Source organism: Oryza glaberrima, chromosome 12, assembly GCF_000147395.1.
Source record: "Oryza glaberrima chromosome 12, OglaRS2, whole genome shotgun sequence".
In the NCBI taxonomy this organism is placed as follows: domain Eukaryota; kingdom Viridiplantae; phylum Streptophyta; class Magnoliopsida; order Poales; family Poaceae; genus Oryza; species Oryza glaberrima.
Window position 1 is genome coordinate 20,779,575 of NC_068337.1, and position 109,168 is coordinate 20,888,742.

A 109,168-nucleotide genomic window follows, 5' to 3' on the forward strand; every position below is an offset into this window, starting at 1 on the left:
GTGGCAGGAGGAGGGTGCCAACCATGCTGGCGCCGCCCCAGGAAGGAGGGCGCCAGCATGGCTGGCGCCGCCGCCTCCATTCCTGTTTCTCTGTATGGAGTTGCAATGGTGTCATTTTTATTTTATTTTTTCGGATGTTTTTTCATACTCAGGATCACGATACAACCAACCACAAAAAAATTTTAAACTCGAACTACCACTTAGCTAAGTCTGAAAATATCTAGCATACCACTTAGTCTACTTTGCACCTTCACTAAAATTAGACCATAACTCCTTTAGTAAAACCCTTTGATCAGCATGTTAAACATAATGCACTCTACCACTATATGAAATTACTTAATCTAATTCAAAATATAACCACATGAAATGACATATATATAAGTTAAATAGTGCATAGAGATGCAATTTTTTAATTTTATTTCATTTTTTGATATTTTTTTCACACTAAGGAGAACATAGGAACCAACCGTATAAAAAATAAACTCAAACGGACAAAATATGTGACATGTAGAATTTTCCAAAACTCTACCGAAACGGACAAAATATGTCATCTATTAAAATAGGCATAACTTTCTCATACGGACTCGGAATCAGGCAAATAATATATGCACGGACATCTACAGAAAATGTTACATCCGATTCTCCCCGCTATGCCGGGTTCGGCGATATTAAAACCTCCAAATTCCGCTTGCAAGATTGTGTTTTCGAGGAGAGAAGTTTTTCGGTGGAGCTTTGGAAAATTCCACATGCCACATATTTCGTCCGTTTGAGTTTATTTTTTACATGGTTGGTTCCTGTGAGTTCCTAAGTGTGAAAAAAATATAAAAAAAATAAAATAAAAATAAAAAAGTTGCACATCTCTCTCCTCTGCACTAGTTCGGAGAGAGAGGAGAGGAGAGGAAAAATTTTACATGTCACATATTACGTCCATTTGAGTTCAATTTTTCTATGGTTGGTTCTTGTGTGTCCCTAAGCGTGAAAAAATATCAAACAAATAAAACAAAAATAAAAAATTTCGGGGGGGGGGGGGGCGCCAGCCACTCTGGCGCACTCCCCCTAGCCACCTCAGCATCGCCCCGCCACGTCGGCAGGGGGACGGCGCCAAAGAGGCTGGCGCCGTCCTGTTGAAAGACGGCGCCAGCCACTCTGGCGCCCCAAAAAGGACCATTTTGGGATAAGTTTTTTTAGGGTCTATTTACGAAATAAGTTTTTCAAAAGGACCAAAATGTGAAAAATCCAGTGTTGATTGTCCCCTCTCCTCCTAGGGGTCTTGTATTTATACCTATAGGTGTTCCCTTGTCCAAGTAAAACTAGGGAAACCAATATGGATACAATCCGAGTAGTCCTTGTCGTTTCCATGTAGAACTCTGGTTGTCTTTCCTTATCCGGAACTTCTCCTATATCCGAAGGTTGTTTCCGTATAAGACATGGTATGTGGTGGGTCCTGACGAGATTTAGACAACTACTATTAGGTACGTGGTATCCATAACCTTGACATATTCATAGCTAATTTGTTAATAAGATAAATAGTGAAACTTCATGTCCATCGTCTATTAATCAAAGGTAATTTTATACTTATATTCTTTTTCTTCCTAGAAATTTATTAATTCTAAAGTTAAGGCTATGTGAAAAGAAAAACTAAATTAATTATAAAATTAACTTCTAAAACGAAAGCATAAGTGGTGTGGTGATGGAGTCGTGGGTGTATGACTCCATCCACTATGTGCTCATGAATATTGCGCATATGTATGTGGACTTTTAACATGATTTTATAAAATTGGAGATGCGTTGGTTTTCTTCTCTTTTCTACGTGTTTTAGTTAGGAGGCGCACTCGCGCGTGTATGTGTTGTTGTGTGTAGTGGTGCATGCTCATCTGCGTCTACGTGTAATAAAAAAATAACTTCTAAAATCTTTTTCTTTTCTTGGATTTAACTTCTAAAATTTAAAATTGGTCGTGGTTCAAACAAACTGGCACTTAGCCACTCGAGTAGGTTGGACGAGAAAAGGTTAAAGAAAAAAGAGCGAGATTAAACGTATGAAAGAGCGAGAAAAGTCTGTGTCCGTGGGTATTTCATCTCACATTCTCACCCACTTTCTAAGTTTCTATCTTCACGCTATCAAAAAAAAAAAGTTTCTATCTTCACTGTTCACTCTTACGGTGAAATCCATGAATGTTGGAAGTCTAGTGCAGTGGTGAATACCTTTGTGGAATTTTGGACAATGGAACGTTCACCAAGACATTAGTTTTTTTTATTATTAATTACTTGTATAAACTTATAAAAAATACAACAAAGTTAAAATATTTTGAGACCTTTTCTTTGGACAAATCTAGCCCTGCTATTTTCAAGAGTTCAATAAAAGTATTTAAAATAAAGAGATTTTGATGATTAAAGTTTTTAACATGTGTATTTCATGCAACACAAAATACCATCCCTCATTTCTCCTCACGGCTGACAGATTCCAAGCATTTTTTAGCCTTGAAATGGTCACACACTGAAGACACCGAGCCGGTTAGTATGAAGTGGGTCCACTCCTATGTTCTTATGCTCATATCAGGTTTCACAAATGTTTGATTAACCAGCTGATCCATAAGCTCCATGTTGGCAGTATTTCAGTTGGTTAAAAGAACAAAAGCCCATTTTACTCCTCCAAACTAATTCAATGATCTAAACCTCCTAAAGTATTATTTAGCTCATTTTACCTCCAAACTATTAAAAATGATTCACTTTACTTCTTAATAATATTTCTCTTGATTTAATCTCCATACAAGTTTTATTTTAAGCTAAAATTTGTTAGAGCATACTAGACGGCACCAGTACCAAAGTTTAAACAATATTCAGTTTTTTTCAGGGCCGTTTGCTTGAACTTTAAAAATCTTGATGTTTAAACCGGTGTTAAGTAATTCCAACCTACATAAACAGTGAAATTTCTTTAAAATATGTTAGGATGTACCACTCCGTCCAAAAAAAAATCAATTACTAGCTATGAACCTTTACACATGTAGGAATTGGTTTTTTTGGGACGGAGCAGTAAGTTGTAACACATCTAGCATCCTACCAAATTTGCAGTGCAAGATATGACTTAAATGCAGAGAAATAAAGAGAGAAATGTGTTTATCAGGGGAGGAAAGTAAATTATTTTTAATAATCCGGGATGTAAAATTAGAAAAAAAAATTGAAGTAAAGTGGACTTTTTCCGTTGCATATCAGTGTGTACTGTGTGTGTGTGTGTGAGAGAGAGAGAGAGAGAGAGAGAATGCTATTGATTTTGTTATTGCAACTGATTGTTATGGTGCTCTACATCAGCTACAAGCCTACAACAAACAACTAAGCCCATGGTAGATGAACTGTACAGCATGTGAGGTGAAAAAAAAGGGTGTACAAGTTGAATTCTACGCATGGCTTGGGCTAATAGTAACAAATGACTGTATCCTAAGTGTATATTGTATTGAATCAAAATGTCACAGCATCTTCAGGGCATTGCAGAGCCCTCTTCTGACGCCAAGCACACGCAGCATGTGATGTAACTTTCCCAGCTACTTTAGAACATGCCTTGTTCATTATCTGCAAGATGAGATAGTGGTGTTTTCTGTAAGTTTCACTTCTATGTAACAGAAGCTCTATCCAACAATTGAACTATTGAAGTGCCATCTTAGATGATTGTCATATGGTACATTTCTTTGTGCAATGAGCGAATGGCGATGTAACGTTTGATATTTGTAATTTCAATATTCAAGATCATATGGTAAATTGGGAAAAAGAAGTGGCACAAAGTTCTTGCTACGTCCAGTATGGAAGTCAAATACTCTGAACTCTAGTATGTTTCTTAACAAGGTGATGGCATGAATGGTGTTTTTTTTTTTACTTACATTGGTTCAACTTGGAAATGGGGATCAAACATGAACAGTTCCCTCTGCTCATCTGTAGGATTTCCCAACCACTGGCAGAACATCCATGCCGCACCAGCAACCGATGACACGGATAGGATTGCCAAGAAACCGAAATGAGAAACGTCGTTTGCGATGATGGCCATACCAAGCATGACTAGTTCTGCAAGGCTTGATATTGAGACCTCCATTCCACCAATAAGATTTGCTTTTGATGCAGGAACACCTGTTTGGAGAATCTGTGTACCCACAACATCATATGACATGTGCCCCAACCGAGATAATGCCTGCAAAAACAACACGGAACATGCACATGGATTAGTACTCTAGTTTTGTTAAAAGTATCGAATTGGAACAAGTTTCAGGGATTTCGTCCTCACGATAGCAGCCAGGAAGATAAGTAGAGGTGTCCTCTGTGAAATAGAACCAGTCCAATACACTACGAGAGCGACCGACAAGAGTGAAGCTTGAACTATTAATCCAGCTGCTCCTGCCTGGTATAACATAAGACAGTTGTGTCAAATTATAAATTTGTAACATAATATAAACAAACGAAAATAAGTAAGAATAACTCCAACCTTTAGAATTCCAACTCTTTCCACCAAGCTTGAGGAGATGAATGTCGCAACAAGGCCCATGATAGAACACAATCCACTAAAAGCACCAACAATCGACGGACTAATACCTATAAATTATCAAAACAATTATGCTGTTAAGAGACTTTTCCAGAGTTGCAAATTTGAGCAGGAGTAGTGAAACCTACCACGATGCATCAATAGCGCAGTCATTATAGCACCAGGAGCAAGTGCTACATTGAAATTTAGAAACACGGTAGCTACACTTGCAGGTAGAACTGTTTGCTGCTTATACTCATTCCAGCCATTTCTGATAGCACTCAAGCCATTTTGAACTGAAGGTTAAAGAAAGTATTAGACTCTACAGAAGTGAAATGAAATAAGAAACTCAATCATCCAAGCTCCTCACCAATCTTACGAACATCCAATAGATTGGCACAGATAGATTCATCACTCGGGGTTCTAGAGGAATCAAGAGCATGGCAGGAGAATCTGTTAATCAGTTGACCCAACACAACCTGAAAGTCCATGTAGAATCTAGTTAGTGTACTGCATCTGGTTGTTCAAGTTTTAACTTAATTAGGAAGTACTACTAAGGAACATGAAATATACCAGGACAGGGAAACTGCATATCATTAGACCACAAGCAATCTTCAAACAGGTTACTGGATGATATTTGGACAGCAGAAGGCCAAAAACTGAAGCACCAACAGTCTGTAACCATACTAAACTGGTTATGCAACTATAACTTGTCAACTCAAAATAAGAGATTCCATAAAGCGGTTACTAAATAAACCATTAAGATAACAAAATCAAGCAAACAGTCTTGTGGCCTGCTCCCATAATTAAAGAATGTGCTCATATGAAGCTTGAAAATGTTAGAAACATCTCACCTCACAAACAAGATCAAGTCGATTAAGCACAGCGTTAGCTTGAGCTAATGCAACTGGCCTGTTAGTTCCTGCTAACTTCATAGAGAAAAAAAAAACAAGGAAGAAAGCTGATCAGACCCAACAAAAGACAGCTAGCTATTCTAAAATCTGAAGTGTCTTTTATGATGTCAAGCCTTCCATTTCAATTTTGTTTCTTAGTTCCATTTCATAATATGGATTTTGTACAATGGGAATACACAATCTATAAAATATATCTGGATAAGTAACCCTACCAACACAACCCAGTCCCGCTCCATAGCAACTCCTAGTGCCAATCCTGCAAGCCTTTCAATAGCTCCAGCTGCCACTAGTGCGATAAACCAAGGTTTGAGAACTACGGCGGACGTAGATGCATGGGTCACATTCTTCATAGCATAGATGACCATTGCAGCTGATATCAACTGAGTGGCTACCTGACAGAACAGGTTGCACACAGAACAGGCATGAATACAGGATTTTTGCAACTCCGATATAATCTAATTTGGCTTTATATCATCCAGAACATAAGGAAAAAAAGGACGAGTACCTGGACAGCATTCAACCCTGTGTACATAGGTATTCGAGGGAAATGATCCATAAGTTTCCCTACTATTGGTGCCCCAATAAAGACTGAAAGCTGGATATCATAAAACAAATTAGATTATTGAAACAAAAAATATTTCTTGAATTTAGTCACTTAGTACTGTGGCGAATACCTTTGTGAAGAAACCGACAATAGCCACAGGCAATAGGCTTGGATGGAGAATTGCCAGTGCAGCAGGCCAAGCAAAATTCCAAAGTTGTTCCACCAAGTTACCAAATAAGTAGCTAGCGTATAGAGCTGCATCAATCATACACGATGTTTAAAGGGTCTTCAAAACTCCATGCTAGATATTATATTATAATAGTAAAAATAAATTACTGGAGGTCAGCTTTGCTGCTTCAGCCAAGAGCTAGGCTTTGAAAATATTAACTAGCTGCCAATTATGAAATATTAAAATAGACTAAACAGTAGATATTATGGTTACACAAATCCATTTCCATCAAAAAAGAACTGTGCAGTGAAGTGAAGGCACTAAATAGTGCAGAAAGGTAATCCAGTGACATGATCCAGAAATTCTCACGCACCATATAATCCAGCAGGGTGGGCAGGGGTGGCCGCTATAGTATGTAGCTCACCCTCAGACAAGACCTACATCACAAACAGACTGTCACAAGAGTACAAATAAAAATGGTATCTGACCAAGAGCATCGGGAAAGAAAAAAGATCATACGGGTAGCTCTTCAAAATCAGTAGAATGGGAAGCACTCTCATGCAGGGGAAAAGGACTAGCATCCGGAACATCTCGTAGGTGTACAACTGGAATGGCGCAGGCTGGCAACAATGGTGGGTGATCATCTAGAGCCTCTTGTTCACTCGTATGACTAACATCAACCTCAACATTTGTGATGTAACACCTTGGGACAAAATTGCTTAACCTGGCAAAATAGTAACCAGTCATTGATATTTTGCCAAATCCTAAAATTAAGAGGCACTCCAAGTAAACATTGTTTTGCGATTTCCACGCTGGTTTAATCATCACAAGACCAGAACAAAAGCAACATACATTGTCACAAGCTCAGTCCACTAACCTAACATACATCAAAATCCAATAAAGGGTTTAATGCTGAACTGATTCACATTCACAATCAACACTTAAAACTAAATCTGTTAAGCAGCATGAGTGACCAATCACAGACATACCAACCACACTTGTTATTAGCTAATTTTACCCTATATCATAAGGTCACCATCACAAAGGTCTGAACAAACCAATGATAAGAAAAAAAAAATCAAAATACCAACACCACTGCACTTCATAGCTCCCAAAGAAGCGCAACCTATCCCAACTCCTATCTCTTCTTCACCACCAACAACAACAACACATGAATCTCAAGAAAGAACTTTCCGAACCACCAATCTTCCCCGGAACAAAAATTCTCAGGCAAAATCCCCACCATATTGCGTGCTGTTGCATAAAACTTAACTGACGCATCCAGGCTACGCTAAGACAGTAGTAACTAGCAAGCAAGCAAGGCAGGCAGGCAGCCACTCACCTGAGCGGCGGGGCGGCGTGGGGAGGAGATGAGCTGGCCGGCGGCCTCAGCCGTAGCCCGGGCACCACGAGGTGACACCGCCTTCCAAGATGACCCTGCGGCGGCGAGGCGAGGAGGGCGGCGGCGGCGGCGGCGGTGACCATCCCCATGCTGCTCCTCTACGGCGGCGGCGCGACTACTCATGCATGCAGCCTCTTCCGGCACCGGGCCGGGCGCCGGCGGCTGTGCGTGGGGTGCCCCAGAAGCTTCCAGAACCTTCTGGAATCCGCAGCCGCAGCTGGGTTTCCCGCCTTATCTTGATGAGGAGGGGAAGCGGGCGGCGAGCGAGTGAGCGAGAGTGGCGTCAAGTTGCCAATTTGGGGGGGGGGGGGGGGGGGGGGGGGGGGGGGGTGGAGTGAGGAAGAGATGGCGAGAGGAAGGAGGAAGGCGATATGAGGGGGCATCGTGGCCGTCCGATCTTTGATCCGACGGTGGAGGATTCTCGGGGTTTTCTGTGATGGGGTTCGAGCGATGCCAAATTGGCAGCCAAGAGGCATTGTTTGTTTCAGAAATGGATATCCGTCGAATTACTTGCGTGTTGAAGAATGTCAAATTTTGAATTGATATTTTCATAGTCAATTGTATGTTCGATAAAACTCTATCCTTTCCTTTTTGGAGTTGGAGCTCAACCGAACAGTTTCAGATTCACCTTATCGAGATGTTTATTACAAACGTCAAATGTATTAAGTTCATCGGTAATGTATGTGTTTTTCTTAATTGATGACGTCATTGATTTTAGAGATATGTTTAATCTTTGTCTTAATAAATAATATTGTGCAAATATAAAAAATATAGGTAATGCTTAGAGTACTTTCTAACGATGAAACAAGTTACGAGAAAATAAACGATAATTATATTTTTTTCTTAATAAGAAGAGTGATAAAACATATGTTCCACAACGTTAAACATGTGAAGTTTAATTTACTACTCCCTCCGTTCTAAAATATAATAAATACTTATATTTTAGGATCGATGGAATATTAATTTTAAATGATTTAACAGGGGATACCAATGTCCCCTTCAACAGCCGATCTTTTCGTGTAAAATGTAAAAAAAGTAGTACATTATCCTTCAGTGGCTACAACTAAAAATATAAATAGCCCTTTTTTCTTTCACAGGGAAAGATGCATGATGGATACGAAAGCTAGTAGATTAGAGGTAGCCGGCATGCATACGTGGCCCAAGCTTCACCAGCGACCCGGATGTCTCCACGTATATGTTCGTGCCACTGCCTGCGATTCTCATTGGTTGCCAAAAAAAAATCTGATTATAAGTTATATTGGTTTATTATCGATCAGAAAATAATGTGTATGTAAAAATTCTATATGTATTCTTAAACGTATTAACAATCAATACTGAAAGAAACTATATTAAAAATATCTTAAAATTAAAATTAAAATTTGCTTTATTTTTGGCTTTTTACAACCGATGGACTTTTTTTTTCTCTTTTCCCTTTTGGTTTTTTTTTGTGAAAGCTATGGATGGATGTGAACAAGAGAAAATCATGTACTCCATTGGTCTTGTACACGTGTGGTCTCTCGCTCGAGTGAAGTGGCTTGGTTACAACAAGGTAGGGATAGTTACTTTCCTCCGTGAGTCTATTACATAGATTTTAGACACATGGATGTAAACCAGTGGAACAAATTATCAGATGTACTATAACAATTGAATTTAGTAGGTCATCAGGGGAGAATATCAAATCAACTATAGCTTTGAACCAATCTGATTTAAGAAATACTCCCTCTGTTTCACAATATAAGTCATTCTAGCATTTCCCATATTCATATTAATATATATGTCTAGATTCATTAACATTAATATGAATATGGGAAATGCTAGAATGACTTATATTGTGAAACGGAGGAAGTATCTTCTAGTGGTTAATTAAGTGAATACAACCGGTTGCTAACGAAGTATAACTCGTTGGTCACCACCTGCATCTTCATATTCATATTCTCATAGCTAAGCCTCATCGGGATCCTCATCACCACAATTATGTATGTTCTTTTCAAACACATCAATAGCCATGCATGAGGATTTTTGTTTGTGCTAGATAATTGTACCGACTCTCTATTAAACATGAAAAATATCAAAACACATAAAGTTCGATGCTGCATAAATATATATGTATATATATATATATATATGTATATATATATATATATATATATATATATATATATATATATATATATACATACACACACACATTGCCACTAATCTATGAAAATAAATAAGACTAGTGCATAAATTAACACTCTATCAAGAACACATGTTCTGTTCCCGTCACAATTCCTGCACCCTTAAGTAACTTGGTCTAAAACATAAAAACGATGCCACTCCTTAATAGAAAACCTATTGATTTTGTTAATAATAATAGTGGTAATAAAGAACCACTCAATCCATCCGGAAGAACAATCACAACATTTAGATTTTATTTGTAAAACATTGCACACTATTAAAATCTCAATAAAACCACACATTATTTTTTATTTATAATAATATATTAGACATCACCATTCCTTCAAAGAAAAAAAAACTCAAGAAAAAAATCCTTTTAAAAAAGTACAGAAAGTGCAGCCACCTGAAGATGACCCGAGTGGCCACAACATTAACACATCTCAGCAACTCAGCAGCCGCATCGCCCATCCAATGGCCACGCGGACCGCCACGTGGCCAACAACCCATCCGACCTGGCCCCATCCTAGGGCCCCACATGTCATACTCCAACCCGTTCCCCCTTCCCCCTTTCTCTCTCTTCCTCATAGTCCCCGAAGCAAACACCCCCACTCACAACCTTACCCACTCACTGCCAGTGGGGCCACACCAAAACCTGGGCCCACATGTCAGTAACTTTGAGTAGAGCGAGTAGGGGTATTAAGTGGAAACATTGGGATTATTTCCTTCTTTCTTCCTTCTCTGCCTTGCTTGCTCGGGCGTCTTATCTCGCGGCGCGTTCTTGGTGGCCATCCAATCCAATCGAATCCGCGCGAAATCCAATCCCTAATCCCGCATCTTATCGTCCCAAATCATCGCCCCGAGGTTGGCCCCGCGATCTTGGGGTGAATTGGTGGCGGTGGTGATGTGGAGGAGTCCGTGATCTTGGTTGGTGGGGTTGGGAATTTGGGAGGTGTTTGATCGGGTTTGGGAGGAGTCCGGCGACGATGGCGACGCCGACGCACTTCACGCCGTCGCAGACGCACGCCGCGGCGTCGCACCACCACCCGTCCGCGGCGGCGGCGGCGAGCGCGGCGTCCGCGCGGCTCCACGCGTCGGCGCAGCCGGCGTCGGCGGCGGCGTCGGCGTCGGCCGCGGCGGCGGCGCTGTGCCCGCCGTTCCCCGCGGCGGGGGCGGCGTGCCCGCCAGCGCAGGGCCCCATCTTCGGCGGGGGGCCCGGGGCGAAGCCGTGGGTGGTGCAGCAGCAGCAGCCACAGCGCGCCGCGGCGGCGGCGCTGGGGCCGGAGTTCAGGCGCGCGCGCTCAACGAGGAACATCTCCAAGCGCAGCCGCGGCGGCGCGTGGGGCGCGCAGGACCGGGGGGGCGGCGCCCGCGGCGGGCCCTTCTCCGCCGCCGCGGGGCGCTGCGTGGAGAAGCTGCTCCGCGTGGCGCCCGACGACCGCCGCGCGCTCGGCGCGGCCCTCGCCTCCTCCCGCGGCGAGCTGGTGGCTCCCGATGACTACTGCCATGTCCTGCGAGAGCTCGGCGACCGGGACAAATCCGCGCTCCGTGCGTTCGAGGTGTTCCACGCCGCGCTGCCGCATGTCGGCAATGGCGCCGTCGACAAAGGCAAGCTCCTGACTGCTTCCATTGGTGCGCTCGGCAAGATGGGGAGACCAGACCTTGCAAGGAGAGCCTTCGATGCTGGCGTTGCTGGGGGTTACGGCAACACGGTGTTTGCACATTCGGCTCTAATTTCAGCGTATGCAAGGAGCGGTCTTGCGAATGAGGCCATGGGGGTGCTCGAGTCGATGAAAGGTGCAGGACTGCGGCCTACCACGGTGTCTTACAATGCGGTGATTGATGCGTGTGGTAAAGGCGGCGTCGACCTTAGGTTCACACTTGGTTATTTCCGGCAGATGCTGAAGGATGGGCTTTGTCCGGACCGGAAGACTTTCAATTCGCTTCTCGCTGCATGTAGCCGCGTGGGGCATTTGGAAGATGCCCGTGCTGTCTTTGATGAAATGATCCATCTTGGCATTGGGCGTGACATATACACGTACAACACGTTTATTGATGCCATTTGCAAGTGTGGAAACATGGAGCTTGCTATGCAGGTTCTGTTGGATATGGAAGCGAAAGGTGTTAAGCCAAATGTTGTTACATACAGTACACTGATTGATGGATATTCCAAGTTAGAGAAGTACGAGGAGGCACTCAAGTTGTGTGAAAAGATGAAGTCTATGAGAATTCAACTGGACCGAGTTTGCTACAACACCTTGCTGGCTATTTATGTGAAGACAGGAAAGTATGCTGAAATTGCTAATGTCTGTGACGAGATGGAAGAGCTGGGGATTGAGAAGGACACTGTCACCTACAACTCTTTGATTAATGGGTATGGAAAGCAGGGACGCTTGGATATCGTTTCTATCCTTGTTCAAGATATGAGGAAACGGGGGGTAGCTCCTAGTGTATTAACTTATTCAACTTTGATAGATATATATTCAAAGGCAGGGATGCATGGAGATGCATTCAATGTCTACTTGGATTTTAAGGAGTCAGGCCTAAAGCCAGATGTTGTTCTATTCAGCTCTTTCATTGATACATTGGCCAAGAACGGCTTGATAGAGTGGGCTTTATCTCTGCTTAATGATATGACGGAGATGGGTATCAAGCCAAATGTGGTTACCTATAATGCAATAATCGATGCATTTGGCAAGTCAAAGGTTATGATGGAGGATGATTCTGAAGTTGGTGACATGGGTATTGTTGGGGTTTATGGTGGCCAAATTGTTAGGGTTGCTAATCCAGTGTCTAGAGGAGGGCGTTCTGCAACTGATGTCCGGATGAGGAGGTCACAGGAACTGTTCTTCATTCTAGAATTGTTTCAGAAGATGGTCCAGCAGGGTGTAAGGCCAAATGTTGTAACTTTTTCTGCAATCTTAAATGCTTGCAGGTACATCTTCGTCTTATTTTGTTAAAGTCTTTAACTCTAATGAGGTTCTGATCCTGTAGGTATTATTTAGTTATTTTGACAGGAAAAGAAAAAAGAGTATAACTCTCCTGGTGTTGTTCTTGTTGAAAGTTCAAAATTTTTTGCTTTATCATGCTTGAAACTAGAATACGTTTCCCTCAACAACTTAATAACTAATTTCAGTATGGAATATTTATTTTTTGTCAATTGTCAAACATTAGTCTTGTTCTATGACTTCTTTTTCTGTCTTAATACTACTAGAAAGGGGGTAGGCTGTATGTGTCTTCATGATCTCACATGCGTTTTATCCCCAAAAAATTGAAAACAGAAAAGACAAGCCTATGTTTATCTAGGAAACTAAGCTGTTATATCTGGTGTTTACATAGTCATATCTGGTGTTAACTGTTTGCTTTGATGTTGTTTTTGCAGTCGCTGTAATAGTTTCGAGGATGCAGCCCTGTTACTGGAACAACTTCGCTTATTTGATAACTTTGTCTATGGTGTTGCTTATGGTCTTCTGGTCGGTTCTCGAGAAGTTTGGTCACAAGCTCAATCGTTATTTAATCAGTTAGGACGCATGGACTCTCCAACATCCTCTGCCTTTTACAATGCTCTTACTGATGTGCTATGGCATTTCGGCCAGGTAGGATTTGCTTCCGAATCTTCTGATCACTAATATTTTGTGATAATCATAATTTCAAGTCATTGGTTTCATTCTAGAAGAATAAATAGTCTCGTGGGAGTGTTTGGTTAATACATTTAGTTTTCAAGTTTTTCTATTATTTTTCATCTCAATTCCTTTTTAAACACTTATTTTTTTCCTTTATTTGAGAAAGAACAATCTCAGTCTTGTCCTTGATTTACTTGTATTTTGGTTTTTTTTGCTAATATTAACTACTCCGTTTCATATTATAAGTCGTTTTGACTTTTTTTCTTAGTCAAACTTTTTAAGTTTAACCAAGTTTATAGAAAAATATAGTAGAATTTCCAACACAAAACAAACATATTATTAAAATATATTCAATGTTAGATTTAGTGAAACCAATTTGATATTTCATATGTTGCTATATTTTTTTATAAACTTGGTCAAACTTAATAAAGTTTGACTAAGAAAAAAGTCTAATGAGTTATAATATGAAATGGAGGGAGTATTTTTATTTGGTGCGAGTGACAACATGAAATTTCCATTGAAATTTGTTTTTGGACAAAAGTTCTGTTGAAATCCTCTGCTGGTTTTTTCTTTTGATAACTTGGTGGGTAGTTATTTGAATTAAACTATCTTATGTAGAGCAGCAAGCATTGCTTGCCATGTGAAACCCCCTTTTAGTTATATCTGCAAGGATTATTCAGGTTGGTAATTATCATGACATATTTGTGTCACTGACCATTTTCAGAGGCGAAAAGCTCAGCAAGTTGTGTTTGAAGGGATAAATCGTCGTGTCTGGGAGAACACATGGGGTGAGTTTTGCTTGGACCTGCACCTTATGTCATGTGGTGCAGCTCAAGCAATGGTCCATGCCTGGCTCCTGAATGTGCGCTCTATCGTCTTTGAAGGAAGAGCTATGCCTGAATTTTTAAGGTGCGTGGTCCTAAAGTTCAAGAACAGATTTTCCTTCCTGTTCTTTGTCACATTGATCACGTGTCTGCAAGATATAGAGTTTCAGGATATAATATTTTTTGGTCTGGTTGTATGTTATTAAGCAGCTGTGTGCCTTTGTGCACTAAATTTAAGTTTCTGTACATCTCTACAGCATTCTTACAGGGTGGGGAAAGCATAGCAGGATTGCTGGTGCAAGCACCCTCCGCCGTGTCATTGAAGCACTGCTCAATTCAATCGGAGCGCCGTTCCAGGTGGAGCGGTTCAACATCGGAAGGTTCGTGTCACCCAGCGCTGTGGTGGCAGCCTGGTTGAGAGAATCGGGCACCGTCAACATCCTTCTCCTCCACGACGAGCGGGTTCAGCAAGCAGCCCCATCCAATCTGGTACCGAGGTTACAAGCCTTGCAGTTGTAGCAAAGCCCCATAGGGCGGGCTCGCCCTTCCTTGTAGTGTTGTATCTGTAATCCTTCCAATTCTTCTTAAGTTCATCTTCTCACTTTCAGAAAGATGTAGTTGTATCATAGGCGCAGCGGTTAGCTTCTCTTCTGCTAAAAAAATCTTACTACTGTCAGCCAGCAATGTTGTAAATTTTGGCAATTCTGCCTTTCAAACTCCTTTTCATCAAGAGGGGAAATTTCAAAGAATACCAGAATCCCTCCAAAGGTATCATCAGCATATCATATCACTTCCAGAGAGTCTGTTCTGTTGCCATTGACAGCAGCAGTGTATGAGATGCAGTTAAGGTCTCCTGTTCTTCTGGTTTGTCTGATGAAAGCTACAGCGGCAATGGAATGGATGCTGCTCTTTCCAAGATGCCAGCTTTGCTCAAGATGCAAAGATATAATCTCTTCCAGGCGATTGGATTGAAGCATATATTCCATGGTAACTAATTGCAGAGAATCCAAACACCAAATAACAATCCAGGTTTTTGACAGGCCATCACATCATTTCACAGCTATTCCTTGCAATCCCCCTTCTCTTTTCCCCCCTTTTAAAAATTTAGGTTTTATACTGATGTTTGGATATAACAATTTTTACTGCAAATTCAGTGGATGCCACAATTATACTGAAAGATGAAGATTTAGTCTGCGTTCTTCCCCCTTCTTTCACAACTTATATCTCTTATTTTTTACACGCACGCTTTTCAAACTACTAAATGGTTTTTTTTTTGAAAAAAACATATTAATTTATTTTTAAGTTTTTTTAGACTAATACTTAATTAATTATGTGTTAATGGTAACACCATTTTTCGAACTCCGAAACTCAGCCTTAATTAACTTGGCAAGATTTGCAACGCGTTATCGGCAGACAAAAGTTCCTGACGCTTTGTCATGTTTTGTCTTGATTATTCACATGGCATTGTGATCATCGGTTGTCCCAAGTCATGATCCAGCTCACAAGAATTATAAAGAAGCACTAGAAGAATTATAAAGAAGTCTTTGGTTTTGCTCGCCGTGATTAGTTCATCTCTCGTCGTTTTCCTTTTATTTTAGACGACTGGACTTCGCGTCTTCTTTTAAAGCTCCATCCACTGTTACTCCCCCACTGTAATGACATACTTCATCCACGAATAATATTTCTATATAATATATATAATTCGTATTGATTTAATAAGATATGTTTACATGTTCACCACAAATAATACTTTTATAATATACAGTATATAATTTGTATGGTCAAGTAATTTGAAACGGAATATTATACGTTTCGAATAAGATCTCTGGTCAATCTTTTAAACAATGACAATTAACAACTTTTAACGTACTATCTTAAACTTATCATATTTTTATAAACTTATTCTAATATATAAAATTGTTATCAAAGTTATGTATAGAAGTCCGTAAAAACGTAAAACGTCATAGTATATCTTTGACTAAAGCGAGTAGTAATTTGTATTTTCTTCATGGTAGGTTATTTTTCAGTGGTTTGTATTTGGTTTGATTCCCGAAGGTAAAACGAATCTCTTGTTGACCTCCTCTGTCTTTTTTTATATCTCCGTATTCCATAATTACATCCACGTACGCATGTTATCCAGTAATTGCCGTCATGGCTAGTCAATTAAACGAGATTTGGTATCGAGGGTCTATTTGAAGAAGTTTCTGGTAACTGCAGTTTCTCATAGAATCTACAGTTGGTAGAAGCTACTTCAAACATTTTAGATTTTCACCTAGATTAAAAGAATTTGTAATTGTAGAATTCATAAAATGAAATAGAAGCCAGAAGCTTCATACTATCACCAGCCGCTTTTTAGAATAAGCTCCCCGAATAGAACCTAAGACTATGATTGTTATATCTCCGAGCGCAAACAAGCAAACGCACTAATGTTAATTAAACATAGACACATGTGTTTTCATCCCGAGATAACAAAAAACTCGCAAAAAAGAAAGATATGCTTTGCTAATGTGAAAAGCTCGATCAAAAGAGTTGGTAGACCTAAAGAGGCCAGCTAATGGAGCGATGCCACAACTGCCACTGCAATTGTTCTTTTTTTTTTTTGGTGTTGGTGAAAAGATAGATTAAAGCAACTTTATGGTGTGAAAACATAAATAGTGGTGGAGTACTTTCATTTTGACCGAATGATAGTGGGATACATGTATTCATGAATTTTGGTCCAATTCAATGTAGGTTGAGAGAGACTTGTATAGTTGTATTCATAAATTTAGGTGCAGTATAATATAGATTGACAGAGACTCTCATATTATTCACACATAAACCCAATCAAAAGTCTGCCTCTCCCACGTACTATCCCCTCACTTTCGTGTAATTGTGCTTTTAGCTAGGCTTAAAAGTTTCGTTAATTTAACTAAGTTGTATCTCGCGAAGGTAATGATCATGAAGTTATAGAGCTGTCGTGTCAGCTAGTCGAGATGCATGGTAACGATAAGTGCAGATCCTCTGCAGTACTGCTGGTGTAGTAGCAGTGGCTGACATGTGTGTCAGGAATCTCCGTTGGGTAACGATGGCATGAGTGTAGTAGAGTTGGCATTAGCACAAGGCAAGTTACCAACCATATTTTCATGGCGCTTTAAATTAAAATTGGAGATGTCTGGTCACGGTTAGGCAATGCCGACAACCTATTGGTATTTTGAGTCTTCTAGTTGATCGGTGTGGCTATATATACATGCTAAGAGTACTTGTTTGGTATAGTTTGGTAGTACGGTCATTATGGGGGTTTATTTTACCATATGTTTGTTAGAAATTTACCTATAAATTAGCAAATATCATGAATTCCAAAGCATTCTCTATATCCCATTTTATCAGCCACTAGTGATAAATTAATGAGGTTAATTATCATATGATTTTGTAGTCAAGATGACTGGTCATTTGATAAGCCATTATCATTCATTTGAGTTAAACCAAAGGAGAAATCAAAGTCATTTATCGTTGGGATAACCTCTTGGCTGATTATTCGGTTGATTATGGTGATAATAGCAGCAATTATCAGTGGATAATGGCTGGCTATGTAAGTAGTAAATCCTACTTGGATATGTATAACTTTCAATTATTTCCGTTACTTCCAGAGAATTTGTTTTGCAATCATTGACTACATGCCCTTTTGTCTCCAGGTAATATCTGGAGTTTTACGCATGGTTTCTCCAACACATTTTGTCAAGTTTAATACTTTATATATACTTTTTATATAACGCCTTTAATTTTCAGTGTGTTTTTTTAAGCATCAGGTTTGGATATTGTTTTTCTTTTTGGAATAAGTTAACTGCAGGATACGTAGGTCCTCTTTAGCATAGCTCCAAATTCAAGATTTTTAGAAGCTGAATATTTCAAGCTCCACAAATCCATGTATTTAGATCCGCAATTACGTCTATAACATTTGGATAAATCATTTTACACATATTTTAAATAAAACTTAAAAATTTAAATCCGTGGATCTAAGACCTAACCCGAGGCTGTGTTCATGGAAAACAGAGTGATCACATGATTAATTAAGCATTAGTCGAGGAGTGAATTAGATACTCCCCCATCCAGAAAAACGAATATATGACTGAATGTGACATATTCGAGTACAATGAATCTGGACAGAGGTATATCCAGATTCGTAATACCAGGATGTGTTACATCTAGTACTAGGCTGGTTTTTTATGGTACGAATGGAGTATCAAAGAAACGAACTCAGCCTGAAAGTTGTGGCAAACATGACCGTGATTCGTCACTAGTAGAAGGGGTTGGCCGCAAAAATTCCATCTTTTTTGAAACGGCGGTTCCTTTCCCTTCACTCTCGTCGTGCTTGCACTTCTCCTGCTCCTAATTAATCAATTAATTAATTAATTAATTAATCAATTAACTCCAGACTAGCCGAATCCTCGTCGTCTTCCTCCTCCTCCGCATCGCATCGCATCGCATCCCACCCCCCACGCGGAGAGAACATCGCCAGCAACGCGCGCTTCTCCCCCTCCCCTTCTCCCCATCCCATCCAATCCATCCATGGCGGAATGCTCCATTGATCACGACCAGTAGCTTCCTACAACCCCAGATCGGGAGGAGGAAGAAGAAGCAAGAAGCAAGAAGAAGGAGACGCCGTCAATGGGGAGCTACGCGTACAAGTACTGCATGTGCTTCACCCGCAAGTTCCGCTCGCCGGCGGCCGACCCGCCGCCGGACGTCCGCGCCGCCTTCCTCGCCGCCGGCGGAGGCGACGGCGGGCTCCGGCGGTTCCTCGCGCAGGCGCAGGGGGAGGCGCCGGCGGAGGTGGACCGCATCCTCGCGCTGCTCAGCGGCGGTGGCGGCGGCGGCGGAGGAGGAGGCATCGCGGCCCGCCTCGTGGGCCCCCGGCCCGGCCCGGCCCCCTCGCTCGACGACTTCTTTGGGTTCCTCTTCAACGCCGATCTCAACCCACCCATCGCCACCCAGGTTCTTATTACTAATTCTTACCAACCACTTTTTACTCATTTTTTTTGTCGAAGAAATTAAATAGCTTTGCTCATTTTTACTTGGAAAAAAGGCTGCCATTTTTCTTTTCACAGTAAGCTCAGAAGTTCAGGAAACCAATTTTTCCTTTTATTTTTTATATGTGCTCTGTTTCATTATGCAAATGAAAGGCCAATTCTATTCGGTTACAAATTTTGGTTGATTTTCAAAACTAAATAACTTTTTACTCGTCTTTTGTCAAAAAAAAAATAACTTTACTCATTTTTACTTGGAAAGGCAGCCGTTTTTCTTTTCACAGTAAGCTCTCAAAGTTCACATTATTATTTTTGTTGGTATAGATATGTACTCTATTTCATTAAGCTTATGAAAGCATGCCAATTCTGTCCGGTTACTAATTTCGGTTGATTTTCATTTCTGTCACACCAGGTTCACCAGGACATGTCGGCGCCGTTTTCGCACTATTACATATACACTGGGCACAACTCCTACTTGACTGGGAACCAGCTGAACAGTGATTCCAGCGACATTCCGATTATCAAAGCATTGCAGAGGGGTGTCAGGGTGATTGAGCTCGATATGTGGCCGAATTCCGCTAAGAACAACATTGACATTCTTCATGGAGGGTGGGGGGTTCTTATTCCTTAACACATAACTTTGTAAATCTTTATGTCTCCTTACCTTGCAAGTTGCCATATGCTTGGAATGGTACCAACCTATCTTAATCCATGATCTTTCTTTAAAGAAATGACCCTCAGAGCTTGACTCTGTTTGTTGAATAGATTTTTGTGAAACTAGTCACTACTCTTCTGAGAGAAGTCAACTATGAGATGGCTTTACTATAGCCAGTAGCACAATAATGAATACATGATAGCTAGTAAGTCAAGCATTATTGTAGTCATTAGGATAAATCTTCCTCAATTAAAGGTCCACTAGAGCTAGATCAAGTTTGGCCAATCATCTGGGAAGCAATTTGATAGCACACAAAAAAATCAGCTTAGTTTGTATGGTAGTATGTGACAACTTGTATACGTTTTCTTTTTAAAACAATTGATAGAATTTACTTAGTTTTGAACATTGCGTCATACATTAATACCTACATATTTCAGGATTTTGAGAAATCAAGAGAAATTTTTTGCAACCCTGTTTCTTAATGTAGAAATTGAATTTCCTTCTAAAAGAAATCAGCAAGAAAAAAAATTCTCCATACATACTAGTGCAGAAAACTTTTGCAAATACTCTATTTTTATCTTAACTTTTTAGTTCAATGCTGGCTGCTCAATTTTATCTTCGTATTTATCAGTTATTCAGTTTGTCACATAAATATTTTTCGAAAAGTTTGTTGAAAATCCCATGTTGCTTGCAACCATGTATTTTATTTTCCAATATATTTCTTGCTGAGTATTGCTCTTCTTGGCATTTGAAGGACATTGACTGCACCTGTACAAATCATCAAATGTTTGAAGTCCATTAAAGAATACGCCTTTTGTGCTTCACCATATCCTCTTGTCATTACTCTTGAGGATCACCTCACACCGGACCTCCAAGCTAAAGTAGCTGAGGTAAAGTTTACCTTTTGAACTCTTCTACTACATTTTTGCTGTTTAAATCCTCAATTCTGACTCCAAATTATTACAGATGCTCGTCAAAACATTTGGAAATCTCCTTTACATTCCTAGTTCAGACCCAATAAATGAGTTTCCTTCTCCAGAATCTCTAATGAAGAAAATAATCATCTCAACTAAACCACCACAAGAATACAAGAAGTTTCTTAAATCTAAGGATAATCAGAACATCAATGGCGGCTTAGCTAATCTGGCAGAGGAAGGAAGCTTGAGAAGAATAGATTCAAATGCTGAAGAATCTGATGGAAAGGTATCCAATATGGCTGTCTTTTGAAGGCATAAAACCATGGTTTTTGAAAGCCAAAAGTCATAAATTAAAAAAGTTTACTGTTGTGAACAGGATGAACTGGATGATCAAGATGAGGACTCCTCTGATGAGGATGATCCCAAATTTCAGCAGGAAACAGCCTGTGAGTATAGGGAACTGATCACCATCCACGCTGGCAAACCAAAAGGCCATTTGAAGGATGCGCTTAAGGTGGATCCTGACAAAGTCAGGCGCCTTTCTTTGAGCGAAACACAGCTAGCTAAAGCAACAGCTTCTCATGGTGCCGATGTTATAAGGTAATTTGCACTTGCTCATATTATTATATTAGAAGCACAGTACCTATGAGCATTAGAAATTTTAGTGTCAAGTATTTTAATAAAATAAATGTTATGGAGTCTACGGACCAAACGAGGTCCATTTGTTTGACTATTATTGTTGTTTTAGTTTTGTTGTCCAGTGTTCTTTCTAAAAGTATCTATGTGTTTACATTTCATGATTGAAGTTGATACACGTACTACTGGGAGTTCATGGTGAACTAATTTCCATTCATATTGCATAAAGTTTATACAGTTCCTTGACCACCAGACAAGTGCTGTTCTGATGCAGTTAAATATAATTCAGGTTCACTCAGAAGAATATACTCAGGGTGTATCCGAAGGGTACAAGGATTAATTCTTCCAACTATGATCCAATGAATGCCTGGACTCATGGTGCTCAGATGGTTGCATTTAACATGCAGGTTGGATGACAATTCTCAACTGCTATTGGGCTTGTTTGATTCTTCTTATACTCTTTTCTCTCTTCTTAATATAGTGATGTGCAGCTCTCCTGCGCATTCAAGAGGGAAAAAAAAGCAATTTTCAACTGCCATGAATCACTATTGTCCTCATAATTTCAAGTTGTTTTTTTTTAGAAAACGCAGGAGAGCTGTGCTTCATTTCATTAAGAAGGAAAACAAACTATCCATAACCAAGGGCTCATGAGCCCTTCACACATCCACAAACATCATCACACAAGGCGACACATGACCAAAAATTTCAACTTGTTTTGAGTGTCTCACATTTGAACTTGGTGTTTCAGTTGTCAGCATAATGCCTTCGAATGTAAATTGATCTGGTAGAGAATAAATCAATCTAGTTGTATAGTTTTCGTACTTCGTTAAAAAAAAGTTATGTTCTTGTAACAGACCTGAATGTAAACTGCATGTAGAATTGTAGCAGCTAGCAATTTGTCGTGAACGCTGTTCTGACTGGCCTTTCATGTTTCAGGGGCATGACAAAGCACTCCGGTTAATGCAAGGATTTTTTAGAGCTAATGGAGGTTGTGGCTATGTCAAAAAGCCTGACTTCTTGCTTAGGACAGGTCCAAATGGTGAAGTATTTGACCCTAACGCAAGTATGCCTGTGAAGAAAACTCTGAAGGTGAAAGTATATATGGGAGATGGATGGCGAATGGATTTCAGTAAAACTCATTTCGACACCTTCTCTCCTCCTGATTTCTATACTAGGGTAAGACAGTGAAATTGTCAAAAACAGTAGAATTTATATACTAGGTTACAAAGTAATGCATGAATGAATAATGTCGATGGTGAATGCATATACATATATATAGGTGGGGATCGCTGGTGTGCGGGCAGATTGTGTGATGAAGAAGACTCGAACAATCGAGGATCAGTGGGTACCGATGTGGGATGAGGAGTTCACATTCCCTCTGACAGTCCCGGAGCTGGCTGTGCTGAGAATCGAGGTTCATGAGTACGACATGTCGGAGAAGCATGACTTTGGGGGGCAGACATGCCTGCCAGTGTCGGAGCTGAAGCAGGGCATCCGCGCTGTGCCTCTCCACGATCGCCGGGGCACCAGGTACAAGTCTGTCAGGCTCCTCATGCGCTTCGACTTCCTCTAGCTAGCTTTCTACCTAGCTAGTGCTGCTGCCAAAACCAGAATACCAGATGATGTATCTTACTAGTTTTCTAGGCTTCTTCAGCTGGTGCATATATGTACTATGGATGTAGATGTACTACTTTTGTAATCACACATGCATCTTGCATGTCTTGATAATGATAATAATGCTAGCATGGTTGGTAGGAATACACATACATTTTGTGCGATTTTGTTGGCTATATCTAGTATTCTAGTCAGTGATATTTATCAAGGGACTGATTTTTCTTATCTAATAATCGTTTTTTTACAATTAGATCAACATCCAACAAATCCTAACTCTACTTTCTTTTGGGATGAAAGAAAGACTATTCTAACTTAAAATTTAAACAAAATATACGTTGGTGTTATACTTACCAATAAAAAAACAAAAAAAATGATCTTGATCAGCATAACAATGCATCTAGGTTAAAGTAGAATTAAAAAACAAAACAATCTAAAAATCGCATTGTATTTACACAAAAATGCACTTATTTTAGATAAAGGAAGCTTTTATTGATTTCAGACGATTACATCAATGTGATAAAAAAAAGTTGCACCTTTTATATTGTGCAAGTTTAGGCTACTGACAAATAAAGAAAAATATTGCTTGCTGCTGTATTACAGTGGGTGCTGTGCGATTTAGTTGAGTGGGATTTTGTGCTCTTTAGTTTAGATGACTTGAGATGAATGAAGTATCCCGATTCGTTATGAGATGGTCAAGGCCGGTCACGGTGTCTGATAACTAAGTGACTTTTCTTTGTTATCATCAGAAAAAAACTGTTTTTGTCAGCAGTCTTATATCTACATGGTTTAGCAAGTAATCAAGTATGGCAACTAATCTTACATGGTATTTATGTGCACTGCCAAGTCATGAATCGAATTATCCATCATGTCATGCAACAACTAATGTTTCACTCCAAAGAAACTGAAACCAAAAAGGAAGTCTGATTTTCAAAGTAGCAACACAACCATCACTCGATTCAGATTCAGACTTCAGGAGACTGCAATGCCTTTTTTCTCTCACATTTCTTCATTTCCCAGGAAAAAAAATCCCTTCCATTTATTTATTTATTATCGTTGCCTTTTCTCATCTATTTTGGTCACTTGTTATTTGTTCTTTTTTCCTTTTGTAACTGCGACCCATGAACAAGCTTTGGTTCTGGGAAATGCAAACTTTTATACCATATTCACAAAACAACCCCTCCAGTTCTGTTGTTATCCCTGCACCAATGTCTGCTAAACCATCAGCACTTCAGATGCCTTCACCCTCAGTGGGATCTTTCACTCAGGTAATCTGTTACGCTCTTCCATAGGAGTACATATTTATTGTTGTTGTCTCTTGTTCTCTCTCTGGTATGAAAGTATGGTGATATTTTTACAGCTACTTTGAGTTCAAGGTATCGATATATTTCTGTTCCATGTTAAGTTCGTACTTGCATCTAACAAAGCTTGTAAGTTAATTACCTGAAAATGATTAGAACAACAGTGTAGTGGTGACTGATTCATGTGTAATTGCATGTGGAGAATGATTGATGTGAAAATTGTTCAAAACAAGGATGACCATCGTACAAAATGTATGTCTGAGTTGGTACAAGATTTTATTTCTCATTCTTGGAGAAATTTGGCTTTCAGCACCTCATTTGTTTGACTAATTGTTTTAGGGAAAAGCTCCCGTATCACATGGTGGTGGTGCTCAAATCAATCCCGAGAGGTGATTTAGTGGAATATTTCTTCTGTGAAACCTCCCAGGTACAAGTAGCCCGTGGATACAAAAAGCATACTCCACCCAACAAAGCAGCTGCCAATGAATTTCTCTGCTGATTCCAATCTTCCTTTGCAGCCTGTCACTAGGGAGAGCAGTCTCAGCATTCTGGCCTATTCATTTCCTGGTTTTGAGGATGTTAATGTTTGTTATCTGAAGCAACCTTGTCAGAAAATATTATACCATATTCAGCAAAATTTGGGAATAGAAACAATCAAGAAATGCCAGATGTTAATGTTTTCTTCGCTGGAAATGCAGCTACTACACAGCAGTTAGAGTTCTAAAGATTATCATGATGCCAGAAATGGTATGCCCCACGAGTGCCTTGATGCGCTGTGCGTAGGACGGGGCACTATCGAAGGCATTGAACCTATTGAGGGCACCCATTATCTTAAAGCTATTTTTGTTCCTCAAGCATTGGGCCTGCTGAGGATTCATGCTCTTTGAAATCCATTTACTCCCCAGCCAAACCTACCATAGGGAGTACATTGGCATCTTATTGCATTTCTTCTCCAGGGTTCACCTCAAATGATGACCTCAATTGTCAAAGCTAGTATGACAATGAAGCAGCAGTTGACCTGGAAAGTTCTCTTTTTGGAGACACATCTGTTACATTTTCTCCATTTTAAGGCAACAATTGCACTCCATCCTGATATTTTGCAAGATCCCCGTCCCTGCTATCAGCAGAATTTATTAGTGGAAATCCAGTGATACAGTGTGGTAGTTTGAGTGTCAGAATAGCTTATAGGGAGTTAGACTAAAACGATTCTTTGTGTACTGAAGTTGAGCGTACCGCATGAGAAGGACCAAATACTGCTAGTGATATGGAGCTCGTCACAGATGATGTGTTGACTGCAAAAGAAGCACCGTTGTCACATTTTGGGTTTGAGTTTGACCATGATTACAGGAGTGCAGAATGTTCACCTAGATCAAGAGGAACAATCTGCCGATTTAATTGAAAAAATAGATACAGTTTATTGCAAAACAGAATCACATCGTTCTTTGACTGAGGAAAGGCGACCTGTTTTATCAGAAGAACAAAATACTGTAGACAGAATTGATTTTGGCACTAACAAATTGTCTTCTCCGCATCGAATATTTGAATATACAAAGTTATTAATCATCTTGTATTACATATTGCATGGGTAGTATGTATTCTTATCTTTTTGCAGAAGGAATAAGTCAGTGAGTAAAATAGGGACTGATACCGTGAGCAAAGATCATCCAAAGAACTTGGTACCATTTACAGAAGAATGTCTTGCTGTCATGGAAGCTTTTGGAGAAGTCAGTTTACTTGACATCATAGACTTTTAAAGCTGCTTTTGGAGAGGTTCTTACTTACATTAGTAGGCAGTGGAGTCTTACATAACTGCTTGTTTTTCTTTCATTTGTACAGATCCAGTCCAGTGTTCTGTTAGAGAGGGCAAGTTCAATTTTACACCGAAATCGGGACTCAGATAGGCCAACCTGAAGTTTTAAGTTCTCTGCACAACTTCCATTGAATCTTTTGAAATCAGGTTTGAGTTTACATATGTTTGCATGTAACCTGAAACTGAACTGAGTTTACATATGTTTAGACAGGAAATAGTCTTGGAACAGAAGACTGGCACTGTGCAAAAATTCTCCTAGTGATGATATAAAGCTGCCTCACAACCCAGTCCGTGGTCACCTGCAAAAGCTCAAGAGCACTCCAAAAGAATCCGAACAAGTGATACTGATACCCCCTGACAGCAGTTGTTTGCCTTGGCCTTTTCTTGAGGTTAGAGAGCTGAACACCAAGCCTCAACTTTTTCTTTTTAAGATATGATGATCAAACCTTTCTCTACCACTAATTAATTCAACTTTTGTCCCATGTAATTGCCTTGTACATAATCAGCAGGCACTGTGCTTAACTGCATATCACTGTTCCTGAGAGTCTGATCTGTTGCCATTGACAGCAGCAGTCTATGATGAAGATGCAGTTAAGGCCTTTGTGTTGTGTGTGTTCTCCCTTTTGGTTTGTTTGATGAAAGCTACACTGCCAATGGAATGGATCCACACACCTCCAGCTCCAGCCACCACCATTAGCTTTCTTTGGCTCGTGATGACATGGCTTTGCTGCTGCTTTCCAAGATGCCAGCTTTCTCTTCAAGATGCAAAGGAAAAGATCATATCTTTCTTCCATCCATGAACAGCCTGTGGCTGTATTAGCCTTTTTTCTTGTGTGTGGCAGCAGCTCAAGTGGTTGCTGTGATGGCTGGAGAAAAGGAGTGGTGAAGAACAGTGCAATGTGTTCTCTTCTGGATTCAGATTTGCAGGCTGTGGCCAATGTTTCATGGTCCATTTTGCTCATAATTAGTGCTGGGGATTGGGATACTCCCTCAGCCGAGACTCTTCTATGATTCTTGATGTTTTAGACAACAACACAGTCTCTAAAATATATCTTTGACTATGATTTTCTATTATAATATATAAAAAAATTAAGTTTATTGGAGTATTTTTCAAGAATAGTGTTTACATCGTGTTTTAACGCCTTCAAACTAAATATTTTAAATTAATAGCTCAAAATTTTAATTGTTTGACCTCAACCTTGTTCAAAACATTAAAAATTATAGAACTGGAAAGAGTATTTTTTGCATGAGACTTGTCAACCAAGCAAATTGGTCAAAAACTCCAAATTGTAACTGAAAAATTAGTTATGCAATGATCGAAGTGACATCTTGCACGAGGGGTGGTCAAAAGAGGGAAATAATCAATGGCCTAGAATCTAGTTTAGTCATTAGGTTGAGTGAGTGTGACAATCCTGCCAGAAAATAATGACTTTTACTTATTTCTAAGGTTTACGGCTCCTTGGATGCAGTAATTTTGTAGTATTAATTAAGGGAATTAGTTCAAATTGGAATGAGTTCAGTTTCCTCAAAATTCGGCTAATATATCATGTGTTAAGGAGGGCTAGGTTTATTGTCTATTTTCAGCATTGGTTTTTATCCTATAGTTTTTGGGATGGTTTGTTTGGATTTTTTTACCTAGGAGAATTAATCAGCTGACAGCCTGATTAATTAATTGAATTGATAATTGTCATAGTCAGCTAGATTTGCACTTTAAGTACATGAGTTTTGTTATAAAAAGCTATACATGCAAGCAAGGTATAGGATTGCTTCATAAGGATGCAAAGTCAATGGCTGCTTGTTATCCAGCGAGAGAAGGGCAATATAGAGAAACCAGACCATGAGACTTGACAGCTGAAAAAAATTACTCCAACAAACTGACTTAAGTAATTAAGTATACTATTTTAAACTTGAAAAATAAATTTGTTTGATTTTTTAAGAAACTTATTTATATGAGTTTTTTTATAAAATATACCGTTTAAATGATGAAGTTGCTCAATCAAGTTGCTGAATCAAACTCGACCTAAATTTAGGACTGTTCTTATTGCTTTTAAGCACATGAAAAATGGTAACCCAAGAAGTATATACTAGAATAATCAAGACAAACAAATGCATGAAATTCAACGGTCAGTCAGCATGAATGGATTTTTTTCTACACAAAAAAATAGAGTTTAGCTTAAAAAAATCAAACACGCTGTAGAGAACACTTCAAAGAAAAAGTAAGACCCCGTTCTGATATGAGGGCAGCTAACTTTTCCTTCACCGTAAACGATGGGCCATTTTGGTTTGAAGTCAAAATATGTCCTACCAAATTGTTTGGCATTGAGAATAATATTTTGATAGTGTTTGGTTTGCTACCAATAACACACAAAAAATTACCAAAATTTTGGCACTACCAAAACTTGCCTAGGTTTTGGTAATACCAATATTTTGGCATGGTACCAAACCAAACACACCTGATATGTTTTTCTTGAAAACTTTCTATAATAAAGTTTATTAAATAAATAAATAAATTATTTTTTATAATTTATAATAGTTAATACTCGATTAGTGAAACTATAATTATCTGCATCGTCTTGTGTGTCACTGACAAGCTAAGTTAGCTCTAAAACTTAACACATCATCTGTAACCAAGGCTACCTAAACAATAGAGTTTCATATAAATATATACCACTACACCATTAATATTTGATTCATCTTTCATATACATATAATATCTTGAAACTTGTAATATAGCTTGCTATGAATCGCTTCTCTTCTCTTCTCTTCCCAATGCAGCTTGCTACAGACTGCTTCTCTTCTCTTCCCTACCTTCTTTCCTTCGCATGTATTTATAGTTAGCTTACATCTGCTATTTTACTTGCATTAAGCCTATCCTCACCCTAAAGTGAAGTGAGCAAGTTTAATAGTATAATCAACTGTTAGCTCTACAAAATAACACATCTATGGCTAATTTAATAGTTTCATATAAATATATATTACATCATTAATATTTGGCCCACCTCTCGTACATACATCATCTCTCATACACACATTATGCTGCAGCTGGCAACAGATATATATCATGCTTTTCTTCTCTCCTTTTTCTTCACATGTGCTTATAGCTAGCTTACAACCATCTATTTTACATGCTCTAAGTGCCCATGTTTCAAGCTAGAGGGATCATTTTGTTAGAAAAAAAAGTCAATATTTAATATATTATTTTTAGCAGAAAAACATGTGCACACACCGTATGTAGGTACATACATCCTGCGTTTTCTAACCCTCAAGAGAAAAATTGATTCCATGCTCAGATTCATAGCTGCTTTTTTTCCCCAAAGGAGGGCGTATCCGCTTGTGCAGGTAGCTACAGTCTTTTGTCCCTTAAAAGAGGTTGAGTAATACATAGAGTACTTATCTCCACCTTTCTTATTCCTTTTTCTTTTAATTTCTGAGAACACCCTTCTTTTTTGTTGCCAATATATCTTGCAGCTTTTTTTAATAAGAGTGTAATAAATTAAAAACCAAGCTCTACGATACTATATCTTGGATATATTTGGTGTTGATATTGCTAGACCACAGAGGCAGGAAAAAAAAAAGTAAGAGCCTCGTCAGCTACCTATATTCCCTAATAAGCCAAACTAATTTATTGGGAAATAAAAATTAATTCATAGGTAAAAGTTTTATATATTTGTTAGTGGCTTAAAAGTCAAGGCTAAACAAAATTAAGTTGAAAATATCTTAAAATAAACTTTAAAATTAAGTTTAAAAATTTAAATTTTAACTTTTGTTTTAACTTATTAGACCAATCGATGGGGCTATAAGAACATAACAAGAGAAGGAAAAAGAAAATGAACTGCATTGTGGTCGGCAAACCTGTGGTCCCAGGAGAGGTTAAAAGTGCTAATCAAAAGCCATCCACAAAGGTTACCCTAAAAAACATCAACCAAGCAAAATTAATCACAACAAGAAAAGATACACACACACATAAAAGAAAAGGCAACATCACAGCTCTGAACACCAAACAAGCAGTGACAGGACAAACCCCAACCCAAAGCCAAAATTGTGGCAACACCAGGTAAGCAAAGCAGGTAGTAGTAGTAGTAGGATTAAGGTTGTCATTAGCAGAGTAAGCTAACCAATTTCCTCCCTTTCTTTTTTTTTTCTCTTAGAGATGACGACACAGGTTGGCATTGGCAGCAAGGTAGATGGATAGGGACAGAGACAGGCCCTGTGTGGATCATCACAACAAAAAGAGAAAGGCTGCGTTTAGTTCCACAACAAAATTGAAAATTTGAATAAATTAGAACGATGTGATAGAATAGATAAAAGTTTGTGTGTAGGAAAGTTTGATGTGATGGAAAAATTAAAAGTTTGAAGAAAAAAAGTTAGAATCTAAACAGGACCGAAGACAGTGAACAAACAAATTTAATTAAAATAACAGCACAAAATAAACAAACAAAGTAAATAAATTCAGATCCAAAAATTGGGAGACAATAGCAGAGCCCCCTTTTATTTTATTTTATTTTTTATTGCTAAGCTCACCAATCACAAGAGGAGTAGAAGAGAGAAGCCTCAAGAACAACTCACCAAGTCATCTCATTTCCCCATGCCTCATTATTAATTCCTCTCTCTCTCTCTCTGTCTCCTATCCCTGTATACTATTTTATTCTCCATTGTGTTTTTTTTCTCTTTCTTTTTCTTTTTATTTTCACAAGCAAAATTCTTCTCTTTTGGGTGTTTGTGAGAGAGAGAGAGAGATTCCATTTCCACAATTCCACCCAACTTTGATGTACTTGTAGCAGTAGCAGCAGTAGAAGAAGCCAAGAACTGCTTGTGGAGAGCAAAAAGATCGATTTATTGCTGTTTTTTGGCTCGAGAAATCACTGGATATTGCAACTGGGGATCTCAGGAGGAGGAGGAGGAGGAGGATTCGGTCGAGTTCTTGAGCTCGAATCTGCCTCGGAAACCGCGCGAAGGAGCAGCGGCCCTTTGGAGCTCCGAGAGGTCGCGGCCGCGTGGTGGTGGTGATGCCGCGCCGAGCTCGATTTGGTTGAGATTTTGGGCGCCGATTTCGTGGCCGTGGCGGCGTCGTCGTCGGCGTCGGAGATGGAGGCGAGCGGCGAGGAGCTCCTGAAGAAGATCCGGGAGCTGGAGGTGGGGCAAGCGCAGCTCAAGCAGGAGATGTCCAAGCTCGGCGGCGCCGCCGCCGCCGCGGAGCGGAGGCGGTCGCAGTCGGTCTCGCCGCGGCGCGGCGCGGCGCCGCCGCCGCCGCACCCGCCGCCGCTGCCGGCGAGGCGGCTCTCCGGGGGGTTCGAGGGCGGGGCGCGCGCCTGGGCGCGCGGCTCCGCGTCGTTCCCGCACTCGTCGCCGCTGCAGCGCGAGGGCCGCGCCGCCGCGGCCGCGGGCGGCGGGTTGACGGAGAAGCAGTACACCAGGGTGTTGCAGTCGCTGGGGCAGTCCGTACACATTCTTGACCTCGAAGGGAAGATCATATACTGGTGAGATTTTCTTCTTCTTGTTCTTTTTTTTTCATAGCATATGCTAAATGTTTGAGGAAATGCCGTGTTTGATGATGTAGGATGATCTAGTGTTGTCGTGTGCTTTAGATGAAGTGACCCGTATATCGGAATGTATCAGCTTGAGATTTAGGCTATTTTATCTCTTTCCAACTTTGAAACAGTACTAACCCCTAGAAGAGACTCTTGATGCATTTTGGTTGTGGTCTCATTTTCACCATGGATGGATTTAACAAGTTTGAGCAGCAGTACACGCACGTACTTGAAGTAACGAAACCTTACGCGTGTAAGGCTATAGGTTTTTTTTGACTGTTGAATCAAATAAATTTTGTAGTGGATGTCTAGATTTTAGTTGCTTTTAGTAATGAGTTTTTGCATTCTTTGAAAGGGAACTTTTGCCAGATTGAAGAAGACATTAACTTTGGTAGTACATAGCAAAGCGATAAGGCATGTCGTAAGTTAGTGGATCAAGATCAGTAGTCAAGATTTGAGCTTAACTTGGTAAGCTAACACTGCTTATTATGTAGATGTAATTGATATAATATTGTCTGACGCATATTGCTTGTGGATAGAACCATTTAGGAGTACATTAGAAAAGAAACATAGTTCGATAAGCACATACCTGCTCCTCAACTTTGCGATATAGCATAAGCTTTGGTATTTTCTTGCAGTCTGCAATTGTGCACAGATCTTCTCTTCTCCTTCCTCATTAAACCTTGCATTTACTATGACGCAGGAATCGATCTGCAGAGAAACTGTATGGTTATCCAGCATCAGAAGCACTTGGTGAGGATGGCCTCATGCTGCTGATTGATTCCTGTGATATCAATGTGGTAAATGACATCTTCCGACGCATATCTCTGGGTGAGAGTTGGACCGGAAAGTTTCCAGTTAAGAACAGAGCTGGAGATAGATTTTCAGCTGTTGCCACCAACACTCCTTTTTATGATGAGGATGGCAGTTTGGTGGGCATTGTTTGCGTTTCAAGTGATTTGCGCACAATAGAGGAGATAATCAGTGGCCCTTCAATCTGTGCAAGGCCCCATCCAGAATCTTCTAGGACCTACTGTGAAGCTAGTTGCAGCAACAGCAATCGCAAAGCCAGTTTGTTGAGCAGAAGCCCATTTGACTCTCAGCAACCTTTGCAGTCTACTATAGCCTCCAAGATAACAAATTTGGTGAGTTCTTATTTCTAGCAAACAGCAGATATAAATACGAACTGCAATAAAATATTGTCTATGTTTATTTGTTCCTAGCATATTCCTTTTTGATTTTTAGAATAACAACACAGGCTACGAAGGTCACAAATAAAGTTCGTTCTAGAGTCAGGGCAGATGAAAATGGCATTGAGCGGGAAGGTGGTAGCGGTGAGAGTCATTGTTCTGATCGTGATGCCAAGGAGGAGCCAACGTCTAGTGGAACAACTACGCCAAGAGGGGACGCACCACGCGGAGCCTTTGCTACAGAAGAGAGTTCCCCTGGGAAAACTGCCAAAATGAACAGTGATGAATCAGAAGGAAAAGTAGGGTTCCACAGGATCTTGAGTTCAAAGGCAGAGGCACTGCTGAACAAGAAAGGGATATCATGGCCTTGGAAGGGGCGGGATAACGATGGACCTGATGTGAAGAACCAAGCGACCTGGCCGTGGTTGCATGGGGAGCAAGATGGCAGCCAGAATCATCAGAAAATTTCTGATTCTGCCATAACTCAAGATGGTCAAGGTGCTGAATATAACCAACCTAACAAAAATGAGGCATCAGGTTCCTGGTCCTCTTTCAACAATAACAGCACAAGCAGTGCAAGCAGCACGGGTAGTACTAATAGTAGTGCTCTTTACAAAGTAGATCATGAAGCAGATTGTTTGGATTATGAAATCCTGTGGGAAGACCTTGTCATTGGAGAACAAATTGGTCAAGGTAGTCCATTCTCCTTTTTTGAATGCTTCCTTAAAACCTTTGTGCATACAAGTATTGTATGGGAGTTTTTAAATTTTTTATGCACAGTTTCATTATTTCCATAGTATTTGTCCAAACTTGCCTTTTCTGCATAGAGTTAGTTTAGGATACCTACTATGCTCCCCTCTTCATTTTCTAAATCTATATCTGTTGCATAACCTCTTTTTATCAAGACAACTCTATAATTTATCGCTCGACCTTCTGATATTCTAAATAACGTTATTAGCATTTCTTGGCCTTCGAGATGTGATGTTCACCGTTACTATTTATAGTTCTAACTCATTAGAAATTAGTAAAACCTACAATATTATGGAAATATTATTAGCTACAGTTATGCTCACCATATATGCATATACCCTTACCGTGTAATATCAAATTTATCTACTGTTTTGCTGAATTCTGTTTCTAAGTCCTTAGCTCTAACCTGAGTAGAACCAAACCATATAGTTGCTTTAACTCCTAATGAGAGCCTAGAGCTTTGGGCTCTTTGGATAGTATCAGTTTTAGTATGTTTTAAAATTTGCAGTCATTTTCTAGCTGACCAATCCCTAGGACTTCAAACATTAGGTAAACTTGCATCCACCAAGTAGGTTGCTCTTAAACTTTTCCAAACATTTGTGTTTGGACGCTTGTAAAGCTTCAAATAAGCTTTGTAGGTTAAGCTACTCTTCCAGGATCTCTCCATGTCTAGCCTAGAAACTCTGGAGCTGAAGCTTTTCTAGTGAAGCCATCGTCTATTCAGTTGCTAAGGCTTAGATGAAATTCAAAAATCTCAAAGGAGTGCAAGCATGACTAAAATCATATGAACGATTAAAATACACACCTGTTTGTAGTGTATTATGCTGAATGCCCTTTTAAATTGTGTCCCTCTCAATTTTGATCTCTGCAGGCTCGTGTGGAACAGTATATCATGCTTTGTGGTATGGCTCGGTATGTTCGATTGTTCCAATGTTTCATGAATAAGTGTTATATGTTTACTTTTGCTATTAATTTCTTCATTTTCTGTGGCATGTTTTGCAGGATGTGGCTGTTAAAGTTTTCTCTAAGCAAGAATATTCAGAAGAAGTGATACAGACCTTCCGACAAGAGGTAGATTTCCATCTCCAGCTACAACATCTGAAAATAAACCTTGTCTCTCTTTCCAGTTGACTTTCTTTCTGTTGTTAAACCTGATTAGCAGTATAATTGTGATGCTCTCTTTTTAGTTTGAGAGGCTTAAAAGAAACTTGAAATGTAAAGCCAATTCAGGTTTTCAGGATGCCCATAAAACCTATCATTGCCATGGTTGCCAAGTATATTGATCTAAGTAAATATAAAAATAACATACTGAAAAAGTTTGAATATATTTGATGATTCTCAAACATGAATATGAAGTGCACGTTTGCTTGAGAAATTGTGACTTTCAGTTTAAATATTCTACTTTTTGAATGTATATTGTTAATCCTGTGAAGGTATCCCTTATGAAGAAACTACGCCATCCTAATATACTTCTCTTCATGGGTGCGGTTACATCTCCACAACGCCTCTGTATCGTAACAGAGTTCCTCCCACGGTATATCCCCTACCTTTTAAAGACAGCTTAGATTTTTGAATTATCTAATTGATTACTATGTGTATGTAGTATTGCTCTCTTGCAAGGCTACCTGCGATTGAGCAGAGCTGCTTGTTTAAATTTGGTTATATCGTTGATTTTGTAATAAGTTATCAAGGAATTAATGTTTAAGGCCCTCCCCCCCCCCCCCCCCCCCCACACCCCAACCAGACACACACAAAAAAATAATTCAGGATAACATAGGAATCATTATCCCTTTCCCCTTGATAAGCATATTATGATGACAGTGATGGACTAAAGAAATTGAAGCGGGCCACTCTATTATTATGCACCGTGCAGTGTTTGGCCTGGGAACAAAATCTTAGGTTCACTCTTTAGAAATGATTTTTCCAGCTACAGATAGATGTATTGCCTACCATAATAATAAATCAAGACTTCGCTAAAAGTTTTACTTGGATTGGTTCTATTCATATTTTGAATAGCTGATCCTTTTCTTGTACTTACACAATATTTCATCTAGGTCTCATTTTCATCACATTGTTTCTCGAATGCAGTGGAAGTTTGTTTCGCTTACTTCAAAGGAACAATACCAAGTTGGATTGGAGACGACGTGTTCACATGGCTTTAGATATTGTAAGTTCATTTAATTTAATTTGTGAACATAAGTTATATATGGATTTTTGTCATATATCAAGTCAGCAACAGATCCAAGGTTTAGTAAAAGTTGCAGTAAATGATAGGGCAACCAGTGCAACATTCTCTGATCGCAGTGTCTAATAGATATTGAGTAAAGTTAGAATCTAAAAGTTTTTTTATTGACCGAAAGAATCAAAAGGTGATTGTGCTGCATGAACTTGAAAGTTGAATTGCAACATCGCATGTAAAAAAAAGCCACGTGTCTCAGCAAGTAGTTTTGGGCCAGCTCAGTTTTGCTTCATATTTGAGTTATGAACTTGTTAATCTCTGTATAATTAATACTTTTTTATTATCTTACATTTGTTTGCCATATGTATAATTCTTTAGCAGTTGTTAGTTAGTTTTTTTATTATTTTTTTTTTTAAAAAATACTTCTACAGGCAAGGGGGATGAACTATCTTCACCATTCCAGCCCACCTATTATTCATCGGGATTTAAAATCATCCAATCTTTTGGTTGATAAGAACTGGACTGTCAAGGTACAGTGAAGTTAATTTGCATTCCAGGCCTTTTTGCTTTTTTTGCTTGCCGCCTCACATTTTATCCGACTTAATCAGGTTGCAGATTTTGGTCTTTCACGTCTCAAGCGTGAAACATTCCTGACAACAAAAACTGGAAAAGGAACAGTAAGTACCAGCATGCATAATGTGATTAGCAGAAGAGCTTTCCCTTGCAGTTTGCCCTGATTAACTCTATTGATGTTGACTTGATATCCAGCCACAATGGATGGCTCCAGAGGTGTTGCGCAATGAGCCTTCTGACGAGAAGTAAGTTGGGACAGTCCTAATCAATAAAAAATCCTAGTCATGTCTGTAGAAAATGATTACTAATGCTTTCCATTGCTATATAGGTCTGATGTTTATAGTTATGGGGTCATCCTGTGGGAGCTTGTTACTCAGAAGATACCCTGGGAAAATCTTAATTCGATGCAGGTATATTCTTTTGTCTTTAAAACTTATTTTGACCATATGTTTGGTTATAGTTATGACCACTAGATTGTTAAGAGCAATATTTATTTTAGCAGCTTCATGTAATGTAAAAAAATATTTGGATGACAGTTATCGTAGAAGTAAGCAATAGAATTAACCATTTTTGTCGGCTACATTGCTTTTCCTTTCATTTTGGTACTACAACATGAGCTAGGGCCTAGGAGATGGTGCATATGGATGTTGAATCAAACTCTTTGAATGTAATGCTGGTATGATTGTTCACCCAGAAATTTGATCTTTGGGCTTACAAGAAACAGTTATTGTCTTTTTGTATTTGTGATTTTGTAGAGACCAGAAATTTCCCAAGATAGTGATATTTTACTGAGTAGCCCAGCATGTTTGCGCGTTGTAACTCTTATTGGGCTAATTCTTTCTTATATCATACTTGTTGTCAAAGTTTTGACTAGGGTCGTATTAATTTGTGAGACTGTTTCTTATGTAGGTCATTGGTGCAGTTGGTTTCATGAACCACAGGTTGGAGATTCCTAGTGAAACAGATCCTCAGTGGACGTCACTTATCCTGAGTTGTTGGGAAACGTATGCACTCTTTTTTCCCTTTGCTTTTTACAGTTCATGAAAAGTTACCTTTTTTCTTTATTATGTCTTTTGATGGACTTGAACTTCTCAAACCCTCATCTTCATTGAATGAAGTTGTATTCTCTTGCCTGTTACATTTTCTGATGACAAACATATCCTTGCTGTGAACAGTGACTCACAACTCCGTCCATCGTTCCAACAACTTCTGGAGAGACTTCGAGAGCTGCAAAGGCAGTACAATGTCCAGACTCAGATGCAGCGAAATGCATCCGCTGCTGCAAAAAATAGCAGCATTGAGGAATGAATGGAGATCCCTTATGAGGCGAACGATCAATTGACACAATTTTGCAGGCGGTGCAGCGACACGCTAGCCTGATCAGGATTCGCACCTCCCGCGTGGTTACTGCTGGTGATGCTGATTGATACAGCCATTGCTGAAGATTGAGCAAGACGAGGGAGCTGCCTCCTGAATCCTCTTGGCCTGAAGTTCCACCTGCAGCTTCAGAATTCTGACCAAGGTAGAGAGTACTGGAGCTGAGGCTGGCACTTTTGGTGAATTCTTCCATGACAACTCCAATTTATGCCTAGTCGAATGTTGACCAAGCTCGACTCTGTAACGCGAAGGCGACAATGATCTTGTGTAGATTGTTCTGACGATCGACAACCAAATTGTATTCGAGTTGCTGATCCTGATTATGCATGAAAGTTGCACCATCAACATTGTAAGGTTCAACCTGTTCTTTTGTTCTGCTCTGATTCCTTCTCTGTTACTGTAACCATGTTTAGAATCCCATCAGAACCCAATCATTCTTGCTACTTCGACCATGGATGGAAGAAATATGGAATTGTGCCTTCAATTTCACATTATTCAAACTTTGGCTGCAAATAATTTAAATGTCATCTAAGAAATGCCCAGTCGCATTATTAGATTTGACATCTGTTTTTAAGTTTTAACACGAATTTATTCATAAAGATTGAAGTTAAGGGAAACATTTCTTAAATGTCCTACTTGTATTCTGCCCCCTCCCCCATCGCCTGATTGGTCAAAATTTGATTTTTAAATCGCTTGAATTTCTCTAGTCGTTTGTTTAACTGAAATTGCTTGGATTCCCCGTGCATTTGTAAGTGGTGTCCAAGAAATACTAATATTTATGTACCAAGTTTGAAAAGTAGAAATGTTTATGTTTCAGAATAGAGGGAGTAGCAGGCAAAAGATGAAATGCTAGTGGTTAGAGTTTGTAAAACCAAGTATCTGCAAAGTGAGAGTAATTGAAAGCTGATGGTGTTTCATTTTACTGGTACTTTTTTCAGGTGAAATTTCAAAAAAAAAAAAATATACAAGGATAAAAAAACAAAAACATTATTATCCCAAAAAGAAAAAAAATGGTTCACGCGCTATAATATTTGTGCGATTCCCACATGGGCCTAAGGCCCAGCCCAATTAGATGGGCCTGGACCATGTGAAATTAAAACCGCACGCTCCGGGTAGATTTTTTTTTCATTTTTTATCAAAATTTTTACAAAATATGAATCTAGATTTTAAAGATCGTCTCCTAAAGGGCATGAGGCGTGTCCAGATTTGTAAATTTTCAAAACGGAAAATTATTTTTTTTATAAATATTAATTAAAAAATGTAAAAACAAAAAAAAAATCCTCTAGGTTTCGGAGGTGGGCAAGCGACGTCTGTCTCTTTCCTCATTCCTCACCCCCTCCACTCCATCGCCGATGGTAACCGTGACGCAACCAGTGGCGGCGAGGAGGCCAGTGCCTTGAGTGGAGGAAGCCAGTGGCGGTCATGATAACCGAGGTGGACCCCCGCTGCGAGAACCCTGACCTCCTCAATGCCATAAGGTATACAATATTACATACAATGCGCGCAAAAGTTGCACATTGCCCCTCTGATGGAGAATTGGGCAACGAAAAAAGTGTTAAATTATCAAGTTTCTAAGGGATGGGGTTGGAGCTTGGAGGGGATGCGGCGGAGGGTTGGCGGTTGTTTTTGTAACTTCTACTTTTTGGTGATTTAGTTCACACCAAAATTGGAACGATGTGACGGAAAAGTTGGAAGTTTGTGTGTGTAGGAAAGTTTTGATGTAATGGAAAAGTTAAAAGTTTAAAGAAAAAATTTAGAACTAAACAAGGGCTAAGATGAAGAGAGATGTCTGAGGTTTTTGCTGCAAAGATTTCAGTTGAGTTCAGTTAGTTTTCTGTAGGTCTCAGGTACATAGATCATAGAAAATTATATATGAGTATTTTTCTGTATAGAAATTGTTCAGGATTTTTATGCTTCTTTGCCTATATGAGCCTATGGCAAAGGTCGCTTACTGTTTACTGTTTAGTGGTTACTGCGATGTTTTGTACCGATAAATAGATCAAAAGATGTGAGCACTTACTAGTTACTTTGCTCACTCAATGTTTTGTATCACCACATGGATCATGGATAAGAGTACTTACTGGTGATTGCTTACCACTGAGGCACTGACGGGTTTTGTGTTTCTACAATCTACATATATCATGGATGTAGCTACTTCAATTACTGATCCATATAATGTTAGTGACTTGTATTGGTTAATTGATGTATGTGCTTCTGTCAGGAGAAATATGGTTTTTGCCTCTTACAACTTTTGCTCTTTTGTTGAAATTTGACACATACACAAAAGTTTAGGTCTCCTTTAGTTTGAAGGATTTTTGGAGGAAAAACATAGGATTTGAAATCCTATAGGAAGATCTACTATTCATCTGTTTGGAAAATGGAAAGAGGAATTGAGTATAGGAAAAATAAACGAATGGTTCTTTTTGCCAACAATTCCGTACGAATTCAAGCATCCACTACGTTCCTTTGGATTGAAGGACTTCTATAGAAAATTTGAAGGATTCAAATCCTTAGAATTTTTTTCTAATTTGCTTGTTTGGAAGATAGGATTGGAGGTAAACAAATTCCTTTGGATTGCAATCCTATACCTCAATTCCATAAGAAATCTACATATGAGATCAAACTTCATTTTAATTTTTCTTTGAGAAAGTTTAATGCATTTTGTATATGTCTCTCTTCTTTCTCTGTAGATTCCATCAAAATTCCTACGTTTTCTCCTGTGAGCCATCCAAATAGATCATTTTTCAAATTCATGTGTTTTTAATTCCAATAGATTTCCGTAGCACGTCATATATCAATCATGTGTTTTTCTTATTTGTGTGTTTTTAAAAACCTTCGTTCTAAAGGAGCCCATCTCTTTCCAAACGACGACATCTCTTTGATATTTTCCCTACATTTTTTAAAACTATTTTTTCCTATATTTCTATTTTAGAAACGCATGCGCACGCCCTACCCTTATGAGCATCTCTAGAAGACTAGACTGGCATATCTTGAGATTGACGAAGTCACTGTAGGCGTCTCACTGTTGACATCTCGACGGGTACGTCTTCTACCACTGAGAGAATAATTAGCCATAAATGTGACTTATCGTATTTCTACAAAATTTCCTATTTCTACCTAAATTGCTAAAAAAAAAGACGTTGCACTTTTGACTAGTGGCCCACATGTCAGTGAGGCTAGGTCCGATCCTAGGGCGGCGTCAGAGGAGCTCTTTTGTAGCGACACGTGCGCGCCGCCGTCTTTGCCGTTGCCGCCTTCCCCCGACGAATTCGCTTCACGCCCGGAGCTAGAGCTAGCTCCGGCGAGCCAGCGGTGGCGGTGCGAGATGAGCGCCGCCGTGTTGGGAGGAGCAGCCGCAGCCGCCGCGGCGCCATTCCTTGATCGTTCGTTCCCGCCGCGTCGCGACGTCGACGGCGTTCCCGGCGGCCACCCCGGGATCGCGCGGCGGCGCCCCCCGCCGCTTCTGCTCGCCTCCGCCTCCGCCGCCGCCGCACGACGCCGTCCCGTCCGACATGCGTCGCCGCTTTCGCTGGCTCCCTCCCCATCTGCGGCACCGGCCGGCCTGCAGCCGCAGCGCCGCCGCGTGGCCGGCACGACGCGAGGTGAATAGTGAATTCTCCTCTCACCGCCTCTCTTCTCTAACCAAAGTCTAAAAATGATTAATTCATTTTTCAACTGTCCTGAATTACGCAAGTCCAAAAGTCTGGGAAGTCTGAATCGCACAATTCATTGAATCCAAAAGTCTTGAGTCGATTCACCGATTCCGATTTCCGGAAGAGTGGGTTTTAAACTGTCTTGAATTACACAATTTATTGTTTCTTCTGAACCTGAATTTGTGTGCTAAGTTTGGAGATGAGGTTTATTGGCAAGTACTATTCGATTATACATAAAACATTTTTTTATTTAGCTTCTTTTTTCTAATTAAAGAGCTGACACAGCCTACAAAGCAACCGGATTGCACAGCCTGCTAAACAATGAAGCCAATCACCATGATTTCGATTCTAAGAGATCAGTTTCTCCATTTTCAACGGCTGGATTTTTCAGCAAGATGTTGTTTTGGTGGATGAATCCCTTGATTAAGAAGGGTTATGAGAAGCCTCTTGAAGAGACAGACATACCTGCTTTGGGTATTGAGGATGAAGCAGGCACACAATACTCAATGTTCATGAACAAAATCGATGCCAGTAAATCATCTCTTTTCTGGATAATTGTTTCGTGCTACAAGAGGGAGATTCTTGTTTCTGGGTTCTTTGCATTGCTCAAGGTGCTTACTCTGTCTGCTGGTCCATTATTCCTGAAGGAGTTCATCAATGTGTCTTCAGGAAAAGAAGCTTTCAAGCATGAAGGCTTTGTCATAGTTCTTGGACTTCTTTTCTCCAAATGCCTAGAATCACTAGCCCAGAGACAGTGGTATTTTCGCACGCGAAGAGTGGGTGTTCAAGTGAGATCACTCTTGTCAGCTGCGATTTATCGAAAGCAACAGAAATTGTCATGCTCTGCCAGCACAGAGCATTCTTCCGGGGAGATAATGAACTATCTCATGGTGGACACCTACAGGATTGGGGAATTCCCTTTCTGGTTCCATCGTACATGGACTACAGGACTCCAGCTTTGTATTGCCTTGATGGTACTGTATAATGCTGTCGGTCCTGCAACAGTAGCATCTGTTTTTGTTATAGTGCTGACTGTGATGTTGAATGCCCCTCTAGCCAAGCAACAGCAAAACATCCAAAGTAAACTCATGGAAGCTCAAGATATGAGGTTGAAAACTATGTCCGAGTCACTCACAAACATGAAGATCTTGAAGCTTTATGCATGGGAGAACCATTTCAAGGGTGTTAAGGGAGTTGGAGCTAAAGTGGTTGTCAGCATTCCAGCTGGGAAAAGCGTATACTAGTGTTCTTTTCTGGGCATCACCTGCACTTGTTTCAGCTACAACATTTCTAGCATGCTACTTTCTAGGAGTCCCACTTGATCCCAGCAACGTGTTCACCTTTGTAGCTGCACTGCGTCTCGTGCAGGATCCCATCAATCATATTCCAAATGTCATCGGGTCTGTAATCCAAGCAAGGGCTGCCTTCAATCGGTTAAACGAATTTCTTGGTGCAACTGAGCTACAAAAGGATCAAGTTTCCATGGAGTATTCTGCACATAGCCAGTATCCTATAGCAATCAAATCTGGCTGTTTCTCATGGGATAGCTCTGAAAATTATAATCTGAGGAATATTAATTTGATGGTGAAATCAGGGACAAAGGTAGCAATCTGTGGTGAGGTTGGTTCTGGAAAATCGTCTCTTTTGGCAGCTATTCTGGGAGAAGTCCCAAGGACAGATGGAGTGGTATATTTTTTATGTTCCCTCACAGTTTGTTCCTGTCAAATTTATCACATACTGTTGTTAACCTCCTTTTCTACCATCAACTTATGTATGTTTACAACATTCTTATTACATGGTTATACAGTTATGATTTACTCTATTTTGTTGCAATATGAACTAAACTTGTAGTAATGAAGGGCTAGTTTTTGTTCTATCAAACTAAATCACTTTGTTTGATTTCGGTTTTTTGAGTAATGAAGTGCTAGTTTGTTGGTTACTGGTATGCCCATAAGTGTGGGCTATTATATTGCTTTTGTTTTTAAACACTAATTTAATTTGTTGAGCATAATTGCAGATTCAAGTTTCTGGTAAAATAGCATATGTTTCTCAGAATGCATGGATCCAAACAGGATCTGTGAAGGACAATATACTTTTTGGTTCTACCATGGACAAGCCAAGATATGAAGAGACTCTTAAGTTTTGTTCACTGGTGCATGACCTTGAAATTTTGCCCTTTGGTGACCTTACTCAAATCGGGGAAAGAGGAGCAAATCTTAGTGGAGGGCAGAAGCAACGCATTCAATTAGCTCGTGCATTGTATCACGATGCGGATATTTATCTTTTAGATGACCCTTTCAGCTCTGTCGATGCACATACAGCTACAAGTCTTTTTAATGTAAGTTGCAGGCTTCTCGGTTATGTTGCATGCATTTTGGGTTCTCTTAAAGCTCACTTTCACTGTAGGAATATGTGATGGGAGCTTTGTCGGAAAAGACGGTTCTGCTAGTAACACATCAAGTGGAGTTCTTGCATGCATTTGATTCTGTTCTAGTAAGTATTCATGCTTTCTTGAGCAATTTGCGTTTTGATAACGTCATGATGCCTCAATAACCACTTATATTCTAGTATTAAGTATTCATGCTTTGTTGAGCAATTTGCATTTTGATACTGTCATGACTCATGATGCCTCAATAATCACATATACTCGTGTCCGCTTCGTTGTTCGCCCATCCACACTCCTCAATAATCTGGTTATTTTGTTAACAGAGAGTAAGATGTTTTTTCCGCAGTTAATGTCCCAAGGACAGATTATGCATGCTGCTTCTTACCAAGAGCTCCTATTATCTTCCAGAGAATTCCAGAACCTTGTGAATGCACATAAAGATATTGTCAACTTTCCAAACGATAACATGGTGGACTACAATGGAGATAAGAGCCCCTTCAAAAGGGAGATTGCTGTTGTTCTTGATGGGGGGAAAGAATCCATCAAGAATGCAGAATTTGATCAACTAATTAGGAGAGAAGAGAGGGAAATTGGTGGCACTGGTCTGAAGCCTTATTTGATGTATTTGGGCCAGAATAAGGGCTACATATATGCTATTCTTGTAGCTATAGCTAACATTGCATTCACATCTGGACAATTAGCACAGAACTCATGGCTTGCAGCCAATATTCAAAATCCCGGTGTAAGCACATTTAATCTGGTTCAGGTGTATACGGCCATTGGAATTGGTTCAATCATGTTCTTACTATTTAGAGCTCTGTTGGCAGTTGATCTAGGTCTTCAGACATCAAGGTCTTTATTTTCCCAACTACTTACTGCCCTATTTCGTGCACCAATGTCTTTCTTTCATTCCACTCCAATTGGAAGGATACTTAGCCGTGTAAGTACTCAAAAAGTTATGAAGTTATATCTTGCTCACTCCAATTTAATTCACGGTAATTCTAATGTGTGTGGCAAGTAATAATGTTCCTTCATGCAGGTATCTTCTGACTTAAATGTAATCGATCTTGATGTCCCGTTTACTTTATCTTTCAGTATTAGTGCCACACTTAATGCTTATATCAATGTGGGTGTTTTATGTTTCTTTACCTGGCCAATTTTGTTTATTGCTGCACCCATAATCGTTATGGCCGTCAGATTGCAGGTCAGTCTGTTCAATACTTGTTTTTCTTGGATGAATTTAGAAATCTTTTATTGTTTTCTTATTAATAGTTTTGATGAAACATTGTACTGCAGAGATACTATTTAGCCTCTTCAAAAGAATTGATGCGGATCAATGGCACTACAAAATCTCTTGTTGCCAATCACCTTGCAGAATCAATTTCAGGAGCAGTTACAGTAAGAGCCTTTAAGCAAGAAGGTCGTTTTTTTGCTAGATTTTTGGAGCTTATTGACAATAATGCAAGCCCATCATTTCATTGTTTCGCTGCAACTGAATGGTTGACTCAACGTTTGGAGATAATGGCTACTGCTATTCTTTCATCATCTGCTTTCATCATCACTCTTCTTCCCCAGGGAACATTAAGTCCTGGTGAGATACATGTTAACTCGGTCTCCAAATGTGATCATAAAATTTAGCTTATTTATGTAGTTCTTCATCATATAATACTATTCGTGTTGCTTTCTTTTTAAGAGTTACCTAAGGCATGATTGGAGAAGTAAATTAATAATTGTTAATTTTTGTCTCTGCTTTTACAGGTGTTGCAGGGATGGTGCTTTCTTATGGTCTTTCACTAAACATGTTATTCCTTTTCTCCATTCAAAATCAGTGTTCCCTTGCAAACCAAATAATTTCTGTTGAAAGGATAAGCCAATACATGGATATTGTGAGTGAGGCACCAGATATTGTGGAAGACAATCAACTTCCGGTTGATTGGCCCTCGATTGGTAGCATAGTACTTGAAGATTTGGAGGCAAGTGTGGAAAAACTAATTCCGTATGACTTATCCATGAAACTTTATCAGTAATTACTTTATGGATCAAGTGTTCATTATGAAAGATGAAATTAAACTTCTGCATGCTCCAAAAGCCTGATCAATATTTATTTCAGCAGGTTAAATATACTCAAGATGCTTCTCCAGTACTGAAAGGAGTTTCTTGCACATTTCAAGGCGGGGATAAAATTGGGATAGTTGGTCGAACAGGAAGTGGAAAGACAACTTTGATAAATGCAATTTTCCGGCTTGTCAAGCCTTCTGGAGGAAAGATAACCATTGATGGTCAAGACATTACAACAATGGGCTTACATGACTTACGATCTCGAATTGGTCTTATTCCTCAAGATCCTATACTTTTCAATGGTTCCATAAGATACAATTTGGATCCTCATGGGCATTTCTCGGACAAACAAATCTGGGAAGTAGGTACTCCATATGTGGTTATTAAATTTTGATCCTTTTGTTCTTTTAATGATGTACAATAAATAATAAATTTTAAAAATAACACATAAAGAATACATGCTCAGAAAGCCACATGCATCATTAAGTTACTTTATTAATCAATAAAATAATCTAATTTTCTGTAGGAAATAATGCTTAAAATTTTCAAACTATACCCAAGATGGGATGCTTCTCAGTGGCCAGGACATCTGTTGTCCTCTTGAGTGCTATTTTAACTACAGTTATCTAAATTTACATTTGTATACGAGCAATCTAGCATGTTCTGGCTGCGTGAACATTGTATCTCTTTGTTGACAAAATAAATAATAAAATGCAGAACTTTCTTGAATGGTGTTGGACTCTCAATTACCATGCAAATCTTACACTGAAATCTCAAAAGTTCACTCTTGAAACTTTAACAGAAAGAAAGTAATGTGATTTTCCACAATTTAAGTAATCGTTCCCCACTTCCCCTTCTCCCAATTTTGAAAGCTAAATAGGTTCTTTTACATTATAATTTGCAAGTTTCTAGGAAAATGTCAACTTGATGAAGTAATTAATGAGAAGCAAGGGTTGGATTCACTTGGTATGTGTTTCACCTCATGTCCTCATTCTCAGTTCTGTGTATAAACAGTTTCATTTTTGTAATGCATTTCCTTTATTTGTTTAGTTGTGGAAGGAGGATCAAACTGGAGCATGGGCCAAAGGCAGCTACTTTGCTTGGGCCGTGCCCTCCTGCGACGAAGCCGCATCTTGATCCTTGACGAGGCTACAGCATCAATGGACAATGCAACTGATGCTGTCATTCAGAAAACCGTCAGGACAGAATTCAAAGACAGCACAATCATCACAATCGCGCATCGGATTCCAACAGTGATGGACTGCACCAGGGTACTTGTTGTCAATGATGGTATGAATGCATCTAAAATAGTGTCATTGGCGTTTACAAGAAGTTTTGCCCATAGTACCCAAACTAGAATGAGACTAGGTTTGAACCGTATGAATGATTTTGAAAAAAAGCTTCGAAAGTCATGCTATATTTAATTCCATCAGCTCTTAGATAATCCATGTGCTGCAAATTCATGTCAAACCATCAGTTTTCTGTAGAATTCAGAGATACCATTTTCCTCCATCAAACATGATAGAACTCTTATGCAGGGAATATAAGATGCTAGAAGGTTGTTCTGTTAAATATTTTCCAAACTCTCTTATGAATGTTCCATGTTAAATCTTTGGCCGCTGCAGGGGAAATGGTCGAGTATGAAGAGCCCCAGAAACTGATGCAGACTGAAGGATCCTTTTTCAAGGAACTCAATGAATACAGGCTGAAGATATCAAGAGCAGGCTTGCAGATTTCCTCCTGAAGAAATGTCATGAATGGGATCCTCTTGCTCCAGGTATATTCACTGAATCACTGTATAATTCTCTATGCATTCTGAACAACACTGCAAGAGCAAATTCAATCTAACCATTTATTTTGCCAATAAATGTTGATGTTCAGATAATGAATGGATGAATCTCATACTGACCCATACAATCTAGTACTTGCTTGCTAGCAAATAAATCAATAGATTGTACTCCCTCCGTTTTTAATATATGACATTGTTGACCTTTTAGATGTGTTAGAACATTCGTCTTATTCAAAAAATTTATGTAATTATCTTTTATTTTATTATGACTTGATTTATTATCAAGTGTTCTTCAAGCATGGCTTAATTTTTTTTATATTTACACAAAAATTTTAAATAAGACGAATGGCTAAATATTTATCAAAAAGTCGACGACGTCATATATTAAAAACCAGAGGTAGTAATTAAGTTCGTCAACTTTTGGACAGTGCAGCCATGCAGGGAGGGGATTGGATCAGCGGTGACCGGCGGCGTTGTTTACCTCTTGAACACCGGAGCTCTGTTGCGGTGGTTAGTGAACTGGAAGGAAGAACACAGCCGGCGTTCATGGCAGTGACGCCTTGGTGGCCGCTTCCCCAAAATTCGACTGTTATTTGAGGGGGGGGGGGGGGGGGGGGGGGGACGTGTATGCTTTCAACTTTCCAAATTTTGAATTTGTTCAAGAGAAAAAGGTCGATTGTCTTAGAGTTCACAATTATGTGGTATATTGATTGAATTTTGCACATTTTAACTTTCAAGCATCCCCGGCCAGTTTGAAATGAGGTCGCGAGGTGCAGTTCAAATGGTCTGTTTGAGATATGTTGGATTTTGTTCAAAATTATGAAGGAAAAGAAGTAAAATGGGAGGCCTCTCAAGCGAGAAAAGAGTATCTCTTTAAAGACGAAGTCGTTCTCCTCCACCTCCACCTAAAAAGCTTTCCCTATAAAACCCGTCTATGTAAAAAACTGTTATATAAAAGTCTAATAATTGTAAAGAAACTTTAGAGCCCACTGGATCTAATGCTCTCGCTAAACTGAATAAAAAACATTTTACAATGCACAAATTTATAATAATACTCTCTCCGTTTCAGAATATAAGTAGTTTTGACTTTTGTCAAAGTCAAACTACTTCAAGTTTAACTAAGCTTGTAAACAAATATAGTAATATTTACAACTATTAGTTTCATTAAATCTATAATTAAATACATTTCATAATATATTTGTCTTGAGTTGAAAATGTTACTACGTTTTTCTACAAACTTGGTCAAACTTGGAGTAGTTTGACTCTGACCAAAGTCAAAACGAATTATAATAATTTTTGCAAAACTGAACTTGTTGTGGAAGCTATTTCTATGCTTTCAGGAACAGTTTGCAAAATTATAGAGTGCAAACTACGCTGTTAATAATTATTATGGTAAAATTGTCTAAAATTCTGTTGACATTCCAGATCACAAAATGACATTATTTGTGTCCTCAGTTGGCGTCAAGTTGGATGGTATCTACTCAAATTTCTCTTTTAAGAATTAATTATAATAAAATTGCACTTCTGGCAACAGAAGTATGGGCAAGAGTGCAGAATTTCCTCAAAAGATAAAAAAAAACATGAAGTAATAATAAGTGTAATTTTACGAAAACAAGTCATAAAACCATCGTTTTACAATACCAAATGGCAACAGAAGCACTACTAACGAAAACTGTTACAAAAGGTACTATATTTTTTGCACGACAGGATATAGAATTTTAGGCTTTTAAAGCTTATTATTATAACTACATTTCTTTTAACGGCTACAAGTACATTTTTGTGATATTATAGATTTGTGAAACTTACTTCCATCTTTGAGAGAGAGAGAGAGAGAGAGAGAGAGAGAGAGAGAGAGAGAGAGAGAGAGAGAGAGAGAGAGAGAGAGAGTCCCATTGGTTATTCTAATAAGCCAAAACCAAATCCAAAATTTGAATTCTCAAACTTAATTTTGATTTTAATTTTAAGATATTTTCAATATAGTTTTTTTTAAGCATTGCCTTTTAAGTCACGAAGAACATATATATATATATATATATAAAGTTTTAACTATAAATTAATTTTTATTTTCTAATAAACTGTTTTAGCTTATTAGGGAATATGAGCAACCGATAAGAACTGCAATGATCCATTTTAGCTTATTAGGGTATATGGACAACTCGAAGAGAACCATAGAGAGACAAACACAAACAAATAAACCAAGGCGGGCCTACTTGGACCGGGCCGAGAGAGCCCGTAACAATCCAGGAATATATAAAGACGGGGAGGTGGACCCCACCAGTCAGTGAGAGGGTGGCCCGCCGCGACCACCACTACTCGGGCCTGGGTTGGACACGCGCTTCCTCTCCCAGTTTGGGCCTTCTCCCTCCTCCTCCTCCTCCTCCTCCTCCTCCAACTCCCTCGAGATTTCTCATGGCGGCGGCGGCGGCCTCCTCCTCCTCCTCCTCGTCGGCGGCGGCGACGCCGCAGGGGGTGACGGAGCGGCGGGGCATCCCGGCGGCGTCCTTCGTCGAGGACGTCGAGACCTACCTCCGCCAGGCCGGGCTCGACGTCAACTCCGGCCTCGCCTTCCTCCAGGAAAGGTATAGGTAGAGATAGCTCCAGCTAAGCTAAGCCTCGCGACGCGCGTTCCCCCTCCCTTCTCTTCTCCTCCTCGGGGTGTCGAGGCCCCGCCTGCCGCGCGGTGTGCTCGGTGAGGCGGATCGGGGGGGGGGGGGGGGGGGGGGTCGCTTCCTCGCGTGGTGGTGGTGCGCGCGCGCATGTGGATCGGCGAGATGGGGACGGCGTCTCCCGTGTGCGGCGCTTGATGGGAGGTTCGATCCACCGGCGGCGTCGTCTTGCGTTGGATCTATCATCTATGTTTGTGTCGCTGTGATCTATCTCCGCGAGTTCCTCGGGAATTTAGGATTGCAGCTGACCTGATGGGATGGGAGGTCGCGCTAGCTAGTAGGTGAAACATTAGGATTTCACATTACGATTTTATTAGGATTTCATTTTTAGGATTTTAGGATTTCAGGGTTTTGGAGTTATTAGGATTTCACATTAGGATTTTAGGATTTCAGGGTTTTGGAGTGGCGTTGAAGGGATCATGAGTGGCTCCGTCGCGCAGCGCTTGTCAGTGCTACCTACCTGTTTGCAGAGTTGCTTAGGTAATGGCCTTGGAGTGTGCATACCTGTTGTTTTGGTTGTTTAGCGACTCGGCTTGGCTGCTCCAGAGGTCTGGAAGCTGCTGTGCTGTATGACTGATTGATTTCATTGATTTCTTTGATTACTCATGGTTTGTTGATCATGCCCTTTGGTACGCTAGTTGTTGGTGCCTGCGTTTTTCTGTTGATTATGGATGATAGCCGGATTTCCTGTTAAAGACATGTTGTTCGGTAAAATTGCTGGTTCTGCGGTTACAGCTTGTGCATCATGCTTGATCTGGGAAAGGCTATTCCTTTCTTGGGATCTTGAACCCTCAACACAAGCATGTCAATCAATGTGAAAATTGATTGTCCCCCATGATTCAGATGCGAACAACTCTCACGTTGACCAGTAATCCCATTTAGTCTCGTTTCAAGAATTATGGGGTTACTAATATTTCAAATAATGCTAATTCCAGGTAGTTGTGCTAGTGCAGTTGGCAGGGGCAGCCGTCGTCCGCCCCGCCAGCTTGCGTTCGACTCCCAAGCGTGCTCACATCCGTTGTTAATTAATCGATACCAAGCTCCTTCTTAGTTATCCTATGTTTTCTACCTTCAAATAAGGAATGCAACATGTCAATGTAGATGTAGAATTTTAGGGGATGTAGACCTAGACATCTGTTGGTCTAGGTCAGTTATTCTAATGATAAAGGTTTTTAAGGTGCGCTACCTTGTATGGAGACCATTTGTTCATTTTGATGTAACGGCTATCATGAATCTTAACCGTACCTTCAAGGATCTAAGAGACCATCTATAACCTTTTAAAGGATAATGATATCTTTACACATTGTCAAATTTCATTACTGATAGATAAAAAGAAAAGAAGATAGTATTTGAAAGGAAAGGGATTAAAATACAATTTCCATCCTTTATTGTCAAACGATTTGCCATTTTCCTTGCTAAAAGAAAAACTTCCTTCAGTAATTTTTGTTGGCACTGAGAAATGCAAATCTTGTTCTGGAATACAAACATTTAATAATCAGTAGTACACTAGGTTACACAAAAGAATTGACTTCTGAGACTTTCATCTTGTGAAATTGATAATTAATTTAGCTTTTTATTTTTTGAGGTGTTTTCTATTCATCAACAACTTGAGAATTGCTAGATCCCAATCAACTTTCTTTTTTCATTCTTCTTATTTACTTGCACTTGAAACAGAAAATTACATTAGAAACAACATTACATTTCCCGCAGAAAAAAAATAAACAACATTACATTATAAAACTACTTCCCACTTTGACCGGCAAAGCACTAAAAGAACACTCTCCAAAATGTATAGCTATAGATTGAAGGAATCAGGGAATTAACATGTGTCAAATTTTCTCCTGGCCTATCGGTCCTAATCATTATTACGTTTACTCTTAGGACCTGTGAAAAGTTCATTGGTTTATACATAATATTTTGGTGTTCTGTCAGTCTACTTCATATGCAGAACTGATTCTGGTCATGCACTTTATATTGCCTTTGTAAAGACACAGAGAAGTTCTGTTGTCAAAATGATGCCGTCCATTTCAACAGATGTTTGGTACAAATTGACCAATCAGAAAAGGATAATTGGGAATAAATCCTAAAATTTGGTTGTTTAAAAATATCTTGCAGTCTTGGCACAGCGTTATTGTTTCTGTGCACATTTTCACTTCTACTTGGTTGTGCCTTATTTAGAGGGTAATTTAATTCATCTTTTACCCCCATTTTTAGGCTGCAGCAGTACAAAATAGTGGAGATGAAACTTCTAGCACAACAGAGAGATCTTCAGGTGCTCATACAAATCAAACTAATGGATTTCTAGTTCATTGATCTGACTTGTATATATATAGTTGTAACTATGGGTGTTAAACTGTTAATGCTAGCCTGTGTAACTACTCTTTTATTTTGTTGCCACAGGCAAAAATTCCTGATATAGAGAAGTGCTTGGATATTGTTGCAACTTTACAAGCTAAAAAAGCTTTGGGTGAGGTCTGTACAATCTCTTAAAAGTCATGTTTCAGTTATGTTTCTATTTTTGTTGTGCTTGGGATGTTTTGCTTCTTTTTGCCAGAAAATGTTTTTAAGTCAATATGTAGCTATGCATAACTTAACCATTTTTGTCCAGGACACCAGCTAAAGTCTAGTATAATTTATCAAAATTCAACTTTGATGGTTTGCATGCTACTTAACATTTTTCTGTTAACTATTTTTGGCCATGTATGTCATTTTAGGGCAGCTGGTTATCACCTTGTTCTGTTATCCCTAAATGTAGATTGATGACTACAACTGTTCTTTTGGATATTGGAAACTGCTAAGTACTAATTGTCATTATTGTGCTACTGTTAACTAGACTTCATAGCAATGGCTGGTTTATGTGAAGTAAAACATTTGAGTGGCTGATATTTTTTTTATTACATGATCATTAAAGAGTAGAAATTAGGTTGTTGTGTTAGTTTTGGTATGTATTATACACCAAAGTGCCAATGTTCATGAATTCTTTTAAGTGAAGCACCAAAATGATAATCAGCCTGCTCCAAGGGTTTTATGCCTTATTGCTCACTCCGCATACCATGAACATTACCTGAACTCTTCTCTGATTCAATCAAAAAAATTCTCTTGCCACTCAAGCTTGATAATGTTCAAGTTAATGTGTATATGGTGAATGGAAGAGTTGAATAACTGATAGTTCCTTGAAGAGAAAATTCCATTTGTGGCGCAAAGATTTCACCCAAATCCAAAATTACCACAAAAATTTGGGATACCAATTAAGACCACAGGGAGAACCAAAACTTCTTATCTATACCACAAATCTGTGCCTTATCTACAAATGGAATTTTCTCTCTATAGAGATTATAGTGATTGCTAGTCATAGTGCTATTTTTAGCAGGCATAACATCTTCTTGAAAGCTAACTACTACCGCTTCCAAATAATTGATGCAGGCACTCACAGCCGATTTTGAATTATCTGAGGGAATCTACTCCCGTGCGAAAATCGAGGACACCGATTCTGTGTGCCTATGGTTGGGTGCAAATGTAATGCTGGAGTACTCCTGCGACGAGGTTATTTTGGGCATACCAAGCATCTGAATTCATGTTCCCTTTTGCTTTAGTTTCTTCCATCATGTCTTCATATGTTACAGGCCAACGCCCTCTTGAAAAAGAATCTGGAAAACGCCAAGGCCAGTTTAGAAGTCCTTGTTGCTGATCTCCAGTTCTTGCGGGACCAACAAACGATCACTCAGGTAGACTGGCTATCTGACTTAAGATTCCTTCAACTCATAAATTTTGTATGATTGAGCATCCTAACCATGATTCCATCTTCCTCAGGTTACAATTGCTCGGGTGTTCAACTGGGACGTGCACCAACGGAGAAGCAAGCAAGCTATCAAAGAAACCTGATCATCATACCCGCAGATTCTACCAGCCAAAATGAGATCGCGACATTTTTGTACTTCTTGCCACCTCTGGCAGTCTAGGCCATCGTAGCATGTGCCCTCTGTTGGCGCCTTGCCGTGTAACAGTGTATCAGGTTTTATGGTGTTGGATTGTTGGAACTCTGTTTGCCTCGCAAGTAGAAATTGGTGTTTGTTTTCACTTCGGTTCGCGTGATGGAACATATTTTGAGGAGTAAAAATCTTAGCGGTTTTCAGAGAGAAACCTTTGCAATGCGTGTCATGTTTTGGGTTTGCAGTCTTGCAATTTCTCTTGACGATGTTTGCTGTGCAGATACGCCTGAGCGAAGATTAGAAGCGAAGAGATGATCAATTTCGTTTCCTTTCTTTCTTTCTTTTTTCCTTTGCCGACTGGTAGCCATCAGGATGTTAATGCTGATTATCTTACGTGTGGAGTCAACGATTATGGGTTACTTAAGAAGTTGTTACTGTAGTTATGTAGGCTAGCAGCTACTACTAATTAGCCTGTTGTACCACAACTGTTAACTGCTCTGATTTGACCTGGCAAACACGTCTGAAGAAGAATTTAGCTTAGAACCTAGTATGGCCAGGAGGGTCTGTACTGTGACTGTGTGTACATGTGTAACATTCTTCGCTTTTTCACACTGATGCTGAACTTGGACAGTTTGACACCAAACAGATGATGCTACTAAGCTTACAGTAAATGGCCCCAAATGGTTGTCCATCCTCACCTAATTGAGACGCAATCTTTTCTTCTCCCTCGCCGTCCACGCCGCCGGCCTGCTGCGAGCAAAGCTGGTTGAAAGCTACACCTCGCATGCATTGGCCCAGCATATCCGGCATCAGTCTCGCTGTCAAGCTGGAGCTGAAAAATTCAGAGTACTCCCTTCCTCCCATAATATAAGATAATATAAGGTATTTTCTCCTACAAATTTATCCTAGAATATAAGTCCCATAATATAAGATGATATAAGGTATTTTCTCCTACAAATTCATCGTAAAATATAAGAGATTTTAGAATCCCGAGACTATTTTATTCTCTACTTATCAACTTTTATACTACTTTATTCTCCACCATCCACTTTTATACTCCCTCCATTATGATTTTAGAAAGATGTGGCATATCCTAATACTACGAATTACTCCCTCCTTCCCAAAATAAGTGCAGCCATGGTTTTCCACGCCCAACTTTGACCATTCGTCTTATTTGAAATTTTTTTGAAAAAAAATTAAAAACATAAGTCACGAGTAAAGTACTATTCATATTTTATCATCTCATAATAACAAAAATGCTAATTATAAAAAATTTCAAATAAGACGGACGATCAAAGTTAAGCGCGGAAACTCATGGTTGCACTTATTTTGACGGAGGTAGTACTAGGATGTGTCACGTCCCTCCAAATTCTCTTATATTTTGAGATGGAGGGATAACTAGTTTATTCTTCTATCTACCAACTTTTGTACTACCTCCGTCCCAAAATAAATGCAGCCATAAATATCCGTGTTTAGCGCTTTGACCATCCGTCTTATTTGAAAAAAAATATGAAAAATATTAAAAAAAATTAGTCACACATAAAGTACTATTCATGTTTTATCATCTAATAACAATAAAAATAATAATCATAATCTTCTTTCAAATAAGATGAATGGTCAAACGTTGAACTTGAATAGTGCTAAAACTGTACTTATTTTGGGACGGAGGGAGTACTATTTTATTCTATCACCTATCAACTTATGTACCATCAGTTCACTGCTTTCTTATATAAAAAATAACATAATCTCTTATATTATGGGACGAAGGGAGTAGCTGCCATAAGCTAATAGAAACTGACACTGTTGGTCATAGTCACACTATTGCTCCATGGATTCTGCTCCAGGTCATCTATTGTGTAATTCTGCAGTACAGTACAGTACAGGACACTAGCTGCTACCTCCTCCCAAAAAAATCAATCCTATGTGTCCAGATTCTTAGCTAGTAATTCGTTTTTTCTAGGACATACTAGTACCTTACAGATTACAGCCTTGGTAATCCTCTACAAGAAATCCGAGAATTGTTTAAAAAAAGAAATCGGAGAATTAACAGCGTATAGCACATCTCTGATTCTTGGCACAATCACTAGTTGCCTGGTTAAACATTGATGGTGAGCTTCTAGCTTCATTTTTTTTTGGTCTTTTTACATTTTTATTAGAACTCATAAGATTTATTTCATATCAGAAACAGATTACATGGTCTATGGTGCAATTAGTTTCACTTTAGACCTTTTCACATCGATTCTGACTCAACATGAAGCAGGACATGTAACTAGGCTTCTAATCCATGGTTCTGACTATTTTTACCATAAGCTACAAACCATATGAAACTTAACACAAAAGTGTTGACCAGAAAATTTCCACTCCCATTGAACTAATGATGCAATCTTCAACATAGTAATTGTCCCAGCAACATCGCTCTTGCTGCCAATCAAGCTGGAAAATAAACTTCAGAATTATTTGTAGTTGCTCTGAAAGCAATGTTTGGTCATTCTGCTCCAGCAGCAATAATAATTAGTGCTACTACCATATAGAATGATTAATTGTAAACCTGCAGGTGGCAATGTCTGCATGATCATGGTTTATGCATCTAATATGGCATCAGGCCTGGTCACTCAGTTGGTGCTGCTACCGCTTGCTTAGAAATGGCATCGTCTTTACTTGGTCTAATCTGTCAGCTTGCAGGGTAGCTCTTCATGTGTTTGAACAGCATGTATTTATGACAGATTTGTGGTCTCACATCAGAGGACCGACCTCATTAGTTTAGTTTGATTTTTTTTATAGGCACAATTAACCTGTTAGAGAAATGACAGTGTGAAACATGGAGTAATACTTTTGTGTGAATTCATTTTGTAATGTTGGTCTTCTATCTGATTTAATGTATCCAATTAGTACTCAGGCATTTTAGCCTTGTTGCCATGGACACATGATTGTTGAGCCATAAAAGTGTCTTTTTTTTTTCTATGAGAACTCAATGAGTGGCCTAGTTTCTTAATGCCATCAATGTACAACTTATCCTAGAAGAGAGAAGAGAAGAATTTCAACTAATTCATTTATTAGTGCCCATGAACTAAACCATGTCAAGGCTTCAGGCGAGGAGGGGCCGAGTATGGGCGCCAAGCCGGAGACGAAGTCTGTGCCGGATGGTGTACAGGAAGGAGCAGAAGGGGACTTGAGGCCGGCCAGAGTCACTAGGCCTAATCGTAGATATGTTGGGCCGGAATGGGCCGTGTAACCTGTCTCGCTGGCATGAGCTGGCATCTGTCTTGTGAGAGGGGAAAGGAGTAGAGTTGGTAAGCGAGAGAGAGAGAGAGAGTATAAGAACTGAGAATTCTAATTGTAATACGACTTTGGCAATCTGGTGGCGAATGGCGGCGGCGGCTCAATCCTGTTGGATTGGAGCAAGATTATCCTAGTAAAGATTGCCTAAACACATCTCTGTTCTTCCTGAGTTGTTCCGAGTTCTCCTAAATCTCTTCTTCACTTTTCAATTTGGCTGAGTTCATCTGGAGACGCTGACAATTTCTGGTATCAGAGCCCTTTCGCCCCAAAATTCTCTTGGCTTGGTTGTAGAATTCCAGGGAAGGATTGGGATCTATTCCTCGGAATTGAATCCCGCGAAAAGGCAACTTGCCTTCTCCTGGTTAACCGAGTTCGGAGCGTGGGTGAGAGAGATCCGAGCAGAAATCCTAGCGTTGAAGGAAGCTTGAGGAACCATGGCTCAGGACAGTAAACTGGATCTGCTCTTGAAGACAATAGCGGAGAATGAGAAGAAGAGGGTGGAAGCAGAGGAGCGTGTTTGTGGAGATTTCGCGGAGTTGAGGAAGGCGGTTGAGACTAGATTACCGGTGGTAGAGAAGAAGGTTGAAGAGTTGGGAAGCACGGTGGGAAACCTCAGCGTCAAGGTGGAGCACATAGAACACACTCTATCCAAGACTGCTCAGACCAGCGATGGTACATAGTGGCTTGCTGGTAAGCGCGACCCGAATCTCTTTTCCCCTGTTAATTCTGATGGTGACCATGCTGTGACTTCCCCGAATTCTTCTGCTGAGTATGTTGATTTGAGCAAAAATCTGCCCCCTATGTCCTGCCCTAGATTTGAGGGAGAGAATCCCCAGATGTGGAAGAGCAATTGTGAGCAGTATTTTGATATATATGGCATTCATCCTATACATTGGGTTAAGGTAGCTACGCTCAATTTTGGGGGTAATGCAGTGTTCTGGTTGCAGTCCATTAGGCAACAAATTGTGGGGATTACCTGGCAAACTCTCTGTGAATTGGTGTGTGCTAGATTTACCCGTGATAGACAGGAAGCTCTAATCCGTCAGTGGTTTCATGCACAACAATCCAGTTCAGTTTCAGAATATGTGGAAAAATTTGACAGCATAATGCACCAACTTATGGCCTATGATAGTGCTTTAACTCCTGTATACTTTGTCCAAAAGTTCATTGAAGGGGTTAAGGGATGAGATCAGGGGAGCAGTAATGTTGCAAAGGCCCCAAGATTTAGACTCAGCTTGTTCCATAGCTTTGTTACAAGAGGAAATATTGGAGGGTAGCAGGACTGTGAGTAGCAAAAGAACTGAATGTTCTTCTAGCATCAGGCAGGTTCCTAGAACTAATCAATTCAGTCCAGTGAATCATAGTCCTAGGACTCCTACTGTGGTTCTGACAGAAGATAAGAAGGCAATTGATGCATCCAAGGCTAAGGATGACAGACTGGCTTCATTGAAGGCTTATCGCAGATCCAAAGGGCTATGTTTTGTTTGTGGGGAAAGGTGGGGCAGAGATCATAAATGCACAACTTCTGTTCAACTACATGTTGTGCAGGAGTTGATTGAAGCATTACATCACCAACATGAGCCTGAATCAGTCAGTGACATAGCAGAGGCAGATGAACTAAACCCTGGTATGTTAATGGCTATTTCTCAGCAAGCTCTATGGGGAACTGAATCCAATAGATCAATCAGACTAAGGGGATGGGTGCAGGGAGCTGAACTGCTAATGTTGATAGATTCAGGTAGTTCTCATTCTTTTATTGATCTTGGTGTGGGAATGAAGTTGTCAGGAATCTCTCCTTTGCCTAAGCCTGTCACTGTTAAGGTTGCAGATGGGGGAACCATGAGTTGTACACATGAAATCATTGATTGCAGCTGGTGGATGCAAGGGCACAATTTTAAAAACACTTTCAAACTATTACAATTGGGAAGTTATGATGTGATTTTGGGTATGGATTGGTTAGAAAGATTCAGCCCCATGCAAGTAGACTGGGTTAACAAATGGATGGATATTGAACTGTCTGGTAAAACTGTGAGATTGTTTGGCATTACCCCTCATACAACAACCTGTCTCCCTATTACATCTGACCAGTTGGAAGGAATGGCTAAATGTGGCTCAATACTTTGCCTAGTGCAATTAGCTTCAGTTTTGCAGACTACCACTGATCCTATTCCGGCATCAGTTCAGCAAATCATTCAGGAATTTTCATCTGTCTTTGAAGAGCCAAAAGGATTGCCTCCCAAAAGAGCTTGTGACCACAGTATTCCTTTAATTCCTGATGCTAAGCCAGTGAACCTGAGATCCTATAGATATAACCCTGCATTGAAGGATGAGATTGAAGCCCAAGTGGCCAAAATGCTCCAGTCAGGGGTAATTCAGCACAGCTAGAGTGCTTTCTCTTCCCCAGCCCTGCTAGTAAGAAAAAAAAAGATGGTACTTGGAGGCTAGTTATTGACTACAGACAACTTAATGCCATTACAGTCAAGAGCACATACCCATGCCAGTCATTGATGAACTGTTGGATGAGTTATCAGGAGCAAAATGGTTCTCTAAGCTTGACTTGAGAGCTGGTTATCACCAAATCAGGATGAAGGCAGGAGAAGAGTATAAAACAGCATTCCAAACCCACACTGGACACTATGAGTACAAGGTTATGTCCTTTGGTCTCACTAGAGCTCCTGCTACATTCCAAGGAGCAATGAATGCCACATTGCAGACTGTGCTCAGGAAGTTTGCTCTAGTGTTCTTTGATGATATACTAATTTATAGTCCTGATCTTGAGTCTCATTTGGATCACATCAAACAAGTCCTATCACTGTTGCAAAGACACCAATGGCAAGTTAAATTGTCCAAATGCTCATTTGCTCAACAGCAATTAACCTACTTGGGTCATATAATCAGTGGTGCAGGAGTGTCAACTAATCCCAGTAAGGTTCAGGAGGTAGTGGATTGGGCCATTCCTACTACTCCTAAGAAGCTCAGGGGTTCCTTGGGTTGGCTGGCTATTACAGAAAGTTTGTTAAAGGGTTTGGCATTATTCGTAAACCACTCACTCAACTATTAAGAAAGGGGGTTCCCTACAAATGGACTGCAAATACTGACAAGGCATTCCAGACACTTAAACAAGCACTGGTAACAGCCCCAGTGCTAGCCCTCCCTGATTTCAGTCAACCGTTTACAGTTGAAACCGATGCATGTGATTCAGGTATTGGAGCTATACTTTCACAAGGGGGTCATCCAATTGCTTTTATCAGCAAGGCCTTGGGTCCTCGTACTAAAGGACTTTCAACTTATGAGAAGGAATGCTTAGAAATATTGATGGTAGTAGAACACTGGAGATCCTATCTGCAAATTGGGGAGTTCACTATTCTCACTGATCACAACAGCCTTATGCATCTATCAGATCAAAGATTACATACTCCATGGCAACACAAAGCTTTTACCAAACTACTTGGGTTGTCCTATAAGATATGTTATAGAAAGGGAAGTACTAATGCAGCAACAGATGCACTCTCCAGGAAATTTCAAAATGAATCTGAGTTAAACTTGGTTTCCAGTTGCACGCCAACCTGGTTGTTGGATGTTGCTAAAGGATATGAGACTGATCAATTTTCATCAGATTTGCTCACTGCTTTAGCTCTCAAACCTGATGCAAAACCTGGGTACTCCTTGCAGTCAGGAGTTATCAAGTATAAGGGAAGAATCTGGATTGGTCAGAACAGGACTATGCAAAACGCGTTACTTACAGCATTCCATGCTAGTCCTATTGGAGGGCACTCAGGATTCCCTGTCACTTATAGCAAATTGAAGAAACTTTTTGCATGGTCAGGGATGAAGCAACAGACTAAACAATTTGTTCAAACTTGTCAAATCTGCCTCCAAGCTAAACCAGACAGGGCAAAATACCCAGGGTTACTGCAGCCTTTACCTATGCCTGAGGGGTCTTGGCAAGTGGTGACACTAGATTTTATTGAAGGTTTACCAAGGTCTTCATCTTACAATTGTATATTGGTGGTGGTGGATAAATTTTCAAAATATGGTCATTTCTTGCCCCTATCCCACCCTTTCACTGCTATTGATGTGACAAAACTTTCATGCTGAATATTTATAAACTACATGGACTTCCCCAAACTATCATCTCAGACAGAGATAAGATCTTTACAAGCCAATTGTGGGAGCAGTTGTTTACTAGATCAGGAACACAACTGCATCTAAGCACTGCCTATCATCCTCAGTCAGATGGTTAGACTGAGAGGGTTAATCAGTGCCTGGAAATATATCTCAGATGTTTTACACATGCAACTCCTTCCAAGTGGGCAGTGTGGCTTCATCTAGCTGAATTCTAGCTGAATTCTGGTATGATACTGCATTTCATTCAGCACTGAATACATCTCCTTTTGAAGTTCTGTATGGTCACCCACCCAGGTATTTTGGAATTCATTCAGAAGATTGTGCTATTCTTGAACTACAAACTTGGCTCAAGGAGCGTAGGTTGATGCATTCATTGATTCAACAGCACCTTAATCGAGCCCAGCAACACATGAAAAATATGGCTGACAAGAAACGCAGTTTCAGATCTTTTGAGTTGGGTGACTGGGTTTATCTGAAATTACAGCCCTATGTCCAGTCTTCTGTCACAGCTAGGGCTAATCATAAGCTTGCATTCAGATATTTTGGCCCCTTTCAGATTCCGGCTTCCGGCTACTAGTTCCATATAAGCTCCAGCTTCCGGCTACTAGTTCCATACACCCTGTGTTCCATGTGTCCCAGCTTAAGGCAGCCAAGGGTTTCCAACGAGCAGTGCAGTCCACACTGCCTTCTTCTAATGCTGCTCTCCAATATCCTATCATGCTCCTGGATAACCGGCTGATCAAAAAAGGTAATACCACAGTTCCCCAGGTTTTAATACAGTGGTCTGATACTGCAGTTGAAGATGCCACCTGGGAGGACCTTGAGGATCTTCGGGCGCGTTTTCCTGAAGCTTTGGCTTGGGGGCAAGCCACTTTTCAAGGGGAGGGGATTGTCAAGGCTTCAGGCGAGGAGGGGCCGAGTATGGGCGCCAAGCCGAAGACGAAGTCTGTGCCAGATGGTGTACAGGAAGGAGCAGAAAGGGACTTGAGGCTGGCCAGAGTCACTAGGCCTACTCGTAGATATGTTGGGCCGGAATGGGCCGTGTAACCTGTCTCGTTGGCATGAGCTGGCATCTGTCTTGTGAGAGGGGAAAGGAGTAGAGTTGGTAAGCGAGAGAGAGTATAAGAACTGAGAATTCTAATTGTAATACGACTTTGGCAATCTGGTGGCGAATGGCGGCGGCGGCTCAATCCTGTTGGATTGGAGCAAGATTATCCTAGTAAAGATTGCCTAAACACATCTCTGTTCTTCCTGAGTTGTTCCGAGTTCTTCTAAATCTCTTCTTCACTTTTCAATTTGGCTGAGTTCATCTGGAGACGCTGACAAACCACTTCAGACATTATGGCAGTATGGGCATTCGTGGAGGTACAGTATAAGTCATTAGTAGCCATATGCATGCAGTAATTAGATTGTTGTAGATGTAGGGCCTAGAAAATTCCCAAGATGCTGCATATGCTTGTTAAGTACTCCCTCCGTTTCACAATGTAAGTCATTCTAGTATTTCCCACAATAATGTAAGTCATTGTAGTATTTCCCACATTCATATTGATGTTATATGTCTAGATTCATTAACATCAATATGAATGTGGGAAATGCTAAAATGATTTACATTGTGAAACGGAGGAAGTACTGCTATATAGTTTCTCCAGGAATTAATGTTATAATGAGTTAGTGGCTGCTAAAATATGGAGTAACTCAAAAGGACAGGAATTAATTAAAGGTTGATGGAGACACCCATTGTGCAGTGAAAAATCATTTTTTTAGGAAGTTGTCCTCTAAATTCTTGGAAATATGGATTAGCCATTAATTACCTCCGAAAAGTATACTCTCTCCATACTCGTAAAGGAAGTCGTTTAAGATAATGTTTAAGTCGAACATTGAGAATATAAATCATGAATAACTCTCAAGTTGTTGAGTTTAAAAATGTAAAAATTATATGAATAGATTTGTCTTGAAAAATACTTTCATAAAAGTATACATGTATCATTTTTCAATAAATATTTTTATAAAAACAAGAAGACAAAGTTGCGTTTTGGAGACCGTGTCGCTATCCAAAGCAACTTCTCTTACGAGTATGGAGGGAGTACAATTGTACAACCGCAACCAATCACATTCTTTAGTGAGTTTAGGCATGCATTGTTTGTTTTTTCTCCAAAAAGAAAGTGTCGACCGATTTTTCCCTAATGCAAAAAAATCAAATTTAAAACGCCTTGAATACGGCATAAAGTTTTCCAATCAAGAAACAATGGGTGCTTTAGTTTTGCTTTCATGCATGTTGCTTATGATGTTCTCTCTCTCTCTCTCTCCTTGCAAAGAACTGAACTTGTAGGACTCTCTATCTTAGATTCTGATCAGTAACCAACTTCCGAAACTGCAACTAAATCAAACTGTATTCCGATTGATCATCTGCCCATGCTATTCTAGCAGACTGTTCTGAACTTTGTAGACAACTAAATTTTTATCTCATGCATACATGGACATTCTTGGAGAGATAAGTAGAAATTGCAGTACAAAAACTTGTGATCGGACCCATCTAGCAGCTAGTAGAACTCTTGAAAATTGCTCATGTTCTTTTCAGCTAAATTACGGCAGTATATTATTTGCTCCACGCTTTTAAGAATATGTTTTCTAAAAAAAACAATTCTTCTACTGCATTCCTCAGCTAAATTGTTCTAAACTATTTATTAAGTTTATTTTTAAAAATATTTAACTTAACTTTATAATTAAGTAGATAACCTGGCGTCGTAGTAATTCAATTCATTGAATAATCTGTTTCAAAATAGTTTTGTACATTCTCAAATAGTGAAGAAACTCGATCAGTACTTAGTTTCTAATAGTACCTTACTCACTGACAGTATGTCGATGTATATAGTTCAGATCGAAATGAGTATGGTTAAGACTACATGAGTTTAATTAATTAGCAGAGTGCATATGCATGTGCAGCAACGTACAGGAGCATGCATGCAGGCAACAAATCAATCATTTGGTTGGCATGTGTACATGTTCAGTTTGTCATCAGAAAAATTAAAGTCCAGTGTAGTACATGATCAGTTTGTCATCAGAAAAATTAAAGTTCAGTACATAATGATCTTTTCCACGCACAAGCTAGCAATCAACTAATTATGCAAATTAGTTGTCTCTCCACCCCCATCTCACCATGAACAGGGTCTCCGGTTCTCCAAATGAAAGAGCGACTTATCCCATTCTCTAATTTTAAAATTGAATAATTATGTAAATTGTAGCTCTAGAGTTCAAGGCTCGCTTGAATTTAGATTATTGCCACGAATTTTATCTACTTGATTATAGTGATAAATTAAATATTGAAAACAAACTTAACAAATAATTTAAAATAAGTGGTCACATATATCTATTGAAACGTGGAGTAAATAATCAAGAACATAACCGTCTGACCGAAGTTATAAATTTAACATGAGTGTTTGTATTTACAGCTAGTTAATTATACGTTTATAGAAACCTCTGAAGTAACCACGTCTTGATCCCTAGTCGTCTTTAATAATTTTATAAAATAATCTCCTTCTACTAAGTACTCCCTCTATTCTAAATCGATCTACATATTTCACAGGTACACCAAGAACAAGAAAAACTATTAACTCTCTCATACTATATTTACTCTAGCAACAAACTCTATGCATGCACCATCCCCACTATTTCCTAGCCAATAGCAAATCAAGATATTGCATGTGGGTTATAAATACTTGTGTACATGGATGCATGCATCAATGTCCATTTACTCCAATGCATAAATAACGAATAGACTTAATGAATGAACACAAATATGTAGATCATTTAGGAATAACCTTAAAAAAACTATATGTAGATCAATTTGGAATGGAGGGAGTACTACCTTTGTCCCGCTTTCCACCGTTCATATCCAACGTTTGACCATTCGTCTTATTTGAAAATTTTTTTATGATTAGTATTTTTATTGTTATTAGATGATAAAACATTGATAGTCGTATTTCATAAGACGGATAGTCAAACGTTGGACACGGATACTCACAACTGCACTTACTCCCTCCATCTACTTTTGATAGTCATATTTTATCTTGACACACAGACCAAAGATAAGTAATTCTACTTATCATCCATTTAAACATGCTACTAGTCATTCCTCGTAAATAAACGATTCATTAATATTTACATTTCTCGATGCCCATGTAGCCAATCTTGTGTGGAAGAATGGAGAGTCATGCATTAAATCCGAGAAAGTCATTAAGAGGATAGGTTGTTGGATTGAAATATGCCTATCAAAAATAGATTTTTCAGATTTGAAAATATGACTATCAAAAGTAGATGGAGGGGAGTATTTTGCAACGGAGGTAGTAATTAAGATCAAACAATATTTATTATATCACCACTAATTAATATATCTCACTTACAAACAATCTATACGGTGACCTAAGCTAATATAGTTAAAGAGAAACATATATTAGCAAGCTAGCTAGCAATGGCAAATTCGGCAACCACTTTATTAGACATGCATGCATGGAACTAATCCTATACACAAAAGGCTTTCTGTGTGAACATTAGTTTAAAAATTATCGCCAAACATTTTAAGAAGTTTATACATATATACTTTTATAGTATTACATATATGTATATAAAGTCTCATCTTTTAAGTTTATCATATACGGGGGTCAACAGAAAAGAAAAAATTCTAATAGATTTATACTCTTAAAAACTATTAGAATTTTTATCTTTTTAGGGTAAAATATACTAGTATACTACCTCTGTTTTTAATAGATGACGTGTCGTTGACTTTTTATCACACGTTTAACCATTCGTCTTATTCAAAAATATTTACGTAATTATAAATTTATTGTGAGTTGTTTTATCACTCCAAATACTTTAAGCATGATTTATATCTTATACATTTACATAAAATTTTTAAATAAGACAAATGATCAAACATGTGTTTAAAAGTTAACGGCGTCATATGTTAAAAAACGGAGGGAGTAATAAATTTGATGTGTACAAAGATACGTTCACATTGCCTACCTCTATATATACATACGATGAGTCCACCATGTAGAGGTGCAAGTGTGCAAGTGCAACCACACGCCATGGCCAAGACCAAGCTCTTCCCCGCCCTCTTCTCCCTCCTCCTCCACGGCGGCGCCGCCACATTGCCGCCGCCGCGTGTTCCCGCCGTGACCGTCCACAGGTGCACGCCTCCCGCGGCGCGGCTCTCCGCCGGCGGCGAGAAGACGGTGACGATGGTCGTCGACGTCGAGGGCGCGCTGCTCCGCTCGTCGTCGTCGCGCTCGCTCTTCCCCTACTTCATGCTGGTCGCCGTCGAGGCCGGGAGCTTCCTCCGCGGCCTCCTCCTCCTCCTCCTCTACCCCGTCATCTCCCTCCTCGCCGGCGCCGGCGGCGGCGACGTGGCGGTGAGGGCCATGGCGGCGGTGGCGTTCTGCGGGCTGCGCGAGTCGCGGTTCCGCGCCGGCCGCACCGTGCTGCCGCGGTGGCTCCTCGACGACGTCGGGAAGGAGGCGGTCGACGCCATCGTCACACTCACACGGCGGCGTTCGTCGCCGGCGGCGACGGCGACGGTGGTGTGGGCGAGCAGCATGCCGAGGGTGATGGTGGAGCCGTTCTTGAGAGAGTACATGGCGGCGGCGGAGGGAGGAGGCGAGGTGGTGGTGGCGGCGAGGGAGATGAAGGTGGTGTGGGGGTTCTACACTGGGGTCATGGAGGACGGCGGCGAGGTGGCGGCGGCGTCGCCGGAGGTGAGGAGGGCGATGGAAGGGGTCGATGACGTCGTTGGTTTCTCGGGAGGATCCATGGATTTGCTCCGGAGTCCTTTGGTGTCATTTTGCAAGGTAAAATCACCAATGAAAATTTTCTCGTGTTTATAGTTATTCCCTCTGTTTTATATTACAACTCGTTTGATTCTTTTTATTAGCGAAAATTCTTTTCAAGCTTGACCAATCTATAAAAAAATAATATTGAATATATTTCTTTTTACATCAATTAAATGCTTTTGAATGACCTAGTTGTGTTCGGGAGGTGAGCTGGTGAGGTTGGGAACTCTCACCTCCCGCGCAGGTAAAACGGAGCGACACATTTTCTTATGATTAATTAAGAGTTTACTACTACCTCTGTTTTAGATTATAAGATACTTTAACTTTGTCAATGTTAAACTGCTTCAAGTTTAATCAAGTTTGTAGAAAAAAATAGTAACATTTTCATCCCAAGACAAATTTATTATGAAAATATATTTAATTATTTATTTAATGAAACTCATTTAGTATTTAAATATTACTATATTTGTCTATAAAATTAGTTAAATTTAAAATAGTTTGACTTTGACCAAAGTCAAAATGTCTCGTGACCTGAAACGGAGGGAGTATTTTTTTAAAAAAAATGGATTAAAATGATTTTTTAAAGCAACTTTCATATAATTTTTTCTTTTAGAAAAACGTACCGTTTAGTGATTTGAAAAGAGTGTGTGAAAAAACGTAGAATGTGAGTTTGGAAAGTTGGGGAAAGAACTCAACCTAATTTAAAAGATTGATCAGTGTAACTAAAGTTGTACTCCGTAATTGCTCGACTAAATCGTGGCTAATTTTGCAGGAGGTGTACGTGGTGAGCCACGAGGAGAAGAGCAAGTGGCGGCCATTGCCGCGGCGGCGCGAGTACCCTCGCCCCCTCGTCTTCCACGACGGCCGCCTCGCCTTCCTCCCGACGCCGCTCGCCGCCGCCGCCATGCTCGTCTGGCTTCCCTTCGGCGCCGCCCTCGCCGCCACCCGCCTCGCCGTCGCGCTCGCCCTCCCCTACCGCCACGCCACGCTCCTCCTCGCCGCCACCGGCCAGTCCTGGCGCCTCAGGGGTTCGCCCCCGCCCACGCCCACGCCGCCGCCGCGGCGCGCCACCGGCGAGCGGCGGCGCGGGCAGCTCTACGTGTGCAACCACCGCACGCTGATCGACCCGGTGTACGTGTCCATCGCGCTGGACCGCCCCGTGCGCGCCGTGTCGTACAGCCTCAGCCGCGTCTCCGACCTCCTCTCCCCGATCGGCGCCACCGTGCGCCTCGCCAGGGACCGCGCCCACGACGGCGCCGCCATGGCGCGCCTCCTCGAGGCGGGGGCCCACGTCGTCGTCTGCCCCGAGGGGACCACCTGCCGGGAGCCGTACCTGCTGCGGTTCAGCCCGCTGTTCGCGGAGCTCGCCGACGGCGTCGTGCCCGTGGCGCTCGCCGCCGAGGCGGCGGCGTTCCACGGCACGACGGCCGGCGGGTGGAAGTCCATGGACGCGCTGTGCTACCTGGCCAACCCGAGGATGTGCTACACGGTGGAGTTCCTCCCCGCCGTCGACGCGTCGCCGGTGAGGGAGGGGAAGGCGGCGAGCACCGAGCTGGCCAACGCCGTGCAGCGGCGGGTGGCGGAGGCGCTCGGGTACGAGAGCACCATGCTCACCAGGAAGGACAAGTACCTCATGCTCGCCGGCAACGACGGCGTCGTCCGCCGCCGCGGCGATGTCGGCGCCAAGTAATTTACTACTTCCTCCGTTCCAAAATAAATATGCACCTGTGGATATCCATGTACAACGTTTAACCATCCGTCTTATTTAAAAAGTTTATAAAAAAATTAAAAAAAATAGTCATATATAAAGTATTATTCATGTTTTATCATCTAATAACAACAAAAGTATTAATCATAAAAATTTTCAAATAAAACTAATGATTAAACGTTGGACATGAATAATACAGAATTGCACTTATTTTAGGACAGATGAAATAATTTTTTTTAAAAAAAAAAGAATCGAGCGTCAGTATGCTTCGCTGACAAGGGGATGGCCCATGTGTCAGTGAATCGAGGAGTATGGTACCAGTGGTAGATATACTGATATACATATAGAGAGGCGTATGAGAAGAGAGAAGTAAAAAATACAATAAATACTGGAAACATTATTGTAAATATACACTTTGTTTTATTCTTTTTATATTTCTTGTTTGGTCATGGATTTGTTTCAATTTTTGTAAAATGTAGAACGGTGCTATGTGATGTGTAGTTTCCCATAGTTTGTAATGTTGAACTACTGGATGGTTGAAGCTGCTGTATTTTGTCCAACTTTCACATGAAGCCTGGTTAAATAATAAATAAAGAAAAGGGTAACAAAACATTTTTCATGCACTCCATTTCTTCCATCCAGAGAAGTTTATAGTTTGTAATGTTGAACTACTGGATGGTTGAAGCTGCTGTATTTTGTCCAACTTTCACATGAAGCCCGGTTAAATAATAAATAAAGAAAAAGGTAACAAAACATTTTTCATGCACTCCATTTCTTCCATCCAGAGAAGTTTACCAATATGAAGTTACTCAAAAGGCCAATAGGCCATATTTGAAAATAGTAAATTTTACAATGAACTCACTAAAAGGGCCATATTTGAAACTAAAAAAGGGGCGTGTTTTGAAAGTAAAATGTGGAGAGGTATTTAACACATGAATTTAGTGATGAAAATGCCATATTTGAAACTAAAAAATGGGAAGGAGAAAAGTGCGTTTGCCGGGAGTCGAACCCGGGTCTATTGCATGGAAGGCAATTATCCTAACCGTTGGACTACAAACGCTGTTAGTGTTATAATTTTTCAAAAAACATTTTTAATGTTTTGAGTCACTGAAGAATACTGAGATTAAACAGAGATGATTGATCGTTAATGGGATAGGTGAGGCTATTATATAGAATTTTTCCAGATCATGGCCATGTACTCAAGGAAATCTATGATAATTAGCACTACGTCGTACATAGGACAAGGTCAGAACGGTTCAACAGATTACCTGTCACCTCATTTTGCCTTTTTCAGATTTCAGTTTCTTCAGTATTGTTTTTTAGTAGAACTCATAGCTCTTCAAATTTTGGTTAGGAAGGACAGATGTATAAATTACCAAGATTTTGGTAGCTACATGCAGGAACTGATGATGAAAGGGATAAGTACGTAGAGATAACAGATCAGTATCGATTGATAGAGATAATCACAAGAAAATAATGATCAAGTTCGGTCACGCTCAGCGGCGGCCGGTCCGGTGCTAGCTTCTCCTAGTTCTCTATGTTGGTATTGTCGGTGTGTGGGTGAAGATATTCTTTATTTCTTTTTCCTGCTTACGACCTTCCAAGGTTGTAATCTTGTTTTTTTTTTCTCATGCTCTATCAATAAAACTTCACACCGTCTTGTGTGAGTCGTTTAAAAATAATAATGATCAAGTGTCAATATCATGCATAGATGAATATATATACACTATTCAACGAGAAGTACAAAACCATGCCCAATGTGGACTATCAATGGTATGTTTAACAAGTTTAAAGTCTAAAAAACAGGAACTTTCTAAGTTTGATCCTAAATTACACGCGTGCATAAGTTCAGTTTAAGGATCAGTGTATTTTACTCGTCGAGATAATGTGAAGCAGGAAGATGATGTACAGTACACCTGCATACATGCAAGGATGAGCTTTCATTGGCTGATTGCAAATCTTGACCATCTCAAAAACCAATTGAAACACGATTGAGAGATTCCCTAACTTAATGCTATTTATGGATCGATCGATATGATTCAGTACTCAAACATTTATTGAGCTTGTGATGAAACATTGAAACTGCAACTAACTCTTGAACAGTCTCAAGCTTTGATGAACACGGTACAGTTCCCGGCTGCTGTGGTTACGTCCACGTCAAGAGTCCCTAAAACGGCACGGCAAATGCAAAAGTGGACTATAATCATAGTTGATGGTGAAGGGCAGAAACCCAATTTCAGAAAAAAAAAAGACAATGAGAATGCGGATGGCAAATAAATGTAGCGTAAGATGCAAAATACTCTCTCTGTTTCTTATTATAAGGTGTTTTGATTTTTTTTTTCTAAGTTAATTTTTTTAAGTTTAATTAAATTTATAGAAAAATATAGCAACACCTATAACACCAAATTAATTTCATTAAATGTAACGCTGAATATATTTTGATACTATGTTTATTTTATATTGCTATGTTTTTCTATAAACTTTGACAAACTTACACACGTTTGAGTTTTTTAAAAAAAGTCAAAGCGTCTTGTAATATGAAACAGAGGGGTGAGTATATACAACAATTTTCCACAAGTATAATAATTGTATAGACGATCTACATGAGATCGATGCCACTTAAATGTAGGGTAAGTATATACCACAATTTTCCACAAGTATAATAATTGTATAGACGATCTACATGAGATCAATGCCACTTAAATGTACACATGTTTAAAGTTCAAAAAACACAATTTTGAGTAGAAAACATGATACGCCAATATAGCCATAAAAGATCTCTCTAAAGTGGAAGGTGTAGACTGTAGATCACATCATCACACCTCATTTCTCCTTTTATGTATAAGTGGTGGTGCACACAAAATCACATGGAATAGGAGCTTCAGGTACAAGGGAACACCTAATGAACTTATCATCAAAACAGTGGTCATTTGATACATGGAATGCACTCAGCTGAGATTACTTTGTAGTCATATTTTCATACAGGTGGGTCCTTTGTATAGAAAAAAAGGGGTAGTCTTACACTAAGACTAAATGAAAACAGAGACATCTAAGCTACCTCAAGACTTTCTCAGCTGCGTACTTCTCTACTTTCATTGTCCTGTTCCTTCTTCTACTGTTTTCGTTGTTATCGCGCTCGACTTCATCAACAAGAATAATTTCAGGTTCATCATCATCTTCATAACCAGCGTTCTCCATTTCACCCTTGTCATCCCAATCCTCCTCCGGCTCCTGCTCCTCTTCGCCATCATCTTCATCATCAATGTATTCATCATCCATATACTGTTGTTGAGCTCGCAGGGTGTGGAACTCTGGTGGGGGAGAGCAGTCTTCAGTGATCGCCTCGTCCCGTTTCATCACGAGATGCCTAATGATTCTCTCGTCCTTATCTAGCAGGGTCTTGAAGTCATTGATGTATTTTGCCTGTATCTCAAAGTTCATTAAGATGTAGTTGGCATGTCTTGCTTTCTTTATTTTGTAAGCAAGTCTACGCAGTCCCCAATTGTTAAGCCTCCATATCCTTCCTTTCTTCTCTCTGACAAAATCTGCGATAGATAAAATGATATTGGTAATTAGAAGCCTAATAATTAACTGCTAGACCAAAAGAAGAAAAAAGCAGACAAACACTAACTCCTGAACAATCGAAGAATATTCTTGTCTGCCCTGAAGATTTGACATAGAGCATAAAAGAAATACATAGTAGTAATTTGGCAGGAAATGACTCTGCATCCATGGGTGTCAAGCTCCTACATATACTAATACAATTATTTTTGTTAGCCATGAGATGACTGAGATTAACTCTTCGAGAGTCTCCTATGCACATAAATATAACATATAACTATGTTTATTTGCCATAAAGTGACTGAGATAACTCTTTAAGAGAGTTTTAGTTTTTTTTTCTCTTTCATGAAATAACTCCAATTTGCTGACTTCAAACAGCTGTACAAGAGAAGCATGTTGAGAAATGCACCTTGTACTTTTGATACAACATCTTCAACTTCTTCCACACGATCCTCATGAATTAGGTAAACCACTTCATAATGCCGCACTGCATAAGGGAGAAAGTTAGTCATGTTAATTTAGTATTGCCACATATAAATAATAACACAAATGGACTGGACATAGATAAAACAAACAAAAAAAAACTATCTCAGTAAATAAGGAAAGGAAAGAGATCTTACTTCTTTTCAGATTTAAATCACTCTCCATTTGGATATTAAGAAACTCATATAGCTTTTCTGCAAATGAGTAAAAATTTGGTTAGACTGGTTTAAAATATTTGCATGAAACACAAAAAGGAAAATAACAATATAAAGAAAATGAATAACACCTTCATCTGCATCAGCAAATTCAGGTGCAACTTGACCATCATCTTTCACCATTTTCTGTAAAACAGCCAACAGAACAAACGAGTAACACAATGAATTTCATTCTTTGTCATGACATTAAACAATATCAACTATGTTAAAACAAATGGGCACAGCGTTTTTGGTCATCAGAACCCAGTCAAAGACAAAGAGCAACATGCCCTCGAGAATTAAAGTTGAAAGCAGGTGAACCTATGAGCAAATTCAGTCAGCAGACAAGATCCAGTAAAGCTCCATGATCACTAGTACAAACATTGTAGCTAAACCCGAAATGTTGCAGCTTGTATCTGCATTCACAACGCTGGTAATTCAGTGATTACCATTGTTCACCAGCCGTGCAAAGTTGTAATAACAAACTCATCAGACAAACTGGTGTCCAACCCACCATTGGACAAGACAATGCATCAACCGCATTACTCACAATAAATAGCAGCAAAATCAGCCATGGAGCCATCATAATTGTGTATTTCTAATCATGCTATTACTTCCTCAACATAAGAACATCCAACACAATCTCGCCATTAGCCTCCACTGTCATACTCCAATTCCTCGATTCTCCGCGACTAACAAGAAACCAACCACAGCTTCGTTCTATCCATAATTCACGGCGGTGAGTTGGAACAGTAACAAGAAACGCACCTTCCTGAGCAGGACGGCCTCGGGGAACGGCCCGGTGGCCTCGCCGGCCTTGGGCGCGAAGCTGTGGGTGTCCACCCTCTCCTCCTCCTCCTCCTCCCCCTCCCCGCCCTTCCCCCTCCTCTTCTTGGCCGCCGCGGCCACCATCAGCCGCCGCCCCCCGCCTCCAACTCCGGTGAACGCGGCGACCCGCTGCAACCTCAGCCTCAGCTGCTGCGGCTGCGGCTGCGGCTGCCGCGCGAGGAGGGACAGCGGCCGCGGCGCGGCGGTGGCCTCCATGGTGGCGGGCGAGGAGAGCGAGGTCGAGGTTCTCGCCGGGGTTCTTGGGTTGCGGGGGACGCGGAGCGAAATGGGCGGCGAAGAGAAGAGGATAAGATGGAACATGGGCCGGGCTGGCCAGTGGGCCCAGATGTTTCATCCCCAAATCAGCCCACTTCCTAATGGGCCGGTTCCACAAATGAGCCGACTGAGTTGAGCCCACCAATTATGCAGTGGCAAGAATCTTAGTGATGGGCCCAACTCATAAAGGAATAAGTTCACCTGAGGTCCCTTAACTTGTTAACGAATCCGATTTTCGTCCTTCAACCGGAAAACCAGATACGACAGGTCCCTCAACTATCAAAACCGGTGCAGATGAGGTCCCTCGGCTGTTTTGATGGCGGTTTTAGCTGACGTGGTGCCTATGTGGCTAATTTGACTCGGTATTCGTCCCATGTAACATTGACGTGGCGCTTACATGGCAATTCTATCCCTGAAAAATAATAAAAACCATGGGCCCACATGTCAGTTAAAAAAAATGGGCCCCCACAAGTCAGTGCTCTCTCTCTCTCACTCTTCTCATCTGGACCCTTGCCGTCGACTTCACTCTGAGGCGTTCGGGCTGCCGCCGCTCGTCCCGGCCCTCGACCCGGGCGTCAACATGAGCAGCCTTGCCGCCGGCGCATGCTTCGCCTCCACCAGCGCCGGCTACGACAATGCCACATCTGATCTTTTCGTTAGCCTTCCATTAGAGCAAAATGATAGCTAGCTTAGCTACAATTTCATGGTGTTCTTGGGTGACATCACACATGACATCCATGGAGTAATTTTGTGAGGTCGCATCGTACAGTCGGTGCTGCCGATGTGGAAGGAGCTGGACTACTTCAAGGAGTACGCGGCAAGGCTTCAAAGCTTCCGGGGGGACGACGATGCGGCGGCGGCGGCGACGCTGTCGGAGGCGCTCTACATCGTCAGCATGGGCACCAACGACTTCCTTGAGAACTACTAAGCCATGGCGCGCGCCCAAGCGGCGGAGTACTCCACGGCGGCGGCGTACGGCGACTACCTCCTCGGCATCGGCGCATCGCCGAGTCGTACTCGTTTGTCCGCAAGCTGCACACGCTCGGTGCCCGCAAGGTCGACCTTAACGGCCTCCGGCCCATGGGCTGCCTCCCGCTGGAGCGCGCCACGGGGAGCGGTGGTGCGTGTACCGACGAGAAAAACACCGTCGTCAAGCGCTTCAACGCCGGCCTCCAGGACATGATCGCGAGGCTCAACGACGAGCTCGGCAACGGCGAGATGATCGTGTACGGCGACGTGTACAGGCCGGTGGCCGCCGGCGACGTACGGGGTGGAGAACGTAGGCAACAGCACCGTGCCCACGCGGGTCAATCGGCGGCGGCTCACCTGTGCCATCTGCTTCGACATGTTCGCCCCCGGTAGGATGAGGTTGGCGGGGTGCTCCCACAGTCCCACTACAACTGCATCGCTTCGGTGCCCGGACCCGTCCTGCTCGGTCGCCGGCGGAGGCGAGCGCAACGACCGTTCCTAAGGAGGGCGCGGGGGCGGAAGGCGGTGTTGGAGAACAGCCACCGGAGGCCGAGGCAAGGGGGGAGCGGCGGCGGCGGCGGGAACATGCGGAGGCGGCGGAGGCAGGCACGGCAGGCGACGAGGAGAGGGCAGCGGCAGCCGACGGTAGGCCCATGGGGGCGGGAGTGGAGGAGGCCGCGCCTCGACGCTGTCAGCATCTCCGCCGGTGAGAGGAGAGAGGAAAGGGGAGAGATGTGAAGATAGGTGAGATGGGGAGAGAGGAGGAAGAAGAGGAGGGGATTGAGATGAGAAGAGTGAGTGAGAGAGAGCTGGCATGTGGGACCCACTTGGGGCCCACCATTTTTTTAACTGATATGTGGGCCCATGGTTTTTTATTATTTTCAGTGATAGAATTGCCACATAAGTGCCACGTTAAATGCCACGTAGGTGCCACGTCAGCCAAAACCACCATCAAACCGCCAAGGGACCTCATCTGCACCGGTTTTAATAGTTGAGGGATCCGTTGTATCTGGTTTTTCGGTTGAAGGATGAAAATCGGATTCGTTGACAAGTTAAGGGACCTCATATAAGCTTATTCCACTCATAAATAGGCAACAAAAAGGCCTTGTGTTTGGTGGACCGGGATCCTCGCGAGGTGGAATTTGTGAGTAAATAGGCCCTACCAGAATCGGGCCAAAAGTTCGCGCAAGTACGGCCCACAACTGCGCCTCATTTCGGCCGAAAGTCCACGTAAATTCGTAATAAAAGAGAGCGTAATACGTGTGGAAATAAAAATTAGAGTAACTTTCACTGACCTAAACAAACTATCATAAAATTATATATTTAACTCGGTGTATGAAAAAAGATAAAGTTAATATCAAATTTATCATATATCTACACGTTTAAGATGGAGTGTCACAAACCTATATAGGAGTATTTAGCAACAAAACTATCACAAAACTGTAATGTTTATATCTCCAACGTAACAATGGTTCTAGTTTTGTAATAAATTTAGTGCTAAACCAACCTTGTTAGTGATACTGATACAATGCATGAAATTTACTCCAAATATTAACAAGTGGCTTCTGTAATTAAAAGTTAACGTGGGCCGTGTTACGGCTAGGTTAAGCCCACTCGCTGTGGACTCGTCGTCTTCCTCCCGCCGCCGCCGCCTAGGGTTTCGCGCTGAGAGCCATGGACGCGGCGGCGCCGCCGCCGCGGGGGCAGGAGGGGCAAGGAGATCGCAGCGGCGGCGATGAGGGCGGGAGATACGGGGTGCTCCTCTACTACAAGTACGCCGAGGTGCCCGACGCCGCGGCGCTCGCCGCCTTCTACGAGTCCCACTGCCGCGCTCTCGCCCTCGTTGGCCGCGTCCGCGTCGGCCCCGACGGCGTCAACGCCACAGTGAGCATCCTCCTTCTCTCGCTCTAGCCATTTTGGGGGTCGCTCCTCGCTGACCTCGCTGGATTCTGGATTTGTGGTGTCTGCTAGCTCGGGGGGAGAATGGCGGCGCTGGAGAAGCACGTCGCCGAGATGAGCTCCAACGCCTTGTTCGACGGCACCGACTTCAAGCTGGCCTCCTGCGACGACCCCGTCGACGAGCGGGTCGCCAGGGAGTGCGGCTTCACCTCGCTCTCCGTTCGGCTCGTCAAGGTGTTTCTCCTCTTACCATTCAGGAATTCGATGCAACCTCGTAGCTGTCCCAATTACATTTACATTTTGAGTTGTTTCTTGCAATTGGCAGGAGCTGGTAACGCTTTGCGCAAACCCGTCGTTGGCAACCCCGCAGATTACATGCGCCGGGAGGCATTTGTCGGCTGCGAAGTTCCATTCGGTACTCCAAAGTGTTGGTCAGTGGATTCTGAGACTGATGTTTGCCCCATATTGCGATTCTCTGGATTAAAATTGAGTACTGAATGTTTAAGGTGGGGTTTTGTTATAGCAGGAGCTACTTCGGACTCTGAAGCAACCGTGGAGAAGAGTGAAGTGGTTGTCTTGGATGCGCGAAATATCTACGAGACACGGATTGGCAAGTTCCGTGTACCGAACGTGGAGACGCTGGATCCAGAAATCAGGCAGTACAGTGACCTGCCGTTGTGGATAGATGAGCATGCTGAGAAGCTCCGCGGCAAATCAATTATGATGTATATATGACTGGATCTTACAAATTAACTATTGAACAACCTGCTGTTGTGGATAGACTTTGGCATCTCTGAAGTGATCAACCTAACTACTGATTTTGTACTTTTCAGGTACTGCACTGGAGGTATACGGTGTGAGATGGCATCGGCATATATCCGCTCGAAAGGTGAAGGCTTTGAGAACGTATTTCAGGTATTGCAACCCTTTTGAATTGGTAATTTGACACTTCGAGAAATAGTGTTGAAGATGTTGTGCTAGTGTGCATTGCTTCATTGCTTGGGCCAACTGATCATTCATTTCTTGTTATGCTCGCGTTAGCTATATGGTGGCATTCAGAGATATCTGGAGCGATTCCCAGATGGTGGTTATTTTGAAGGGAAGAATTTTGTATTTGACCATAGGTACAACTATATCTGTACTGTTAACATGTAGTTTCACTCAATTCCTTAGTGGAATTGTTGTCCTGAAGATTTCTTAGATTCTATACTGCTAACTTGTTTTGATGTGAATAATCAGGATTTCAGTGGGAAGCCTAAAAGAGAACATACTTGGAACTTGTTTGCTATGTGGTTCTTCTTTCGATGACTACTCGCCCCGTTGTCGTTGCAGCCATTGTAGAATGCTGGTGCTAGTGTGCTCCACATGTCAGGTTGATAGGATCCTATACCTGTTATTGCTTTCCTTTTAAGTAACTTTTAATGATTGGCATCTTAACTTCTGCTATTGAAATATGTGCTTCCATGCCACAAGATTTGCCTACTAAATTTCTTTCTTCTCCAGGATTCCACTAAGGATTATGTTTGCGAGTTGTGTCAAAAGAACGGAAAGCAATGCTGCCAAACGTCACCAAGGCAAGGTTGCAAAACAGAGTCAGAGCTAATAGATTCTTCTGACTTTGGAATACCAATGATTATTAATCAAAGTGCAACTTCAACCATTCCCAGGAGTAATGGTAAGGTCTGTATCAGTTTGCTTTTGTACTCTCCCAGCTATATACTATCCACAGCAAGTCTCTCCATGTTGATACGTGCATATTGAGCAAAGATTCAGTAACTTATTCCATTTTGTTTAAACCTGTGTATTTGTTTGAAAGAACATGCACATGTGTTGTTCCATTCATTTCAGTCTTCAAGTCAGCTATATCTACTTGCATTTCTTGATGCTGGGCGTCCTCTGATGTGTGGAAATGCTGTACAGGTAGTGAGCAGCTGAAGAAGCTAAAGATCCTCTGCTTGCATGGTTTCCGTCAGAATGCATCAAATTTTAAGGGAAGAACATCAGCACTTGCCAAGAAGCTAAAGCACATTGCCGATCTTGTCTTTATAGATGCTCCACACGAGCTTTCGTTTGTGTACAAACCAAATCCAGATCACTGCTCTGGCAGATCTTCACTGCCATCTGGCACACCAAAGAGAAAATACGCATGGCTAGTTGCTCCAAACTCAATTTTTTACGCTGAGCATGACTGGAAGATTGCAGATGCACCATTCGACCCTCTTCAGTATCAGCAACAAACTGATGGATTCGAGGAATCATACGCATACCTTGAACATGCTATCTCTCAGATGGGGAACATTGACGGCATTCTTGGTTTCTCCCAGGGCGCAGCAATGGCAGCCTTGTTCTGCAGACAGCAGCAGAAGACTTGTGGCTCCCTCAAATTCAGGTTTGGGATATTCTGCTCTGGGTATCCAGCACCGATCATAAGTGATTTTGACGGTGAGCCAATTAAGCTCCCCTCGCTTCATTGCTTTGGCAACTCTGAAGATCATGACAGGCAGATAGCAAACAGGGCAAGCACCGAACTCGCGAATCGATTTGATAAGAGTTGTCGCTCTGTTATTGAGCATGATATGGGCCATATAATTCCTACTCGGCCGCCCTTTATTGATAAAATAAAAGAGTTTCTGTCCAATTTTATTTGAAATGTTTGGAAATAAGGCAATATGCTTTGTTGTAAGTTAACTTATGACCCCTCTTTTGATGCATATCATCTGTTGAGTTGTTCTATGCTCATGCTGACTGTATGGTTTGCAGCCACCTTCCGCTACTTTGAACCCCTATTGATTTATGATATATGCAATTTATGCATGCACTCCTTTTGTTATAATTAAGAATAATTTTAGCTGGGCTATGGTAGTATAAAATTAAATTCTCAACATTCAAAACTAGCTTCAAATTATATAAACTAAACCTTAAATAATACCATTTTGCAATTAACAATCCAGGGTACATAATTACAGCCTCTCTCAGTCTCTCACTGAAAAATACGTCTCACTAACTGAAGTACGTGTAAATTGAGCCCAAAGATTCGTATGAATTTGGTCCAGAATTATGTATAATTCAGCCATAACTATCTGTGACTTCGGCCCGTAAACATTTGCGAATTGGGCCAAACTACGTGCGAATTCAGCCTGATAGCGTTTCTCAATTCCGTATTTGTACCAACTTAGCATTTCACGAGTTTTAAAAAGTGCAATAGGGCCTGTTCGGCAAGCTGCGGCGGCTGCGCCGTGTGCGTGCGGCACTATTGGTGCTGGGTGCACTGCAGCCGCAAAATAGACAACCGAACAGGTCCATAGAGAGAATATCTGTTCTTTTCTCCAACAAGAGTTGGATGAAGATTAAGATTTTCGTGACACACTTTTCAAACTGTTAAACGGTGCGTTTCACGTGAAAATTTTCTATATGAAAGTTGCTCTAAAATATCATATTAATATATTCTTCAAGTTTGTAATAATTAAAACTCAATCAATCATATGTTAATACCATCTCGTTTTGCGTAAAAAACTTAATCTCCATCTTCATTTTCATGAAAAAAGAACACCACCTAAATCTCCTCTAACTGAATTCAGAGTAAAAGGATCCAATTTTTTTTTAAAAGAAATATCCAATATCTTTCTAAAACAAGTGGAAAACATGTGAATTGGACCAAAATTGCTTGCAAATTCAGCCCAGAAGTACGCGTTAATTCGGCCCAAAGCATGAGCCAGATCAATTTATAATGGGCCAGAATAGAATCCGATACATACGGATACGGGTCAAATAGTTGTCTTAATAATAACAAGAAAAAAAAAAACCAGCATAGCAAAGCAAGGGTTTAGGGCGGCGGCGGCGGATTCCGCGGCGGCCATGGCGACGGCGGTGCGGCTCCTGCGAAGGAGCCTGCGAGGGGGCGAGGTACTCACTCCACCCCTCCCAATCCAATTCTACTTCCTCTCAACTTTTTTTTGTTGTTGCTGGGGGATTTCGTCTGGGCTGCTCCCCCAGTTTATATCGATTTTTCTTTTACTTGTTCTTGCTGTGATTTAGGTTTTTTTTTTTCCATTCTAGGGTTTTGGAGTGGCGCCTCCTTTACGCGACGATTTATTTTTTGTGCGAGCTTTTCTTGACTATTTATGCGTGTGTTTGTGTGTGTTTTGTGCGAGCTTTTCTTGACTCAGTGCGGTTGATGCTTTTTTTTTTTAAAAAAAAGAAAAACTTTGGCGCGAGCTTCTCTTGACCCTGTGCGGGTGGTTGAGGAAGCATCAACTTAAAGATGCAGTTTCGGAGCTCAGTTCGTTCGATTTCATCCTTGATCTTCTTTTCTTCGCTATGGCCTTCTGTCCGAATTGGATTGGGAGTAGCTCACCTAGTGCTGGAGTCTGGGTAGGTGATGTAATTTCAGTTTGTTAGTGTGGGTTTGTAGTACTCTTTATTTCAATGGAATTGTTCAAAATGTTATGCTTGCTATTGCATTCTCGATTATTAGCTAGTAAGATAGATGCCTAGATGTACATGTAGCTTGATTGGTATTGACTTCTTTTCAGACTTTTGATGATTGGTAAGTAGGAGTAATGGTATTGTCCTAGAGATGATAAATATTGAGGTGCTTGCTTTAGGCTTCAGTTGAGTGAGTTGTTGGTGCGAGATCCACTGTACCATGTCAAATTGTCAGCAATGCTTCGAGATTTGGTAATTGGTGAACTTTAGATGGATTGCATGTCTCATCCACCCCTTGTCAGTAAGTAGTGGCATTGGCAGCTGAATTAAAAAGACAACAAAATACTTTGATTTGATATCATTGATTAGTTCGTAGGCATGAACAAAATGATTATGTTTTTTTGTACAACGTTCAAATGTGTTTTATGCTTTGTCGGAATTTTGAACGCAGGCAGCACCTCGGTTCTTATCCGCTTCTCAAAATTTGGTACGACGAGTTGCAAACAACACCAGATCAGTTGATGTTGGCCAACCAACACCCCGATCTCATCCTGAGGTACTTCCTTGTTGGTAACATAATAGCACTAGCTGATGGTGTGAAATTGCAGTCACATTATAATTTATAATTTCTCTTTTTATGGCCTTCTGATTTTCCAGTGATGGTATTCAAACATTTGCTAGCCTATTTGGTTTCTGGCTAACTTCAGGATACAAAAATTAAAAGTACCGCTGTAACAATGTTAAGTAACTCCTGGGCCAATGGGGATAGGGAAATATGTGAAGCCCCAATTGCAACAATGAACCAAAGCAGTGATCTAAGAAACTTTTGCAAGATCAATGTTTTGGGTGGCATGGCTAAGCAAACTGAACCTGCCTATTTGCCAATTCGGTGTCTTTTCTGATATGTGGGTGATACAATTCATTGGGCAGGCTTATTACCTATGAGAGTGCTCAAATTACGAAAATTTGATTTTTCGTAAGAGAGTTTCTTTATAATCACTATGCACAATAATATAGAATATGTGCAATTTTTATTTTCAGTCAGATAAAGCTTGGCCTTGATTATAGATCTTAGCCAATAAGTTCTATTTACTGAGAAATTAAAGTTGTGGGAATTTGTCCTTTTGGATTATAATTCTATAGATGCTTATAAGCTGGGTTAACCTATTCAAGTTTTGCAATTCTTTAGTAAGTCTCAATAAACTGCCTAGAAGCAAGTCTTAATAGGCAAAACAAGGCTTCTACTTGTTACCTTCCCAGTTCCAACAAACAAAACAATACCTAATATGTTATTTTCATTACTTTTATACTTTTATTAGTGTGCTTGTAAAAGAATCAAAGATAAGTCTACTTAAGAGTTATTATTTTATAATGCTGCAACAATATGAACCAGTTATTAGCTGAAGGAGAGATTACACCAGGTATCACTAGCGATGAGTACATCTTCAGAAGAAAAAAGCTTTTGGAGGTTCTGCCAGAGAAGAGCTTGGCCATTATTGCGTCCGCAGAGCAGCAGATGATGACTGATGTAGTGCCATACTCATTCAGACAGAATGGTGATTACCTGTATATTACAGGTTGTGCACAACCTGGTGGTGTGGCAGTTTTAAGTGAGGAAACTGGTCTGTGTATGTTCATGCCAGATACAAGTAAGGAGGTAATGATGTGGTCTTATTTCCTTAGTACCATTTCTACTTAAGCTGCATAATTCTTAGAAATTGTAATATTGTGCTAGGATGTGGTCTGGCAAGGTCAGACAGCTGGAGTTGAGGCAGCTGAGAATTTCTTCAAAGCGGACAAAGCATTTCCACTTAGTGAGATGCAAAAGGTAACCTTATTTACCCCCCACCCCAAAATCCCCCATTACTTTTGAGCACTAGCTATTACCTCCTAATGACCTTCCTCTAGTGGTACTGCTTTATGACGCGCCATTGACATAACTACCATTAAAATGCAGATCCTTCCTGAAATGATTGAGCGGTCAAAAGTGGTATATCACAATGTAAAGACACTTTCGCCATCTTATAAGAACTTGGATTCCTTTCGTAGGGCATCACTCAATAATAAAGTAAAAGATATTGCATACTACACTGATGAACTGCGGTGGATCAAGTCAAAATCAGAAATTGGGTTGATGCGAGAATCAGCATCTATTGTTTCTCAGGTATTTGGTTAAACTTCTATTTTGTTCTTCTCGCATTGTTAGGAGGTGATGGCCTTACTTCATCAGTCCAGCCTTGGATAGAAAAAAAAACAATAAAGTGAGTTTGATATCTCATCTAAGAGAATAGCGCTGCTGGTTGTGGAAGTTGGGTCTTGATGTCACTACAAGATTGCTGGTACAGAACTATATAGGCACATGCTGTACTCTTAGCCAATGAGATAATTAACTGATGATTTGATATGCGTAGAGTACTAACATGTAAGGACATACAATTTGTCCATGATTGTGCATGACACCATCTTGCACTTATTCCCCTGCCCCTCTGGATAGGCATGGCTCCATTTATTCCTCACATAATATGCCCACACCATTATTTGGTATTCCAACTAGACCACCTTAAAAACAGGTGTGTTGATATATTGCATTTAGAGTTTCTAGTTCAAGCTGACAGTATGCAATACAGAAGCTGCAGAATAAGACGAAACAACTAAATTTGCAAGCGACTTACTCTCTCACTGACCCATTGTAATTGTTCTATGTGCTGACATCATATTCACTACCTGGACAGTCTCTTTTACAAACGATGTTGCTATCTAGGACCCATAGGGAGGAAAGCCAACTGGCAGCTAAGATCGAGTATGAGTGCAAAATGAGGGGTGCCCAAAGAATGGCGTAAGCATTTTGTACTTCCCTGTATAATACTGTATGGTATCACATATACTGCCGTACTAGTAGCATGATTCTATGTCCATTCACTTTGTTAATTAATAGATATTGAGTTAATATGCATGGGAAATATGAGGTCCATACTCAGATGATTTACCTTTCCTTTTTATTGCCGTACCCTAGGTTCCATCCTGTAGTTGGTGGTGGAGCAAATGGCAGTGTAATACACTACTCAAGAAATGACGGAAGGGTAAACAGACTTTTCTCTTGTCGCACATGTCAGAGCTATCTTTCTTGTGAAGTTATTTTTAGCTATTTGACAGGTCAAAGCAGGTGAACTACTGCTCATGGATGTTGGCTGTGAGTATCATGGCTACCTTAGCGACCTGACTCGAACATGGCCACCCTGTGGCAGGTTTTCACCTGCTCAGGTAAATGCTAGATCTGTATACAAGTTAAGAAGTTTTATTTTTGTTACTTCTTCTAACTCCGAGTCCTCACCTTGACCACAGGAAGAACTATACAGCCTGATACTGGAGACAAATAAGGAATGCATAAAGCTTTGTAAACCAGGCGCAAGCATTAACGAGATACATAATCATTCGGTATTATCAACATTACTCATTGTAGATACAAATTTTTATTTCACAAAAACTCAAAAGATCCAAATCTCAAATCTTCCATTTGCAGGTCAAGATGTTGATAAAGGGTTTCCAAGAACTTGGAATTTTAGAGAAGGGGAAATCCATCCAATACAATTATTTGAATCCAACAGCAATAGGTTCATACACTCTGTCCATTAAGATTTCTCCTTGAATGCAAGGGATTGGGCCCTGGGGACCAACTTAACTCTGTCTTGCTGTCTCCCAGGTCACTCGTTAGGAATGGATATTCATGATTCCGTCAAGCTTAGCAAGGACAAACCCTTGGAGCCAGGAGTTGTGAGTAGATGATTCATTCATTTCTGTCTAGTTATTTAATTATTTTTAAGCTTCTTAATGATCGTTGTATGCATGCATCTGGATAAAACACCCAACTAACCTCCAACAACAATTTTCATAAGAACTGTATTTTACCAAATATATTTCATGGCTTAAATAAACCAAGCCATCAACTTTTCACATCAGCTCAATCTCAAATGCTGACATGAGATCCTGTATGCGCGCAGATAATAACGATCGAGCCCGGGGTTTACATCCCACCGGTGCCAATACTGAAAGAGAACGCCCCAGATAGGTACCGGGGCATCGGAATTAGGATCGAGGACGAGGTCCTCATCACCGAGTCCGGTCACGAGGTACTCTCTTCGCTCCAATCATCTATAGTACAGCTTGGACCTTGGATTGGTAAATGCTGCTGTCAGGTATTGAAAGATCATCATCCTGGGGTTGGCCTTGCAGGTCCTGACGGCGTCGGTGCCGAAGGAGATCTCTCACATAACCACCCTTATGAACATGGGTAGTAACTCCATGATGGATGCCCATGAGCTGAGGGCTGCCTGCAGTTGAGAAGTTCAGACAATGCTGTCCTGATGCATCATCCCTCTTCCCTCCAGCGATCTTCGCATCCAAATTCCAATTGACATTCATTCTTCGTTAAAGCTGAGAGATGAATCGGGATTATGAAGGCTCAAGTGGGGTTATGGTTTTTGAGAAACCCGAACCACCCTGATCGTCTCAGGGCGGTACGGGTTTTTCGCTGGTTTTCACGAGAAAAACCAGCTGTTTTCAGTGTTTGCAATTTTTTTTAGCTTTGTTAAGGACTGAAATTTGTAACATACTACCTCAGATTATGTACAAATTCAGATGGTGACAGAAACAAAAGCACGAAATTAGGGTCACAAGAAGCCCCTGAAAGAGCATGTGAAAATTCAGACGACAGTAATCAAAGTTTCTGAAATCAGTTGCTTTCCTTTTTCTTAAAAAAGAAAAAAACTAGAACAGCCATGGTCACTCTCCTTCAAAGCAATGAGTTAATTAGCAAGAGACCAGAAGCTAGGCACCGTTGAGATGAAGGCAATCAAAATCAAATTAATTAGTGCAGGTTTGCCTGGACCTTTGCACGGTTAACCATCATCATCTGATGCAGTTAATATGTCATCAAGCTGTGAGAGATGGCAGTTGAAGAACAGCAAGGCAAGCCATGAATGTGGCTGAACTGCACTGCAGCAATATTTGGTTAGGTTTTGCTGCGCCATGAAACAGCAGGTGATGGCAGCGCCACGTTGGCGATTTTATTATTGAGCATGGCTCCGCATTTATGCCCTAATTTTCGCACGCAGAAACCGCGTTTCTGTCCCAACAAACGCCGTGCACGGATATGCGAGCACCTTCACCTGCATCTACATCACTACATGCTCCTGTGTATCCATGTGAGCTAAACCATGGGTCCCAGATACCATACACCATTCGCTCCTAACGAATCTAGAATAGAATAGAAGTTACCGAGTACTCTGATTAAAAAATATATGTTTGTAATAATATATTAGTACGTAGAAATATGTGAATCCTAGTGTACTACAGATGCACCATGAAAATTTGTGCAAATCTCCCATGAAAGGGTCTTCCACGATCTTATGCACCTTCGGGCCATCTCGATCGTCTATTGAGTGCACGGACGACAGAGGATGACGAGGAAGGTTCATGTAGCTAGGTTTAGAAAATTCCACCCATCCCCCCTTGATTTTTTTTAAATTTTTTATTGAATTTAACTATAATTATATAGATTTGACAAAAATATGTACACATTTCAAATTATTTCAGATCAAAATATTCCAAAATTTCAGTTTATCAATTCCCCCGATAGAAAGGGCGATCATAAATTTTGAATCATTGCCTTCAGCTGCCGGCAGGAAACCATTTGGGGTGGGGGTTTCCGCCACCTCACGGTTTGACGGTTACCGCGGTAAGCACGTGGTTATCATGAAAACCGTGCTATCACGAGTTATACCATGGTTTCAAAGATTTAGAAGGTTGATAACCGTGTAATAACTGTATGATTTTGTAAATTCCTGCCGGTCATCGGTGGCCACAGATGCAGGAACAGCATAAGCAAAGTACTACCAACATGGTCCATGGACGGTTGGGGTAGTCAACGTATATGCATGATTACTGGTTGAAACGCAGCAAGATGTTCATCAATCCCTGCTTCACTGCCACAGTAAAGAAGGCATTTACACTACCAGGTATCGTTTGCTATCTCTCTCTTCTTGCATTTGTGAATTTGTTATGCCTGCTTCTTGCTGCAGCATCAGAATTCACAGATGCATGGATGCATTGGATTTATTCCTCTGATATCTTCTCTGCTGCACCTTGCATTAGGATAAGGGTTATGCCATGGTCCTAAAGGCACCTTCAAGATTTTTTTTCTTTTACTATGGCTGTGTTTAGTTCACACCAAAATTAGAAATTTGGTTGAAATTGAAACGATGTGACGGAAAAGTTGAAAGTTTGTGTGCGTAGGAAAGTTTTGATGTGATAGAAAAGTTGGAAGTTCGAAGAATTATTTTGGAACTAAACACGGCATATATACCATATCTATATATAATACCCTATTTTTAACGGCAACTAGATACCCAGTTTAGCTGTGTGCCATACAACAGAAGTCAGTAATATAAATCATTTCTATAATCTGGAATAAACTAGCTATCCAGGTAGCTATATATGATTGTAACCACCGTAAAAAGAGGCTGCACCAAATGCCCAATAAATCACTTAATAAGGTGTTCAAAGTGCTTAGGACACGCTTTGACTCGTTTGAAATGCAGAAATTTTATATGAAACGCAAACCTAGAAATAGTTTTGGCATTTTCAGACCGACATGTTTTCTTTGGCTGTGTTTAGATCCAAACTTTTAACTTTTTCCATCACATCAACTTGTCATATACACAATTTTGGAAGGAACCTAAACGCAGCCTTTGGAGCAAAGAAAAGGAGGAGAAACGATTCAACCCAACCCAATCCATCAATGCCCTTAGTTGGTTTGAGAGGAGACGGTTGGAACAGCGGCTGCTGAGACTGAAGCACCAGGGGAAGCAGCAGTAGCACTCACTTAATTATGAGCCATTTTGTGAGACTGATGAGCATGCCAAAGTCTTCATCCAACCGTCCCTTGCATCATCATCATCATCATCTCTTTGTCCTATCCGTTTGATCAATCTGCGCCAACGCAGGTTTCTGGAGGGATGCAAGATATGCAGTGGAAGTGACATGATCTAGCGTAGTAGTCCTTAAAAAAAAAACTAGTATTGGATATAATATTTTGTAGTACAACGAATCTGGACATATACTAGGAAACGTCTAATACAATTATTTTAGACGGGAGGAGTACTCCCTCCTTTCTATTTTAGGTGTAGTTTGTGGATTTCCGTATCTAACATTTGACCGTCTGTTTTATTTTGAAATTTATGATTTTTTTAAAAAAATTAAGTCACGTATAAAGTATTATCCATGTTTTATCATCTAATAAAAAAACTAATCATGAAAACATTTTAAATAAGATAAATGGTCAAACATCAAACACGAAAAAACACATCTATACTTTATAAAATGGGACGGAGGGAGTAGCCAACTGTGTGCCGGCCCTCGTTACACTCTCCCAACCCGCAACTGATCAGAAATTAATCAAAGACATTGGTTTGGAGTTTCGTTGCTTAACACATGCGCGTTAATTAGATTGGACTGCACACGTCTGCACGGTGGATCTTAATTACTTACACCTTCCATCCTAAAATAAGTTAATTGCCAGTAACACTAACACCTAACATACCATTGGTCCCTACTCCGAAACCATAAATCAAGTTCTACTCTCCTATTAATAACGGCATTACAGTTTCGTTTACATATGTTTAGTACATATAGTGCATATGTTTTATTACTATATTTTCTAATATATAATTGCAAAATATATCTATAAGATATTGTTTTTATGACAAATGATTTACTAATTCTATTTTCACACATCAAATCTTTTTATTTTACATCTCAAATGATTTCACATTTTGAGGTTTGACTATTGGAGAACAGCGTACCATATGTTCTTTCTACGACCTAATCGAATGTGTTAGGTCTATTTTCGCACATGTTTGGTCACCTCTAGCACTCTATCGAAGCATGAGATAGCATCTGGCTAATCACATCTACACAGCGAAAGTATTCTTTTAAGTTTATATGTTGTCTAGAGTCTTGACTATAAATATTTTAATTGTGCAATCTAAAATAGATATATTTTTACACATATCCGATCTATCGCCCGTGGGTTTTTTATTTTCCGTATTTCGTAACTAAGCTCACATGAAAGCTTGCAAGTCTAATAATACGTGTTTAATTGATGTTACTATATATCATGCTGATAAATAAAAAAATATTACTAAAAAAACAGGCAGATAAAACCCTTAAAAGAATTCATTGTAATCAAGCATGCCGTGTGCACTCTTTCCAAATTTAAGTTTACGTAAAATAGTCAAGCGATCAAGATTCTATACTTTGATTGAAAAGTATAGTCTAATTATTAAGTTGTATACTACTATTCCAAGTACGTATATGCCAACTTCCAACCACATTGAAACATTTCATTTCTCCTTTATATATATTCCAAAAAAACAAAAAAAACTCATCTCACATTCAATATAGTGAGCTAAGAAACAACTAGCTAGAGTGAGTGAGTGAGTGAGTGGTTTTCTTGATGAGCCACAACCCCTATATAACCTCACTCCCCCTCACCCCTCTCCTCAAACCATCCAACCTCACACAGTTCACACAACCACAAGCTTCAAAGCTCCCTACTACTTCTCCTCCTCCTTCTTCTCCGGCGCCGGCGACAATGACGCTGACGATCCCGGACGACGTGCGGGCGAAGGCGGAGGTGTACGTCGGCGACGAGGCCGGGCAGGAGAAGACGCGGCTGCTGCTGGAGGAGACGGGACTCCCCAGCGGCCTCCTCCCTCTCCGCGACATCATCGAGTGCGGCTACGTGGAGGAGACCGGGTTCGTGTGGCTGAAGCAGCGGCGGAAGGTGGACCACTTCTTCGCCAAGGCCGGCCGCCACGTCAGCTACGCCGCCGAGGTCTCCGCCGTCGCCGAGAAGGGCCGCCTCCGCAAGATCACCGGCGTCAAGGCCAAGGAGCTCCTCATCTGGGTCACCCTCCACGAGATCGCCGTCGACGACCCCCCCACCGGCAAGCTCACCTGCAAGGCCATCGGCGGCCTCTCCCGCAGCTTCCCCGTCGACGCCTTCGAGGCCCCCCCGCCGCCGCCCAAGAACCCCTCCCCCGCCGCCGGCGACACCACCAAGGTCGATGAGGAGAAGAAGAAGGAGGAGGAGGTCGCCGGCGACGCCGCCGCCGCCGCCATTGACGAGATCGAGGGGAAGATGAAGGAGATGAACAGCAAGGAGGTGCAGGTGCAGGCCGAGGGAGTGGCAGCCAAGAACTGAAGAAGATCGATCGATCGATATACACACAGATCATCATACATCTCATCATCATCATCAGCAGCAGAAGCAGCAGCACGAGATCTCACTATCATATGGAGATTCAGATGAGCTAGTAGCTGAGATGATGAGTTATTATTAATTAATCGTTTTATTTGGTTCTGAATAATCTGCATCAGCATGCATGCACTGCTTTAAATTAATTATTATTAAGTTGTTACTACTTCTTTTCTTGCTGCTGTTAAACAGAGAGAAAATGATATATATATATGGAGAGATCGACGACATGTATTATTATTGCTATCATCATCTGATGAGATTATAATATGCGCAATGGAAATATTATTTATTTAATTATGTTTTTTTTCTTCTTCCCCGTGGCTTAATTAATTGCTTCAATTGATCATATAATTAAAGGAGGGGAATTAATGCTGTCAGCTACCACTGGGCAGTATACGTCCTGTCTGCTTTCATTTACTGGAGATAAAAGCAGATGCAAGTGAAAATAAATTGGAATAGTAATTGTCAGTCCAATTAATCTTCTTGCTTCCATACATCTCTTTCTAAGGCTGTGTTTAGTTCCTTCCACCGTTGGAAGTTTGGGTTGAAATTGGTACGATGTGAGTGAAAAATTGTGTGTATGATAGATTGATGCGATGAAAAAAGTTAAAAGTTTGGATCCAAAGTTTGGATCTAAACGCAGCCTAACTGTCTCTGTGGATGATGGATCTCTCTGCTTCTCTGAACTAATTTAGGTGAGAATTGAATTGCTTGTGTTCCTGACTTTCCCATCTTGTTGCCATGATATCTCTCTGGCTTGTCGATCGATCTACTGCTCATCCATGGCATCCATGGTGGATCTTAGAGTAACCGTCCCATAATACTCGCTCCGGATGGATAATACTTCATAAGAAGATACTTCTTGAAATACATCTCATATCTATCATCCATGCAAGATATATTCGTATGGTGAAAAGTACATATCATATTGGACAATATTAATGTCAAACTTTAAATTCTTGAAATATGAATAATTTTTAAAATATTAGTGTTAGAAAACACTTTAATAAAATTATATTGATTTTAGCCTTTTAGTTTGTTCCAATATTGATTTTAGCCTTTTAGCATAAAATATTGATTTTAGCCTTTTAGCATAAAATATTGATTTATTCCGAGATAATATAAATCCCCACATATTAACTTTTGTATTAGTAGTTTATTTTCTCACCTATTAACTTTTATACTAGTGACAGTGTACTCGATCACACTTCTAGTTTATTCTGTCAATTATCATCTTTCATACAATAACATCCTTTTATTAATTCATTAGTTTTATATAAAAATAATAATCCCTTATATTTATAGGCCGGAGCGACTACATATAGATCTACCTATATGTGCTACTGCTACAACACACAATGGTAACCAGTTCTACAGACTGTCCAGTAGAAGTACTTGCCAAAGTGTACATATTATAGTAGTACTATTGTAGTAGTACTCAGTAGTCAGTAGTAGTAGTCATCAGTATCAGTAGGGAGAGTTGTTATACCAGAAATCCACTTTAATGGCTACGGTTTTGGTCTGTTAATTAGGAATAGGGGGAGGAAGGTCATGAACAGGTTTGGAGTTTATACCTCACATGCCATTCTGACAAGCTGGAGTAGTACAATATTTAGTTCAGTGATGTACTCGTATGTACCAAAGCTTTTTTATACTCGAGGAGGTACCTGAAGATCATCACACATGCATCCCTACAGTGCCAATTTATGAAACCTCTCCATGGGAGCGACTCCCGGTGGGAGCGAATTTTCTAAGATTATTTAACGGCATTGTGCTTTCAATGGTAGGCGACGTACCCGTCGACATCAAGACGTCTGTGGTGACTTCGTCAATTCAAAGATTTGCCGGCCCAGTTTTCGAAGATACTCATAGGGGTAGGTTTGCGTGCGTGCATTTACAAGGGTGAGTGTGCGTGCATTGTGAATGTCTACGTTGTACTGTGTAATTAAAAAAATTATGAAACCTCTCGATAAATGTCATGTTTCTTTTATCTACTTCGTTAGATTATTATCGCGGATATTTTTTCCCACGTATCTAAAAGTATATTCTCTCGAAAACTTTCTTATAATATATTGATTGGATTGGTATCTTTTTCTATGTTAAGTTCTTAATCAAAATATTTAATTTATATCGACAATTACTTGGATAATTCACAACAATAATCCAGTCATTCTAACTGTGTCAAACTGGGCCTTAGCACTAGGAGTAAAAGGGCTATTTTTGTGTGATGCTAATTCATACCCTAGCAATTATTAATTTGTTAGTTTCAAATAGTAATTGGTAGCCATTTGGATTGTAACCAATTTTCACCAAATCTACAGAGTTAATGTCAATCTATCCAACTAAAAATTTAGTTGTGTCAAAACTTGTTGAAGATTTGATACTACCAAAATTTTGTTAGGGCTTCAAACCAAAATGATCCTAACAATATATATGTGCTTAATGGTATCCATATAGTATCATTATACTTGCATATTAAAATATTTTTATATGATGTTAATTTTATAGCTGTTAATCATATATATTATGGAAGATATCACTGGTCAAAGTGTGAAGACAGTATAAAAAGTTAAGAAGTTAATACGCCTAACCAAGAGATTAGTTAAGCACAACCGAACTAAGGCACTCCTTAAGAGAGATCTTCATTCAAAATATTCAGCTTCTCAAACAACACAGATTCACACTCAGATTATCAGAATCCGAATACAAAAGAAGCCATAAGCTTGTAGAACTACTCATTCCAGATTCTCATCAGCCGCTCCTCAGAACATCATGCTCCCCCCAATAATGCAAAGTATGTGCATGCATGCTTGGATATGATCTTCAAATCATAGTTCCAAACAAATAATAAAACCAACCTCTGCTTAACTGCAACCAGTCAAGAGGGTGTCGGCCCAATGGGCTGGAAAAAATCACGGTCCTACACAACACATGTTGTGGTTAGCTAGCCCAGCCCAGCCCAGCCCAGCCCAGGCAGAATTACATGCTCTTGGGAGGCGGCAGGATCCAGGAGTCGCCGTAGACGAAGTGTGATCCGGTGAAGGGCTTGGCCTGGATGTCGCTCAGCACCAGCGACCACCCGATCCTCTTGCTAGGCAGCGCCCCGGGCCCACTGCACTTGTACTCTCCGTAGTATATCCCGCTACTGCAGCAAGTAATAAAAATTATTATCAAATTAGACGGGCATTAGTGTCATACTCCCCTCATCCTAAAATGTAAATATTTTTGAGGTTGACACTGGTATTAATTAAGAAAGTATGTGAGAATGATTAAAGTGTGTGATCGGTTGAAAATAGAAAGTTTGAAATCAAATTTTAGCTATGGCTGATAAACTAAGAGTGTCCGATAACTTCACCCGTGGATACATACAACTAGCATACATGGACCTTGATCAGCAGAGCACTTGCCTACTAATTACCTCTTCTTTTTTAACTAAAAAGAGTTGATAGGGTAAGAGATCGATCAGAGTGAGATCAATTGTCACTTACTGCTCGGGTTTCTGGACTTCCCAGCCGTCCCAACCGATCGGCACAACCTCCTTGCCCATGGTGGTGTAGGAGTAAACCACCCGGGACGAGTCACCCCATGCCCGCCCCAGGTAGATCTGCCCAATGCCGCTGATCTTGCAGCGCAGGAAGGAGAACCCGGTGTCGATGGCCTCGGCGATGTTCTTGCTCCTCTGCTGCGCCGTCACCACCGCCACCTCCTTCGTCACCGACTCAATCGTGCAATCCTACGTGTGTATATATATATATACACACACACAATATAATATAGAGATTTTTACTCTCTCTGTTTCACATTATAAGATATTTTGGTATCTCCATCTCTCGTATAGATTTACTGGCATCCACATGAATTTGAACATATATATAAAGCACGTACATAGATACGTGCATTAATTTATTTAAAAGTTAAAACGTCTTATACTATGAAATAGAGGAAGTACACCTTTTTTTTTTGTTAATGTTAGAATTATGTTTACTTCACGAATACCTAGTAAGGACAAGGCAAAATGATTTAGGGGATTTATAGAATGCAAGATTTTTTTAAAAAAAAACTATATAAGAATTATTAGTTTAATATTTAGAGAATTGTTACTTCCTCCGGTCATAAATATTTGCCGTACTTTTGGATTTTGGATAAGATTTGGTCATTAACTTCTAAGATTTTGACTATTAATAATTTTGTGAATCCTTAGTTTACAAAGAAAGCAAATGACATACATAGATTTGCTTCGAAAATAACCACCATCATAATATCATAAAAACTATTAGATTTTATAAACTTAATACTGAGATAAAATTGCAGATCGATCTAGATCGGCTTTAATAATGTTTGGTCAAAATCTTGTCATAAACACAAAATATTTATGCCCGCGAGATATCGATTGTACCGCGTAGAGGGACCTGCCGAAGCCGAAGATGAAGTCGACGCTGCCACGGATGAGGCAGTTCTTGAAGTAATGGAGGCCCTTGTGGTCGTACAGCGTGTCCTGCCCGCCGTCGATGGTGCAGTTGTACATCGCCACCTTGCTCCCGAACACCCGCAGCGCCACCGCCTGCCCTCCATGCGCTCCCGGCGCCGCCATCGGCGCGTGGTTCTACTCATCATCATGCATCACCGGTGGCGAGGACGATGACGACGACGTCCTTGCGTGAGTCTAGCTCCATGGACGATTGGTCGAGAGAGAGAGATAGAGAGAGAGAGAGAGAGAGAGGAATGTGTGTATGTGTAAGCTGAATTAACCTTGAAGATGATGCCGGAGGCCATGAAGTAGTCGGCCTCGACGGCGACGGTGGCGGAGAGCATGGTGCCCATGGGCTGGCCGTCCTTGCCGTGCGTCGCCGCCCTGTCGTCCCACATGATCGTCGGCGGGCTCCTCGGGTTCCCCACGAACGTGATGAACGGCTTCGTGAACGGGATCAACAGCTTCTCCCTAATTCGATCATATATATATATATAATCCGCCATGATTTCATGCTCAGATTATAGATTATATTGCTCTCGTACGCTGTTGCTTTTTCGTATAACATTTGATCATTCATCTTATTAAAATAATATTTATTATAAATATATAAAAGTATATGTTAAGATTATAGTTATTTTAATGATAAAACAAGCCAGAATAAAATAAACCATATTAAAATGAATGGTCAAACGTTACGTAAAAAACTACTGACCGTTATATATTTTAGGATGGATGGGGTAATTTGATCGAAATGGATTTAGTTAATTACTTGTAGGTGCCGGGCCTGATGTCGAGGATGACCCTCTTCTTGTTGTACTCCGGCACGGCCTTGATGGCCTCGGTGATGGTCCTGAACTTCCCCTTCCCGTCGCCGCTCACCACGTACCTCGCCGCGCCGGCCTCCGCCGCCGACAGCTCCGCGTCCAGCGCCTTCACCTTCCCGGCGTACTTCTGCTCGCTCAGCACGTAGTGCTGCACGTTCTGGGTCAGGAAGTCGCTGAAGCTGCCCGGCCCGCCGCCGCCGCCGCCGCCTTTACCGCCGCCGGGCCTCGCCGCCGCGGCGCCGCCGGGGTTGATGGTGAAGGATTGCTGGTTCTGCGACGAGGCTGGCCGTGATGATGCTAGGAGCACTACAAGAACCACAAGAAATGTTGCAAGAACAGGTGAATTGTTATTGCTGCTACTACTAGGACTAATAATCTCCATTTTTCAACAAGAAATTATTGATCCTCTCTCTCTCAAACAAAGTAAAAAAATAAAATTAAGAGAGAGGAATAAAGTATTATTTTTTGGGGGGGTGTTATTGAATGGTGAAATGATTGGTTTGGAGATAATTTTATATGGGTGCAATTTGGATGTGGACTATATTTGGATTTGGCATTGGAATGGTTCTCCTTAATCCTTCCTTGTAGGCCACTGCCTGCACAATGTGCACATATCTTAATTGGAAAAAGTACACCAAAGGTCCCTCAACTTGTCAGCGAGATACGAAAACGTCCTCGAACCGTAAAACTAGATATACGAGGTCCCTTAACTATACAAAACCGGTCACTCGAGATCCCTCAGCGGTTTTCGTCCCGGTTTTGTCCTACGTGGCGCTTTGACCACGGTCGTCGGTGGCTGAGTCAGTGTGGGACCCACGTGGGCCCCACGTGTCAGCCTCTTCTTCTCCTCTCCTCTTCACCTCTCCCTCTCTCTTCTACATGGGCGGACGGCGGAGTGGCGTGCGGGTGGGCGCAGGCGGAGGGGCAGCAGCTGCACGAGCGGCGGCCGGCGGGGGAGCAGCAGGGCGCGGCCGTCACCGCGTCGTCGGCCGGATCTCCTCTCCCGCCTCGCGCCCGTTGGCCTCGTCTGGCTCTCCATCGAAGAGGATGCGGCGAGGAGGGAGTTGGCAGAGGGGCGGACGGGAGGATGCGGCGGCACTCGATCTCTCCGCGGCGGAGAGCGCGGACGGGAGGATGCGGCCGGCGGAGGCGGCGTGCGAGCGGAGCGGAGCGGAAGCGCTACGGTGGCGGCAGGCGACGCCCCACGCGGCCACCGCCACCGAACAAAAAAACAAGAAGGACGCTTCCGCCGCCGACCGCCGCTCGCCGCACTCCGGTTGCCGCGCCGCCGCTCGTCGCCGGCCACCCTCCGCCGTTCGTCGCTAGCCGCAGGCCGCCGAGCCTGAGAGCCGATGCACGTCGCTGGCCCCCAAGCCGCCGGTCGACGCCGGCAACTGTCCGCCGACCACCGTGCAAGCTAGCCAGGTGCCCAGGTCCAGCCTGCATGGCACTGTTACACGAAGAAAAACGGGAAAAGAGCTTACGACGCCAACCGCCGGTCGGCGCCGACCGCCGGCCACCGCACGCCGGACGCCGCTCACCGCTGCCCACCGCTCACCGCTCTTCCGATCAAGACTTCCTGAACTCTATGGCAGTTCTTGCCGATTATATATTCTGGAAATTACATCCTGATTTTTGAAACAATTAGGCAGCAGCACATGGATATATACACATCTACTACTTAACCAAAGTAAGCAGGCAAAAACACAAGATTGGTGGAGGAACTCTGATTGAAATATTGAATTAACCAAAGTAAACGCCATAGAAGCTTCAGTATTGATGGTCCAGGTGAGATGCATTGGCATATGGTTCAACAAGATCCCAGTTTTTACTGTCGTGTGGGTCGCTAATAGGGAGAGGTCAATCGCTGAGCCCGACGTTAACACAGCTCAAAAAATCACAAGAGGAGGCCTAGGAGGTTGCACTCCTCGTCGGCGACGAAGAGCAGCGACGACACCGACTCGATGGCGCCGGAGCGCGTCCCGCTTCTTGCTGGCAAGCTTGGACACGACGAGCGCGGCAGACGCCATGGCGGCGGCCTCGGCGGCGCCGTTCCAGGTGAGCATCTCCACCAGCCGGTCCACCACCGCCGCCGACGTGCCGACCCGTCGGAGCGCGGCCTCGCCGAGCCGCGGGTTTGTCGCGACCGTTCCAGGTGAGTATCTCCACCAGCCGGTCCACCATCGCCGCCGACGTGCCGACCCGCCGGAGCGTGGCCTCGCCGAGCCACGGGTTCGCCGCGACGTTGACGAGGATCCCGACGCGGCCGCGGCCGCCCGTCGCGCCATCCTCCTCGCCGGCGGCCGCCCATTGCAGAGAAGTCAGAAGTGAGAGAGAGAGAGAGACGAGGAAGGGAGAGGAAAGGGGAAAGAGGGAGAGGAGGCTGACGTGGACACCTGACATGTGGGGCCCACGTGGGTCTCATGCTGACTCAGCTGCCACGTAGGCTAAAACCGGGGTGAAAACCACCGAGGGATCTCGAGTGATCGGTTTTGTATAGTTGAGGGACCCCGCATATCTGGTTTTACGGTTCGAGGACGTTTTTGTATCCCGATGACAAATTGAGGGACCATCGGTGTACTTTTTCCATCTTAATTTTAGCATGCACCCCCAAAAATAGGCCCAATCTAATTAGTGTGGGCCGATGCATGCATGCCAGAGAAAATTATGGCCCATCATTGAATTTTTGTCAGTTAGAATAAGTTCACTTGAGTCCCTCAATTTACTGCAATACTAGATATGACGTATCCCTCAACTCTCAAAACCAGTGCAAATAAATTCCCAAAGCGGTTTGAATCTTGGTTTCGGTTGATGTAGCGTCTAAGAGCCATTGACGTGGTATTTAAAGTCAGAAAAACCAATGGGACCCACATGTCAGTGACGGTTCGGTTGAAAGTAAAAAAATTATAGTGGAACCCACGTCTCCTCCTCCTCCTTCCTCTCTGAATGTTGCTGCGTCCCCCTGTCGGTGCCGACTATGAAGGCTGTTCCCCGCGCACCATGATGGAGCAGAGGTGGTGCGACGATAGCCCCTCATCATCTCGGGTCAGCCTCTCCCCGTCGCTGTCCCCCTTTTGTTCTGATCCCTCCATCTCCTCGCAGCCGTCCTACCACAAGGTGGTGCTACAGTCGGCACACCGTTCCTCCATGCCGCCGCCATCGCCATCGCCATCACTTTCCCCAGCTTAGGTGGCGACCTATCCTAGGCAACAGGTGCTGTCGCCGCTAATCATCTTCAAGGGGCTCTTCGGGGTGGTGCTGACCTCGACAGCGAACAACTGGCTCCTGGGTGGGTGGCAACAACGCAGGTGTTCCTGGCGCCACTGGCTCACCACTGCGTCGCGCTAGCGCCCCCAACCATTGCTGGTAGGGCGTCCACGTGCCGTTTAATCCTTGCAGGCGTTTGTGAATAACAGCAGCAGCTACGAGGACATGGGACCTTGTACGATCCCTGACTACGTGTTCAACTTATAATATTACCTCCGTCCCAAAATAAGTGCAGCTGTGGGTATCCGTGCCCAACGTTTGACCCTCTGTCTTATTTGAAAATTTTATAAAAAAATAAAAAATAATTAGTCACGCATAAAGTACCATTCATGTTTTATCATCTAATAATAACAAAAATACTGATCGTAAAATGGTTTTAAATAAGACGAACGGTTAAAAATTGGACATAAAACGGTACAAAACTGCACTTATTTTGGGACGGAGGGAGTAGAAAAATCAAAACTCTTAATAGTTTTTTTTTTAAAAAAAATTGACCACCCGTGTTCAACTAATCTCGAACTATTGTACTAAAACCGCAAGTGATCAAGAAGCAAATTAAGATTGTTATTTCAACTTCCTATGCTTTATTACGAATACAAATGGATTGAACACGTGTGTTTGGAACAATTTGGTAAAAAAAATGTTTGTTTAATTGAGAACAAGTTGATTGTGAAATTTTTAAACAATTTCAGATGTAATGTCTTTACATGTACTAGTTATATTAGGGGTAAAATAAGATATTACCAATAGCTAAAAGGACCACCATATCTATTGCCTTTTTTAAAAAAGAAGTGACACTGATGCAAAGCTTGATTACTATTACTATACTGAAAGATATACTTGTCAATTACGCATGATTAACTGACCGTATATACCAGACTAACGCCGACCAAGAAGCTACAAATTAAAGTAGGCCGGTGAAGCTACTAACTAACACAACATTCTAACTCAAACTAGAGCACTTAGATTAGTGATAATTAGGTCCGTACGACAATTTGTCCTAATGACGTGGTTAATTGGCCAATGATCAACGCTTCCTGATTTATTTTAGAACCTAATTAATTAAATAATTAGCTCGCTAACTACCGACAGAGCATGATTCTAATTGTTTAATTAATTAAGCAAAATTAAGCGCGTGCATGCGTGTGCTTCTGATTAAGCAGACCAAGGAGGAGTAATATAATCTACTTTTGATAGTCATATTTCATCTTGGCATATAGACTAAGAATAAGTAATTGTACTTATTATCCATTTAAACATGTTACCGAGAAAGTCATTAAGACGATAGGTTGTTAGATTGAAATATACATATCAAAAATAAATTTTTTAATTTAGAAATATAATTATCAAAAGTGGACAGGGGGAGTAATATACTCTAACTCAAGCTAGAGCACTTAGATTAGTGATAATTAGGTCCGTACGACAATTTGTCCTAATGACGTGGTTAATTGGCCAATGATCAACGCTTCCTGATTTAGAAGCTACCAATTAATTAATTAATTAGCTCGTTAACTACCGACAGAGCATGCTTCTAATTGATTAATTAAGCAGAATTAAGCGCGTGCATGCGTGCTTCTGATTAAGCAGACCAAACTTAGGAGGAGTAATTAATATATAATGACGTTGACCGTTGACTACTCAGCTCATGCTGACGTGGCACGGCGGCGGCCGGTGGGCCCGGCTCCGGCGCGTGATGTGCGGGTAGGGTGACGTGGCGCGTCGAGCGGCATTAATTTTGTTCTTCGTCTCACTGTGCTTTGGCGGTTTTGGTTTTTACGCACGTGGTGCTCTTCCTTTCTGACGTCAGCTTGTGGGCCCCACGTGTCTGTCACTCTATCCGGACAAGCAACGACTTCTAGAATTTTTTTGACCGTGCATCTTGTAGTCAATAGGTTAATTATGGAGAAAATACAACTACTACTAATATAATATGCAAAGAGGAGAATGATGAGCTTAGCATACGGTTTCCTTGATCGGACCAATGAATTCCAAATCAAGAATGTACCTTGATAAGAGATTCTACCAAACCCCAATCATTTCATTTAGGAAAAGGTACTAAATATCTCGTCTGAACTATCGAGGTCTATCAAATTACCCCTAACTCAAATACGAGACGTTTTACATCCTCAACGTTTATTATCAACAAAAATAATTTACAAAAAAAATTATATAGGTGTTCTAATTAATTAATGACTTAAAAGCTAATGCTGAAAACTAAACTACCATGAAAAAGTAATCAAAATTAACTTTTAGAATTTAAATTTTGGATACGGCTGATAACATGAAGAGCAAACAATGTATAATCAGAATGATTATTACAGGAATGGATGAACATCGTTTTAAGTCGTTGAAAGTACTGCTTGAATTACCCAAGATTCAGGTTTAGCATCATTAGGGTTATTATTGCACGAAGTGTTGAAAATTGTTTTAACTCGTTGAATACTTTTGCGCAAAATTCAAGTTTAGCATCATTAGGGTGACTATAACAGCAATTATTAGTATTCATTCCTGGATGTTTTTTTAAGGTCTTAATATAACAATTCTTATGCTTGACGACATTAATTAAAGAGAAAATCTAAAAAAAATACCATCGACAAACTCCCCAATTAAGAAATGCCATTGATGAACCCAACTTCCTGTAAATGATATTGCACAAATGTTTTTGTTCCAAAAATTCTATTGTCATTAAGTTTCCGTTAGCAACCCTTCGATAAATGCTATAAAAGACCATTTTACCCCTATGAATTGTTGAAAGTTGATTATAACTTTTGTTCTTTCCATCAATTTCCAATAATTTAGTCTAAAGAGCAACATATAAATTAATGTAAGGTAACGGAAAGTAAAATTTTTAATCAACTTTTCACCAATTCGTAGGGGGTAAAATTATCTTTTTATAGCACTTAACGGAAAACTTATGACGATGGCATTTCTGGGAAGGCACTCGTACGATAGCATTTATAAAAAGTTGGTTTCGTCGATTGCATTTCTTAGATTGGGACGCTTGTCGATGGTATTTTTTGGGATTTTATCTTAATTAAATTACCAACAATTATTCAAAATCCTGCATTTCAATGCACCCCTAGCTAAATCCTATGCTTGACCAAAATTCAATCAAATGATGCCACGATTCGATGAAATCTAGACACCATATAAGGATTACAAGTTTTTTTAAGAAAAAAATAATAAAAGCTTTATTGAACTCAATCAATTACATAATTAAGGAGATACAACTATACTGAAAACACTCAATCTCTACATAACTAAAATGCACACAACCAAAACACGCACCCACACACTAGTTTTCATCAAACTAACAAGCAGTATATGAAAAGTTAAGGATAACCGATCGGTAAATTAGATCGACATCCAAAGCTTCTAGGTAAAACACTTCTCGACAACCCTCTCCAACTGCTGACATGCCACAGCAAAAAAAAAAAAATATTATCCTGGCTTCTGAATAATAGCATACGTACAAATCAGCCAGTTAATAATAAGAGGAATTAATAGCTCGATCGAAAGCTATTAATCGATATAAATCAAATAGAACGACGACATACTCCGTATATATGCTATGATCGGTGACAAAGCACATTATATTACGAGGAGAAGACAAGTGCATGACATCCATGTGCCTAACCCTAAGCACAGCCGTCTTTCATGAAGCAATTGCAGCATGCTATGTGCTTCCATATTAATGTAGAGGTTTTATTTTTTGTTATATATCAATTTCCTTTTGGCCCATGAAAAAAAAGGCTCTTAATTAAAAGCTATACCCATAAAGTGAGCTTTATTATTTCCAAATTGATGTATAGTTGATGTCACCACTGGAGAGATGTCATCTTATTCTTTGTTTGCACCACATGCCTAGTGCTTTGCACAAATTGGGGAAGAAAAAGAAAAGAAAAAAAACTTTGATGTCCCTTTGAACCAAAGATGAGGTTGGGTATCTCTCCACGTGGTTGGAGAATGGAACTTAGTGGAGATTGAACAGATGATGATCTCTGAAAAAGAATCTAGCTAAGCTGTGCTATAGAATGCATGAAGAAGCTATCTGGCTTGGAACTGCAAGTCATGTTTTTATATATAAATATATAAATGAGTGGTGATATGATGATCTAGTGTTTCTAGGATCAAAGGAAAAGTCCTGCCTATCTTATCCTTTTGTACATTCTTTCTTTTCATACTATATATATTATTGTGATGAGCAAGAAAGCACCAGAAGGCGGTGGGTTATGGATCATGCACCGAATGCTGGTATAAATGTTTGTTTTATTTTCATATGTTTTCTTGAGAATAAATGTTACTATTCAATTCAAACATAAACAGAGTTAATTAGTTAATTTCTCATAATACATATAATGTGCTAATATATATACTTCCCCCGTTTTATATTATAAAACTTTCTAGCATTGCTCATATTCATATGTATGTTAGTGAATCTAGACATATATGTGTTCCTAGATTCATTAACATTTATATAAATGTAGACAATGTTAGAAAGTCTTATAACCTGAAACGGAGGGAGTACAATCTCTGAATCGAATTACATACACTAAGATGAGTTTTACACTTCGAATTCGAGAGGGCGGGAGACCAGGATATAAATTAAGATCGCCAATAGAAAATAAAAAATAACTCACCATATAATATTAGGATATGCAGTATATATATAGTTTTTGACATACAAATAAATTGATAGGGAAAAGGAAGCGAATTAAACAGTAAAAAAAAAAGGTGCCCAAAAGTTGTAGTAATAATCACGTCTTCTTATATGTTTTACATTGTTGGGACAACATATACATATGTGTCAATCGACATCCATAAAAAAAAAAGGAAAATCAAAGAACAAATTTACTTTTTTTCTCTCGTAGTAACTTTTGAAGTTAGAATAAGCTGACTCTAATCTTTGTTCCACGAGTTATCAATCAATATTATAAAATGTATACTCCTGTACGTATGTGTATATATAGCCACAATACAAATTAATGCAAAATTCACTACATCTTCCAAATGTCCTCCAAGCTCCAAAAATTCTCGGAAATGCCCTCAGAAAAGCCCTGAACCCAACCAACAAGATCTGGATCCTGAAACTGGCTATGCTCATGAGGATGAAGCTGCTGCTCTGACTCATAATTACTACAAAACCCTTGATTTGCTCCCTGCATCCAGTAGTAGTCCCCACCATTCACCATCTCATTGTCCTGCACATTTGCATAAAGGCCCCCATCGTATGACTCCGATGTCGCGAACGAGTCCGACGACGACGACGTCATCACTGGCATCCCATGAGCATCGCCCATGGCAGTGGTACCATTATACCCATGGTGATCACCGAGCTGGCTTGCATCGGCGAGGCGAGGCATCCATAGATACCTCATGGCATCCTTGAACCTAGCACTGTTGGCATCGCAGTTCAGCTGCTTGGCATGCTTTTGCACCCGGGTCCTCCAGTAGTTCTTGATCTCGTTGTCGGTCCTCCCTGGCAAATGTTGCGCTATCTTCGACCACCTGCAGATAACCAACGCATCCCCAATGGGATCAAAATGTAATTAGAAAAAAAATTGATGGTAGGGAATAATCACACAAGAAAAAAGAGTACAATATAAGCTAAGTTGTGTGGCACTAGACTAGTGGAGATATATGTAGAGAGAGAGAGAGAGGAGGAAGGAAGAGAGACGTGCAGCTTTAAAACCCGTGCAGCTTTCATGCACTCTGTTTATGTGAAAGTGAGAGGCATCTTGGTTGTACATGCTTAGCTAGCCGGCCTAGCTAGAAGCTTTAGCTTGATGTATATATCATTGTATCTATCTTTTTCTCCATATATATGTTTGCAAATCAATTAATTAAAACCAATAATGCATGCATAATAATTAATATTCCTCTGTAGCAATAGAAGACTTGTACAATATGAACTGTGCTAGTATCTTGAACTATTGTGTCATATCTAAAGCTAATATTGTCAAAGTATGTTTTTGTGTGGCATCCAAGTGTGTGTGGCCACATGTATATGTGTTCATATTAAATACAGCACGTGACATGCGACGTGTGCACACATACCATGTATGGTCCACAATTGATGGCCATATATATACCATCAAGAGCTAGCTAATGAGCCTACAAATTAAATTACACCTGATATAGTGATTTACATGCCCACAAATAAACTATTTTAATTAATCAATTATAATTACATGCCTCTTTTCCAACCCTCCTAATTTCCTCCAATTTATTTGGAGGGATTTTTGTTGTGTCAATCATATCATAAAAGGTTTCGAAGGTTCAACCAGATCATGTCCTAAACGTCAAATATTTATGAGCGAAGCGGGTAATAATTACCGGTTGCCCCATCGGGAGTGGAGGTCGAGGATGAGCAGCTGCTCGTCGGCGGTGAAGTTGCCACGTTTCACGTCGGGCCGGAGGTAGTTCAGCCACCGCAGCCTGCAGCTCTTCCCCGTCCTCTTCAACCCTTCATCGATCGATCACAAACATCAAATCAAACTTCATCAATTCCATATATAATTCGAATCAAATCGACATCCGAATCGATCGATTGACTACAACTTGATTTGATTTGAGATTGAATTGATTTGATTGGATTAGATTACCGGCGGCGCGGGCGAGGGAGTTCCAGCGCCCCTCACCGTGGTCGGCGATGTAGTTGACGAGGGTGAGGTCCTCGTCGACGGTCCACGGCCCTCGCCGGAGCTCCAGCTGCAGGTCCGCGGCCTCCTCCTCGGCGGCGGCCTCATCCTGTAGTGCCGCCGCTGGCCGCCGCATCATCGTCATCAGCTGATCGGCCGCCGCCTGGTCGTCGACGTCGAGCTGCGCCGCCGTGCTCCTGCTCCTCTGCGATGCTGCCATGGCACCGGCCGACGAGCAGCTCAGCTAGGTCTTTTGTTGCAGGAGGAGAGAGAAAGCAGCAAGTAGCTAGATGGCTCTAGCTTAGCTTAGCTTAGCTTAGCTGAGAAGTTGTAGAGAGAAAGAGAGAGAGAGAGAGAGGAGAGAGATGGATTGGTGGGAGAGCAATGGCAATTGGCAACTGTCATTATATAGTGTTGAGGAGAGAGAGAAAAAGAGAAAGTTGTGTAGTCTTGAGAGAGAAAGAATGAGCATGTGATAGAAGTGTGTGTGTGAGAGAGATAGTCTCCGAGGAGAGAGACAGAGAGAGGATGACATATCACTTAATTTTATCAGTATCCTTGAGGCCTTTGATCGATCTGTGTGATTACAAAACAAAATTTTGGCCAAAAAGGAACAAACTCATTTTACATATTACTGTTACATTTGATTTAGACCCCCAATTTATATATAGGAGCGATTACTTAACGCTATAATTTTCCGAGACCCAATTAATTAATTCATATCTAAAGGTTGTTTTTTTAGTTCTTTTCTTAAAGATCTCGAAATAAAATGGGATCATTCCTTTCGTGAAATTCTACTTGCCACATGTCACATCTTCGTTGTCAAAAATAGTACTATTGTAGTTAACTTATTGTGCACCGATCTACATATTATAAGCGAAATGGCTTATTTATGATCGAAAATAATTGTCAGTAAAACATTTATATACATTTTCTTAATGATTTAAAAGTAAATGTTAAAGAATAAACTATGATTAAAAAACCCCCAAATTACCTCTAAAATAAAGTTTTAAAATCCAAATTTTTGCTTCTGCTAATGATAAGCTGAAGGCTAAACGCTAGGGTGATACAGCTTCCATAATAGCAATATAAAATAAAAGGCTAATAATAACCCATGTTGCATGTGAGCACTGCCCAAACCATTTTGGTTAAGATGTTGCAACCACTCAAAAAGTAGGCTTGCTATGAGTCAATTAACCATTGCCCATGCATGTTAGCAACCAAGCTAGCACAAGCCACATCCACTTCTCCCTTCTCTCTCTTTCTCTCTATATTGCAATCTCATCGATCCTTTTGCACATGCTGTGCTTAAAGATTGCCATGTAACAAAAACATAATAATCACTTTCATCTCTCTCACATCACACTTCTGTTTCTAACACCTTCTAAGCTTAATTACTTGCTTTTTAGCACATCGATGCATGAGTAGTTCCCACGTGAACAATGCAAGGAGCACTAGCTCTACATATATTGCCACCTTTCAATTCAGTCAGTTACACGACCATGTCAAATGATTTGCTCCATTAGCTGCCTTTCCATCTCTCCCATGACCATTCAGAGAGAGAGAGAGAGAGAGAGAGAGAGAGATGAATTGGACACAAGGGAAAGCTAGGTTTTTGGGGATGCTAGAAATGGCTAGGACAGGCAACAACTTTCATTTCTTTGATGCATGACACACAAGGGAGGCTAGCTAAGAGATGGTAACCACCACATGTGTATTACATTCATCGAGAACAGCTGGTTGCAACAAGGGGAAAAAAACTATGGCCATATGCTTTCCATTCCTGTTGATTGTAATTTCTTAATTTTATCGATACCGGCCAGTAGCTATTACCGATCGTTTTCTAAAGAGGGGATCAGAGAGAGAATAATGAAAATAGAGGAGAAGAGGATGACCTTCTGTTTAACCACCGTCCGAAACCACATAACATATTTTTTTTAACGTGTACGTAAAAGCCTTGCACATCGATATATTAGCAGGAATAAGGAGATTTTACCGATATAACATGCTAACGCAGATCATAGGGGGTAGAGGGAAGAGGGAGGGCACGCTAGATGAACTAAGGAAGAAACCAATCTCTTGACAACAACGAGGAAATGAGAAAAAGGCTAGTGACTAAGCGCCAATAAGATTGTTCAAAACCACGTAATTAAAGAGGTTATTTTAAATGGTTCTATATATAGTAGTTAGCAAGTTATTATGGTTTGATGATATTTTAAGGTTAAATTGGCTAACCTTGCCTATCAGCAGTTGGATCATATGGTTAGAGAGTATTTTACCCAAAAAATATGGGACGATCTTAGTCCGCGGATCGATGATTCTTAGCACTTATTCGTAGCTAGTTAAAACTTTTGGATATGTGCGTTATTTGGATTATGTGCATCTTAACTAGCTATATACATAGGCCAAAAGCGATCTCAAGATTGTTGTATCAACTTGATGTAATTATCCTGATTCTAATAAAAACTTTCTTTATCTTTTTTTTTGGGAAAAAATTGACCACTGTATGTAGTTCAGACTATATTGGAGTTCATTTTAACGATAATTGTTTTTACTGATTATTTTCGGCCCAAGACTTAAACTCGAGGGAAACTACATGCAAGAGGAGACACAAATACAAAACATTTTTTGTGGATACGCCCCCTATTTTATTGTAGGTGGGCTAAAAGAACGTTAGCATGTGGAAAGATTTGGATGTTGTTCGGTTAAGAAAATTGATTTTCACATGCGGCCCTCTTAAGAGGCCTACTTGGTACAAGACCCGTCCCTCCCTCCTCTTCTTTTCTCTCCTCTCTTATCTCTTAAAAAAATCTTCTTACTCAGTCACTCTTCTCCCCTATCCTTCCTTATCCTCTCCTCTCCTCTCCCCCTCCTCCAGCGCCCCCTATTCTCACCCCCTCTCTCTCTCCTCACCCAAGGCCGACAG

At 40.8% G+C, this 109,168-nt stretch overlaps 12 protein-coding genes, 1 non-coding gene and 3 pseudogenes across 16 annotated transcripts; 11 read left to right on the plus strand and 5 right to left on the minus strand.

Annotated features, from left to right (window-relative positions):
* Positions 1-3,248: 3,248 nt before the first annotated feature.
* LOC127758067 (solute carrier family 40 member 2, chloroplastic) lies at positions 3,249-7,818 on the minus strand. Its single transcript, XM_052283687.1, has 14 exons — positions 7,471-7,818; positions 6,648-6,852; positions 6,502-6,565; positions 6,090-6,214; positions 5,921-6,010; positions 5,628-5,807; positions 5,356-5,430; positions 5,075-5,176; positions 4,872-4,980; positions 4,651-4,797; positions 4,466-4,572; positions 4,268-4,381; positions 3,870-4,174; positions 3,249-3,564 (listed from the first exon to the last, which is right to left on the minus strand). The coding sequence occupies exons 1-14, from the start codon at positions 7,617-7,619 to the stop codon at positions 3,561-3,563; spliced, it is 1,776 nt and encodes a 591-aa protein (XP_052139647.1). The 5' UTR covers positions 7,620-7,818; the 3' UTR covers positions 3,249-3,560.
* A 2,613-nt stretch (positions 7,819-10,431) lies between these two features.
* LOC127757540 (pentatricopeptide repeat-containing protein GUN1, chloroplastic) lies at positions 10,432-14,919 on the plus strand. Its single transcript, XM_052283073.1, has 4 exons — positions 10,432-12,622; positions 13,070-13,283; positions 14,035-14,219; positions 14,392-14,919. The coding sequence occupies exons 1-4, from the start codon at positions 10,674-10,676 to the stop codon at positions 14,651-14,653; spliced, it is 2,610 nt and encodes an 869-aa protein (XP_052139033.1). The 5' UTR covers positions 10,432-10,673; the 3' UTR covers positions 14,654-14,919.
* A 3,639-nt stretch (positions 14,920-18,558) lies between these two features.
* On the plus strand, positions 18,559-23,111 carry LOC127757498 (phosphoinositide phospholipase C 6-like). The gene is made up of 8 exons (XM_052283013.1): positions 18,559-19,105; positions 19,550-19,746; positions 20,547-20,682; positions 20,759-20,995; positions 21,086-21,309; positions 21,635-21,752; positions 22,282-22,521; positions 22,625-23,111. The coding sequence occupies exons 1-8, from the start codon at positions 18,779-18,781 to the stop codon at positions 22,916-22,918; spliced, it is 1,773 nt and encodes a 590-aa protein (XP_052138973.1). The 5' UTR covers positions 18,559-18,778; the 3' UTR covers positions 22,919-23,111.
* Positions 23,112-24,077: 966 nt separating this feature from the next.
* Positions 24,078-27,259, plus strand: LOC127756390 (uncharacterized; annotated as a pseudogene).
* A 3,448-nt stretch (positions 27,260-30,707) lies between these two features.
* Positions 30,708-38,164, plus strand: LOC127757294 (probable serine/threonine-protein kinase SIS8). The gene is made up of 13 exons (XM_052282795.1): positions 30,708-31,544; positions 32,299-32,740; positions 32,854-33,478; positions 34,407-34,447; positions 34,538-34,606; positions 34,969-35,069; positions 35,624-35,702; positions 36,146-36,244; positions 36,323-36,391; positions 36,483-36,532; positions 36,616-36,697; positions 37,197-37,291; positions 37,463-38,164. Exons 1-13 carry the CDS (start codon positions 31,153-31,155, stop codon positions 37,593-37,595), a joined length of 2,277 nt encoding a protein of 758 aa, XP_052138755.1. The 5' UTR covers positions 30,708-31,152; the 3' UTR covers positions 37,596-38,164.
* A 2,773-nt stretch (positions 38,165-40,937) lies between these two features.
* Positions 40,938-48,131, plus strand: LOC127757299 (ABC transporter C family member 10-like; annotated as a pseudogene).
* Positions 48,132-49,890: 1,759 nt separating this feature from the next.
* On the plus strand, positions 49,891-54,356 carry LOC127757298 (prefoldin subunit 3). The gene is made up of 6 exons (XM_052282799.1): positions 49,891-50,129; positions 52,431-52,488; positions 52,617-52,688; positions 53,640-53,759; positions 53,840-53,941; positions 54,027-54,356. Exons 1-6 carry the CDS (start codon positions 49,960-49,962, stop codon positions 54,096-54,098), a joined length of 594 nt encoding a protein of 197 aa, XP_052138759.1. The 5' UTR covers positions 49,891-49,959; the 3' UTR covers positions 54,099-54,356.
* A 12,184-nt stretch (positions 54,357-66,540) lies between these two features.
* LOC127757295 (probable glycerol-3-phosphate acyltransferase 3) lies at positions 66,541-71,012 on the plus strand. 2 transcript variants are annotated; one of them, XM_052282797.1, is made up of 3 exons: positions 66,622-67,395; positions 68,150-69,063; positions 70,440-71,012. In XM_052282797.1, the coding sequence occupies exons 1-3, from the start codon at positions 66,637-66,639 to the stop codon at positions 70,513-70,515; spliced, it is 1,749 nt and encodes a 582-aa protein (XP_052138757.1). In that variant the 5' UTR covers positions 66,622-66,636; the 3' UTR covers positions 70,516-71,012. The 2 variants fall into 2 exon arrangements, with proteins under 2 accessions (XP_052138756.1, XP_052138757.1); XM_052282796.1 differs by lacking the exon at positions 70,440-71,012 and having other exon boundaries at positions 66,541-67,395; positions 68,150-70,428.
* Positions 70,074-70,145, minus strand: TRNAG-UCC (transfer RNA glycine (anticodon UCC)). The gene has a single exon. It is a non-coding gene; the product is annotated as a tRNA-Gly (tRNA).
* A 966-nt stretch (positions 71,013-71,978) lies between the features above and the next one.
* LOC127757296 (protein REGULATOR OF FATTY ACID COMPOSITION 3, chloroplastic) lies at positions 71,979-74,425 on the minus strand. Its single transcript, XM_052282798.1, is given in 5 exon segments — positions 71,979-72,630; positions 73,056-73,133; positions 73,267-73,342; positions 73,345-73,470; positions 74,092-74,425. Coding segments are annotated over 5 exon segments (1,047 nt in total). The 5' UTR covers positions 74,368-74,425; the 3' UTR covers positions 71,979-72,139.
* A 459-nt stretch (positions 74,426-74,884) lies between these two features.
* Positions 74,885-75,789, plus strand: LOC127756391 (GDSL esterase/lipase At2g04570-like; annotated as a pseudogene).
* A 1,213-nt stretch (positions 75,790-77,002) lies between these two features.
* Positions 77,003-80,113, plus strand: LOC127756435 (rhodanese-like domain-containing protein 6). 2 transcript variants are annotated; one of them, XM_052281766.1, is made up of 9 exons: positions 77,003-77,280; positions 77,368-77,529; positions 77,621-77,726; positions 77,819-78,020; positions 78,129-78,210; positions 78,337-78,419; positions 78,535-78,667; positions 78,799-78,970; positions 79,216-80,113. In XM_052281766.1, the coding sequence occupies exons 1-9, from the start codon at positions 77,071-77,073 to the stop codon at positions 79,941-79,943; spliced, it is 1,878 nt and encodes a 625-aa protein (XP_052137726.1). In that variant the 5' UTR covers positions 77,003-77,070; the 3' UTR covers positions 79,944-80,113. The 2 variants fall into 2 exon arrangements, with proteins under 2 accessions (XP_052137726.1, XP_052137728.1); XM_052281768.1 differs by having other exon boundaries at positions 77,004-77,280; positions 77,822-78,020.
* Positions 80,114-81,091: 978 nt separating this feature from the next.
* Positions 81,092-86,396, plus strand: LOC127758214 (intermediate cleaving peptidase 55, mitochondrial). 2 transcript variants are annotated; one of them, XM_052283837.1, is made up of 13 exons: positions 81,092-81,198; positions 82,172-82,276; positions 83,114-83,377; positions 83,456-83,548; positions 83,678-83,884; positions 84,453-84,556; positions 84,734-84,800; positions 84,874-84,981; positions 85,063-85,155; positions 85,241-85,331; positions 85,421-85,491; positions 85,719-85,847; positions 85,951-86,396. In XM_052283837.1, exons 1-13 carry the CDS (start codon positions 81,151-81,153, stop codon positions 86,056-86,058), a joined length of 1,488 nt encoding a protein of 495 aa, XP_052139797.1. In that variant the 5' UTR covers positions 81,092-81,150; the 3' UTR covers positions 86,059-86,396. The 2 variants fall into 2 exon arrangements, with proteins under 2 accessions (XP_052139797.1, XP_052139798.1); XM_052283838.1 differs by lacking the exon at positions 81,092-81,198 and having other exon boundaries at positions 83,142-83,377.
* A 3,806-nt stretch (positions 86,397-90,202) lies between these two features.
* On the plus strand, positions 90,203-91,333 carry LOC127756610 (uncharacterized). Its single transcript, XM_052281960.1, has one exon. It carries the CDS (start codon positions 90,233-90,235, stop codon positions 90,980-90,982), a length of 750 nt encoding a protein of 249 aa, XP_052137920.1. The 5' UTR covers positions 90,203-90,232; the 3' UTR covers positions 90,983-91,333.
* Positions 91,334-93,684: 2,351 nt separating this feature from the next.
* LOC127756938 (putative pectinesterase 63) lies at positions 93,685-96,810 on the minus strand. The gene is made up of 5 exons (XM_052282322.1): positions 96,280-96,810; positions 95,789-95,978; positions 95,436-95,642; positions 94,528-94,772; positions 93,685-94,184 (listed from the first exon to the last, which is right to left on the minus strand). Exons 1-5 carry the CDS (start codon positions 96,714-96,716, stop codon positions 94,019-94,021), a joined length of 1,245 nt encoding a protein of 414 aa, XP_052138282.1. The 5' UTR covers positions 96,717-96,810; the 3' UTR covers positions 93,685-94,018.
* Positions 96,811-104,346: 7,536 nt separating this feature from the next.
* LOC127756761 (transcription factor JAMYB-like) lies at positions 104,347-106,632 on the minus strand. The gene is made up of 3 exons (XM_052282136.1): positions 106,207-106,632; positions 105,938-106,067; positions 104,347-105,109 (listed from the first exon to the last, which is right to left on the minus strand). The coding sequence occupies exons 1-3, from the start codon at positions 106,460-106,462 to the stop codon at positions 104,599-104,601; spliced, it is 897 nt and encodes a 298-aa protein (XP_052138096.1). The 5' UTR covers positions 106,463-106,632; the 3' UTR covers positions 104,347-104,598.
* Positions 106,633-109,168: the final 2,536 nt, after the last annotated feature.

Bases quoted from the DNA above. Each gene is read 5' to 3' on its own strand.
- LOC127758067 (XM_052283687.1), bottom strand. From the start codon at position 7,619: ATGGGGATGGTCACCGCCGCCGCCGCCGCCGCCCTCCTCGCCTCGCCG. The intron at 5,177-5,355 runs GTGAGATGTTTC...GTATGGTTACAG, and splicing joins GACTTGATCTTGTTTGTGAG to ACTGTTGGTGCTTCAGTTTT. The intron at 4,382-4,465 runs GTTGGAGTTATT...ATGTTATACCAG, and splicing joins AAAGAGTTGGAATTCTAAAG to GCAGGAGCAGCTGGATTAAT.
- LOC127757540 (XM_052283073.1), top strand. From the start codon at position 10,674: ATGGCGACGCCGACGCACTTCACGCCGTCGCAGACGCACGCCGCGGCG. The intron at 12,623-13,069 runs GTACATCTTCGT...TTGTTTTTGCAG, and splicing joins GCAATCTTAAATGCTTGCAG to TCGCTGTAATAGTTTCGAGG. The intron at 13,284-14,034 runs GTAGGATTTGCT...GACCATTTTCAG, and splicing joins TGCTATGGCATTTCGGCCAG to AGGCGAAAAGCTCAGCAAGT.
- LOC127757498 (XM_052283013.1), top strand. From the start codon at position 18,779: ATGGGGAGCTACGCGTACAAGTACTGCATGTGCTTCACCCGCAAGTTC. The intron at 20,996-21,085 runs GTATCCAATATG...TGTTGTGAACAG, and splicing joins CTGAAGAATCTGATGGAAAG to GATGAACTGGATGATCAAGA. The intron at 22,522-22,624 runs GTAAGACAGTGA...ACATATATATAG, and splicing joins CTCCTGATTTCTATACTAGG to GTGGGGATCGCTGGTGTGCG.
- LOC127757294 (XM_052282795.1), top strand. From the start codon at position 31,153: ATGGAGGCGAGCGGCGAGGAGCTCCTGAAGAAGATCCGGGAGCTGGAG. The intron at 34,607-34,968 runs GTAGATTTCCAT...AATCCTGTGAAG, and splicing joins TACAGACCTTCCGACAAGAG to GTATCCCTTATGAAGAAACT. The intron at 36,392-36,482 runs GTAAGTACCAGC...CTTGATATCCAG, and splicing joins CAAAAACTGGAAAAGGAACA to CCACAATGGATGGCTCCAGA.
- LOC127757298 (XM_052282799.1), top strand. From the start codon at position 49,960: ATGGCGGCGGCGGCGGCCTCCTCCTCCTCCTCCTCGTCGGCGGCGGCG. The intron at 52,689-53,639 runs GTCTGTACAATC...TAATTGATGCAG, and splicing joins CTAAAAAAGCTTTGGGTGAG to GCACTCACAGCCGATTTTGA. The intron at 53,942-54,026 runs GTAGACTGGCTA...CATCTTCCTCAG, and splicing joins ACCAACAAACGATCACTCAG to GTTACAATTGCTCGGGTGTT.
- LOC127757295 (XM_052282796.1), top strand. From the start codon at position 66,541: ATGTGTACAAAGATACGTTCACATTGCCTACCTCTATATATACATACG. The intron at 67,396-68,149 runs GTAAAATCACCA...CTAATTTTGCAG, and splicing joins CTTTGGTGTCATTTTGCAAG to GAGGTGTACGTGGTGAGCCA.
- LOC127756435 (XM_052281766.1), top strand. From the start codon at position 77,071: ATGGACGCGGCGGCGCCGCCGCCGCGGGGGCAGGAGGGGCAAGGAGAT. The intron at 77,727-77,818 runs GTCAGTGGATTC...GTTTTGTTATAG, and splicing joins TTCGGTACTCCAAAGTGTTG to CAGGAGCTACTTCGGACTCT. The intron at 78,021-78,128 runs GTATATATGACT...TGTACTTTTCAG, and splicing joins CGCGGCAAATCAATTATGAT to GTACTGCACTGGAGGTATAC.
- LOC127758214 (XM_052283837.1), top strand. From the start codon at position 81,151: ATGGCGACGGCGGTGCGGCTCCTGCGAAGGAGCCTGCGAGGGGGCGAG. The intron at 81,199-82,171 runs GTACTCACTCCA...TTTTGAACGCAG, and splicing joins GGAGCCTGCGAGGGGGCGAG to GCAGCACCTCGGTTCTTATC. The intron at 83,549-83,677 runs GTAACCTTATTT...ATTAAAATGCAG, and splicing joins CACTTAGTGAGATGCAAAAG to ATCCTTCCTGAAATGATTGA.
- LOC127756610 (XM_052281960.1), top strand. From the start codon at position 90,233: ATGAGCCACAACCCCTATATAACCTCACTCCCCCTCACCCCTCTCCTC.
- LOC127756938 (XM_052282322.1), bottom strand. From the start codon at position 96,716: ATGGAGATTATTAGTCCTAGTAGTAGCAGCAATAACAATTCACCTGTT. The intron at 95,979-96,279 runs GTAATTAACTAA...TGATCGAATTAG, and splicing joins ATCAGGCCCGGCACCTACAA to GGAGAAGCTGTTGATCCCGT. The intron at 94,185-94,527 runs GTAAGTGACAAT...TACTTGCTGCAG, and splicing joins GAAGTCCAGAAACCCGAGCA to TAGCGGGATATACTACGGAG.
- LOC127756761 (XM_052282136.1), bottom strand. From the start codon at position 106,462: ATGGCAGCATCGCAGAGGAGCAGGAGCACGGCGGCGCAGCTCGACGTC. The intron at 106,068-106,206 runs GTAATCTAATCC...CGATCGATGAAG, and splicing joins CTCCCTCGCCCGCGCCGCCG to GGTTGAAGAGGACGGGGAAG. The intron at 105,110-105,937 runs GTAATTATTACC...GGTTATCTGCAG, and splicing joins CACTCCCGATGGGGCAACCG to GTGGTCGAAGATAGCGCAAC.